The sequence below is a fragment of the Salvia hispanica genome, chromosome 3 (assembly GCF_023119035.1).
Source record: "Salvia hispanica cultivar TCC Black 2014 chromosome 3, UniMelb_Shisp_WGS_1.0, whole genome shotgun sequence".
Classification (NCBI taxonomy): domain Eukaryota; kingdom Viridiplantae; phylum Streptophyta; class Magnoliopsida; order Lamiales; family Lamiaceae; genus Salvia; species Salvia hispanica.
The window spans coordinates 45,736,741-45,851,644 of record NC_062967.1 but is presented as its reverse complement, the minus strand read 5'-3'; the positions used below and the strand labels follow the sequence as shown (position 1 = coordinate 45,851,644).

Below are 114,904 nucleotides of genomic sequence, written 5' to 3'. Positions count from 1 at the left end.
CTAGACATGAAAGAATTTGATAAAACCCAAGGTTGAATCTTCAATCTCCAGTCTTCTCTTGCCTGGATCTGCAGAGCTCCGCTCCAATGGAAGATGGATGAATTATGTGTGGATTATGGAATGGAGGAATGTGTAGAGGGAAAAGGATTGGAGGCTCTGAGATGAATTATGAATTAGGTTAAGGAGGTATTTATAGGCTAGAAAAAGGTTTAGAATGGTAAATAATATCCTCCAATTAATTGAAAATATGATATTTTCGAATCCTTCAATTAAAAGGAGAGATTTGAGCAATAATATATTCCTTCCTTGAATTTCCGCCTAATTTCCGACAGCTTTGACTGCACTGCGCAATGTTCGTAGAATAGTCATAACTTTCTCCACAGAACTCCGATTGAGACGATCAAGGTATCCACGCGAAGTTCTTTCGAAGATGAAGAGAATGGTATGAATTAAGCACTGATTGGACTTCAAAATCGTTGGCAGAATGGGCTCGAACAGAGGCTGTTGCACCTTGGTCTTTTTGCACCCTTTTTCTATCTTTTTCTATCATTCATCAACAAACACATCAAAAATACCAAATGTATAACATATGCAATTTAAGAACATAATTTGCATGATTGACATTTAAAACAAGTCAAATCTAGTCCTTAAAAACATGCAAAATCCGTGTTTATCACCGGGCCACAAGTCCGGTTTGGGTCGGACTACCAAAGACACATAACATGTTTTTTGTATTCATAAGATGCTTAATTATCCGGTTCTCACCAACACACCTAGGTTCTGCTATAATTGCAAGTGAATCAAACATTTACGAGTATTTAATTTGCTATTTCATTATTATTCTAAAAAATATATTGAGGTGTGTATAACATCATTACAATCCCATGTACCAAAAAAGTACAAAACCTTGCAAAGCAAATCGTCAATTACACTGAAACGGTTATTAATGCACATGTTTTTACTTTACTTCAGCGATCTGCTACTGTTGACCTAGTTCCTCTTCGACGCCTGCGGGGGCTGCTCCGGTACCGCCGGCCAATGGTCCCGAGCCTGTTGATGATGAAGCATCTCCGGCTAAGAAACACAAGAAGTGGTGGTTTAAGTCTGTTCTAGGTTTTCATGTTATGTTTAAGTTTATTCTAGGTATGTTATGTTTAAGTTTATTCTAGGTTTTAAGTCAGTTGGGGGTTTTATGTTATGTTTAAGTTTACTCTATATTTTTAAGTTTTGGATCTGGGAAATCCTTTCCTTTGGAATTTAATGTAAACAACAACAACAACAACAATAATAATAATTACAAAGTAGACAATTTGTGGAGTTGCGAATTCACTTTTTAATTTTAAAATAAAAGTTCTAAAATTAGTTAGAATTTAGCAAAAAACTCTAAGTCGCTAAAGCATCAGACTCCATTCGGTATCGTGGAATTCAAACCTTGGAAATGGAGTCTCCAATTCTAATTCCATTGTTTGGTAGGATAAAAATATGGTGATTTGGAATAGAATTCTAATTCCACCAATTCCAATTCCATTTCTTAATAAAAAAATATTATAATTCAATTCTATCTGAAAATGGGTAAGATTTTTAAAAAAATGCAGATCCTAATCCAGATAAAAATGTAAACTAGTCATATTAAAGAAGAAAATTTGTCTGAATATGAGTTATTTTACCTTCAAATTTTGTTGGAGAGTGATGAGTTGTGAAAAGTTGAATTTTTAATGACGAAGTGATTGTTCTTTTAATTCTAAAGTTAACATTGTGTATAAAGAAGTTTTTTATAGTAATTTTTTTAATGACGAGAGTGATTGTTAATTTAATTCTAAAGTTAATATAGTGTATAAAGAAATTTTTAAAACGATTATAAATAGTTATCCTTATCCAATTTGTATTGTGATAGATTTTCATCATCTATTATTTAATCATTAAACGTTATATCTTGTGATTAATTGGTTCAAGTTTATTGTGTTTCACTATCAACCTATATAGTAGGAGTACACATGGTAGTGATAAAATGCAAACTTATATATTGTACAAGCTAAAAATTCTTCAACATAGCTTCAACATAGTTTCAATACAATATCAACACAGTACAAAATTTCAAGATTTTAATGTCAACACAGTATCAACACAACATCAATCATTGACTACCGTTGAAATTCTGTTGACATTTTCTTGTTGATGCTTTTTGTGATCTGTTGACATTTTTTAATGGTCCAGATCATAGTTTTAAATTTGTATAATATTTAGAGTTTTCATTTGATCACATCCCCGAGTACACATGTTTAATCCGCATATGACTAAAATGTTGTTACTCATTTTATTTACAATTTTCATATAATAATATTGATTCTAATTTATTTAATTAATTGATGAAGTAAAAATCATTGTTTGATTATTTTAATCCGTGCATACTGCATAGTACGGATAATCATAATAGACATAGTAGTTCAAATAAAAATATAGAGGTAGTAATAGTATGGTATGTTATCGTTAATTAGGGACACGTGGTGATCTGGCATGTAACGAATCGCCAATATTTTTGAAGGTCAACAAATGTTAGTTGAGTAATCTCCTGTATACGTACGTATTATTGTTGGAGTGGAACCGCGTCTTACCGGCCTCTGCCTCTGCCTCGGTGGCTTTGAGCCAAAGATAGCGCGCACAAGAAACTAGAGAGAAAGAGGGAGTGAGAGATGCTGCTGGCGGCAGTGGCGGCGGCTTTGCTGCTCCGCCTCTTCTCTGGCCCTGGCCTGGAGTTACTTCCCGAGGAGGAGGAGGAAGAAGGTCAGGTTCCGGCGGCGGAAGTCCGAATTGCGCCGATCACTATCAAATGGGCCAATATTAATTGCTCGATTTCCGATAAATCCTCCAAATTAGTGAGTGAAATTACGGTTATGAATCATATATATCCGTACATGCAGAGCATTGTTGTTTTGTGCCTTTTCTGCTTCGTGATTCCGACGGCTGCTGAGCCTGAGATGCGTCTCTAGCGAGGTTAATTTACCATTCTGAGTAACAATGGATTATAGGAAACGAAACTTGGACACTTGCATTTATAAGAATTACAAGGGGCAGTCAGTGTTTAGTGTTTATCTTCATACTTTACATCGCATTAAAATCGTTTTAGGTCCGTTTTCTGCTGAAAAATGTCAGCGGAGAGGCAAAGCCTGGTAGATTACTTGCGATAATGGGCCCTTCTGGATCTGGGAAGACTACCTTGCTTAATGTTTTGGCTGGTCAGTTAGTGGCATCACCCAGGCTGCATTTATCTGGCCTTTTCGAGGTTAATGGCCGATACTCAAATAGAAATTACAAGTATGGCTGTCTTTCTTAACAACACTGCCTCCTTAGAAATCATTTTCAGTTAGTTGATGATGGGGTGAATATTGTTGCAGGTTGGCTTATATTAGGCAGGAGGATCTTTTTTTCTCACAATTGACTGTGCGAGAAACGCTCTCCCTTGCTGCTGAGCTGCAGCTGCAGGATATATCTTCACCCGAAGCAAGAGATCAGTATGTTACTGATCTCTTGTTCAAAACTGGCCTGGTGAGTTCTCAGTTTTGCTAAATATTAACTGTGTACATCAGGTTTTTTTGAATTGGAATAATCATTATACATTTTAACCAGCTGTTTTTTAGATACAAGAACTTTCTGAACATTTTAATTGGTTTTGACTGAATGCCTGCATTTTTGTTTTTGCTCAACATTTTTTAATGCAAAGACTGACATATATCTGCCAAATGAGCAATTTTACCATTTACGAACATCTAACTTGTAGATCAGTATAATGAGTACCTGTACATTAGGCAAGTTCCACGGATAGTTGCTCATGGCTTATAGGACGCAAGTATATGCTAATCATTCTCCTTTGATGCGTTCTTTGTGCTTTTCATAAAAGGTCAGTTGTGCTGATTCGCGTGTTGGGGATGCAAAAGTCCGTGGGATCAGTGGTGGGGAAAAGAAAAGATTGTCACTGGCATGCGAGCTGATTGCTAGCCCGTCTGTCATTTTTGCTGATGAACCTACAACAGGCATGGTTATTTCTTCCTCAAAATTGTCTGTATTGATGCAGAAATTTGTTTGGTTAAGTGACAATTTTCATTTCAACCAAATGACCAAAACTTATTTTTTTAGATATCATAGCAAAATTAACATTTGTAATCATGGTTGACCTTATTTCATCTCCTAACTCTCCAGTCATGGGTTAAGTATTGTGGCTATCTCTACTTTTGTCTTTCTTGCTCTCTTTCTCCACCATTTCTTTTATGTCATACCTGTTTTACATATGAATTCTATATGTGCAAAACTCTGTGTTATTATAAATCACTTCTTCAGGACTAGATGCCTTCCAGGCTGAGAAAGTGATGGAAACACTACGTCAACTTGCACAGGACGGTCATACAGTAATCTGTTCTATACACCAACCTAGAGGATCGGTGTATGCAAAATTTGACGACATTGTGTTGCTCACAGAAGGTTCACTTGTCTATGCGGGTCCTGCAAGTGATGAAACTCTGGCTTACTTCTCAAAGTTTGTGTTTGTTGTCTGTTTCTCTTCACTTAAAAATGAGATTTCAAACTGCTATTATATCCGTATACTAGGAGCGGGTGATTGGATGCCTACTCGTTCATCTATATTGGTGTGAGAAAATCATTGTTTTATGGAGGACTTATATCTATTTTGTTCTTTCAAGTTCTACTGTTGTTGTGAAAATCTCAACTCATCTTAAGAGCATTTTGAGCGTTAAATTTTTTATTTAAAACACAATTATCTATGCACACAGGCATGATTTGCTGAATCATCTACTTCCAATAACATATGATTTTTGATATTGCATATACACAGGCATAATTTGATGAATCATCTGCTTCCAATAACGTGTGATTCTTGATATTGCATATGTAATATTAATTTCATAATATCCTCGAACCTTGTCTTCATGTATAAAAAGCATTCCCTGCTAAAGAAAAACCCTGGTTTACATCAGTTCCAAGCTAAGGAACCAATTTATACTCTAAACACTCGATCGCGTGTTTTGAACTTTGCACGGAACATTAATAGAGATGGTGGTCGGTTTGATGCTCCTTGTTGAGCGGACTTGTGCCTGAGACTTGGTCAAATTATGGTGCCGAGGCTTTGTATACACTATTATTTAGAAATGGCAATGAAAACTAACTTGTTATCTCGCCATTCATAGAATGCATTAAGGAGGAGAATGAATCTCAATAGTTATCATATAATTATACTTACAGTAAAGTTATTTTGTATTTAATTTGATTTATCCTGGTAAAATAAAATGGAAGTATCATTATTTGGCTATTTTTCAGAATTATATCGCTAAAATGAGATTTTTTGAGTTGGGCTCATGTGAAATTGCATCCAATTCAAATCTTATAGATATAACAAGAAGCTATTCTTATTGTGAAGTTATCAGTTGACCGTGTAAGTAAATGACAGGTTCATCTGCCCTGATCATGTCAATCCGGCTGAATTTTTGGCTGATCTCATTTCAGTAGACTACAGTTCTGCTGAGAGTGTTGACGCTTCTCAGAAAAGAATAGATGGTCTTATTGAGTCATTTTCTGAGCAGATTCCATCAACTCTATACGGAACTTCACTTACAGGGCTAGATCTTAAGGACACCACAATCTTGAGGAAGAAAGCTATTACAAAAGGTAAAGGTGGTTGGTGGAGGCAATTCTGTTTGCTCCTCAGACGTGCATGGATGCAGGTAAATAAATACAAATACTGTCATTAAACTTAGTAAAATGAGTATTACTTAACATATCCTCTTATACAAAGAGTTGTATTCATATTTCTGCGGATGAGTTGCCATGATGGCAAATAAGAAGCTGTCATTACATCTTTTTGCTAGGTGGAATGACATGAATAAGACATATCAGTTCCCTAATATGACAATGTAGAAATCAATTTCTATGTTTTGACTACATTAATGTGATAAGGTTTGTTAAGTGAGCACCAATAAACAGGAATGTGCTGACCAACAAACTTTGTTTATTTACTGTATGTTATCTGTATTTTCTAGTGAGACAATCTTATTTGTTCAAGGTGGTGAATGTATGTTGGTTTCATCATTACCCATGCACTATAATATCATCCTAGTCATGTGGACTCGGGCCACTTCCAAAATTTGGATATTATGGGAGTTATATATCCGCCTAGTTTTAGTTCTTATTTGTTATTTGTAGCATTTTGTTAACATCAAATTCATACTTGAAGATGTTTATCTGTCTCTTGTATGTTTGGTCAATTTTTATGGATATCTAGGCTTCTCGTGATGGCCCAACAAATAAAGTTCGATCAAGGATGTCAATAGCATCAGCTATCATATTTGGTTCTGTCTTTTGGAGAATGGGAAGGTCACAGACATCGATACAAGATAGAATGGGATTGCTTCAGGTGTGTTAATGCTTTGACTTCTTTACTGCCAGTGCTGTCTTACAGATATGTTGCAGAAAGAATGAAAGATTGGATAATGGTTAATTCCGTGTCCCGCTTGCTTGCTTGATCTTTATGTCCACACACAAGTAGGCGCATGCATGCATTAAGTACTCTTGTTAGTGATATTTTCTTATGATGGATAGTTCAAACTGCCTTTGTTAGTTCAAACTGCCTTTGTTCTGCTTTGGTATCGCTAAATGTTCATTTTTTTCATTATTTCTTATCATTTGCTAATGTAGCAACTTGTCATACTTCTTTTGATACCGCACCACAAAAAAATATGAGAACTCATCCTGGCATCTGAAGTTTGGCCTTCGTATATTTGCACTGGCCATATATAGCTTTGGTTAGAATTCTGGCCCTGTACTAGTTATTTGGCTAAAGTAAGTTTTATATATACCACGGCACTGACCAGGTCTTGATATTTGAACTGCTGTATCGGTTTCTTCGCCAGTTTGATTATGTTAAGCTGTAGTTGACAGCTTTGTTCGCATTCATAGTGTGCTTAGAGTTTTAACAGAAATCATGTGTGGTTGGGTTTAGCAGTGGTCTTACTCGTTTGACATAGATTTCCAACCAGGATCCATTTAATTCTTAGTAAATTACTACTACTTCAGATGTTTGGCAATACTAAACATCTACGGAATAAACATTAATATCATACCTGTACTTCTTGGGATGTCTTATTCAGGTTGCGGCTATAAACACTGCAATGGCTGCACTATCAAAGACAGTCGGCGTATTTCCTAAGGAACGTGTGATTGTCGATAGAGAAAGAGCAAAAGGGTCCTATTTGTTAGGGCCATATTTACTGTCAAAATTATTAGCTGAGATCCCTGTTGGAGCAGCATTCCCGTTGCTCTTTGGTACTGTTTTATACCCCATGACCCGTCTTCATCCAACATTGTCAAGGTGAGTTATTTTTACTGATACCTTCAGTTGGTGTTACTCATCTTTAGGATAATGGTATGTGTCACTTAAAGATTTCTGTTCATCCTGATCCAACACTTCTATCTCAGGACCTTTTCACTAGAAGTAGAATAGTTGCCGAATATGATGTACCCTTAGATATTGCATACCCACATTGGAAATTTTTACAAGCATCATTATGCACATCAAGTGAAGTTATCTTTAGTATCTTAGAAAAATTTCTGAATTCAAGCATTTTCAATTTGTTTTTGTGCAAGCCTTGTGCTAAAAAATGTTGTTCTCTAGATTTGGGAAGTTCTGTGGAATAGTAACCACTGAATCCTTTGCTGCATCTGCGATGGGCCTAACTGTTGGTGCTATGGTTCCGACCACTGAAGCAGCTCTGGCAGTAGGACCATCTTTTATGACTTTATTCATTGTATTTGGAGGCTACTACGTCAATGCAGAGAACACACCAATCATCTTCCGCTGGATCCCTCGTGTTTCTCTCATCAGATGGTAGCTTCATTCGTGATTTACACCTTACTTTATAGTCTTTGCCTGAGGTTAACTACGCCATTCCTGAATAATGATAACTATATTTAAGCGTCGTTATTTTATGTTCAGGGCATTTCAAGGGCTTTGCATTAATGAATTCAGCGGGCTTCAGTTTGATCATCAGAACTCCTTTGACATTCAGACTGGCGACCAAGTGAGTGATGCATTCTAATTAACACTGTATTCTTGCCTTATGCTGATGAAAAAAAATACTTGATGTTATGTTTGTTTCTACCATTACCTGTTCAATCAATCTGGAATTACCGTCTTCTGCAGGCACTTGATCGACTTTCCTTTGGAGGCAGTAGGATCAGAGACACAGTGGTTGCTCAAAGTAGAATACTACTCTTTTGGTATTACACCACTTACCTTATGCTGGAGAAAAATAAACCCAAGTACCAACAACTTGAGCCGCCTCCTCGCGATCAATTACAAACACCTCCAAACCCCGAGCCTCTTGAAAGTGAAACTGAGGAACCATATGATCAACAACCCGAATCCCCACTTCCGGACGACCAAGGTAAACCCGACCAGCCACTTCCATCTCCTCCCTCTGAGCCACTTAATCTATTCGGCATAGATGGTTTGTAATTACTTCGACTGCGATAATCTTTATGTGATATATGCAACTACTTGCTAGTATTATTTATATCATACAGGTGCAGAATTGGAGGCGATGCCTGCAAAATAAAGAAGGTAGCTCTATTTTAGTACATAATGATAGTGAAAATACATGGTATTGTGCACTCAGAAACTCATCAAAGCTTGAGTACTACATCTGCCATGTCATGCCTTGATTTTTGAATTACTATTAGAAATATTGCTAAAACATAGGAGTATATGTTTTTCCGTTTCTATTGGTAATTCTCACCCAAACATTTTCTCTATCTATATTGACGTGAATTTTTACAATTTCGGAGGTCTTTATTCCAGCTTAATGCAGATATTTTTCCTCTATCAATTAAATTCAGCAATCAGCCATCGAATTTGTTTGAACAACAATTAGTACCTACTCCGTCCCAAGAAGTAACCCCATTATTCAAACAGTGGGGAAACCTTAATTTTACTATGTTACAAATTTAATCCAGACTCCACTAGTCTAGAATAATTAAAAGAAATACTCCCTTTGTATTTTTAAAATTTTGGTCCATTTCCTAAAAATAGAAACTTTCCATTTTAGAATTTTTTTTTCTCTCTCTCTCTGAGAGATACTTATTTTCAGCTAACACAAATTTTTTTTATCTCTTTTTACTTTACCAATTTTGTATTAAAATTCGTATCATTTCAGAAGTTCCTATTTAAACAGAGGGAGTACTAATAGTTTTACATAAAATATGATCAAAGATATCTTGGACTTTATATGTAACCATTTATTCAAAACACGTTTTATATATGTTCAACGTTAACTCGATTTCCTACTTACTCCTACTTTATATTGTTAACAGCGGTCTAACAACCTTAACAATTGAGTTTTGCATTGCTTTTCCTTAATAATGTTAATACTAATTTGATATAGTTAAATATATATGTGACATGCATTAATAATTGAGAAGTTCCGAGATATGTAGACTAATTTAATGGGTGGTGGAAAATCCCAAAATTACATGGATTACTTACATACATAAAATTACACTCTATCCAAATATAGATGATAATTTGTCTGTTAATAAAACCTTCAATGGTGCCCAAATAAAAAGCAGTTAAGTACTAGTAGTATATATCGATAAAGTTTAATGTGGGGATGTTTTACATAGGGACGCTACACCCAATTTTAATTTATTAATATTCATGAGTTAGAACTTATTTATTTACTTAATCATATTTGATATGAAGCCATGTGTGGCACATGACATGAGGATGTTCTCATAAGAGACCACCGGAATAAAAACTTAAATATGTATGGATGTACTTAAAACCGCAATATATGTTGGTTTTTCTTTCATTTTCTATTTTCTTTAAGCTATTTCAAAGCATATATTATTTCACGCGCGCATGATATATATCTCTATAGGACTATACATAATAATAAAGAAAGTAATTTAGTCATAGATTTCACATAGATTTTGGTCAGCTCAGCTGTAACAAATTAAAGCTACATACACACACTAATTCACGCATTTATAACGTTGTTTTCATGTAATCGGTGCATATTAATAATTAATAATTAAGATCAAATCAAGACACGTCAATTTACGAATCATAATGATGGTGACATAAGGCAGAAAACGCGAATTTGAGCTGGAATTCCACTCAAGCACACATAATTAAGCTTAATTATAACAATCAACAAACGTGTTCTTCCATTTCCAACTCTTAAATTCTCTTTGTTCCCTAATTAAAGCTCCTATATATATACGTAGTATTTATTACACGATCAAAACCCTAATTTATTTAAAATGGCAGCAACTTCAATCAAATACCTCCAAATCAATTTCAAGCACAAGAACCCTAGTTCAAGAGCACGAAAGAGAGTTGATTGTAAAATATTATCAATGAAAATGGACGGTGGTTACAACGACTACGTGGATCGAAGCTTGATCGTACTTCGCAAGAGAATCCATGAAGTGAAGATGAAGGAGGAAGAGCACGCGCCGCCGTCGAGCTGGTGGAGATGGGAGAAGGAATGGCATAAGCTCTACGGCGGTGATGTGATTGAAATAGTAGGGTTACTACAAATTTGGGTGATGAATGAAAGGCCAAGCTTAGTTTTGGCGACGGGAGCTCTTTTCTTAATTTGCGTGTTAGTGGCCGTTTATGTTGTCATGTGTAATTTGGTGAGCATTGTAGGGCTTGTAATTCTATGATATTCCGTTGCTTAATTTAATGTAAATATATACATCTTGGCCTACATTCGGTTTCAAATTCGGCCCATATAATATTGTTCGGACATGGGATTTTGGGATATGGTTGTTGAAAATTGTCCTAATCATTTCCCTGAAATTTTGAATCATACCACAACTCCTACAATGGGTTACATCTTTCATTTATTATAAAATTTAAATACTATATATTTAACAATATAAATTACTTAATAACTTCATTATAAAGTATTAAAATTATAAGTTCTGAAAATTTAAAATTATAAGCCCCCACCCCCCAAAAAAAAATTATAGTAAGTATTTCTTAAAATTGAAAAGTAGTACATTGACTTCAAATCCATGCGGAGTTGAGCAATAATGTCAATTGTGCAGCTCCAAAGCCAATTCTGCCTCCAACCGCCGGAGTTGGAGATTTTTGCTCATCCTGTTCATAGCACCAACAATGTATTGAGAGTTGAGCGGGTCTTGGTGGGGTGGTTTAGTGCTAATTGTCGGACCCTTCCCCCTTCTCCGCTTTGATTCCCATGGGACGACAAGCCGTAGTTGGCCCACAAGGTGACGTTTTTTCAACAAAATTTATCACTATTTCTATAAATTTTCGCAATACTCCCTAAAAATATTCTAGCCACCAACACTACAATTGGTGCATGATGGGAATGAAATATTAATGCGACCACGTACGTTGCACAAATTTAGTGTTTTATTTTGACAAACAGATAGTAAAATATATGATTGTTGCGTACACACTTCTAATTAGACAAGAGAAATGTACATAAGATATTTAATTTTATAGAGAAGGAGACTAGAGAGAAAAACAAGAGATAAAAGATTAAATAATACAATTAGAAAAATGACAGTAATATAGACAATCAATTAATCTGAAAGAACCATATGTTCCTAAGGAATTTGAGAATACTTATTTACTACTGAGTAGCTTAGATCCAAACGTGTCAAAGAATTGTTTTTTACAAATAAGTAAAAATAGTTTTAAGTGACTCTAAAAACAATAGTATAAGTCAACATACACAACAACTTAAACAGCTAGGTTTCTATCCTCTTTTATAACATATTTTGTAATCATTGACAAACTAAATCTTTATTTTGGAGTCTTTATTAAAGTTATTAGAAGTAACCTACTGATAATTAAACTACTCCCTCCTTGTCATTTCCCTTCATAGCTGTCTCTTGATTGTAAACCTGCATGCAAAATAAAAACAGAAGTGGAGTTAGCAGTAAGTTCATACATATAACAAGCCCTTGGAATCCCATACCAAAAAATTATCCCTAGCATGAATTCCTAATAGAAATAGACAGCAACCTGAAGAAAAATCAAAGCCAAATTAGAATACTAGGAGTAATAATTAATGATCAAAAGCAAGGCATAAAAGAATTGAAAAAAGGGAGCTCCCTTCAGTCCAAGACGTGACAGAAGAAACTGAACATAGCTCCTGCATCATTGGATCAAGAACCCATCAATCACGACCCGAAGAGTTGGATGAGTTCACGAACCAACGAGCCAGCAGCTGTGTCTTCAGCTCTAGAACTGCCTCGGACTGGACTGAACGAAGCTCCCTTTACTGACAACCCTAAGACACACACACACACTCCAAATGAACCCGTTTAATATTATGGGAGAAAAGCTAAGTAGATAAGAGATGAATGAAATTTGTGGAATGATGGGGTATATAAATAGGACACATGATGATCGATTGTGAGATTCAGGGGGAGACATGAAAATCTAATAAGGGCTGAGAAATGGATTTAGCGCAGAATGCATATCAAAGATGAAAATAGCTGGATGTTGCTTGGCTATATTATTATAGCAGTAAATGATTTCATAGTTGTAGTGATTGATGGTTTTTCAATTGGACAACACAATTTTGTAACTTCGTACACTTGTTATACATCAAATCGAACAGCTCACCATACACAGAGGTAAACTTGGCTACTGTGCTAACATTTGCAATTTCTTGTACTAAATCATAGTAGCATTCTACAATTGTGATAATTCATAGTCTTTGGTAAAGTTGGACTATTATATTGTTCACATGCACTCAAACTAAGAAAATGGGCACTTGCCACTTACTCTACATAACTATATATATTATGTTTAATATAGTCTATAAGAAAATGATTACTCACGAACACTATTCATTTCACACTTTTATGGAGTATTACTATATATTCTAATTAAAAAAAGGTATTTTTTTTTTCACCATAGATGTACCGAATCCGCTTTTGGTAGAATCCAACTAATCCTGTTCGACCGAGTTTATGAATTAAGGCTTAAAGTCTCCCAGCACAATTCAGTTCACTCAATTAGCGTTTCACATCGACTAAACAATAAACTAGGTGGGGAAACAGCATATAAATATTTCCCGAAAATATTGAATTTAACAATCCAATTGATTTTGTACTTTATCTGATAGAAATTTACTATAGCAATTGATGTATAAATATAAAATAATTAATACTACTAGTACTACATTATCTGATGTGTTATATTTACAATCATATAATAATCTGATCAATGGACGAGTCATTTCTTTTGAGTCTTGCAAATTCAAATCACAATCTTAATTGTGCAAATCCAATTAAGGTGATCATAAATTCAAATCTGTATAAAAGGCAGAAGAATTCGGACAAAAAAAAAAAATCATGTTGTCGTGACATATGGGCAGGGATTTTATTTGAAAAGCATGTAGCATCTCAGAAAATATATTTACGAACAAGAAAATAGACAAGTTAGTATGAGTGGATTGAAATATGATATTCGCTTGTTATATGCTCATAAGTCATACCATACCATTTTTAGGGGAGTGGATTACTTAATAATCCTGTATGATGAATTCATTAATTTTCAGTCACCTAAATAAAAGGGTTGCAATATGAGAAAATAATTATATAAACATATGTGATGAGACACCAAATATGTTGAACTTTGAAGGAGATTAAAAGGAATGGTACCTTAATGTTTGCAAGAAAATACTATTCACGCTGTGGAGAAGGTACTAATTTTGGCAGATGAAAATGCAGATATTATTACCCTGTTTGGATGAAGCTTTGGTTTCTTTTTAATAGGCATTGATGGTTGGGATGACTCGTGTCATCGCCCCTGTGACTAGTCTTGTCATCTGTCAACTCATTTAACACTTTCTTCTTGCCATTTACTCTTCTTCAACATTCACTCTACCCCTTTCTAGGGTTTAGCTGTTTCTTCACCCAGATGGACCGAGCTACAAATTACTCTCTCTTTCCCAATAATATATACTCCCCCTCCACGGTAGCTGGGACGTTTATTTTTGGGTTAATGAGTTAGTAAAGGAAGAATAAAGTAGAAAATAAAAAAAGGTAGAGAAATGAGAGAAAATAAAGTAAATGAGAAGAAATACTTGATTTTTACTAAAAAGGGAAATAATTTCACTACTATGGAACGTACCAAAATGATAAAATGACTTCATTACTTTGGAACGAAGGGAGTAGCTGTTTGTGCAAGTTAATTACTCCCTCCGTCCGCAAATAGGAGTCCCGGTTAGACATTTTATCTTGGGAGTATAAAAAATAACCCCATTGTTCCCTTAATTTAGAAGCTGCAATTAATTTTAATCCATTTTGATGCAATATCTCACTCTATCTCTTAATGTTAGATTTCATTATTCCAAATAATAAAGCAAATAATAATATAAATGGGTCCCACATTCCACTATCACACACTTTAATTATTACACTCAAACTTTTCTTAAAATCTGCACCCAACTCAACCGGGACTCATATTCGCGGACGGAGGGAGTAGTTATTATCAAGTCAACTTGGTGACGATCTATCCTTTTAAGATCTAACTCAAATCTGACTTATTAAGTAAATTCTCAGTGTGCGCCTGAACTGGCCTGCTAACATCAAACCTGAACCTGACATGTATTGGGCATAGACTCATTAACGACATGATATAATATGGGTTGACATGACACGACTTGACTAAAACATGATATTACCTTATTAAATCTGGTTTTAAACATGATTACCACATAAAAAAAAACATAATTTACGATAAAAAAATTTGATTTACACGAATCTAGAGAATAAAATAAATACTAGTAGTATTTTTTTAAAAGAAAAAAAATAAATAATTAAAATAATAATGCTAATACTATTATATTTTTAATGGGTCACTAGAACTCATAAGTCACATCAACCTAAAATTATCGAGTCACTAACGGGTCAACCCAATAAGTGCACAGACACAATAAGGCTTGACCCAAATTCATTAATTAGTACTCGATCGCACTCATGGTGCTCGATAGTAAGAATTCTTTGAAGTGAATATTGGTTTTGATCGCAGATGCGGATGGGAGAGTTCCACCAAACCGGATTAGCATAATTTGAGTGATGAAGCTCTTACACGTTTGGGCCTAATTGTAAGAAGATTAGCTTCTACTTCGGGTTGATTATACGGTTGGAATGATACTTTAGAAAAACTACTAATTTCATACTAGTATGTATGGTTATTGGTATGGTGCTTCTACGTATTCAGTAATTTGAAATTTATTTGTTAGAGTTATTTAACTACGACACAATTGTATGAATAATCAATTAGTAGTACATATTTTTGTCTTTATCTGATGATACGAGCATATTTTATATTTTGTTTAGATATTTTAGGATTCACCCATCTTTTCTATATCTTTGTTTTCTTGTTCATTAAGTTAGTTATTAGTATTATAAATAGAAGTAATTGTAATCATTTGAAATCAATTCAAAATATCAAATATTATTTTATCGTTCATTGGCTTCTCCAAAGTGAGAAAACCGTCGTGCTCGACGGGGAGTCGGACACTCACCTGCGACAGACATTTATCGATCGTCAATCCACAGACGCTGATCAATCCAATAGGAGATTTATCCTATCATCAGATCATCAGAAAAGGTTTACAACGGTTACAAATTTGAATTCAGACCCAATTATCTGTACAATAAATGGGCTCGGATCCTCAGTCTCTGACACTACTATTATAATGATTTATGTGTCTTCATGGCAACCCACATCAAATTCAATACTTTAGTAAATTTTATTATAACAAAATGAGTTCTATAATGTCTATTACTAGATAATAGAGAGATTATATAGCTTAAATAAGTGATATATCCTAATTACGAAACGATAAATCCTAGTAATAATCAATTTTCAGCCAAATCATTAAAAAATTGAAAGCAAAAAGTGATTAACTAGGATATAATAAATCAAAATTAGTGATTGTAAAACGATTCGCGCGCGTAATGAAACAACAGAAAATGAGGCAGATATCCAAAGTGCTGATTTGGATTAATGAATGCCCATGTCTTGCTAGTAGCTACTGTAGATGGGATTTGGAATTTAAAAGTACAAAATTAATGGGCCTTGTTGCTTAAATTTTTTAACAAAGGCCCAGTAAAAGCCCATTGCATACAGTTTGTACGGAGTATTACTTATTCATTAAAACTCAACTAGATCTAGATGGGCAGCGCATACAGTTTGAACATAAAAATGGTCATTGAAGTTTATGCTTATTTTATTCTAGTTTAATTTAGCTTGTATTAACAAATCAAAAAATCAAACTTGTTGATATAGACGACAAGGACAGAACAAGAGAAGCAAAAGCTTTTGCCATGGGCATGCGGGGAATACCTGAAAGTATACTAGTATGGATGGGTCTAATCTGAGATTCCCAAAATAGATAAGAAACAGGGCAGCCATAGACCAAATAATTATGCCCTAAATCTATATAAAACATCAAAAGCATAACCGGAAAAAGAAGTCATCAACTGTCTTTGTAATTGCATGCATGGCATCCTTCCCGGAACCAACTCAATATCCCCCATAAATCACCACTTCACATTAATCTCTTCAATACTAATTTACTGCTACTATCATTTAATACTATTATATATATATAGCCTCATTATATTACTTAATTAATCTTGTCAACTTAATTTGACATAGTAGTAGTATAGACTTCATAATCTTCAACTTTTTTTGTCTTTCCTCTAACAATGTTTATGCATAGCCAAACACTTACTCCACACATAGTAGGAGTATATGATATGAAGCGTGGTGGTAAAAAAAAAGGTACTATTGGAGAGAGGGAAAATCGGTTTACACGAGCAGAGATATATGGGAAAATAAGTTGAGAATTGGCTGATACTTGCGTTTTAGGCAATGAAAAGATAAGTCCCATCAAGCAAATGACACTAACACCCTCCTCCACTTTGAAATTATCATCACGATTGTGACATATGATCTTGGCTTGTGTCAATTTCATCTTTCTCCTTTTGTGCTCGCACCCACTATTTCACTTTGCTTTACATGGAATCACTCAATCCAGGTCAAATGCATCTCCTTTCCACTTGATTTTAGTTGCAAATGGAATAAACAATGTAGATGGTCTTGCATTTCTTGTGGGCTTATTTTAATACGGAATATTAGGTACTTTATTTACGAGACTTTTTCTGGGAATTATGCAACTTAATTGTTTAGTTATTGAAAATTAACTAGCAGCCTTATAGAAGAAGGGAACTGCAAATTCTCCGTGTTTTTTCTCTTTCTAGGAAGCAATTCACAAACAATTTGAACAAAAGCTTTGAAAATAACGAATGTTTAATATCTCCTTTGTTGATAAGGTAAAAGCATGGCTTTTGGGCTATGCATAGCTGCAGACTGTAACATTCACACACATGTATGTGTGTGTGTGGAAAGGAAAGACAAAATGTTTGATCCTAAGCATCTTGTCATTCATGATATGATTCCTCTTTGTTCTGTTAAAGATATAAGAGATTCCTTCAAACACAAGATCAAGCATTAATTCCTAAAACTTGTGTTTTCGACAATGTAACAGGCTATGATTGAAAAAAATTGATGGTAGTGTGTACTTCATAAAAATAGGATCCGATAAAAGTGGCCTGGTTCCTGATTTATGTTAAATTTAGTTAAATATAGGCGATGTGATACATAAAACTTGTTAAGATTCAAATAGTAAAGATACTCACAATGACTTGGAACTCTGAATTTTCACTCAGTTGAGTTGAGCATCTGCCAATTGTGCTTTTTGAAAGATCTCACCGATAATAATTTCAAGGAAGAAGAAAAGATTTTTTGTTTCATTATATTTTGTAGATGAAACCATTTTTATACTAGTATCATGTTAAGCATTCACTGTCTAAGTTAGGTAGTTGTTTGATATCTTATACACTCGAATTCTCTATATATTTCAATACCGTTGTATATAAAACATGCATAATTAATTTTTTCCATATCTGCCAATTAATGCATGAAGTTATTTCAATACTCCTTTTGTACTATTTTATGTGACACATTTCTTTATCGCACGCTTTAGGAAAATCCCTAAACTCTTTATCGCACGCTTTAGGAAAATCATATGAATAAATAGTTAGAGTAGAGGAAAACTAAAGTAAGAGAGAGAATAATGTAGGTGAGGTCTCCTCTATATTATTCTCTCTCTTACTTTATTTTCACTTCACTTTAACTATTTATGTATAATTTTCCCAAAACACGTGAGAGAAAGAAACATTTTACATGAAATGGGACGGAAGGAGTTTAACACAAAATTTGAAACTATCATTGGTAATATTATCACCATTCATTTTCTTGTAAAATAAACATCCTTAAACTCTTGTCTTTACCAAGGAGTTTATGTGTTCTATTACATTTGACATGTTAACTATTGAATTACCAAAAAAGAGGTAGATTTTTATAGAACAAATTGAAAGACGGTGATATTGCAACATCTCAATAGTCGCATTGCAAAATAAGATAAAATTCGTGTAAAAATTGAGAATTTTTTGAGTTGGTGCATTAAATTGGTATCTAACCGTTAACTTTTTACCTTGCATATACACCATGGCGTGTCAAGCTAAAGATCAATATGGTTTTTTTTACCATCCATACCAAAACAAAATATCCTTATATTGAATTGATCCAGATCCATTGAATTGTATGAAATACATTTGATAGATTAAATATAGTTATTACCAGGTTGTTGAGTGGGCATGCCACCCCTATAATTTGTTTGATAGTCTAAAATGTTAGTACCATATGAGAAGCTTAGTAACCCTAGAATTTCCTCTTTGGTGCTATCACCACCTCAAGCCCTAATTTTCACTTTATACATAGCATCTCTCTCTATAAATATGCTTATTCATTTTCTCTTCCCCTTCCTCTTCATCTCTCACCCAACAATCTCACATTATACCTTCAATATTCATCACCATGGATTTGGCTCAACCTGCCTCCGAGCACGTTTGCTACGTCCGCTGCACCTTCTGCAACACCGTTCTCGCGGTATATACACTTCGTAATTACTCTCAAATTGCATGCAAAACTTAGTACAATTTCACATGTGTTTGTTATAGATATAGTATGCCAAGTTTGATTAGTACAATTTCATATGTGTGTTTAATTAATTTTTTTAGATATTTTGGTTGACAAAAATAATAGGTTGGGATCCCATGCAAGAGACTGTTGGACACTCTGACAGTGAAATGTGGGCATTGCAGTAATCTCTCGTTTCTTAGCACAAAACCTCAATCCCAAGGACACTGCTATGATCATCAAACAAGTCTTCATTACCAGGTAACATAATATTTTTATACTATTAGGGGTTTTCATACTAGTTCTCTTTGTAATTTTTATTAGGATTACATCAAGCAATTATTTCAATTTATAAGAAATTAACTCTAGCTAGCTAGATAATGTAAAATTAATTAATTATTATGTGGCTTGAACAGGCTTTCTGCAATGAATTCAAGAAGGGGCAGTCTGCATCATCGTCTTCATCCACTTCCAGTGAGCCCTCCTCGCCTAAAGCTCCATTCGTGGTCAAACGTACGTACATCTCCTAATTAATTAATTGATTAATGATATTGTTTCAAATTTCATGCTGATTTAAGTTTACCCTGAACCCTAAATCTTGGATTTCTACTGTGAGAAGAAAGAAACTTAAAACTGACAAAATGTATTTTGCAGCTCCTGAGAAGAAGCATAGGCTTCCATCTGCCTACAACCGGTTCATGAAGTAGGGAGACTCTTTTTCTTTTTATAAATAACTATGCTACTTTCTTAAATGAGAAAAAGAAATGATTTTTGATTAATCTCCAGAGAAGAGATACAGCGCATCAAAGCGGCAAATCCAGAGATACCACACAGAGAGGCTTTCAGTGCAGCTGCAAAAAATGTGAGTTTTATGAAAACCCTAAAAGGGGATCTATGTGTTTGGATGAGTTTTCTTAGTAAAAATAAATTGATTGGTTTTTAATAATTGTGACAGTGGGCTAGGTACATTCCAAACACTCCACAGATGAATGCTTCCACCAGCACTAACAAGGTAAAATTGCAATCTTGATTCAGCCATGTTTCTTGCAAATGAAGTGAGCCTTTCTTTTTGTGTTACTCTCATCTGATATCTCTCTCTCTCTCAGGCTTGATAAACATGGAGGGAGGCTGAGGGTGATCAAGAGAAATTTGGGTGGTTTTTAAGACAATTTAGGGGATGGAAATATGTTAAATTCAGTTTAGTCTTCAGACTTGAGCTTTTGAAGCTTTGTATTCCATGTAACTTGTTATGTTTGTAGCTAAACATTGGAGTGATCAGTACTGCTGCTTTTGTTTTTTTCTAATGAATGTTACATAATAAAGATTACTGTGTTACTCGAGATGTGGTGTAATTTCTAGAAGCTATTTAGGGAAGTCGATCGGGCAACCATGATCTCTATAAGATAGCAACTTTTACAAATCTCCAATAGCTACAAAATTTACTGAAATTTATATCATACAGTCGAGAATTAGTTAGCAACCAATAACAAACCAGTTTGGTGCTTGTACAATTGCAATGTTACGAGATTCATACATACAGTTTAATTTGATGCACGTATAAAGATATGGGTTTTCAACCCAACAAACCTCTCATTCTAACCGAGAAATCAACACATCGAGTTTTTGTGGCCCGACTCAGTCATTCAAATATGGGTCGTTCTGGCTTTGACCCCTCGATCATCCTGGGCTCGACTCTAACCGAGTCCTTCAGGGAACAACCCTAAACGGAGTCATTAATTCCAGGCCCGACCTAAACTAATTGAGATTTGACAAAACTTATATTCTACTTATTTGTTTCCAATATTTCTCCTTCTTAGATGTGATATGAGCTTGCAACCTAACACGTCCCACTATAGTTTCTGAAATTGAAGCAATCAATCTTAGGTTAAGTGGTTGCAAAAATTAATGAAAGACAATAAATTAAGCCCTATACCGTTCATCTTCGGTTGGGATCGATGCCAAAATATTTTAGAAATAAATCTAATACATTAAATATTTATTTAAAATAATCAACTTTGAGAAATAGTCATATATTTCCAATAATATGACTGTGTAATGTTTACTTTAATTAATGAATTATCTGTTTTAATACTAATAAATTAGTGGTCCCTAATCAACAGTTCATTATGGTTGCAAACAAACCAACTAGGTCCTCCACACGTGCTTCCGTATCTTACCATGATTTCATACATGATGAAGACAAGAGTTCAGTCAAATAAAATAAATAAATGAACAAACATGCTTCGCCACTCGTTAAAGCTAAGTATGCAAATGATTTGAGTTGGATACAAAATCCAATTACTTTAGTTACGCAGTATTCCCCCAGTATTTCCCCCGTCTGTGAATAAGAGTCTCATTTTTTTCATTTTAGTCCGTCCATGAATAGGAGTCTCGGTTCACTTTTATAATAAATGATAATAGGGTCTCACCTTCCACTCACATTTCATTTAATATAAGTGGACCTCTATTTCACAAACTTTTTTCCACCAACTTTTCTTAACATTTCTTAAAACTCGTTCCGCCATTAAATGAGACTTCTGGCGGACGGAGGGTGTATTTAATTAGTTAGTTTTTTTAGCTTGATAACCGTGAAACTCTATCGTCTCAGAAAAAGGTCAATTTATTTTCTAATTTACCAAGAGATACTGAAATAAAAGGTAGTACTATATAATTAAGTAGCTACAAAATTTCTTAAATAGCGCGAGTAAGGCTTGCTCAATTCAAATAAATAAAATTCAAACACAATTCTGAAATTGGTTAATACTTGAAAATAAAATAAATTAACTTGGAGAACAACATTCATGGATATGTTTCATTTCGTATCGAATGACGTAATTACCAAAAAGGAACTTACAATTATATCACTAAAAATCAAACAATTAGTAGTGATTAATAAAGGGGTGCATTATTGTAATTGGGATTAGGCACGCGTACAACTTTATTACAAAGTTAAAGACTTACCGTATGTGGGCACACACGTGCACACACATGCATGAGAACACACGAAAATTGCAGCAGAGAATTATTTATTAAACCACTCACTTTTTTATTTCATTATTCATTCTTCAGTCCTAATTGGATTTATTTTACCAAGATCAGTTTAGCTAAATTAAAATCTAGCAAAAACCACCAAAGTGAAAAGCAAATGAAGAAGAAATGTGGAAAATAAATGTCAAGTCAAATTCGTCTCGGCAGAGCACTTAAATTTGAATCAAAGTTAAAAGAACAATTTTTAGCACTTACATCACCAAATTCTATATGGAGTCGCCGCTTTAGGAAACTAATTCATGAATCATGATGATGTGCTGGAATTCCATGAGATGCGCATATTCCAAAAATTTTAATTCATTATTTGCAATGCAAATTTGTTATTCACAATATTTTTCTTACCCAATTATACATTATTAATTTCCCCACATATTTTACTTTGTACGATTCAAAATATTACTCCGCTACAAATGAAGTACTGTCAACTCAAACTGACTGAACCAATAGCAAGTCCTCTCTTATTTATAACAAGGTGAAATTTGGGTAAAATATTAAAAATGGGTCACTCACACCTTAAAAAGGCCTTATAATGGGAAGGTTATCCATATTTATATAGATAGGCTAGGATCGTCACCAAGTCGATGTGAGACAAGATTTAAGAGTTTTTAACAGAAAATATGAAAACTTGCAAAATAAATAATTACATATTCACAGAGGTAAGATTACTAGCAGAATTTACCATCAAAACATAATACTTACTTAAACTGTTCAAGAACAGCCACATAACATTTACTGCTAATTGGCACACATCTTTCAAAAACTTGAATTTTCCTAACACAACAACATTCACACATCCACTAACACTAATCACCACATGTTGGAGTCCTGGTTTGGGCTCCTGTGCAGAAATACATGCATCTTCTTTGATCTTCATGCAATCGTGGAGTCGCAGAAGATATCGTTTTCCATCTTGATCTGGCCATAATACTTTTGCTGTTCCACTCTCTGCAGATGCAAAGACAGTTCAAGCAAACTCACCGTGTTTGCGCCTTGATGAGACAGAGGGTTCGTTGGCTTTAGGCCGTGAGGCTCTGGTTGAATCTCTGTACTAATGGTGACTCTGTCTCCGTTAGAGCTATAAATAACCGGAGTGAAGTTCTTGGAAGAACTTTCTCCGAGAGCTGTGGTAGAATTCTGAGCCATTGGCGTGCTTAAGGTGTGTTCTCGAGCTGACAGAAGAGAGAGAGCAAAGCCTGAATCTGAGCTCGAATTCATCTCTGGGAGTGGTGATGGCGTGTTGAGACAGCTCTTAGGATACTGTTTCCCCATACCATGGAAACACAGGACTGATTGACTGAGCTTCACATCTAGTGCTAATTGAGATGTTTGTCTTGGCTCATCTTGCGCCTTAAGGCGCCTGTCGTTGCATTGCACACCGAAGAGACCACCTGGAAGAATTCTCGAGAAAATGAAGGAATTTGATGCATCTCCTGTGAAATATGTGGAACCTGCAAAAGAAAAAAAAATAACATATTAATCACCCAACATTTGACTCATTTGTACATGAATTAGGATTGCAGCCTTACCCAAGTGAGCGTTGAATTGAGGCTTTCGTCTCCGCTCATTGTGACCAGCAAGGCGCTTGCGACAACTACGCTTGCCTTCATCAAACTCAGCTAGCAAATGGAACCTACAATTCAAGCCAGCAACTTCATGAAGGAAACCAATAAAATGGCTAACTTGATAACTCATACAAAAATTATGTAAAAGAAGAGGCACCACCGCTTAAAACGACTTCAAATATATCAAGATTCCGACACCATATACCACAAATAGAAGTACTGCAATAAACCAACAGAGGCTATCCACAATCATTTATATTTGAAAATAAACAGCTGTTTTTGTTCATGCCACAGTGTAATCTGAATCTTTAGCTACATAATCAAGATTTTTGCTTGTACATGATTTCAGTTATCGAGAGTTCGTCTACATCAGCTTAAATAAGTAGATATGCAGGTCAGCCTACACTCAATAGTTATTGATTCAAAACCATGAACAGGTGTAAAAGAAGCTCTCTGCTACGAGGAATTGAAAAAGCAGTCTCAAAAATAGTCTATCCAGATACTCGAACAAGTATAAACTATAAAGAGAGGATCCGCTACCTGCTGCATTGCTGACAGAATCTTTGCCGGATGCCATTAACAATAACCACAGCAGTCTTGGAATGAAGATCACACACTCTATGCCTTTTATGGTAATCCTTTGAGGAGCTCAAGTCTTTGTTGCACCCAAAAACTTGACAAGTTGGAACCAGAGACTGCAAATATGTTAGCTTTGCTCGTTTTGCTGACACTGAAGGCTCTGGAGAAGACTTCTCCTCTTTGGCTTTATTTGCAGAACTTGGAATTCTCATGCCAAATTCCATTAACGCGTCTACTGTGATCTCCTGAACAGGTTTGCCAGAATGACGATCGCCATTACTGTCCGAGCATTGATCAGCAAGAAAGGGCTTGCTTGTTGCTTCGGGCGAAAGAGGCTTTATAACTCCTATGCTGTCTACTTCATCTTCTCCATCCCACTTATGTAACAGATTTCTACTACTAGTGAGATTATCAGCCCCAAAATCTGTGTCATCACTACACAGCAGAGCTCTACCCTCAAAAGCACAGCTCATAAACTCCATATGTAGGACTACACTCAAATTGCTTATGCAAAAACTGTTCTTGATCCTTCGAGCCCAATAAAGAAATAAATTACTCCTATCAAATAAAAATCAGGATCATCAATTATCAGAATCAAAAGGCTGTCTTATTATAGGTTCAAAGATTTATTGGAAGTATTAACAAAACTAAGTAAGCAATTTGAATAAAAAGTACCCACTCAATCAAGTCCAAAAACGATACAAATGAGCTGCAAAAAACATAATCCCCACAGTTGAATCATTCACAAGAATCACAATATAGCAAAACAAGATCTTTATAGCCAGACCCAATTGAGAAATTGATCCAGAAACATTACGAGAAGTTGTCAACGCATACCTCTGTGAACAGTAAAGAGATATATTGTGGTTTTGCAGAAGGCCGCGTTGAGAGTAATAGACTATACTTATTGAAAGAAAGAGGCAGCAAGCGAAAGCAGTGAAGAGTGAAGAGAGTCAAATCATTTCCACTACCCCACTACCCCACACAAAAGGCCAAACTCCAGCTCTTTTTATAGCTTTTCGATGGATATGTGCGTGGATTTTTGCGTGTGTGACTGTGTGAAACAAAGAAATTGGGGAAAAGGGAAGATTTTTTTTTCTATTCATTGCATATTTTTTTAAGGATTGTAAACTTATAAAATTCATATTAACAAACCTGTAAATTCAATTGAACATTAAATATATTAAAGTTCAATTAATAGTAGTAAAGTTTATATTGATTAAAAGATAGTAAAACGAAAAATATGATGCACATTCTCTGTGAGGAATGAGGATGCGACAATTATATGTATAAGTCATTTAAAATTTTAAATATCAACTATATAATATTTTATTGTAATTCATTAGTGGCTTAATTTTTTTAATTCTCATATTTGATAGATATGATAGATACCATAACTTTGATCATTATTCACGACGGACCCACAAGCTCGCATTAATATATGAACCAACTTCTGAACATTTAAAAATTTTCGTTACCAATTACAATGAGATTATGAAACTCCTATTATAACCTTTGTAATTATATTTCTGTATATTTTTATATGTGAGATTTTGTATGAAATTGTTTTCCTTAGGGCACTAGCAATGGGGGCCGATCGCAAGGGCTGAGCGATCGGCTCCCCCATCGGCTCTCATAGGCCACCATTATGGGGAGGAGGCCTATCTCCCATCGGCTCCGCCCCATTGCCGATATCCCTTTTTACTTTTTTTCTTTTTTGTCTTTTAACTTAATTCATTTTTTAATCCACTACATAGGCCTCATTCCCCATCAATTCTTACATTCATCCATTTCCAATCTCAATTTCAATTTTATTTCTCTCTATGCTAATATGAACTTCAGCAATTTTACATCAATTCACATTTTATCTATCTTTATCTTGTTTTGTAATGTAGGATGTTTTATTTTGATTTTAATAAAATTATTTTTTGCCGTATATTATGTTGTCTTTAGTTTACCCCAACAAGTAAAAGTGAAACATATATACATAGTGATGATGTGGAAATAAGATGAGCTCTGGGATGGGCTTTCATTGCAGGGAGATAGGCTCTGAGATGGGTCTACTGTCATGGCAGGAAAAAATGGAGATAGACTCTAGAGATAGATCATCATTGCTAGTGCTCTCGGTGATAATAAAGATAAGAAATATAGTACTCCATGGGAGAGAACTCACAAGACCAGACGCAAAACAAAGAATTTCTTTTAATAGCAAGCAAACTATGGAATCTTTGTGTAAAAAAAGAATCTCCGAAAAAAGATCTAACTTATTAGTTAAGAATTGCCATTGCAGGTAAGTAGGTATGTCTACTGAAGAACTTTAGTTCTGATTTAGGTTTCAAATATGCTTTATTCCCACATTAAGGCTGTCCCAATTTTGGTAATTATATATTCTCGGCCAATGGTTACTAGTAAGCAATGGCAATGGGGCCTTTAGTTAATTAAAGTGATAGATACTAATAACATTTTTAATTAGTCTGTTAAATTGATTGTGTCCATGGATCAACTTTTGTTGCCGCTGATCTTTCGACAACAACTTATTCCGATATAGCAAGTTAGAAATTTAGGTCCTATATACCTATATATTTATAGAATTATAGTGTGACGCGTGATAGCTTGGGATTGATATGACTATTTGTTTCGCGTCTGATTTCTCATTGCGGTTGTTATTGTTGATCATGACTGCAAAATTGAACTATATAGTAATTAAACTTTCTAGTTTAGTCAATTTTGTAATACTCCTTGAAAAGTTTAATTATAACAAAAATTTACTTTTAACTAATGCTCCATGTTCTAAATTAAATGGTACTAGTAACGAGTAGTTATTAGGACGTTTTGATTCGATGAATTACTAACATTCTAATAAACTATTCTCATGAGCTGAAAATGCAATAAAACTACGAAAACAAAAAACAAACACAAAAAAAGAAGAAGAAAGGATGTACAAAATGCTTATCTTACTTTATTGAAAACACTTCAAAATAATTAATCACGTGGAGCGAATAAAAATATTTGCATTAGGTTTATCTCATCGTTGTAACTTGTAAGTACTGTATAATATAGTACTGCAGATAAAATAATAAAAACTAGTAGTACAACTTATCTAATTAATATGCATTTTTTTCTTGCAAGATTTATAAGTCAGATTTTTAACTAAAACTTACCTATAGTACTCCACTATGAAATATATTCTCTCTCGTGAATTATGTTAGATAAGAATGAGAATAGGAAGTAATAATATGAAGCTATAAATATAATTATGATAGAATTTAACTGAAGACTTGGCAAATCGAATCGGATTACATTTGAATTACACTATTTACTCACCACTTAAATATAAATAAGTATATTTCTTATTAAAAATGTTTGCATAAATAATTATTTTGACACCTTTGTTTGTTCGGTTTAATGTTCCGGTTTGGATTATCCGAACCAAACTTAATTTCATCGATTCAACTTCATTTTCAAAATCGGCCGATCTTAAAAAGTCACTAATTAAATGAGTAAATTCATTGCAATGAATACATTAAAAATGTTAACTAACATACGAATGCAATATTAACTTTATATCATACTCCTCATTCCTCAATAGGATCAATAGGCACCGTCTAAGTACGACGTGTAATCACAACAATAACTTATAACTTCTGTTCATGTAAAATTTCTCATTTCTTAATTATCGTACATTCACTATGATTTCCCAAGTTAATTTTGAGTTTATTCCTGTATATTTTATACGTCCAATAGTATTGCACTTAATGGGCCTCAATAAGGCCGCCCCATTTTAAGTGTACACTAACATGTCAGCCTTCTTGATTTTTTCAGTATGATGCCCCCTAAACAACAATGAACATTACAAGCAAACAAATGGACTCAAAGAAATGAACATTTGTTAAGGGCTCTATTTTGCAAGTAAACAAAAAATGAGCATTTGTTAAGGTCTCTAATTTGTAGTTTACCCTATATATTGTCTTGCACGGAATAATTTCATTTTTTTAAATAAATTATAATAGCTATTTCCTATCTACTATTGTTATTTATACACGCATATGTGGACAATGGTGTGCGGTTTGCTCGTACTTTTGTAATTAGGAGTTTTTATTTTTTTTGAAATATGTGGATCTGGAGTACTACTTAATCTTTATTTTTGAAATATATTCGATAAATATGGAAATTGATAACCGATAATAATTCTAAACAACAATAGTTTTATGTTTGCTATCATCTAGCATATGGTCTTTAATTTTTTACAAAAAATTAGTAATTATATTTTAATAATTTGAGTTATTTAATTTTAATTGGAAAATTAAATATTAATAATGTCTGTATATATTTTCGGTGTTCAGTTCTTTGTGATTATTGTAGACATATAAATGTTCTTGGTTTCTTTAATTAAACCGTCGCAACTGTAAGTTTGAAAAAGATATTAATCACTTTTTTTGTTGTCTTCATTAGTACTAGTACTGTTAGACAACTCAAAAAAATTGCAAACGACCTAATTGGAGTAATTATTTCACATTCCTCTAAAACCCTACGTAAGAAAAATTATTCGGACACTCTAGAAGTCGAGATTTCTTTTTAATGCCAAATGGTAACTTTATGCCTGTCAATCACATTTCTATTCTAATCATTCACATTTAGAAAATATCTTGGGCGAAGATGTGGCTTTTATCTACTATTGTTATTTATACACGCATATGTGGACAATGGTGTGCGGTTTGCTCGTACTTTTGTAATTAGGAGTTTTTATTTTTTTTGAAATATGTGGATCTGGAGTACTACTTAATCTTTATTTTTGAAATATATTCGATAAATATGGAAATTGATAACCGATAATAATTCTAAACAACAATAGTTTTATGTTTGCTATCATCTAGCATATGGTCTTTAATTTTTTACAAAAAATTAGTAATTATATTTTAATAATTTGAGTTATTTAATTTTAATTGGAAAATTAAATATTAATAATGTCTGTATATATTTTCGGTGTTCAGTTCTTTGTGATTATTGTAGACATATAAATGTTCTTGGTTTCTTTAATTAAACCGTCGCAACTGTAAGTTTGAAAAAGATATTAATCACTTTTTTTGTTGTCTTCATTAGTACTAGTACTGTTAGACAACTCAAAAAAATTGCAAACGACCTAATTGGAGTAATTATTTCACATTCCTCTAAAACCCTACGTAAGAAAAATTATTCGGACACTCTAGAAGTCGAGATTTCTTTTTAATGCCAAATGGTAACTTTATGCCTGTCAATCACATTTCTATTCTAATCATTCACATTTAGAAAATATCTTGGGCGAAGATGTGGCTTTGATTTTCCCTATTACTATTTTTTAGGTGGGGTAGTTCTTAGATCATGAATAATTATGATTTATAATATTAATTAATTTAAAAAAAGTTTAGAATTAATTTCTATGCTGATCATCCTATGATTCATTTATAGTATAATAAAAATTTATGTGTTTCATGAAAAGCAAGTATCTAGCTAGCAACTTTGGCGATCAACCTAAAAAGAAGCGTTGAAAATAGGGGATACACACACGGAATCTTAATCCGCGGACCCGCATTTATAATTATATAATCTTCTTCTTATAATTTTTCTTAATAACACTCAATTTCCATAATTTTTTATATATATTATTGTCTAGAAGAAAATAATAAAAATACTACTAAAAGGACAACAAGAGCATACGTCATAGATGGACCTTGTTGAATAATAGAATTGAAATACGGAAATGTAAATATTAAAATTAAAGAACATCGAAGAACTTTGAAGACTATATTTTGATAGATGGCTTGATTGGTTCTTCCATAATATGACACCCTTATATAGGGTATTACAAAACTTGTGCTCCAAGTATTCTTGAGCACCAAGCTAATGTATTTCTTAGCCTCTAAGCTAATATGTTTTTCGTCCTCCAAGCTAACACGTTTCTTGATCTCCAAGCTAATATCTTTTTCCTTTATTAACACTCTCCCTCAATTGAATAGTGGGATCTCCGATACTCAATTTGCAAAGAACATCTTCAAAGCTTCTTGAGTTGACTGTCTTGGTTCCTTAATTTTCTTTTAATTGATTTCTTCATTCCAACACTCCCCCTCAAGTTGAGAATCGAATCTTTCGATACTTAACTTGCACGATTTCAATTTTCAAGTTTGAGGAGCTGCTTCATTTTTCTTCATTGAAAGTTTAGGCTCTTTTCAAGGAGCTTCTTCATTTTTCTTCATTGAAAGTTTAGACTCGTTTCAAGGAGTTCTTCAATTTTCTGTTGACGGTTTTAACTCGTGTCAAGGAGCTCTTCAATTTTTTGTTGGCAATTTTAACTCGTGTCAAGGAGCTTGTCTAAACAGTTTTTACTCATATTTAGGAGCTATCTTAGATAGTTTTAACTCATATCAAGGAGCCATCTTAGATAGTTTTAACTTGTATCCAGGAGCCATCTTTGACAGTTTTTACTCTTGTCGAGGAGCTCATTTAGACAGTTTTAACTCGTGTCTGGGAGTTAATCCTGACAGTTTTGACTCATGTCAAGGAGCTAATCTAGACAGTTTTTGCTCGTATCTAGGAGCCTCATAGATATTTTTAGCTCGTATCTAGGAGCCATCTTAGACAATTTTCGGTCCATTCCAAACTCAAACTATGAGCTCATTATTTTCATTTCTTTTCTTTCTTGAGCCTAATAACCACTAGGCCCAAATTTACTTCTCGGTGACCACTTTGGGCCCCAAACTTCCTCCAACAGTGTGGCGGTTCTCTTTCTCTCTCTCCTCAGTGGATGATCATCACTCTTTCTCGAGGATCTTCTGACTTCAACACCGATATCTTGATGAAACTTCACCAGTATTCACCTATTACTTCTAGCCCTCTTGGCGACTCCGTCTCTTCCAGCAGGGTATTGTTTCTCCCCCTCTGTCGGATTATTCTTCGACTGCTTTACCTATCCGGGTTGTCTTGCCAATCTTTCATGCGGTTGTGTCTGGGATTGAGCTCTTTTCCAGCGGTATTCTCTCCACTAGTGGTTCTGCTTTGAAGACGAGTCATCCAGTTGGTCAATATCTCGCCCTCTCAACCGGATAACTTGTCGTCTTTTTCTTCGGTATGATAGCCTTCTCTCAGGCCATTCCGGCGATATCAAATCGGTCTTCTTTGGCCTTCACGGCTACCATAGATTTGGAGAGGAGTTGTTCGGTTGTTCGGTCGCATTCTTACTCTCCCTCTCGGCTGGACAAACCGTGAACTCCTTATCTTGACTGTTGTTATTTTCTCTTCGGCTGCAGTTCAGCCTTCTTCTCCGGGCATGGTGACTCCTCATTCTGATGAGCCGCCTCCTTCTGGTTTCTCGGTACTGTGGGTGGAACTATCCGGCTGTGGTACTACTCTCCCCCTCAGTCGGATGGTTCATTAAACAGGGTTGATCTCGTTGGTGCTGCAACACAATCGCCTCTTCTCTTAGCAATGTTTTCACGTCCACGCTCTCCTCCCATCGGCGTTTGCCTTTCCAGACGGTCTGCTTGTTCCTTTTCGGTGGTCGTTCCACCACTGGCATATTCATCTAATTTAAAGGGGAATCATCCGGTCAGAAACCTTATTCTCCCCCTCGGCCGAACGTTCCTTGAATTCAGATTTTATCTCTGGATCTATGGCTCGCTGCCACCTCCAAATCAGCTAGTAATCGTTGAACTCCATGGAGCTTTTGCTCTGTTCCTCCGTTGTTGGCTTCTGGCGCCGATCAAAGTTTCTCTAGCAGCCTTTGTGGCCTTGCTACTGGCTCCACCATCAACGACTTTTCTCAGCCACCTCGGCGTTCCCGATCTGCAGTTAGCCTTTGTGGCCTTGCGACTGGCTCTACCTCCTTCACTAGAATGCCTCCTTTCTCTCTTCCTCTGTTGTGGTTCTTGGCTGCCATTCTCGGACTTTTCCTTGGTGGTCTGTGCATCTTATTTGAAGATTTGAAAAAGAACTGTCCAGCTGGAGACTCTTTTCTCTCTTTTTTTTTAATATAGAGACAGTGAACGATCCTTTGATCGAACCTGCTCTGATACCATGTTGAATAATAGAATTGAAATGCAGAAATGTAAATACTAAAACTAAAGAACATCGAAGAACTTTGAAGACTACATTTTGATAGATGACTTGATTGGTTCTTCAATAATATGACACCCTTATATAGTGTATTACTACAAAACTTATGCTTCAAGTATTCTTGGGCACCAAGCTAATGTGTTTCTTGTCCTCTAAGCTAATATGTTTTTTGTCCTCCAAGCTAACACGTTTCTTGATCTCCAAGCTAATATCTTTTTCCTTTGCTAACAGACCGTGGCAGTCTAGCTTTCAATTAATAATGTTATGAGATTGTCTAATTGTTACGTACCACTATGAATAGTCTTATGAGTCTTATACACTGCATATAATTAATGCATGTGAACCTAAAGATATAAAGCTAAATTAAAATTAGAATAGAATTATATTTTAATTTAGGTTTATATTTTTATTGGTACTTATCCCTCCGTCCACGAATAAGAGTCCTGTTTTTCTATTTTGGTCCGTCCAAGAATAAGAGTCCCGGTTCATAATTACCATAAATGGTAAAGAGACCCAACGTTCCAATAACTCATTCCACTCACATATTATTTAAAACTAATATATACAAGTGGGACTTCTACTTCACTAATTTTCTTCCACCCACTTTTCTTAATATTTCTTAAAATCCGTGCCATTTAAAAATGAGACTTTTAATCGTGAACGGAAGGAGTATTTGGGTGTGAATAGTCTTATAATTATCATGTCAAATTATAGTATTGGCGGGGACTGTATTAATACACTTGTTAACTCAATGCCACTCCACGTCACCAACTTCCAAATAAAATTCCCATTGGCGGCACACGAAACAAAGAAAAAGGGGAAAGGAAGAAAGATGGTTGTTGATGCGTGATGATGCCATCTTTAATTCTTCTCGCCATTTATCAAAAAATGTATGATTTCTAATCATTGATTAACAGTTTTAATGCTTTGCACTTTAATCATATTTTGGAGCACAACATATTAAAAAGCAAACAACAAATTAATTCTATGCGAATAAAGAAAAAATTCATTAAAAGCAAAAGCTAACAAGAAACTCGGCTAACTATATGTGTACAAACTTGAAATACACCGCAATGTTCCATTCTTTCTACATGGAATGATTTTATTTTTAACAATGTGGACTATGATAGCCAAGGAGTTTTGATGAGAAGTGTTGCATGTGCAAAACACGATACATGGTGTACACTTGAAAAGGAATGGATCACGTTTAATACAGATGTTATGGAAGGCACGATAAAAAAAAATGGCACGAATAAGGAAAGTGTATTCAGGGGCGATAATAGCTTGCGAGGATTCAACATAAGTATAGACATTTGCAATGTGCTTAATGTTCATTCCATGTGAGACTAAAGGTGACCAAAAATCGAAGGTTTGATCATCTTATCATTGAAACAGACATCCTAACTGCTTTCTACCTCCTTAACACTTATGTAGATTGTGGAATGGTGTAAAATCTGGTATATTCCGTCAAGCTTCAAATCCATAAAGTTCAGAATGTTAAAGTTGTTCATTGCTTTCGTTAATTGAATCGGCTGACAGACTTTATGGGCAGAGTTGTAGATGTGAAGAACAATACGCTGAAGATTTATCATATTATTCCTACTCAAGTCGAAGACCTGATTGATGATGATAGGGTGAAGCATGGATCCTCTGCATGATCATCACACTATAATTTTTCCCTTATGACATTACCCTCGTTTTTGTATTGAGAAAAAGATGGAGTATTTTCTAATTTCACACGTAGCTACAATTTAATACTAATGGACAAAGAAAGTAATACAATGTGAAATCCCGTACGATTATCGACGGTGTTTGGCGGGATTAAAAGATACTCCAATAACATAAAAAAAATCTAAAAATGATTCATGCATGGTTGAATATATCCCAAAAAAATGTACTCCTATTTATGTTGCGCTGGAAATAGGCGTTCCAATTCTAATACTTTCCATATGAGTAGTCTCGTAAACAGGCAAGCTACTCGAAAAGAAATCCAATTCATGATTAGGCAAATCAAACAGATCCGAACTCGAATCACTCTCCGCCCCATCCTCTTCTTCGCTCAATTTTTTCAAATTCATCTTCTCACAAACCCTCAATTTCTCCAAACTCTGCTGTAAACTCGTCCCTTTCATCGGCACGGAAACCGCTTGATGACGCTGATCGGCGAATCGCGCCACCTCCTTGTGCGATTTCGTCGGAGTAATCACGTAAGGCGGCGGAGTTCTAAATCCAGATCCGATCTCTGCTGCGGCGGCGTTTTTGGCGCTGCTCGTGATTCTGAAGTGGCTGATGCTGCTCCTCCTCTTCCTCCTCCCGCCGGGGCTCTCCTCTTCCAAATCCTTGGCGGAGGATTTTGACGATTTCTTCTTCTTCTTCAGCGACGATTGGCTGAAGAGAGAGTTTAGGAAGCTGGCGAGGCGGCCGCCGGGGGAGCTCGGCTGCTTGAACTTTTTACTCTGATCTTTGATCGGTTGCTTTTGGTCTGTGATTTGGTGATGGTAGTCTGGAGGAATTGGATTTGATCGCATGATCGTGACGTCCAGGCTCCGGCGAGGGAGGTGGTGGCGGTTTGGATCTCTGACGCCGTTGAGATGGTCGTTGGCGGCGGAGAAGTAGCGCGCCGCCTCGAAAACGTCGAGCTCGCCAGAGTCGCTCCGCCAGTGGAAGGAGTTTTTGCGTACCTTGCTTGGATCTGAGGAGGCGGAATTTGACTTTGTTTGGTGACGATTTTGTGTGTGGAGAATCATAGTGTGTGTTGTGTGTTGTAGCTTATGGCATTAGTGTTTGTAATCACCAAATTTTTATATGTGAGTGAGAGAGAGAAGTGAGTTTAATTGAGTGTGTTGGTGTTCTAGGGTCCTTTATATAGTGATATAATCCTATTCTTAATTATGTTATTAATGACAAGTTACAACAAGCTTATGCAATTTTAAGTTTTTAACTCCTTCTCTAGCAATACCTTTTCCTTTTCTCTTTTGATTTTGATTTGTACTCCTTTGCAATTTCATCATTGAGTTACTCCCGTGGATTGAGATAATCATACTCTCTTTAATGTGACACGAGACCTTTATTATTTTATTGTGTTTTTAGCTACTTTAATAGTGGGATGTGCTCCATTTATGAGTATTTTTAAGATCAAATTAAATTTCACTCTTCGTTAGTCATAAATTTTTAAGTGCAATCCACGAAAAATCAAATTAATATAGGAAAAAAAAAATGGAACTCAAGATGATGGCTCGCGACTTGAATTTGTCATGTGTAATTTGTAGATTATGGTAAATGACTAAAATTTATAGTGTAAATAATGGATCCGGATTTCACGGTGTCTATTTATGCGTTTGTACCATTCTAATCTTCCTTTTCCTTTGCTTTAGTTCCTAGTGTAAAATACATACTGTATCACTGAATTTTGATAAACTCGTCGTCCTTTGTCGCAATAGTGGTAAAATTGGGTAGTTATGTTTTAGTGGGAGAGCCCACTGGATGTGTGGGGGCATTTGATGGCAAGAGGCCTTTATCCTTTTATGTTGAAAATCAAAAGGTTGTTGTGCTAGGTGGGGGGCAAACATGTCATCTTTCTTGGATTCTCATAACCTTATGGTCTTTCAAGTGGTGTTTCATTTTTTATCATCATATGTTTTCTCTGCAACATTATCTTGTGGAGGACAAACAAGATTGGGGCATAAATTTTTACTTTACTAATTTAGCCTTCCAACTGAATTTGTTTTTTTATTGGAGGGGACAAATTGGTATCAACTACTGGGTTAATTTACAACTGGAGTTGTTGGAATGTCATCACATTGTTGGGCTGCATAGCTCTTATTTATATTTCTATGATTATGTATTTTCTTGCAAAATGCTAGTATACATAAATCCAATTTTCGATATGTCACACTCCCTCTAAATATAGGGTTAGTCGATTCTCAATTAAGGTGCATTGATCCAATAATTTGTTGACCGCTGGTTAGAATTGAATAATTTATTGACTATAATTAGCATTTAATTACTATAGAATTGATATGAACTTCTAGTCTTTCGACTATGACATTGAAGCATTTATGGCAACACGTGTGAGCTGCAAAATGATATAGATGGCGTTTTTATGATGCCTAATCTTTAATTCTAACATTTTTACAAATTGATCAATTTTATGCACGGTTAAGATTAAAACGTTTACAAAAATTATTTTTAATTGATTGTATTTTATAATCTGAATTGGTATAAAAATGGCTTGATAACCTCTGCGGCCTATTAAAAATGGTGCGGATTGCTGGAGCCTGATGTGGAACTGAGTAGAGGAGTATATATACAAGCTTAAATATATTGCACCATTTTGATTAAATAAAACATTTTCTGAACTAGCCTTAAACCCTTTATTAAAATTAATTATTCTTGATGCCTATCATGAGGTAAAGACAATATTATTACTGTATTAATTTATCAGTATTAAGCCATTAGGAAGCTGGAATATAGGTTCTGGCGAGGGGGGATTGGGTTGTCATTTGTCAAACTCAAATTTATCATCTCAAAATCAAATGGCGCTATCAAACATTGCTTTCGGATAGATAGGTCTGCATGGCAATCTGAGCCGAAGTGTCTGTTTTGATAGTGTGGTCCGAATCATTTGGAACTTCATCTGATCAACTTAATTTAGTTTAGAAATACGAACAATATTTTATGTCTAGTGAGAAAGATTACTAAAGACATTATTATAAAGAAAGCGTGTACATATATATATATATATATATAATGCTGTAGCATCAATCTGATCATACATAAATTAAGATCTTCGAACTTGAATCTTATGTCTAGATATCTTATTCTCATTTTTACATATACATACACATATGGGCCCCACTATGTCTATATATAAGAGCCACATAATTAGATTAGATTTGTAGATCAGATAATGCCAGAGATATCTTGTAATCATGTAACATCGCATATGTACATGCACCAAAGTTTAGAAACCACCAACTGCAGCTTGTCAGCAATTAGACAATCATATAAGTTACCATATGCATATATACACACTTATACCTTGTCTTATCAATCTTCTGCTTCTGTCTATTTAATTTTGTTTTAGAATAAGAGACAAGATTTATTATAATAATAACATTAATTCACAAACATGATTAGATAATCTTGATTGATTTCAACCTACCAAGACTCCTATCCGGTCTCATACAAAGTCAATTGATTAGCCCACATGCATCCGGTTATAACTAACAGAAATATATTAGTATTACTCCACTAACATCTTTTAAATCACATATCATATGATCACATCTAACCAAATTAACAATTATCCGTATTTGACAGTCCAAAAACCAGCCTTGATATATTGTAATCAACCAAAGGCTACTTGACACGTGTAATGGCCATATGCAGTCTTGTTTGGATGCATATAACATGTTTGGTTGCTTTCTTTTGTTATCCACCATGGGTTTAAAAGTTACATTGCATGGCTACTATCTTCTCATCAGTCCTATCTTGTTGCCCTTAAGAGAAAAATAATGAATAAATAATTTAAGATAATAATAGTTTCTGGACTTTTGATTGAACAGAAATGGAGAATCCTAAACTAACAGTACTGTTTTTAATCAAGATTCTGTGATCCCAAATGAAACACCAATGTTGGTACGCCTTGGTTAACTGTAAATGGGCCAAACATGTCTTTAATAATGTATGTCATTCAATAAAATAATGTCTTTACATGGATCTCAGATTTTTGTAGCATCAATTACAATTATCTAAGACCTCAATGCATGGTGATTTTTTAGCAATAAAATAATGTCAAAAAAAGGGAACTCTCAATTTGCAATAGTTATAAAAAATGGTATTGTTTGAAATCATTTGAAAACTAGCTTGATCGAAATTACTACTCCATCTGTATAAGTTTGTGATTTAGTTTTGCGATTACCCTTTTAATTATAGTCCATTTATTTGTCCCGAACGAAAATCATAATTTGTTATGATAAATTTCCGAGTTGATTGGGGCAAAAGAAATCAACTATTGATTGTGTTTAGAAAAGTTGAGCTTTCCAGAGGCCCAAATTAGGCAGAAATTGGTGTTTTAATGTGTGAATATCATACTACTACTATTATTGAGTTTACTGTTTATATATGTGAACGAAATATATGTACGCAGGCCCAATGTAAATATTCTAAATATCTCATCTTTTCTGCACTATAAAGCGTATCTTTTAAGGACATAAAAATCGGGAAGCGATTACTTGCGTTGAAACCTTTAAAAAAATAACAATAATTAAGGACGCAAAAGAAAGTGTTCCTAAATTTAAAACAAATTAACTTAATCTTTTACTTTTGAAAGATGCTTCTATTTGCGATTTGAGTTGTGACACCAATAATAAGAATCATTTCTAAAGCATTTTATATTTAGAAACAATTGCATTAAAAATATCTTTAACAAGCTTTTTATTGTAAATACTCCCAGTACCAATTTGTTTAGGAAATAATTAGTACTTACATAAATTAAATTGTATATTGATTTTAATCAAATTTTTTGTTAATAAGTTTTATTTTTCTCTTGAACAAATTGTAAAAGGAAAAAAATACTGTAAAAGTTATAGTGCGATTCAAGAACTACACGCATAGCATACGAATATATAGTCGGTAAAACCCTGATTTGACATACGTGCATAAAGCAACCGTGCACTCTTCAACACAAAGTTTGTTTTAACACTAAAAAATTTATTCTAGAAAATTTTGTGATAAATAAATGTAGTGTGAGTAACGTTCATGTGTCCGATATGTTCGTTCTAAATTTCTAATAATACTTCCTACTATTACATTTGATATAAATAAAATATAAGTAATGAATACATAATGTCCCCACGTACAGGATGTCAATATTGCAGGCGTGTTAATACTTTTAATACTTTCTAATCCTATCACATTTGTCCTGTCATAAAATTTTGTTTCTTTTTTTGTTGTAGTTTACTTTTCAACAAAATTACTCCTGCACTTTAAAAATATTATAGATAGTTTGTAGACTAAGGGCTTGTTCACCTTATCAGATATGCCCAGATTCCACTCCAAATCTGTGCATCTCATAGTGTTTGCCTTCTGCTATTTACAATCTGATTGGGCCGAGATAAAAGGACAGGCCCGCACTATTCACCCGTTTTGGACCAGATTTCAAATCATTCAAAAAACCTAAGATTTTATTTCTGCATTGAGTTTTGCACCCAGAAGTGGAGGTTAATTCCCTAACTTGCCCTCGCTGTTGACGTGTCAAGTGGCAGACTACACTCCATCTTCTTCAACTGTGAAGAGAAAATTGGATTCACTTTCTCATTCAATTTTCAGAGCGGCGGGTCGTCGGAAGGGATAACGCATCCAAAAATTGCTTGGAAAGAGGCTGTAAAATCCTTTTCATCTTTTCCTTCCCTATGTAAGGCTCTTCATTTTCCTTTGATTTAATTTGAGCTTCTTCCTCATCCAAAATGAAGATCTATATATTCTTCTACGGTTGAAGAATATGTTGGGGATTCTTCGACATCACATATCAATTTTTGTGTATTTTGTGAATTTGTTGAGCGAATCTAGATACGTGACCTGAAAATCCAATTTTTTTCAAATTTCGACAGATCTGGAACTCGATCGGCATCATAAAACACAGAAACTGCGCTGTAGGTAATTTTGTCTTGGGGATTTCTCATTTTTGTAGATGTTTCCATGTCAATGGGTCACCAAATAAAGCTTTAACTACTACGAAAATGTCGAAGTGTATTGAATACATTTCCATTGATATGCCCTTTATTTGAATGTATTCTCCCACAGCTGTGCAGCTCGGGAAGCGACGTCGACTTCACATCCGCAGGCTAGGTATTGGCTGGAATCTTATTCTTCTTTTGTACATGTTGATCAAATATGAAACTTTACTATATTTGTGGCTTGTTTCTGATTGTCCATCTATAAATGTTGTCCCAGACGATGATTGTTCAAGTAGTCTATGATATGCTTATATGTTATCAATCTTGCCACATTTTGTATATAATTCATTGATGATGTTGTTTTGCTTAAATCTTGTTAACTGAATCTAAACCTCAGTGGGAAGTCGTAAACTAAGGTTCTTTTTTTTTTATGTTATATAAAGTATATTAATTTCGTTGCAGCAATATTATATTGTGTGAACTTAATTGACCGGAAGATTAGGCACCCAAATGCCAATAATGCTTGGCTATGTCAGTTGATTGAGGATATTATGTCCATATTTCGGAGGGAGACTATTCTACTTATGCATAGGTATCTGAGGGCTCGCACAATCCGTTCGAGGCGTCGAATCCTCGATACGGCTAAACGGTACAATGTGATTTGTAGGGTACCTAGACAACTACATAGAATTGACCGTCTACTTCATTTGAGTGATGCAAACTGTGTTGAGAATATACGAATGGATCGTAACACATTCGCACGTCTGTGTTATCTTCTCACTGAGCGTGGTGGGCTGCACGTCGGCAAGGTCGTTGGGGTGGAGGAACAAGTTGCCATGTTTCTTGAAGTTCTTGCACACCACAAAAAGAATAGGGTCGTTAAGTTTGAGTTTTGGAGGTCGGGGGCCACTGTTTCATACTATGTAAACAAGGTCTTATGTGCTGTTTTGTCATTGTATTCAATTTTCCTTGCAAAATCTACACCAGTCAGCGACGATTGTGCTGATAATCGATGGAAGTGGTTCAAGGTATCCTCTGTGTCCATATGCTACATCATGTTCTGATATTCGTTTATTTGACATAGATTTCACATGGTTGCAGGGCTGTCTAGGTGCTTTGGACGGCACACATATACCCGTGTTAGTGAGTAGCACAGACAAACCCCGTTACCGGTCTCGGAAAGGGCAAATAGCTACAAACACACTAGCTGTCTGTGACCGTAACATGCAATTCGTGTATGTCCTACCAGGATGGGAGGGATCAGCTGGAGACTCTCGTGTGTTGAGGGATGCGGTGTCAAGGCAAAATGGACTAAAAGTCCCACAAGGTCTTTCATTGTCCCTAGTGATTATTATGAATATAGTTCATTTTTTATGAAAATTATAATCTCAGTCGTTGTATTTAATGTCGAATATATTTCAGGATGCTATTACTTGTGCGATAACGGTTATGCCAACAGCAATGGGTTCCTAACACCTTTTAGGGGTGTTAGGTATCACCTCAAGGAATGGGGTCCGGGTACTGAGGCCCCGCAGAATCCAATTGAACTTTTTAATATGCGTCATACCAAGGCGCGTAATGTTATAGAGCGTGCTTTTGCCGTGTTAAAGATGCGTTGGGGGATCCTTCGTAGTTCGTCCTTTTATCCAATTAAAACTCAGATCCGGCTAATAATGGCTTGCTTCTTGTTGCATAACTTCATCCGCCGTGAGATGCCCATAGATCCGATAGAAGCCGAGCTAGATGGTGCCCAGTACAACCCAATACATGAAGATGAGGTCATTGGTACACAGTTTGTTGAGTCCATTGAGCCAACCACCAACTGGACCCAATTACGAGAGAACATTGCAACAGAAATGTGGATGAATAGATGATTTGGAATATGTTATTCAACTAAACTAAGAACCTTTCCTATATGACTTTATGTTCTATCATTATCACTTCAAACTTTATCCATCTCTATTATATTTTGTGTGTATGTGTTGTCCATTTTACTTGTTATGTTTGCACTTCTCTATTTTAAAATCACTTATATATATTTCATTTTCTTTTTAATTTAATACATAGACCGTGCATTTTTAAAAAGTAGAATATGGATCCCAAAAAAAATTGGTAATTTTTATGAATACTTTTTGAGTAATAGCATATCAGATTTCTTTATAAGAGTAATAGAATATTTTTTGAAGTAATAGCATATCAGATCCCAAAAAAAATAAACTTTTGCATAATTTAATAATACTGACGATAAATTTTTTATAAGAGTAACAAAAAATATATTAATAAACTTAGTAAATTGGTCAATATTTATTTTTTGAAATTATTACTTGGCAATTTAGAATTTGTGTGTACTCACTCCCCAAATAAAAATTTCATTTTGAGCAGAAAAATTTCTTCTTGGCTCATTGTGAGCATACACCTCTTCGTAATTAAATAATGCCTCAAGACTTAATCGACAATCTCATACTACACTTCATGGAGCATTATCATTAAAGCAAAAACATGCTCAGAGCGTCGGACATCACATACCGAAGACAAAATAGGTAGTCAAAACAAGAGCGTCTAATGAAAGCGCACGAATTCAATCCTAATGAAAGCGCACGAATTAGATTGAAAGAGGTACGTGCTTAGCGGCTAAATATGACCCGAAAGTGCAGATTTTCAGCATCAACGAGCTGAAACATGCATCGTACACCGACTTCAACATCGTTGTCCCGAAGAAAACGCTTCCAACCTCCATAAAGGATGACTTTATCATTGCAGTTGGTTATGAACACCCCCCATGTTTGATAATGGACAGTGAAAAATGCTGCCATGTTCTCCCCTTGTTTGACATTGTTGGCAGACCAAAACTCAATTGGTATGGCCTTCAACAAATACCGAAATATACTCATAAATCAAAATAAATTTTTAAATAAAATGAAATTTTATTGAGCCGTTGCAGATTTGCAGTATGAGGGCAGATTCCTATTCGCTAGTTGTTTGTGCTTGTTTCATTGGAAGCCATGATTCGAGGGTTGTTTTCGGCGGAGATGATCTAGAGCAAACTAGTTCTAAGATTTGTTCCCAAGCTGTATTTGAGCTGTTCCTCCAATAAATGAGCCGTAGAACTACCTCTTCAAAGAAGTAATGACAACACAGTATACATTTTCAGGACTATAGCCAATATAATTGACTATTTAGGCGGCACCTCTTCATTAATGAAGAGGTGGTTGAGTCACTGAGTATAAATTTATGAATAAAAAGGAATTGCCTTTGCAATTTAGACGGCACCCCTTAATCATTTATTTGTTAGGTAAATGTCATTCAAAAAATTTATTAGCTACGAAATTCCATTTATAAATTGATAACCAAGTAGAAACAGACAATTCACACTTCAACAAATTATCATATCAAAAATATTGTTGTTCGGTTCTCACCATGAACATCCCCCGCCAAAGTCAGTTTCTGTACAAAGGTCTTTGGACTCCCGAAGGCGACGATGTGTTGGTAGACACACTGATACGCCTGAAGAATGAGACTATGTGGACTCTCGATGAGTTCCCAAGCTACTTCCTGCTCACTGCCATGAAGGAGATAGAAAGGAAGGTGGGGACAAGCTATACTGAGTGGGACTTGAAAACTCGAGTTAAGATTTTGTTGCTGCGTTACCGGACCTTTAAGGAGGTCACCGCTCATCAAGGTACGCACTATAACAGGCCGGAGAAGATCGTCACCGCCGATGATGATGTTTGGAAGGAGATCTTTGAGGTATGATCATCAATATTTTTTTTCCCACAAGGTTTGCTATCTGTGCATGGTTTATAGATATAAAATAAATATAATACATCGTGATTTTTCAGAAAAACACCTATGCAAGAGCGTACTACTACGAACATGAGCCAATATGGAGTAAGCTTGCAATGTTGTTCGGCATGGACGACGTCAAATTGGAGCAGTCTCCGACGGTGATCATCATCTCGGACACCACCGTGGCCGAACCATTTGGAGATGGGGATGTGGAAGTCAATTCACCCGCTATCTTCCCTACATCCAAAGTCAAACGCAAGCTTTTCGTTGATGAGGGTGGTGTTTCTGATCGTGAATCGACAAACCAGCCACCCAATCCTCTTATCAAAGTCGGAGCAGATGTAGTAGTAGTGAACCGTTTGGCTAAGAGCAAGAACTATGCCAAAAACTCAGCACCCCGCCAAGCGGCTGAAACTCCTCAGCGTGCAAGTCCACTCCCAAGTTCTTGTGCGTCGTCCTCTCCGGCTGCATGGTGGCGCCATCCTGAAGTTTGAAGTTCGACCTCGATGAGGAGGCACGTGCTAGTCCAACTTATATAAAATATGAATATGGGGGCTAAGAAGTAGTAGCTTTGCATTCCACTTTTTTTGTCTTGTTTCCAATATGCCTTCTTCACTATGCATATGTAACAGTTTGGGTTCCTAAAACATCGTATGGTGTTTGAATTTTTCACTGAACCAGGGAATGAAGTTTTATAATTTGGTATGGATTAATTGTATGTATGTTGTTCGCACATCACCTGTAACGCCCTAATTCCAATAAAATCATAGCATAGCTCTAAAAAAATTGTAATTACTTAATCATAATCAAATTTATCAAATAAGTTTAGCAATTAGTTAACCAATAAAGAAAACATGTTTCGTCACATTCTTTAGTTTTATTCCTTGTGGACAAATGACACGGTTTTGTTTCATATACAAATTCCCAATGTCTCTAGATTTCTCCACTGCATTCCATTTCAATAGAAGACCAATCACAATTTTTCTTTTTAATTTCTTTTGCCTACAACAATAATATATTTAATTATCATTTTATTCAAATACCTTTGATTTATATTTAAGCATTGGTTTTCGGAAACATTTAAATATTTCACATATTTTAGAATGATAATTCATTGGTGATGTATTAATTTACAGATTTACAGAAACGTGATTCAAGAACTTAAAATACACTGGAATTTGCACATAACATAGACTAGATGTTAACACACAAGTATGATCATAATAAACCCCTTGGATAGGTTCATAAGCACCACTACAAAAGGGGCCGACCTGGTAGGTGGGATGGTCTTAATAGGTGCAGCAAAGGGGCACATACAAAACACACAGCAAGTGAGAGTCTGATATTACAAAATAAGTGCTAAGAGTCTTCTAGCTAATATATTATAACATATAGAATAGTTGTCACCAAAATAGTTCCAAATCTTCTACCACCAGCTTGCTATGTGGTTGACCTCGAGATCTAATTCTGATTGAGAAACCTGAGGACGTAGCCTAGTTTGGACTCGGCAGGCATGCCCATGAAGATATCAAGACGTTGCGTCTTCTCACACAGTATGTCGCAAAGATCGTACCTCTGCGCCAGGGTCAGGCCCGCAACACTTCCAAGTTTATCAAATACTTCTTGCCTCGCCTTTCCGATATCAAACTCATAGCCGATCCTAGCCGATATCATCTCCAGACGGGTGTTAGTCTCAGCATGTAACTTACCAAGGAACTCCATTATAGCTGAATCGTCAGAATAGATTATCTTACGCTTCTTTCCACCTTTGTTGTTGTTCCGCAAAGTGCTTTCACTCTGACCAGTGCTTTCCTCGTAGTTCTCGGGTGTCGGGGTTGGCTGTGGCTGCGTGTTGTCCTCCTGAGGTATATCCTCCATGTTCACATAGTAGTCATTTGAGTAGTTCTCGCTGGCAGCAACATTTTGCTGCTGGAGTGATCGGGCAGCATCAGGGATTTCTTCAGCACCGGTCCCAATTGCACGGTCTTTTCCAAATATGAGCACCCACTGATCCCAATAAGTCCAGGCCTTATCGCGCATTGTCTTGGCACTGTTGTCAAGCTAAGATGCAATCATAAAGCTCAGTAACCAGATTGTTATAGCCTACTAGTAAACAAATATTAAAGCTGATTCACACAGATTTACCTTGACGATCTGCTCCCACTGCTCGTCATCGCAATCAATCTTGAAGTCAGCAGTGAAGCCCACACCACTCCTCGATAGGATTTGGGAAAGACTCTTGTGATTCTTTTTCCATGCACCAATCTTTGAGTTAATATGGGGGTCACCCATAAGATCAGTATTGGGGAATGCCTGGCGCAGACGTTGCTCGATACGCCCAAGATAACCAGCTCGGAAACCGTTGTCGGATTTCCACCCTGTAGCGGCCAGCTCAATCAAAGCAGAAACCAATACATCTTCTTCACGTGTAGTCCACATACGCCGACTGCGTTCCCCTTTTCGGTACTTCGTTCTCCCAGAATAGCTACCCCCTTTGTGCACAGAAAAGGTGAAGCGACGAAAGGCATTATGTTAACATGGTTAAAATCTAATTAGGTGCTTTGAAAATTCTTCAATAATTGATTTGTAAACTACTCACCCTGACTAGTAAACCCACTGTTGGATCCAGACCCGAAGCGCATCGACTGAGACATGATAACTACAACAAAGAACCTAACAACATCATTCGCACAAAATTGTGCTATTAACCACTTTATCCCTTTATCTATTATTCCATTAGTCAAACAGACAAAATCAAAATGCATTTGGAAAGGAAAATAATTCAATTGAATCTCAAGAAATTAGGGCATAAACAACTCCGGCCAGTGATTCGCACCTACACGTTTGTCGGCAAATATTTCCACACACAGAAATTTTAAGAACATGTTGCAGACAAATACAAACACCAAGCAATGGAGTGGGACACGACTCACCTGTTGAAGTCAGTTTCTTCAAGCCGACTTCAACAATTGCACCCTCTGTTTGTGAACTTTCTGAAAAATCGCTATGCGCTCCCACCGTAGGCTTCCCGCTTTTTTTTGCCGCTTTGAGATGTTGATGGAGAATAAAAACTAGGGTTCCGTAAATGCTGAGGACTTTTTCGACATTTTAGTATAAAAAATTAATTTTTATTCTGAGTAGTGGTCACTGTTGGGTACATGAATGAGTATTGGACAAAGAAGGCGAACAACATCATAATTTTTCATTTCTGTGGGCCCATGCTGAATACAAACACCCAGATTGAATTTCTTGGGTTATCTCAAGTTGAAAGGTGAACAAGCCCTAAGGGGTAATCACACTTGTGGAACACTTTTAATATTCACTCTATTTTTCCACTATAAATGCTCAAAAGGCATGGAGGGCAATTATGGACTTTCATAAAATTAGAGTGTTGGATACTGGATATGATATTTTTCTCTCCCTCTCTATGATACTCTCTCCTTCCACAAAAAATAGAGCAATTTGTGTATGACACGGGTTTTAATGTAGAATTGGTAAAGTAAGAAAGAAGGGAAACAAGTAAGAGAAGGAGAAAAAGTAAGTGAGAAGTAGTGTTAGTGGAATGATGTGTATGGTTATTATTTGTTGAAAACTTTCCATAAATGAATGTGCTATATTTTTTGTGGACGGCCAAAAATGATAATTGTGCTCTTATTTTTGTGGACGGAAGGAGTATTGGGTATGGTATTTTCCTATAGTTTAAGTGTAATTATATTTTCACTTTACTTTTTCAATCCTTTTATGCCGAATCCTCTTTCACTTCCTTTTAGTCTCTCTTAAATTTTTATAGAAAGTAAAAAAATATAAAAAATTAAAAAAAACTACTATGAAATTCTTAAATATGGAGCATTATCATAAAAATAAAACGATAAATTTTATTATCAAGATTACTTGTAGCAAAATTTTAAAATTAAATAATTAAATTACTTTTAACTAAATGAGATAGTTAATAATAAAATACATATACGGACCTTTATTATACAAAAATCATATAAAAATAATAAAAAAAACATAAATAAAAATCCCAATAAAGAAAAAAATATTAAAAACTGGTGTATACAAATACAAGGAGATGACAGTCTCTGCATATTACTCCCTCCGTCCCACAATAGGAGTCACTCTTATTGTGGATACGAGTTTTAAGAGATGTAAAGAATAGTGGATTGGAAAAGTTAGTGGAATATGAGATCCATTTTTTTATATTGGTTTTATAATAAAATGTAAGCGAAGTGAGTCAGTGGAATGTGAGACCTACTTACCATTTATGGTAAAAAATGAAATGTGACTCTTATTGTGGGACGAATCAAAATGGCAAAGTGTGAATCTTATCGTGGGACAAAGGGAGTAATATGTTAATGAAATAAAAATTAAAAAAAAATATTAAAAATGAATTAAATAAATTTCAGTTAAATCATACATATAAATGAAAATTATCATTTCAGGTATCCAAACTATATAAAAATATTATACTCAATACTAAAGAGTAAGTTATAATAAATATCATATCCAGTACTTAGGTATCCTAATTTTATGAATAGGCAAAATTGTCTTTTATATCTCGGGGCACTTAACGGAGGAAAAATAAGGTAAATAGTACTCCCTCCGTCCATGGAAATTTGTCACCTATATATTTTCTTTTTTGTCCGTCCCTAAAAAATTTTCACCTTTCACTTTTACCATTTTTTATAGTGGACGCCACATTCCATTAACTCATCACCAATCACATTTTATTATAAAACTAATATATAAAAATAGGACCCACATGCCACTAATTTTTTCAACTCACTTTCTATTACATTTCTTAAAATCCGTGTCAGGTCAAATGGTGCCAAATTTTAAGGGACGGAGAGAGTAAAAAATTACCACAAATAAGATTATCCCTTAGTCCAAATACTAGCAATAATATTTTTAACGTTCAAGGAAAACTTATGTACAAGTCTCAAAATTTAGGTAAAGTTTAAACAAAATTTACTACTCCATATTATGTGCTCAAGAAATACTTACATAGTTACATATATTTAATCTAGGCAAATCAAATCATGTATGGAGTAATTCCTTACATATGTTGGAAGACTTTAAATCCATTATACGACGATGTCGTCTTTCACAGATTGATTTATTTTTCTATGAAAATGTGTATTTAAATTTCAAGGGGCAGGGAGGAGACCAATGAGCAGTTGACAACGTAGTGACTTTATGTCCCAGTCTCTGTTTATAAAAGTAGTTGAGTGAGTGGGCTCGGTTATCAATTGTCAATGAGTGTCCGAGATTTCATATATGTACTTTTTTCTATACAAGTTACATTAATGTATAGTAATTTATTTAATTTGCTGCTAAATAATCGTAGCCATAATTTTTTTAATATAAAATATAACTATAGTCGACGGAAGACTATATAAATCATATGAGGCGGGATATTAACGTAAAATTTGCATCAGTGACGACATTTTTCGGATTAGAAATGTTGTTTCATCTTTTAAAAAATATTGTAAATAATCATGAATTGCGTTCAATAGCTAGGGTTAAAGCATTGTAGCAGTATTAATTAAAGCCTGCAACTCAATTCCATCCTTCAAAAAGAAAATTTCCTCTAATGATTATATAACTGGTAACTATAATGATGATAAAAACAAAAATGAAAATAAAACATAGTACGTCTGATCAAACTCCGACTCGGACAAGTAGCTATTAAACAAATTAGTGGAGTATAATCAATCAATTTGTGAGAGAAGAGAAAATAAGAACGTCAGAAAACTATCTGAGTGAAGTCAGAAGAAGAAGAAGCATGGAGAAAAAGAAGGAGAAGAAGCAGCGCTTAAATGTGTTTTGTGTTAGGGTTTAGAAAAGAATTTATATTTATTTATTTAATGGGTTACTTTAATAATTAGGTTCAATATGTCTTTTAGTATTGGACTAATAATTGGCGGGTGGTTTAGTTACGATTATTGGGTATAAATTTTAAAATAGTGTACTGGTATAACAATGTCACTAAACTTCGGTTAATTTCGTGGGTTTTTTGAGTTGATTAGCACTCGAGATAGATACCAAGTATATATGGCAATTATTATACTTAAACATTTTGGTGGTTGATTTTGCTACTCCCTCCGTCCCGGAGTATTAGACTCACTTCTTTTGGGCACATGATTTAAGGAATTGATATTTAAATAGTTAAAGTGGAGAGAGTAAAGTATGAGAGATGGAAAAAGTAGGGGAGAGAAGAGAGAAAAAAGTAGGTGGAGAATAAAATAAGATAGATGCTTTTTGCTAAAAAAGGAAATGAGTCTAATATGTTGGGACATCCCAAAAAAGAAAGTTGGTCTAATACCTTGAGACGGAGGGAGTATTTCTTTCTTTGTGATTCAAATAATATTAGCAGCAAATCACTCCTAGTTATTTGGTGAGAGTGTATATACTACTTACAAAAAATGTCTAAAGTACAACACTAATATATGCTTCTAAGTACAACAAGTATGCTTTAAAAAAGTCTTCAATCTCCCAATTAAAGTTAAAATTAAAGTTAAAGGACGCGAGCAAATGCATCCCAGAACAACAAAAGATAAATGTTTAGTTGACAGTTACTAGCGTCATCAACTTAAGGACGTTTTTCTTTGCGCCCTAAATTTTGGTTATTTATATAAAACTTTAACACAAGGAATTGCCGCTCTAATTTTGTGTTATTACTATAAGATAAGTTTGTTGTAGTGTGTTGAATTCCTCCTTCACGGGAAATCACAAATTTTAGAAGCAAATGAATACTAGTAGTACTTTGTTATTAACCTGCTTTAACGTAAATGAAGAATTATCTTAACAATTTTACAAACAAAGTTAGACAGAATTTAGAAGAAACCTGCATAAAAATTAAACTAAAACATAAGTTATCACATATTCACAGAGCTATTTTGGAGTGGAACTAATTAATGAGTGTGTATGCCTGTCACTAATTTCACCCTTTCCCTCTTCCATAATTTTTATTTACACTAATTAAAGTAATTTGTTTTTCCTAATAAGTACTCCATATTTTACACAAACACCTGCACGGATCTTCTCGAGGCCCATTGTGTTAACTGTTTAGTTATATAAATTAGGGTTTATACACTATTTGTTTCATGATATATAATTTTATAACCACTCGAATCTTACTTATTTTAAGCTAAGAAATAAGCACTCACTTAAAAAGCGAAATGTATACAAAAGAAAATCACATAGTACTACAAAAGTAGAGCAAGTCTTAAAGAAAAACAGATAAAATGTGAACGCTAACTAGTCTGTTTAACCTTCTAAATCGAACCAAAAAAGAAAGAAAGATAATATACCTGAATTAATGGATGAAAATGAAAGTATATTATAAGCCATGAATGCCGGCACATGTAGATGAAAAAAATGAAAAAAAATGAAAGAGGTGGCCCCCACGGAAGGAGTACAATAACTGTGAACTCATAAAGAGAAACACTACTATAATTGTTCATCATCTATTTCTCTCGTACAAAAGCATAGCATCTTTCCTAGGCTAATCTCTCAAATTTTGAATAACATATTCAAAACCAAACTACTCCTATAAAAAAAATAGAAAGAAAAGAGGGGTTGGAAGTAGGTATAACAAAAATCCAAATATAAGTATATATATATGGGGAGAGGGAAAGTGGAGTTGAAGAGGATCGAGAACAAGATAAATAGGCAGGTGACTTTCGCCAAGAGAAGAAATGGGCTTCTCAAAAAGGCCTATGAACTCTCTGTCCTCTGCGATGCCGAGGTGGCTCTCATCATCTTCTCCAGCAAAGGCAAACTCTATGAGTTCTGCAGCACTTCTAGGTCTCTCTCTCTATCCCTCTCTCAAACACACACTCACAGTGTGTGTGTGTGTGTGTGTGTGTTTTAGTTAATTTTTAATTAGACCTTGCAGTGATTATTAGGTTTTTGTGTTTTTGTTTTTAGGTTAAATTTTTTAACATTTGTTACAAAAAAAAAATTCTAATTTTATTTGGGGGGATTTAAATTAGATTTCAAGGCTATTATGTTCTGATTTCGAATCATCATTTGCAGTTGGCAGTATTGGTGAGATCTGACTCAGAAATCAAACTTATTTACATTGATACTAGTAATATTGTACTGTATTTAAATTTAATACTCAAATCATCATATTACGATTAACTTTTTTGAGTTTTAATTGAAGATATCAAGAAAATTGCATAAGTTATATAGTGGTATTGTTTTTTTTAGTTGGGAAAGAGACTACTATAATCCAAGAAAAAACTCGAACATGTTGTAGTACTTCAGAAAATTTCTTCTCTTCTTCTACTTTCTTACTTTCCTCGTCACTAAATTTTGGTCTTGGATTTGATGTACTCAAGAAAAAATATTTTCGTTTTTTAAATTATTGCTCTTTTTTTTAGCTTAGATATATTATTCTTTTCTCTGCCTGTGGTTCTCATAAAAGCTAAAGATTCCCAAAGTCTTGTAAGAGAAGATATTACTCCAATAATTAACATTTGTTTGTCTAATTAGGGTTTCATTACTTTTTTTTCTCAAGTATATAAATATAAAGATATCCCAAACATTTAGTTGGTTAATTTCATGGGTTTTTGTGTCGATTATTGTTCTCTCGAGTTTTCTACTTATTCCTTCAGTTCTCGTGGTAGAATGGCAATTCTACTTCTTAAATATTTATGCCTTAAATGTGCAGTTTTTTAGATGCTTTAATTTCTTCGATTAACTACTTGACAAATTGAGTTTGAAATGTATATAGTATGTTATTTTCGGAGTGGACCACTTCGAAAATGATACGTCTTGACTGAATCCCTAAATTATGGAAAATGATTGATTTTGCTACTTGTCTCTTTGATGTTAGTATGTCCAAGGCAGTGGAGAGATACCACCAATCTAGCTACGGTCAGAATGAAACAAATCAATCTCCCAATAATGACCAGGTAATATGACTATATCTCTTATTGTTTTGCTTAATCATATGAAATGTGATACAATAAGCTTAGGGATGAAAATTAATGACATACTGCAGTAGTAATCTACTAGCTAGCTAGTTCCTTTGACAAAATCTGTATTAATGTGAAATATGGTTAGTTAGTTGGAAAATCTACATGATACCTTCTTGATTAATTGCAGAACACCTACGAAGAGTATCTGAAGCTAAAGGAGAGAGCTGAGGCTCTACAACAATCTCAGAGGTAATTATCCTTTATTTATAGTATTTCACAAGATGATAGAAATAAAAGTTTCGTTTAATTTTTTTGAAAAGAATTTTGAAATATGTAGCGGCTATTACAGTACTATGAACTATCAAATGGGTGAGAGTTATTTTGTACTCTTTAATGGAGTACAAAATTAATTTTTGAAACTTACTTAAAATTATCAAATGGTGTTAAATATCAATTGGCAAATAAAATCAAAAGACTCGATTTGTTCATAAACATCATGAATACTATCATGCATAAAATTGTGAAATATGTGAAGAAAATTATGAATCTGTACGTCAATATAAGATATTATATTAGGCTATATTTTTCTAATTTAAATCCATCTAGTACTTATGTGCTGTATATAGTGGTATGTAGTTGAGCAGCTCTCTAATCCTTCATCACATAATTTTCCGTTTTCATAATTTCTATAAATCGTGTCTCATTTATTCACTATTTATATTTTTTTTCATAAAATAAAAGTTTAATTATATGATGAGCCCTTTATTACTAAAATTATAGTTCAAATGCGAATTAAATATTAAAATTGATAACTAGTCCTGATTGAATTGGTAAGCCCTAATTAACAAATGAAATTGAACTAAATCATTATTGATCGAAATGGAAGGACGAAAGAACTTGATATATAACGTACCTGTAGTGTAGTTCAAAGATTTGTTACTATACACATATTCATGTATAAGAAGGTATTGGAAGTGAAATTCTACACATAACCTCTAATTTAGATTATTTATTTGGAACTGTTTCCCTATCAGGCATGTTCTGGGGGAAGATTTGGCAAAGTTGGGCATAAAGGAGCTTGATCAACTTGAACATGTCTTAGATGGAACATTAAAACAAATACGGCACAAGAAGGTTGTCACACATTCTTTTTTTAGCGCTAATCACTTCTATTTTGCAAAATTGACAATACTTCATATTCTTGTATTTTACTAATTTTAATATCTTCAATTATGTATATATACGCAGAATCATAGTTTGTGCGATCAACTCTCTGATCTTCAGCAAAAGGTATGCTCTCTGTGGGGAAATAAGTTTTTTCCGAGCTACACTCTAACGCATCCAAATACATGGTGTATTCATCCTAATGAATTTTTTTTAAAATTGTAGTAATATGATAAATCTAAAATGAGACTTGTTGAAATTTAATTAGGATGGATACATCCTACTGATAGATGTAGAGGAATGATTGCGTTACTTATTTTTGTATGTACTAATAATGACATTAACTATTGTTACTGTCTTACTGATGCTCAGGAAAGAAGTTTATTGGAACTTAATGCAGCTTTGATGAGTAAGGTACAGCTTCCAACTCATAATTCTTTAATTCCTGATTCAATTTCTGTTGAAATGTTAAAATTAAAATTTATATTTATACATATGCATGCACATAGATAAGTAAGGTGTATTCTGTGAGAAGTTCCATCCATATATTATATCCCAGCAGGCTGCACTCTGTTATATATTAAATCCATTCAGAAATTATATTCATCAATTGTTGCACCTAACTTCAAACTAGTTTGGTTGCTCTATTTTCATGCTGGTGCATAGTACTATTAATTTAGAAATATATATCATTCGTATTTATCTTAGTAAATCAATACAGGTACTACATTTACATTTTAGTCAAATTATAAATTACTCGTATTTAATTATATAATGAAATTGATGAGGCATAGGCACTTTAAGAAATTCCTTATCAATTGTTTCCATCTTTCAGTATAAACAATGAAACAAGTAGAGGTATCATAATAATAATGTTTGTGAGCTAAGTCAGAAATATTTTACGATTATAAATAAATAAATAGAGAAAATGCATGAATATATTATTGATGATGATATATATAGCAGCTTGAAGGAAGTGGTTCACCTCCACAATCAACTTGGCATTTACAACATGAGGTTAACGCACGATACCAGCAGGCTCAATTTATTGAGCCCAACAACAACACACCACAAATCCGGTAATTTGTTCTCTTCTAGTTCTATTATCACTTGATTGCATTTGGAATATATCAGAAATTTAGTGGATTTTATTAATATTCTATTTTATTGTTTACCAGTTATGACTCGATTGTAACAGCGGATAATGTGAGAGAGAATGCAAACGGGATGATGATGTCGGAATGGATGCATTAACTATGAGAGAACTGCATATAATATGTGCTTATAAAATTAATATGGTGCATTATTATTTTTTTCGTAAGACTTCTAAATTATATACTACATCTCATATGCTTGTAAAGGACTGTAATAAATCCCAGGTCCTAGTGGGTTGATAAGTATCTCCTAATATGCGTTGCTTTGATGTGTTGAAAAAGCTGTTAGAGTGAATTGTTTGTTGTGTTTCTTTCAGTTTTTTTTTTCCCCCATTGTTTTGATTTACTCCTTTAAAGCGGAGTAGAATATGGACTACTATTATTTACAAGGAAATGGTCATTATTAGAGATAATGTTTTTCTATAAAGACAGACTATCATTGATCTGCAATATTGATTATACATCTTCTGATCTTCATGTGTATTGCAAAATTTTAATAGAAAATAGACTACTTGTCATAAATGGCGTGTAGTGCCTAGCCTTAGGCCATTCTTGCTGTTTACAGAAGAATGGATCTCTATGATTATAATTTGTTAATTACTCATGTAGGTGCTGTACATAACATTAAGACATGAAATTGATTACTATAATATAGCATTGACTTGTCAATATGTGAGATTATTTTAAACCCCCAAAAATCAAGATATCTTAGGTAATAGGATCGTACTATATTTAATGGCTTTCTGGCCGGGAAAAGCCAAATCCGAGAGCCTTGGATCCATTGGGGTCTACACTCTATAGGCCAGAATCGGGCCGAAGCGAGTGGCAAAGGGTGTCACCTTGCCTGGTGGCACCATACCACGTGAACCAACCAATTGGCTCTACTCTATAGGTCATGGAACGTGTGAGAGGATCTGACCTAACCGGGTGACAATATGGTCACTTATCACCTGACCGGGTAATGCTTGATGGGAGAGAGGTAAAAGGTTTCACCCAATCGGGTGGCACTGGGGCTCGAAGCCTAGCCGGTCAGGTGGCACACGAGGGGGAGATTGCGCAATAATTTGTTTAGTAAAAATAACACAAATAAAATTATGCACCTGGTACGTGAAATAAATTGAATTGTAGTATAAAAGAATTATAAAGTCAATAACCAGAAAACATGCTCTTTTGCTAATCCTACTAAACACATTAGGGATTATCCGAGAAATTAGCCGCATTACAAAACTAGGTTTTATAAATACTCTTATTATATTTTTTCCGCTTATCGTCTACTACTCTCTTTTTATAGCCTCAATTTGATTCCCCTTTTGCCAAAAAATTCTCGCCTCCATCATTATTTTTAAGGATTGGATATCTCATACAATATATAGTTTCTTCATCCTTATCCCAAAATTAGAAAAGAAAATCTTTAACAGAATCCTCATGAGGAGCAAAATACTTTGTGGGCTTAGCCATTTTATTTCCGGCCCAACCAAATTGGTCTTGCTGCCAAGAAAAGATTGCGAATTGAGCTTTCATATTTAAACTCCATGCACCTATCCGCATCATGTAACTATACATATTAAAATTGCAAGCATGAGATATTTGAAGTTGTAACTCAATGATCAATATGATAAGTTAGTAATTAAATAAAAAAAGCAACACATCTTTTATTAAAAAAATATTATTTGATTTACATCACTGCCCGCATAATATTCAAAGTAAATACTGAGAATAAAATAGAAGCTCACAGATCGAATAAAATAAAGAAGGAATCAACTCGTGAGTCGTGAAGAAGGAGCAAGTAATATTTTAAAAATATTTTCTGCAATCTGTAGCAAGCATGATTTATGATTTATCCTATTATCTTTTACATGCAATTTGTGTTCTAGCAGATTGTAGAAATTTTATGTCGGCCATTGAAATGTTATCCCATATTTATATTAATTAATTCTTCATTTTCTTCAGGTATTTCTAGATAATGGTACACATAAATTTGGGCGAGATGGACTTAAATCTTTCGACAAGAGCAATCAAATGATGGAGACCATAGTAAATGCCACGAAAGGGACGAGACGAGAATAAACATATTTTCCAGCTCAAAATTGGGTATTTGAAACAATATGTATTTTGGGAAATTATGACACCAACTTTCCGGAATATTCAGGGCGATTTCATATATTTTGGGAATTCATAAATATGTAAATAGATACTAGTATTATTCACTCAATGACAACCTATTTGCCTCTCAAATAATTCATATTGTGAAGGCTGTTCATGTAATAATTTGGCATATACTATAGTACTTAGTATTGTAGTAAATTCACTTGTTGAAGTTGATACATGCATACAGCTTGAAGTGCTCAATTCAAATACAGAATCCTTTAATTAAGTAAGTACTCGTATTTATCTTTCACGTGATGTCCTTGTCGCATCTACTCTTTCAAGTTTTAACTAGGGCTGGGGAAAAATACCGAAAAAATGATATATCGCTCGTATCGTATTGAAAAATATCGAAAAATTATCGAATTTTTGGTATATCGTAATTTTCAATACGATACGGTATCGTATCGTAAGTTTCCGATACGATAACGATATGAATTTCCTTATATCGCGATATATCGTTTTATATCGAATATATCGAAACATATTGAAATTCAATACATATTGAAGTTTAAAATTATAAATATATATAAATTCATTTAATTCATTCATATATTTAGAAAATATATATATGAAACCTTAATAAGAATATTATTTATTTTATTGTGTAGAAGTTTTATTAATTTTTGTGTTATTTTTCAATTTTGAAATTATATTTTTCGATATATAGGTATTCGATACGATAACGATATTTCGATATATCGTATCGATCTTACGATATATCGAAATATCGATACGATAATGATATGAAATTCTTTCATATTGATGTTTTCGATACGAAACACGATACAACATTTTCGATACGATATGTCGTATCGATCCACCCCTAGTTTTAACCACCTCTTTTTTATTTGGAAATCTCTATTCTAGGCTGAAGCATTTTATGGTCCCTAAATTATAAATTATGTTTTGTGAGTTTTTTAAAGTTAGTTGTTGTCCATTCATCCTTAAAAAAAATACTACTCTAGAAACTTTTGAAATGGTACGAGTTTTAAGAGCATCCATATCTCTGGCCTGAGCCAGGCCCCATGTCTCTTTCCACCTCATCATTCCCCTCATTTTCTACGTCAGGCCACAACTTCCACAATCCTGCGCCCCCAAACCAGACCACAAACATTAAAATGCACTATTCACTACTACTACCTCCATCCGTTAAAAACAGAAACTACTTTTAATTATGGTTCGTCCCTTAGAAATAGAAACTTTCTAAACTTTCTATTTTAGAAAGTGGACTCTACAATCCATAACACTACTTCCAATAATTTTTCTCATCATCTCTCTTATTTTACAATTTTTCTCTTTATTACTTTACCAATTCATCTCTTTTTTTACCAATTGTGCATTAGAGCATCCACGTTGCAAGGTCCGGAGGAGGGCCGTACCGCACCTGGGTTCGGTTGGGAGCTCGGCACGGTGGAGGTGTGCTGGGCCGCGTCTGAGCCGTGATCGGAGAACCTACTGCGGTTGAAGGTCGTGCCTCGTTGCAGCCTGGTCTGGAGGTCCATCGGCGTTGTAGGCGCACGGGCCGGGCCGGGCCAGAAGTCTTATTTTATTATTATTTTTTTAAAATTCAAATTTTACACTTTAAATATCATTCCACAATATTTTCATTTTTATTCAACATTATACCTAGGCTTATATTTTTTAACTTTTATAAGATTTGTACTTTTTACTTTTAGGACTTATAGTATTTTTTAATATCTAGGATTTATAACTTTTATCTTCCCCGAATAAACAATAAATTTTTCTTTGCTATAATTTTTCAGTGTTCTTAATTTTACGACTAAAATAATTAATAATATCTTAACTAATGATTAATAAACCCCAATTGGGGATTGGTCAAACTAGCTGGTTGAATCAGTACACAAATTTCTGCCATAACTTATCCCGTATGATATAGGAGTACTAGTAACAATTAATTTTATTCATTTATTGTATGGCTTTGAGTAGTTTTCGGTTAGAGTTTATTCATTTTTAATTAGAATTTTATTATTGATTTATGTATCTCCAAATTAGGGTTCCGACACATGATTTAAGCAAATGAGGTTTTGTTAGGTAGATGGATGAAAATAAAGTAAGATAGTGAATAAAGTATATGATAAAGTAAGAGAAAAGGCCATATAAGAAAATGATTCATTCATTTTGGGACATCCCAAAAGAAATACTATGAATTACTTAACAAAGGAAGAGAGTACCTATTTGAGATCAATTAACACTCAATCAAAAACATGGCGATTTGTTTTACGAGGGAAGGTATTTTCCACGAATTTTAAAAATGATCTAAAATATCCTAAATATTGCATTCCATGTGCTATTTTCCAACCCGACATGAATAAGGCATTCTGTGAGAACTAGAAAATGTTTGTGATATTTAGACAACATTTAAAGGTCGTCGCACATAGGATAAAAAGTGGAGTAGGTTAATTTAGTTGTGACGGGATAAAAAAGGTACGTACGTTAGTCGGATATAGTGATTGATCCGCCATGAAAAATAACAAATTAAATATAAAATTTGTGATATTAAACTACTTATAGAATTTGTGTAAAATACCTAGAATTTGAGCAATGTATATTACAAACCAATATGCCTAATACACCTAATACCACAACTCAATCAATTCAACAAAGCAGAGTCATAAACAGGTAATGAAATAGTGGTGAAAAGACGGCAAAAAATAAAAATGCGCCGAATGCATTCAACAGTAAAGCACATAGAGAGAGTAGGAAGAGCCGTACACCTCCAGCCAATGCTGTCAAAGTCGTACGGCTTGAGTGTGTAATCTCATAAACCAGTGGACAAAGATCTCCAACCAATGAGAGCTTGACAGCAAATCCTTAAAAAACCGCCTGGTTTTCCCCATTGGCTGTTTTGTGATTTCACATCCCACCATTCCACTACTGTACCCGCTTTCACAGACAGCATGTTAAATTTGCCCCATTTACGATTACAATTATTCAACACGAACACCACCATTTCGTTTTTTCACCCAAAAAGAAATAAAAAAAATAAAAAAGTGGGAGCAGAAACTGTAATAAGATAAACCCTGGGCTTCTCTCCACCTCACTTTTTTTACCAAGAGAGAAATGACTAAAACTCCAAAATAAAACACTTTCTCCTTCCGTGTGGGTTGAACTTATAATATCCTGGATCTCAGGGTTTCCATTTTTAGGCCTTGGGACCAAAGAGATAGTCTAGAGAGAGAGAGAGAGAGAGAGAAAGCATGGGTAGAGGGAAGGTACAGCTGAAGAGGATTGAAAACAAGATCAACAGACAGGTGACTTTCTCCAAGAGGAGGGCTGGCTTGCTGAAGAAAGCTCATGAGATCTCTGTGCTTTGCGATGCTGAGGTCGCTTTGATTGTTTTCTCTCACAAGGGGAAGCTCTTTGAGTACTCTACTGATTCTTGGTAACTCTCCTAACTCCTCCTTTTCAATTTATTTTCTTAATTCTTCTCCTTGTTTATCTAGGTTTTCAAGATCTTGAATTTAGGTTTTCATTTTTTGAATAAGTAGGGTTTTTGTTGTGATGTTTGTTCTACTAAAAAGCTTAGATCTTGATTTTTTAACATTAGATTTGTGTGAGAGGTTTAGGTTTAGTCTGGTGTTTTTTTCTTTTTTGTGTGTAATTAGGTTTTAGGTCTTCTGTCGTTTCTAGGCAATTAATCTCCCTTTGTATTGTATAATCTTGTCCTTGAATGATTTTGGGATAATTATGAGCTAGATTATAATTGCAGGATGAAGTATTGGAGTAGTCCTATAGTTATGAATATTGAAGGGTTGCGTGGATCTGTAGTTTTGGTGTAGAGTTAGCCCTTCTTGTCATAGTGTTATGGTATTTCAAACACGTGTCGACTTCAAGTTTTGACGTATGGGGTTTTCACTGTATTTTAATCCATATACCTTCAACTTTTCCTGACAATTTCTGCTTCCTTTTGCTTTGTTTCGAGGATGTAGGAAATTTGTAAAACCTAGCTAGCCGCGAGAGAAGAATTGCTGTTTTGTGTATTGCTTGATAACCTCTCAGAATTGGAAATGACATTCGACGATTTCCTCAAATTGCTAGAAAATGGACAGTTACCATTCTTTTGTTTGGAAATTAAAACGAGACTGGAGAATTTCGGTTTTCCATTGTGTTTAATTTATCTTTCTATTTACTCACTTAATTATGTTAGATCACTAATGCTATACCGATCTTTTAAAAAAACTGCATGTACTTAAGTAATAATAGAGGGTGGACTGATGGTTTATTTTATTAAATTAAATTTTCGGATATCTGATATTGCAGCAGCTAGAAGAGTAATGTGAGTAGATGGATCTTTCAAGAGAGGAAGCTAGGTAGCTAGGGTCATATAATAACTTTAATGGTCGATCTTTCGTATTTGTGTAAAACGTTTTTAAAATACACTGGATTATTTTTTGGATTTGTTGATGAGGACATTGGAGGTGAAGTAGAACATTGATGGTTTGAATTGTTACATTTTCCTGTTCAATAACTTTGTCTTTGTGAGTTTCCTATGTCCCAATAAATATGACGTGGATAAGAGTGGTGAAATGCTACTCAATAACTTTTTCTTTGGCATCTTTACATGGATAAAGAAAAACAATATCATCAAATGACTAAGCTATTAAATATTTTAAGTTTATAAAACATCATTTAAACTTATGCTACTATGACCATGAAATTTATGTCTTAAACAAAATATGCTAGAAACTTTGTGTGTACCATACTCAATTTGAAATACCTTTTGTATTTATCTCTTTTTATATGAGCAAATTATTTTTAGGGCACCAAAATTAATGTTATACTTCCTGTGTCCTTTTTATTTGGAACATTTTCTATGAAATTTTGATAAATAGATTTCACATTTTATTAACTTATTTTACTTGCATTTTAAAACTAATAGTAGTATATAAATGTGAGGTACATAATGGGCATTAAGTACTCCATTTTATGTGTCCTTTGCTGGTGGATTATTTATACATAATGGGCATATAAAGGAGTTCATGTTTATCTTTCTTATTTAGTTGATTGATTTTAATTTGGTGAAATTTGAAACAGCATGGACAGGATTTTGGAGAAGTATGAAAGATACTCATTTGCAGAAAGACAGTTAATCGCTAATGAGCCTGAGTCGCCTGTAAGTGATATTTATAATTCAATGTCCTAATTAACTACAGTAGGTGTATTTAGGTAACAATTTTGAATATAGTACTTGTTTCTGTTTGTCTGTTTTCAAATGAAGCCCTAATTTTTGTGTGGATCACTTTATAAAAGTTTCGAGTGTCCCTTCTCCTTATCTTTACAATGACTTTTCTTACTTAATTTTACTAGTTATTTGATGGGGGTTGCGTTAGTGTGCTAACTAATTTACAGTAATAACTAATAACTTTCAATTCTGTGTACTAAAATTATCAACACAAAGACATAATTACATCAATACAACATGTAAATTTAAATATCAACACAAGAATATTGATAAATTTATGTCCTCGTGTTGATATTTTTAACATACAAAATTGATGTTAGTTATTAGTTATTACTATAAATTAGTTAGTATTTGATCACACACCTATTTGCAATAAATGAGATCAAAATATAATCATGATAAATCCACGATGGAGTTCAATTTGTTAGCTTGGGCTAGCTCAAGTGACCACGAAGATGGTGCACGAGTATGCATGTGCACGTTGTCTATCCTCGATCCTCACATTGGGTTGGGGTGTTAACCATTGCATCCGATTTTAGCCAACCATTAAATCAACTGGTTTGATCAAACCCTTGCTGAAAAAGGGTGCAACAAGATCAGATATCCAAAGTCTAATTGCTAGTAACATTAGTCAGCTAATTAAACTTATGTACGTTGTACCCTGATCTTTATAAATTTAACAAGGGTGGCCATATATAATTTTATGTGACATTTGCAGGTTAATTGGACTCTCGAACACAGCAAACTTAAGGCCAGAATTGAGCTCTTGCAAAGAAATCACAGGTAAAGTACTGGCCAGTTAACATACAATATTCACACGCAAATTTGTGATTATTGATTTGTTTGTGTGTTTGCAAATATTCCTAACTGGTCAGGCACTACATGGGCGAAGATCTGGACACGATGAGCGTGAAAGATCTGCAGAACTTGGAGCAACAACTTGATAGTGCTCTTAAGACCATCCGATCAAGAAAAGTATGGTTCATCGATTTATACATATGTATATAAACCTGTTACTTAGCAAACTCCAACCGCTAATGAGATTGGTTTTTAATTATCTACAGAATCAGCTCTTGTTTGATTCAATCTCGGAGTTGCAGCGGAAGGTCTTTCCTTCTCCGATCCACGTTACATATATTTCTTATTCATATATGTGTGCACCTTAGTTGAGTATCACCAATAGTTCTTTAAGAAGATCATCAGTAATTACATTTTGTAATAATCTTTTACAGCTTACAGTTAAGATGTTAATATAATTTGTTGGACTTTAACTCATTGAATTTATGAGATGATAGTAGTGAATAAATCCTAATCCTAATCCTAAGGATTACAATATATAACTAAAATGTTTGGGGTTTTGTCCAAAATAAGATTCTTTTTCTCTTAGTTGATGCTTCTAAATCCTAATTATGCAATGCCTAATCTAACTTCTTCTGCTGCTTCTTTTTAATTAAAATTGTTGCAGGAGAAGGCTATCCAAGAGGAAAACAGCATGCTAGCAAAGAAGGTGACCTCTCTCTCTCTCTCTCTCTCTCTCTCTCTCTCTTGTTGTGAGGAATCACCAATAAGTATATCTGTTGCATGATATAGATCAAATACAAGGAAAAGGAATTGGGGCAGCAGGCACAATGGGAGCAGCGAAACCCCACCACTAACACGGCAGCGCTGCCTCCACTGCCGCCACCACAACCTCAATACCTCATGGCATCTCGACTTCCTTCCTTAAACATGGGGTAAGTTTCTCACACAATGTTTAGATTGTGTCAAAATCCAGCTTTACCTAACTTTAGCATTAGAATTCCATCCTCTTCTCACATGTCATTGATGCAGAGGCGGCACATACGACGAAGAATCAGAGGCGAGAAGGAATGAGCTCGACCTCACTCTTGATTCACTCTACTCATGCCATCTGGGATGCTTTGCTGCGTGAAATCCAACGCAGCTCAACTTGTTCATGGGGAATTAGTAGTTATCTGTGTGAGGATAATATGCTATGTTTTATGTATGTTGCAGTTGTTTTACATTTTGAGTGTATACCATGAGTTATTCATGTGTGTAAATTTGTGGGCCTACATATGCTCTACAGCCCCACTGTAAACCGAGGAATAACTTGTTGGATTCTTGAGTTAAATAAAATGTGTGTAATTTGTATCTGTGTGAAAATGGCACTTGAATTCATTGTTGATCATCAACTATAGTGAAGTTACAAATGAATTAAAATGTGATCGAAAATATGCACATACTGACTTACTTGACATATGAAGTTAGAAAGAATAGGAAGATCATCACCATCAAGAATACGATCCATTAACAAAATTTGGAGCGACAGAAACAAGAAATGTACTATGAGATGAAGAGTATTCATGAACATGGTTGTGGGAATTCATTGATGCGATTGACTGTCGTTCAGCTTCATTCGTCAAAGAGCATCATCTAGACAAAACCAAGGGGAAAAATCAGTGGGGGATATGATCAAGGTATATATTCCACTATATAGAGTTCAAATATAACTTCTTAATAAGGTTCGAAGTGAAAAAGGTTCATGTCGATATTTACAACATATCATCAAATACTAGTTTCGATTATGTTTTTCCTTTGAGCCACTGTCATCTGGTGTCTCAGTTATGCATATTTTTTATTATTCTTAACCAATGATAATACTCTGAAGCCGTTTTGCTCCTAATGTTTGGTGTAATTGTAACTTCCATTGATGATATTTCATAAGATGGCAACTATTCTTTAATAATATTGCAAAAAGTGACAAATATTTCTCACTTTAGCAGCTGCTATTTCTGAGATTTGGGAAATACATTCATTTTTAATGTTATTATTACATTCAAAAGGAAATGCTGGTTACTCTGTTTGCAGTGTAGATGGGCTAACTATCAAGCAATGTAAATTCAAATATTACTCAATCAGAAGAGATCAATGTGGAAAAGCATGAAGCAACAACAATTATATCTAGATGGATTGACAGAAGAAAGAATACCTTCCCACAAACCGGACAATTTTCACTTCTCTCCATCCACTCGTAGATACAGCTGAGGTGATAATGATGATTACACTTTGTCGTTATCTTAGGATTTTCAGAGGTATACTCTGTTAAAAAAAGCAAAGGAGCAAGATGAAATCAAGTGATTGTAACAGTTTTGAATGTGCATTTAAATAACCTTGCTTTATCCATCCACTATGTGCACAAGAGAGAGGGATAAACTCATAAACCGACAGATTATACCGTCAAGACATGTTGGACACTCATCCCGGTCATCTGGGAACACACATTTGAATCTGTCTGAATCAGATGGCAGAGCTTTTACATAGGATTTAATCTTCTCCAGTGGATTGGGGGTGATTAATATCCGTAGCCCTTCTCTGGATTTTGTGTCAACGTGCACATCACTTTGTGGAACAAGTTCGGACTGAACCTGCAATCTCTCTGCATCCTGTTGTCTGGAGCTAGCAATGCCACTCACAGCTATGTCGTTAGGCCTGCTAGCAGCCGGTGTTGTGGTCAAAGGAATCGTAGAAGTTGTGCGCTCATTAGGTGGAGAGACGTCGTTTCTTTCTCTAGGCTGCATAATGGAGATAAGTTTAGCTTCCATTATAACCTCAAGAAACCAACTACTAATGCAGATCATCATTCTCCCATAAACAGCTCACAAACTCTCACAACCTCATTATTAAGATTCTTCTTCTCCACAACATCATTAGCCTATTCAACCTCTAGATATCGAAAATCAAGCTCAATTTCAGCAGTTATACAGCTCAAACACACCCTTCCTCTCATAATCTGCCAGGAAAGAAGCACAGCATATGACCAGAGATTAGGTTTAACCATACCTTATTCTTAAGCTTACTGAATAAGCACCCAAGACAAAAACTGTGGCTACCAGGGACATGAAAACAACTACAAAAGCCACCCATGATCTCTGCATAAAAAATTTTAAACCTTTAGGAAACATAAATTAGGGTAACTATCAATCACAATGTTTAAAAAAAACAACAGATTAAGCATTATAATTAGCTATAGCTCAACCAGCAAGTGATTGTAGATAACAACATTCTGCTATAATTCAAAGGAATGTTCCTGAATTTTTATGAAAAAAATCAGATCATTAGATAATTGCGGATTTGATCATGAAAAAATAAAATTCTTAGAGAAGAAAATTATGGAACAGCAAGATAAGAATTGAACTTTTTGGAACCATAGCAACGATGGTCATCACAAATTCAAATTATGAAGAAAAAAAAACTACTAAGTTCACACGAATGCATGGACGATTCAAGAAACATTAAAAAAAAGGGGGGGAGCAGGTATTTTATGCAAGTGAAAAACGTAACTAGACCGATTGTTTACCTTTTCTTGACGAAGGAATTTACTGAACTGAAGAGAGGTTTTATGGGGTTGAATAAGAAATCAAGAGACCTATTTTATTTATTTTTGTAGTACTCACAAAAAGAAGATATTTTACCGGGAAAATAGGTAATTAGGATCCTTTTTTCATTCATATTTCTTTTAGGAAAGGGATTGAATTTGAACCCATGACTCAAACTATATTCAGAGGAGTATTATTACTCGCGTAGCTGTTTGCAAATTAATATATTTACTTTTATATGTTGCTGATCGTTATGCTATTAGATATCGTAAATACTAGTAGTACAATTTATTTTTCATCGGATATTTAATTTAATTGAACCAATCCAACTTCAATAAGATTTCAATCTTCATTCTCTGTCAATTTTTACTACTCCAACGATATGGTATGCAAGTGTTTTCACTTGAATTATAAAAAAGTAATGTTCTAGAATTTTTAATTTATATGAAACGCTTTGGCCTCATAAAATGTAGACTAATTTGGAGTATTACATTAGAACTTATACTTCATCCTACCACAATCAATATGTTCTTTCATTTTAGTTCATCTATGAAAATTAATAATCTTTCATTTTTTTTTATGAGCAAATGTATACATGATTTGACCGTGTTACGGTCAGAGACGCATAAATAAATCATGTCAATAAATCACAATAAAATAGTTATAAAAATGCATAAATATTTAATACATAAAATTAATCCAATACATATTTAACCAAAAGAGTGATACTCCACAATTCATGTTATAGTTGTATATGTATTGCTAAAATAGCGACAGCTGAATTCACCAATTAAAGATATAGTTGCGATTCTCGTATGAAATATATATGTGGATAAAAATTTAGTTTGTTTCCGCCGTTTAGAAATAAAATTGAATGCAGAAGGTTGAGGAGAAACCTTTTTCAATAAAATCTAGTACTATTTTAGTCAAAGTTTTAGCTATCAAACTTATGGAACTAATCTTAAATTATTATTTTATAATTATTTTAATGAAAAGACTAGTGATGATGTCTTTATAATTCATATCCTGAAACTTTTACCATTTTATAAAACTAAAAAGTAAGTACAATACGATAGTAGTAAGAGGAGATATATACACTTTTCCAATTTTTATTACTAGCTACTACTACTTATTATACATATTAATTTTATAGCTTTTTATTAGTATTTCATCTCAATTCTTCCCAACTCTATGTGCGGCAGTTGTTGTAAGATTTCTTTTTTACAATTAAATTTCAGATCTCTTCCCATCAAATCTGCAACAACTTAAATTTGAAATTTTAAGTAGAAATGTATGAGATTTTTTTTTGGGGGGGGGGGAGGAGGGGGTTCCTCTTGAATCTTCGTAAGCCACTAGTTACAGTGAACTAGGACTGTAGACCTCTGATCTTATATATATTATACTCTATCACTAAGCCAACTTATTACACCATAACTCTATCATTTTATTTTCATTTACCCCCACTCTCTTATTTATTCAAACCCTTACAATAAAATTTGTGTCGTGCCATGCAGTAGAAAATCAAAGTTTTTTTCATTGTGAAAAGTGATTTTATAGCGAAATATAATTACACCGCTTTCATTTTGTAGACCAATAAATGCATAGTTTGATTGGTTCGACTTTAAGACTTCGAAGATATATTGTTGTGCATGAAAGCATTTTTTATATAAACAATATGTATCACCATAAAAGATTAAAAGAAATTTTGTTTAATTTGATTGAAAATTTTAAAATTTATTTAAATATTTAATCGTCCTCATAACTAAAAAACATACAGTACTTTGAGAAAAATTACACATTTTATCATTTCAACTATGGTCGCATAAATCAATTAGTGAAAACCTTCTCCAGTTAAAAGAAGCCCAACTGATAGGCCCATAATTGTGGCCCAATCAACCGTCTTCTTCTCCAAACATCATAAACCCTAAAGATACGAATTTTTTCCTAAAACCCTAATCAGCTTCCGGTTCTTTGACAATCTCTGTGCTTCATCAGATTCTTAATCAACCTCCGTTTTACGAGAGAAAAGGTTAACAAAATTTGAAGATGGCGAAGAATTCGAGCACAGGAAGTGCGAAGAAGAAGAAAAGTAAGGGAAAGATAAACAAAAAGCTGAGCTCTTTAAATTCAGATTCAAAGAAAATCAAAGGGCCCAAGGAGAACCCGTTTGAGAACATATGGTCGCGGCGAAAATTCACTATACTGGGCAAGAAACGCAAGGATGAAGAAAGACGCCGTATTGGGCTCTCGCGCTCTCTCGCCATCCAGAAGGTCCATTTTCCGTCTTTCTTTCTTTACTTGTTGGCGCTTGTGTAGTTTCTGCTTATTTCTTGAGAAGCTAGCTATGTGTTGAGTGTGAATTTTGTGGTGTTTGAGCTGAAATGCAGAGGCAGAAGACGCTGCTGAAAGAATATGAGCAAAGTACAAAGTCTTCTACTTTTGTGGATAAGCGAATTGGAGAGCAAAATGAAGGACTTGAGGAGTTTGATAAGGCAATTTTGAGGTCTCAGCGCGAACGGCAGGTGAAGTTCCTGAAAGCTCTTACTTTGTCCGTGCAAGTAAATCCTGTTGGATTGATTAGAAATATCACCTTATTACTTTCAAAATCAAACCTTGGGAATTCCAATAATCAAAGGATGCATATACCTAAGTATAGCACAAGGAATTTTTGGGGCGAAATGAAACTCGAATTGTCAAGTCCCGCAGTTTTTTTTTTCTTTGTTTGAATTGATGGTTTGCTGTGTCTTTACTAAAACCTGACCTATTACTGGTTGTCTTTTAGTTGAAATTAAAAAAGAAAAGTAAGTTCAATCTCTCTGATGGTGAGGAAGACAACTTTGAGATTCAAGGCGGTGGTTACTTCCCAGGAAGGGATGATTTTGAAGACGACGAACCATTTTACGGGGATGATTATGATGATGATCTACCAGTTGGACAAAACAGTAAGCACTGTCTTTAGATTCTAAGAAAATAGATTATGGTCTTCTCTTCTGAAAAGGTTCTGGGCCAATCTGAAAAACAGATGAATTGTTAATATAAACTATAATTATTAATAGAGGAAGACCCGATTATGGTCTAGAATATTGACTTTTATTGGATATAGGGTTTCAGTAATGAATGTCTGTTAAACTGATTGTTGATGGGATCCAAATGAAGCATTAAGATTCTAAACCACGTTTTACTGTATATAGCAGATGTCTTTAGGTTGTAAGGAAAAATGAGTAGGTTATAAGGAAAAACGAGTATTTTTCATATAATATGGTATCATACATATTATTATTCTCTTGTCACCATTCTGAGAAAGAAAGTTGCCCAGCTGAATTCAATTATATTTTGAAAATATTCTCTGTAAAAATTCTGGAATATTCAGATTGTAATATACTCCTTAATAATATGATTATATTTTGGGTGGAAACTGTGCAACTCAGGAGCATCAGTATTCTATTCTCAAAGGACGATATCCAGTATATTTTGAGTTGTACTTATGAGTCCATGGCATTGATGGCAAAGTCTTATTAGCTTGCTTGGGTTCTTAAGCATATATCTCTTTGTTTGAAGATCATAATCTTGCACTGGGATCATCATGCATGTTTCCTATGCGATATTCTGTTCTAAATTAATGTTTCATGAAAAACCTCTTCAATGCTTTCTTGATCCATTTGTTCCTTTCCTGGCTCCATTGGTACTTGCAAATGATATGGCACTTTGTCCGATGCTTGGTTATATTAGTTGTGTCAAATTTTAAAATGGTGCTGTTAAAACAACTCCCCTTGGTTTGATCAATTTGAGAAAGATGTCTAATTTTGAGTCTAATATGGAGAATATGCTTCAAAAAAACTTTATTCAAATATTCCATAAACCAGGATCTACGTATTCCTTTATTTTTGCACTTAACAGACTATTTCTGACCAGAAGGACAATTTGATTCCCATGAGGCAGAAGGTGAACCAGTTTCAGGATCTGCTGAAGAACAAAATGTGAGATTATGTTTTAAGCACTGGATACATTGCTTATCCTATTGTTTTATCTTAGATTCGTAGTATGATTGTTTGTTTTGTGTCATCTAATAGTTTTTCTAATCCCATCTACATGCATTTCATTTTTTTTGTTAGTTTAATGGTTGCTGTTGGAATTCGCATTATTTCCAAATATCCATTTTGTTCCTGTTCTGTCTTTATTAAAAATTGCATATACGAATTGCCCTTTTTTTGTGTGGGGGGGGGGGGGGGTCATCTCAGAGTTGAGTCCATAAAAACTTAGTGTGTTAGTATTTGTTGTTATGCAGAATGTTTTGAACTAAGTTCAGGATATTATCATTGACAGGAACAGGCATGTCCTTTACTCTTTCCCCATTCTTTTATTCAAGTTTGTTAATCATGTAAAGACTTGAGGAAGATGGTGGGTATCAAGAGGGGGGGGGGGGGTTCTGGTTTGGAGCTGTGGAGTTTGCTTCATATTACTTGTTAGTGGCTCATATATTTAACATTGAGCATAATGTCTGTGTTAGCCTGTATTCGTTTTGTAGTCCTATTTTTTAGGGGAAACCAACTCCTTTTTCCTGTTTCATTTGTTTCTGGATATGCAATAGGGATCAAAGGAATCATGTTTAGTTGTGGAGAAAAGGAAGCACCAGTTTTAAGATTTTCTTTTCTGCTGTCTGAACATTTGCTGAATTTTTTTCCCATATTTGGAATGTGATCATTAGCAATTTAGCAGTGCTGAATGCATTAGGTCCTAGTTACACTTACACTGCTGCTTCTAATTAAGTGACATTTTTAATGCAGAGGCCTAAGACCAAGAAGGAAGTGATGGAGGATATTATATTCAAAAGCAAATTTTTCAAGGTTGCAGCTCGCATTTGTTATGAACTTTGAATATCACTATTGGTGAAGCTTTCTAACTGACCCTTTTCTGGTGTTCCCTGTGTGTGTTGGTTTGTTTGTTTTTGCACCTTACAATTACCAGGCTCAAAAAGCAAAGGAAAAGGAAGAAAGTGAACAGTTTACCGAGCAATTGGACAAGGATTTTGCTTCTTTAGTTCAGTCAGAGGCCCTCTTGTCATTGACACAACCAAACAAGATGAGTGCTCTCAATGCTCTTGTAAACAGCAGAAACTCAAATGATAATGCAAAGGAAGAGGAGGCACCTAGAATGTATAACAAAGTCTCCACTCAGCATGTACACTTCTATCTTAAATTATTTTATTCTCTTACATCGTCTATACTGGATCCCATGCCTTATGTCTGCTATTTGTATTGAAGTAGCCCATCTGGTTCATTTACTGAAAGTTGAAGATAGAGCTTGTCTCTGTTTTACTTATTTTTTTAAATATGATTTTCAACAGCCTATGTATCTTAGTATTTCCATGCTTTAGTCGCACAGGATGATTTTGATGGTTTGGAGACTAATTGGTCATTATAGGAAAAACCTGATCACTATGACAAACTGGTGGGTGAAATGGCACTTGATATGAGGGCTCGGCCATCGGACAGGACAAAGGCACCTGAAGAGCTGGCACAAGAAGAGAAGGAGCGTCTAGAGCAGTTGGAGGTACAACTCTTGAGTACTTCTTTCACCTAACTAACTGGAAATAGTATACAAATTTGGAGAAAGTGCATAAAGCTACACATTGGAACCATATTTGCATCCTTGGGATTTTTGCATAACTCCAATAGAACTTGCAAGAAGCAGCTTTCCAGTGGATGCACATATAACAATACCTGGAAAGCTCACTTGAGTATTAATCATTGTTCAGGAAGAACGTAGGAAAAGGATGGCTGCTGGTGATGATTCCAGCGATGAAGATGCTGAGAATTTTGAAGATGATGACGGTGAAGCTTCAAAACAGATTAGTCATATATCTGGGGATGATCTTGGTGATTCCTTTTCTGAAGCCATTCCAAAGACTAAAGCTGTCTGGATTGATGACTTACTTAAAAAAGATGGTGTTACTGATCCTGAGACGGAAGATGCTCCAACTTCTGGAGATGAAGAAGATGATGATAACGAGGAAGATGATGATGAGGAGGAGGAAGAAGGATCAGAAGAGAGCAGTGGTGAAGATGAAAAGGCTCAGTCTCTCAAGGACTGGGAACAGAGTGATGAAGAACAAATTGATTCGGAGGATGAAGAAGAAGACAATGGCAGTGATGATGCTACTGGTAAAAAAGTTATCGTGGAAAACCAGAAGAAGATATTAAAAACCAAGGGAAATCAAAATAATGATGCAGGTGCTCTCGGAGTGAAAACGATTCTTAAAGAGGATGTGCATAAGAAAGGGGAGCTTCCATACACAATTGAAGCTCCAAAAAATTTTGAAGAATTTAGTGCCTTACTGAAAGATCTTTCTGATGATCAAGTTGTGGAAGCTATCAGGAGGATTCGAACATATAATGCTATTGCTGTTGCTGCCGAGAATCGGAAAAAGATGCAGGTATGATATGTGTGTTGCCTGGTTGTGTTATTATTATTCTTGAAATTATACTGTATTTTTCTGTAATATATCGATTGAATTGGATTCCAGGTGTTCTATGGCGTATTGTTGCAATACTTTGCTGTTTTAGCAAGCACAAAGCCACTAAATTTCAAGTTACTTAATTTGCTCGTCAAGCCGCTAATGGAAATGAGTACCGAGATCCCGTACTTTGCAGCCATTTGTGCTCGTCAGAGGTTGCTTCGTACCCGTACCCTGTTCTGTCAGGATATTAAGAATACAGGTTGGTTGCATCGCCCATAAAAATGTTACATTAAAAAAAACCTTTTTAGCTGTTACATCTTTGGGGATCATCTGCTGATGTGTGGACTCTTATTGTTATTAATCTACCTCTTAACACTTTTTTCCATGACAGGAAATAATTGTTGGCCATCTCTCAAGACACTTTTCCTCATGAGGCTGTGGTCTATGATTTTTCCATGCTCTGATTTCCGCCATGCTGTTATGACTCCTGCTATCCTGTTGATTTCTGAATACCTTATGCGGTGTCCGATAACTTCTGGCCGAGATATTGCGATTGGCTCCTTCTTGTGCTCTTTATTGCTATCTGTGAGATCATCCTTTTGACTTTTATTCATACATAATTTTCTCCATGCTGCTCGAGTTTGGAGGTTTCTTTAACTCTTCCAGTACATAATGCATTTCCAGAAATTAAAGCATTTTGTAGTGCCTAAGTGGCACATTTCTGGGACTGATAGTTTAAATTGGGCAAATGTGCTGTAGAATTTTGTTCGTCCACTCTCCTTTCCCTTCTCTACCATGTGCCCCATACACGACTTTTATAACCCGGGTTTAATTGAATTTGATTGTGTGGCTTTTCTTTCGGAATAAATGACCCGGGTCTAATTGAATTTGATTGTGTGGCTTTTCTTTCGGAATAAATAAATAGATTACCTTGATTTATTATTTTTTCTTTTCTATTTCTTATCTTTTCCAGCTTCAACTCAGTGGTCAATAATAACTGTGATTTTTTAACTTCATATAGATTTATGTTTGTTGAGAAATAGTGAACATACATTTCTACAGGTGCAAATATCAGCATTTTTTCCCTGAAAATCTTTTCTTGCAAATGGTTTTATCAATATTGCATTTCCAGTGAAGTGAGAATTGATTCCTAGCGCATATGAGTTTTTGAAGTTTAATGTCTCTCCCCCTCTGTCTCTCTCTGTAACTTTCTCTTTCATACTGTACTTACAATGGCAAACTGTTGCAGGTCAGTAGACAATCCCAAAAGTTCTGCCCTGAGGCTATTACATTCTTGCAGACTATGTTAATGGCAGCTCTAACTAACAGACAAAGATACGAAGCTTCTCAGGTTTTTCTTCACAACTCGGTAGCACTTAAATGTGGTTTTGCCTTCACTTATTTGGTTATAGTTAAGGTGCCTGGAATTTGGATGACAATGACTTAATGTTGTTATTGACACAGTTATGCCATCTTATGGAATTAAAGGCTCTAAGGTCATTACTCCATATGCAAGGACAAGTTGAAGAGATTAACTCTTTGGATTTTCTAACACTAATGGACTTGCCAGATGATTCTCCTTATTTTACCTCGGACAAATTCAGGTAAGAATTTTTTAAAAGTTCATATTTTTGTTATCACAAGCTTGATAATAGATTATTTTGGGTTATTTAATTGATAGATATCAGGTGAGGATGTTAATTATCATAGATTGCAATTGTTTGTTTGTATATATGTGCAGGGCGAGCATACTTTGTGCAATAATTAGGAACCTTAAAGGATTTGTGGACATTTACGAGGGATTCAAGTCATTCCCGGAGATATTTTTGCCAATGGCAAAAATATTACACGGACTGGCAGAAGAAGATCTGATACCGGATGCATTGAAGAAAGAATTCAAAGATGTTGCACAGCTTATCGAGACCAAATCTGAGGAGTACCAGTCGCTGCGACTGCCTCTGAGAATCCGAAAGCAGAAGGTTATCAAAACAGCCATTCCAAAGTTTGAGGACAAGTAAGTCAGTTTCCCTTACAAGTAGATTAAGTTTTTTAAGTGGCTGATGGTGGGATTGTGGAAATGTGGCAGCTTTGTGAAGGGAAGAGATTATGATCCAGATCGGGAGCGAGTGGAGAGGAAGAAGCTGAAGAAACAACTGCAGCAGGAGGCGAGAGGTGCTGTGCGTGAACTAAGGAAAGATAACCACTTCTTGTTTGAGGTGAAGGAACGGGAGAAGGCGCGAATGCAGGAAGAAAAAACTGAGGTGTATGGAAAGTATAGAGCTTTCCTCCAAGAACAGGAGCATGCATTCAAGTCTGGCCAGTTGGGGAAAAATAAGAAGAGAAGACGATGAAGATGACAACCCTGTCTGTTCTGGTAATTTTTATCTTTTAATTGTTTGAAGACCAGATGGATGCTCTACAGGTGCTTGCTTCATCCCATCTGTACAGATTCATGGATGAAGTTTTTGATTTAGTTTAATTTTTATCTGTTGTAGTTTGTGTTATTGTACCCATAATTCTTCTTATTTCATGGATAGTTGGTTTTCTGATCTATAAAAAAAAGTTAATAGACATGTTCTATGCCAATTTAAGCCATCTACAATTTTGCCAGCCACTTAATGTGTCAGCACTTTTTACAACATTCTTTATTTAACAAAAAATAGTGGATATATTGTGAATTTATATTCTTATTATATTAATTATATTCAACAATTATAAAACAAAATTGAAAAAATAAAGAAAATAAAACTAAGATAAAAGCAAAATCCAGTACAAGCCAACTGTGATCTGGCCAACGTAATTATTCAAACAGAAGACTAAGTAATGATATACAAGTTCGGGGGGACGGCGCATAAGCTTTTGCTCGACCCATTCTGTGGTGGCATGATAAAAGAGTCCGTCGTTGCAAATGCTTATATGTGTGCGTAACATTGTACTAGGATATGTTTATACTAAATGAGAAATAAATGAGTACATTGCAAGCTTGATTGTATTACGAATCTACAATTAGCTATAGGGGAGTGATCAATTGCTAAATCATCATTTAATTGCTAACTATAACTAATTTAAGGCCATAGGATTTTAGAAAACTTGTGGTCTACAATTTGCCACATTTAATTTTTATTTTTATTAATAAAATAAAAAAAGATAAAAAAAAAATGCCAAATTAGGGTTTTAGATGAAAATGTCAATATAGTGTTTCGGAAATATCAACACAATGCTTTGAGAATGTCAACACGATGCTTTAAGAATGTTAACCCATTGCTTATATTGACATTCTACATGTATTATATTGACATATTTTATATAGTATGTTGACATTTCTGCTTTACGAAAAAATTGAAAATTTTTTGAATTTTTTTTCAAATTTTGACGTCGGAACATATGCATATATGATATCATTGGAATCCTTATAAAATTATCTTTAATTTGATATATGTTATATGAATTTAAAGTTTTGGGATTTCTTTTAAAAGTTAGTTATAACTAAACATGTAGTTAATTGACATTAATACCCCTATTGATATTTTATGAAATTAATTCTATGGCTTTATTGACGTTTTTTGTTGATCGTATTGATATTTCTTGGTTGATGATCTAGGCCCTTAATTTGAATATCTAATGGCTATTATTTAGTTGTAGTTAACAATTAGGTATTGAGTTAGCAATATAACACTCTCCCTATATCTGCAGTATATAAGTATTGAGTCCTATTTTAATGCTTATAGCACCCTAATCCAAAATTAAGACTAAATCTCCACCTTTGGATTTTAAAATGAGTGGATGAGATTAAAGCTCACAAATCTCAATAAAATAGTAGACAAAATATCAACAAAAGGGTAATATAGTCATTATGTTATCATATGATAATTTTCTGTGGGTGTTTTTTGATATCAACATTGTGTATTACAAATATCAACAATATGACATTAGAATATCAATACAAGGACAAGAAAATATCAACACATTTTTATTGAGATTGGACATGCATAATATTTGAGATTTTGCCTACAATATATTGAGATTTTTTGTTGCATTTGTTGCTAAAAGTTGCTTATCAATATGTACGAAAATTGAAATATAATTTATCAAATTTCATCACCCGAACATCGTCGGAACATATGCAATTGAGATCTCGTTGGAATCCTTATTAAATTATCTTTAATTTGATATATTTTTTGCGAAAAAATAATTTAAATTGAGAGAGTTACGTAAATTTAAAGATTTAAGATGATTTTGAGTAGAGAGAAAGTAGTTAGTTATAATTACTACATATAGGATTTGAGATTAATACGCTTTTAATTTAATTAATAATTATTTAAATTTAAAATATATTACACTTGGCATTATATCAACCACAAGATCTTTTAATCTAATGGTTAAAAATTAGTCTCAATTTTAGATTGTTAATTAGTTAGCAATTAATCACCTCCCTATAAGTATTTACAATTTTACATTATCCTTCGAAAATATTTGATTTTTGTCAAATTATCTTTCAGAGTTAAACTATTTGAATCTTAACAAGATTTGAACCACATTAAACATTTTGTCATATAACAGAATGAATTAACTTAGCACACAAATGAAACTTTTTTTTCCCATTCACGTGAGCTTAAAATTTTTTGTACTAATTTAAAACATTGGTAACGTCCTTATTTTTTTTGAGTGTAATTAACCCCACGTTACATTACAAATGATGTGACAATATTTTTTTAATTATTTTATATTTATCATTAAAATTATAGTCCTAATTTCTCTATATTTACAATTAAGTAGGAAATGTATAGAAACAAGATTTTATATACTAACATATGGTAAATATAATGCTACAAAGATTTAGAGAATAATAATTGAATCTAATACGAAAATGAAGACATCTGGTCGAATTTCCAAGGTTTGTCAAATATTAAACGTATATGTTTCGTATATTTAGGGTGCTAATTGGTAGCAAAGATAAATAGCACCAAATTCAGAAGAGATAGAGATGTTCTTTAATATAAATATACTAGTTATGCAAATGGTAGTAGTAATTTGATCGCTCACTGGTCATGTTTCGGAATTAGCAAACATACAATCCATAAAAACAAAGAGATTAAATTAGACAATAAGATGTGATTAATTATAGATGAAACTTAAGATGACAATGAAAGACACATAAGTAGGATACTGATAATGATAAGCAACCATTAAGCTGAAAATTAATCTCGACCACACATGATAATTAATTAGGAGCGATTGTTACGGAACCATTCAGCAGGATGTCTATCGAAATCCTTCCTCGGAATCGAATAATTTTTTCCTGGAGCCTTCATCATCTTTTCCTCAGAACTACTACCAAACAAGCTTGAGATGGCCCACAGCGCCACGGCGGCAACACCAACAGCGACCCCTACAGCCTTCAGGGCAGACATCGCTCCTTCATCGTCAACCGTCTGCTTCTGCTTCGATGATGAGCTATTTCCACTACCAGATTGGAATGCCATGACTATGATACTGCTGAAAAGTAATCTACTTAGTTGATAATGAAATGCTGAAGTGGGGAGAGGCTATTTATAGAGCCGGAAATGTCTCATTAATCCATTTATTTATTCGTGATATAAACTGAATATAATGGAGGCATTAATTGCTTAATTTTGAATTGAAACTCGACTTTTTAACTGCACACAATTAATTAGCGGACTGTTGGTATGAATTAAAAAAACAGAAGATTATATGTTTATAACATCTTTTATGTAATCATACAAGATATGCTAAGATTTTTTTTCACCCTATATAAAGGGAGGGGATAACTTGAATTCATTATTCATTTAGAAAAATATTGAAAATTCTATTGTAATTTCCAAATTTCCAATAATATGTTTTCAAATACAATAAAAAGTAGGAGTACTCCACCAAGTCACATAAAAATTTAAATAAGTGCTTTAACCGATGCAAATTAAAAGTAGAGCATTCATGATGCAGTAGTCTAGTATAGAGAATAGAATACAGATGGTCTATGTTTCCTTCCATTGGTGTGCAAAATCGTATTCTCGACATAGTCTCTCCATCTTATGAAAAATGTTCTACTCCCTCCGTCCCACATAATTTTACACACTTTGATTCGGCACGGGTTTAAAAAATGTAATGGAAAGTCAGTTGAAATAGTTGGTAGGATGTGAGTTCTACTTTTAAAGTATTAGTTTTATATTAAAATGTAAGTAGGAATGAGTTAGTGGAATATGAGGTCCACTGCCAAAAATGATCAAATGAAATGGATAAAATTATGTGGGACGATCCAAAATGAAATACTGGGTAAAATTATGTGGGACATAGGAGGTATTTTTTAGACCAAAGATTTATGAAACTTTATTTGTGCGAAAAGAGGAACTAGACTTTATATTTTAATTTATAGTAATGATGAATGAGGAACTTAGATGAGATAAATAAAAAGAAAATGAGAGATCTAGACAAGGGAGTACTTCCTAAGAAATTAAATAACTGGAAGTATAAAATAATCGTTGAAACTACGTTTATAATACTACTAATACTAATTTAATCAAAACAAAATAGTTAGAGACTAGAGTTTGAAGCCTGAATATTTATTGGGGCCAAATTGTAGTGCAGGTTCTGAACTAGGACAAATTAATTTTAGAGAAACAAACTGTTTGCAGCATATGAATAATGCCAATAAAAGCTAGCTCGTTTGAATCAGCATAATTAATTAGGATAAATACATAACTCATATAAAATATTTCAACTTTGATGTTAACATAAATCATGCTGAAAATTTTATTCGTGTTTCAGTTTAGTCAATTCCTTATGTGTTTAAATGACGTTAATCTTTAATTTATATGTTAAAATCTTAGTAGTAGCATACTATTAAGGATCAACATCACCTACTACCCGCACAAACATGAATTATGGAGTAATGGTTATGAATAGAGATACGAAAATGCTTTGAATAAATTCATAAAACAAAGTAAAATATCATTAAACTAGTGTTGGACAACACAACACCATTTCTTTCAGATTAAAATCAGCAAACAGATAGCTTAGATTAAAAGGCTATTACAAAAGAAGGATTTTGAAGGGAGTGAGAAAGATTAAGGTGAAAATTAATCTCAACCCCAAAACCCTAATTGATAGCTAACATCAGACACAGGATTTCTTCTTCCTCAATTTTTTTTGCGGAGGGGACGATATATTATGGCTTTTTCCGGTCAATCCTTTATGAACATTCGACGCTCTTGGCCGCCGGGAAGGGGCGACCGCCCCCTCCTGCACCCCCCTGGATCCGCCACTGGCAGTGGTTACGGCTCTTATCTTGGAACCAAGGAGGTCGACCGCCAAGTCCGCTAGCTTTTTAAGGGCATAGGCGGTGAGGCCGGCCACACCTCCGGATCGCAAGGCAGCCACGCCTGCGGCAGCCACCGCCGCTACAGATATGGCAGCACCCATAAATTAATGCGTTGGGAATTTTGTGAGTAATTGATTTAGGGACTGTGCATAGGCTTTTATTTATACAAGCGAGAAAAGGAGCAATTTTCATGCTAGTGTGGGAATTCGGGAGAAGATGAAAAGCTTGATTGTTTGCTTGTTAAACTACACAACCAAACTCTGTTGTAATTGCCCACTTTCCAGTGAGCCGATTGATCTTCTCTAGGTGCATGTTTTCTAGTAATTTATTAATTTCAAAATACGATCAACAAACTCCCGGACTTATCCATTGGTAACTAATTAGTCTATCTCAAATTACGACTTAATTTTAGCTATTAAATTAGAAGATCTAATAGTGAAATAACGTCATAAGGATTATATTTTTAATTAATAAAATTAATAAATAAAATTCGAGGATATTAATGTCAATTCTCACTCATTAAAATCATCTTAAAACTTTAAATTTACGTAACACTCTCGATTTAAATTATTTTTTCGCAAAAAATATATCAAATTAAAGATAATTTTATAAGGATTCCAACGAGATGTAAATTGCATATGTTCCGACGACATTCGAATGATGAAATTTGATATTTTTTATTTTAGTTTTCGTAAATGTTGATAACCAGATTTTTATCAACAAATACATCAAAAAATCTCAATAAAACAAGTAAAAATCTCAATAAATATGTGTTTATTTTCTTGTACTAGTGTTGATAATCTTATGTCATATTGTTGATATTTGTAATACACTATGTTGATATAAAAAAACATTCACGAACATTATCATATGATAACATCATGACGATATTACCCTTTTGTTGATATTTTGTCTACTATTTATTGAGATTCGTAAGATTTAATCTCATTCACTTATTTTAAAATCTAAGGGTGGAAATTTGGTATTGATTTTGAATTAGGGTGGTATAAGCATTAGAATATGACTCACAAACTCATTATATTAAGTAGTCATACACCGCGTCTTCGGCACATATTGCAAGTAGCAAACAAATAATCCATCGATTAAATACCTAAGAAACTAATTAAGTTTATACTCCTTTCACGTGATTGATACTTATACTTCTGTCTCTTATTAATTGTCCAATTTTGCCATTTTTATCTTTGTCTCCCTTTAATTATCCATTTTCATTTTTAGGTACATGATTTTAGGGGTGCTTAAACGGTTCTCCGGTTCTCGGTTAACCGGAATCGGAACCGGAACCGACCGGTTAATTGAGGAACCGGAACCGAATTTTCCGGTTCCGGTTCCAACTTTTTAAATAAAATCGGTTTCGGTTCGGAACCGGTCGATTCCGGTTCCTAACCGGGAACCGGATTATAATTCAATTTTATTTTTTTATAATTTAATATACTAATAAATCTAATTTGATTGAATTAATTTTGAATTAAAATAACATAATTTGAAACATTAAGTGGTTTTTAGATTTAAAAAGTGTTAGATTTGCGAGCTTTGTTTCTGAAGTATTTAAAATGTTTAAACCGTAATACTTTGAATCTACAATTATTTCCCCAATCAATTTTTGATGAACTAACTACAATAAGTAAGGCATCATAAGTTTGTTTTTAATTTCCAAAAGAACTTATACAATTACAATATCATTTCATATGATAGAAATTTAACTTTATAACAAATATATGTAACAATTCATTTAATATACGATTTTAACATGTTTGTGAATAATTTATTAACTGTTCCGTTATAAACCAAAAAGTCACAACCAGATCAATTAGTAATATTAGAAATTTCCATTGAATATTTGTTTAGCCAAAAAGCGGAAATAGAACTCAATTTTAAAACTTATTTTTTAAAAAAATTGCTAAAGTTTAGAACTATTTTTTTATTAAAAAATTGCTAACATAAACTAGTCCGACTTACTACACTTGACATCACTCTTATCCATATATGAATATTATTGTATTGTTGGTTTGTACTTTTGTGTATTTACTTGATTTTTTATGTATTATTTGTTATAGTTCTAGAGGTTGGCTTATTATTTTTTTAGCATTGAACTATTTAAAATTATAAATAAATTCGGATTAAAATTACACATCGGTTCCGGTTCCGGTTCCGGTTCCGGTTCTAGGATTTATGAAAATTTAAAACCGGTTAATCGGTCAACCGGTCCGATTAGAACCGGAACCGGTCGAATAAGCAGGCCTACATGATTTCACTAACATTTTATTATTAAACTAAGAGTTAATAAAAGTGAGACCCATATTCCTAACTTTCTCAACTCACTTTCATTTATATTTTTTAAAACTCATGTCAAAACTAAAATGGACAATTATTAAGGGAATTATTAAGGGACCGAAGGAGTATATTTTTTGTCACAGTAGGATCAGTTCCCTTTTTCAGTGAAAACAAGCACATTATTCAAAACGATGAAACAAGTCAGGATAGGGCCGACCACGCCACGGCGACGAACTTCAGAGTCGCAATATGACTCCTCCTTCTGCTTAGTATTATAAATTAACAATAATATATAATAATTATCAATGGCATGAGTTCGTAGTGAAATGAGAAAATTAATAATCGAATTTTTTTTTGCAAAATGTGATAATTAATAGGGACCAAAGGAGTAATACTTTAAACAATTAAATCAAAGAATACAATATTCTTAAAAACCATAAATTTGGACAAATTGTGATATTTTTAACAAAGTTTGAAAATGGTATTAAAAATCATAAAGTTTAAGATAGGTTCAATTTATCACATTTGATCATTCTTTATACCTAACAGATCTAGGCGACAGCTTATTCAATGTTGAAACGATGTTGTTTCATTCATATCAGAGACCAAGCCACATTGATTTTACTGCTAGCCACATAGGATCAAAGTTTGCTGAAAGATTTCTATTTGGGTCGTGTGAAAATTGATAATTTAAAAGTTTATGATTTTTAAGACCACTTTCAAAGTTTGTAGAAAATACTTTGGCATGCTTTTTTGGTGTCCTTTGATCGAAAGTGAGTGATCTAGACGGAGGGAGGGAGTACTTGCTGAGAAATTAAATAATCGTTGAAACTACATTTATAATACTACTAATACTAGTTTAATAAAAACAATATAGTGAAGTTGATAGAGACTACAGTATTATAAGCCAGAAATATTGGGGCCAAATTGTAGTGCAGGTTCTGAACTAGGACGAATTAATTTTAGAGAAACAAATTGTTTGCAGCAATATGAATAATGCCAATAAAAGCTCGTTTTAATCGGCATAATTAATTATTCATGTGTTGCAATCTTAGTAGTAGCATGGAGTATTGGTTATGAATAGAGATAAGAAATTGCTTTAAATCATAAAACAAAGTAACATTTCATTAAACTAGTGCTGGACACCACAACACCATTACTTTCAGATTAAAATCGACAAACAGATAGCTTAGATTAAAAGGCTATTACAAAAGAAGGATTTTGAAGGGAGTGAGAAAGATTAAGGTGAAAAATAATCTCAACCCCAAAACCCTAATTGATAGCTAACATTAGTCATCAGAATCATCTCCAGTGGTTATGGCTCTTTGGTTGGAACCGAGGAGGTTGAACGCCAACTCCACTAGCATTGTAAGGGCATAGGCGGAGAGGCCGGCCACTCCACCGGATAGCAAGGCAGACACGCCTCCGGCTGCAACCGCCGCTACAGAAATGGCAGCACCCATGCTTATGCCAGCTAGCTCTTGACCGATCGATATAGGAATTAATACCAGGAGTATTATTTGTGATTTTGTGAGTAATTACTTTTGGAATTGTGCACACTGCATAGGCTTTTATTTATATAAGTGAGAAAAGGTGCAATTTTCATTCTAGAGTGGGAATTCGGGAGAAGATGAAAAGCTTGATTGTTTGCTTGTTAATTGCCCACTTTCCAATGAGCCGATTGATCTTCACTAGGTGCATGTTTTGTGTACATCTTTAGGCTATATATGTGTGTATTGTAATCTCGTGTTGGAACTTAATTATTAATTTCAAAATATGATTAACAAAATTATTATATATCAAGCAGTCCTATATCGCGTCTTCGGCACGTAGTGCAAGTAGCAAAGAAATAATCCATAGATTAAATACGTAAGAAACGAATTAGTTTATAATCCTTTCGTTCTATTACACGTGATCGATACTTATATACTAGTACTACATTTTTTTTGTCTTACTATGCTCAATTCCCCTAGCCTTTTCAATAAAAATAAGAACATTATTCAGAACGATGAAACAAGTCGGGTAGGGCCGACCATGCCACGGCAGCGAACTTCAGAGTCGACACCATGACTCCGTTTGCTTCGATGATGAGCTATTTCCACTGCCAGACTGGAATGCCATGACTATAGGAAAAAGAATGGCGAAGTACATTAAATATTCACCAAGTTAAAATAATAAAATGGACATAAATAAGATTGGAATAGAAACAAATGCTTCATTCGCTGCAAAATAAAGAAAGCATTACGCATGTAGGAACAGAATTTGATGGTCTATATCTCCCCTTCAAATCGTTAATGGCGTGCATAATCACAATCTTTAGTACATAAGAAATTAATTAATAAAAACAAACGGAATACAGACAAATAAAATGGTTGAAATTTCGTTTATATATAATGCTAACTGCAAGAATATGTAGTAGGAGTCATCTTGCATTGGCAGCGCGAATGTACAATCATAATTATCTCATTTTTATTTTTGCTAAAGAAATAATGTACTCCCTCCATCCCATAAAAGTTGAGACAAAACTTTTGGGCACGGAGATTAAGAATTTATATTAAATAAATAAGAGAGATAAAAAAAGTAGGAAAGATAAGAGAGAGTAAAGTAAATGATGGAATAAAGTAAGAGTGATTAGATGTTTTGTCTTTTGTTAAAAAAGGAAATGACTCAACTTTGTTGGGACGGACTAAAAAGGAATACTACTCAACTTTTATGGGACGGAGGGAGTATTAATAAAATGTGAATCCTAATTTTATAAATTAATAATAATAGAGTTATTTTATTATTTTGGTACGTTCCATAGTAATAGAGTAATTTATCTCGCTTGCTTTATTCTCTCTTCATCTCTCTATCTTTTTCATTTTTCACGTTACTCTCCCTTTACTTAACTCACTAACACAATTTTTCTTAATCCCCGTGCCGAAAAAAAAACGCTTTCATCACTATAGAATGGAGGGAGTTATAATTATAAGTGGAATGAATTAGTGAGAAACGAAGTCCCCTTACCAAATATACTAAAAGGTGAAATGAGAAAATTAATAAGAATCGAATAATAATTGCAAAATGTGATAATTAATACTCCCTCCGTCCCTTATAATTTGTCACCGTTTAACCCAACACGGGTTTTAGAAAACGTAATAAAAAATGGATTGAAAAAATTAGTGGAATGTGGGTCCTACTTTTCTATATTAGTTTTACAATAAAATGTGGGTGAAAATGAGTTAGTAGAACGTGGGGTCCACTACCAAAAATAGTAAAAGTGAAATGTGATAAGGACTTCCCACTGCACAATCCGCCCTTCCCGCGCGGACTTCCCCCAATAAAAAATATTCACAACTATTCAATTTACGTTACGGAATTAAAATTTCGACACGAATACGGACGTGGAAAATGCAACAACTTCATTAAAAAAAAAAACTTACATAATTAAATAAAAAAAATTACATAGTCATAAAAAAAAAATTACAACCACAAGCTACAAATGTGATCCCCGGTTCAGTCCTCATCCTCCGCGTCGTCCCTGTCGTCCCCGCTGCTAGTCTCGGCGCCATCATCGAGCGTGGGTGGCATCCCCAAATCACGCCTCAATGTGTCGATGACATCTTTCAACATCCTCTTGTAGAAAGGATCGGTCGTGTTATGCCACCTATGCATGGTCTATACCAGACTAGCCATTTGCTGCGCGCGGGTGATATTGTTGTACTCTTGAGGGGCCTCCGATTGGACCTCGTCGGACCCGCTAGCGTTTCCCCTTGTCATCCGCTGCGCACTCTTTTGCCCAATCGGGCGACGGCGGCGGGAAGACGATTGAGGGGTCAGGATCACTGCCTCGGCTTTGGGGAGTTCGTGCGAACTGACACTGCTGCTGTACTCACCGGAAGCGCTGATCTTCGTCTGCTTCGGTCAGCCTGCTTCAACCCCCACACAAAACTTTTGGGAATTCTTCACCACGAGAAAGACCTTCCAATGCTCGAATTCACGGAACTTCAACGACCTGTCGGGGTACTGCTGCATGGCGCGGTTCTTCACATCGTCCTCGGACATACCACTGGTTGCCTGGCGGAGGTTGTTTTGGTAGAGGCCGGCAAATCGACTAAGCTTAGGCCTCAAACGATCCCACTGTTTCCGGCATTGCTCGGGACCGTGAGGCTTCCCATCAGCAGGTTTGAATTTGAGGTAGCCTTCACTAATGCGAAACCACATTCTGTCGATATGCTGATTAGCCCCGAGTAGGGATCCTTGACTACACCGACCCAGGCCTTCGCCAGCGCGACGTTTTCCGCCACGGTTCAGATGGTCCTCCTTCTCGTCTCCTCCACATCCTCCTAGGCCCCCGTACGCGAGAAAGAGGTCGGGCCTTTCCCCTTGCCCTTGCCTTTGCCCCTGCCCTTGCCCCTGCCCCTTGCCGCTGTCTCTGCCTCACTGGGAGTCTTCCTGACCGGAGATAGCCCCAACTCCTCAAAAGTGAAAGTGTCGATGCCGGTGAACTGAGTATCCATAGGAGTACTTTGGGGGGAATCACTAGACAATAAATCCATATATGGGCGATATACATTGTCCCTAGGTGTTTGGGGGGCCCTGCTACCCCCCTCCCTCCAGGCAACAACAGGCATGGTCTGCATCATACCGGGCATCATTACCCCATCCCCGCTAGTGTCATTCCTCCCCCCCCCTCATAGTTGGTGTCATCCCCGCTGCCCCGGGCATCATTCACGGCATCATCCCACTCATCCCATCCATCTAAATGTACATATTGTAGTACGAGGACATTTGGGGATGCATCCCCGCCATTTGGGAAACCATCCCCACATTTCCGCTCAAGTTTCCCTCACCTCCGGCGCGAAACGTCGACGTATGTGACTCGCTCGTGGCGGGAGAGTTCTTGTCGTTCTCCATTTATCTTCAACAGAAATGCAATTTAGATTTAGAGAGAGAAACTTGTTAACACAAGTTTGCCATTTTTGTTTTGTGTAGGATCTTATATTTTGTCCATTCTTACTTTCAAATTGTGTTCCCCATGTATAGAGTTAAAGTTTTAAATAATCATTATGTTTTGTTTGTTTTGTTTTGCAAAGGTTGAAATTTAATGTTGACAAGGGTCTTCTCAACATTATTCTCATTTTTATTTTACTATTTCTCCACTTTAACTATTTTTTATCATTTTTATAAAATAGATGCGTAAAAGTGACCGGGACTCCTAATCGCGGACGGAGAGAGTATGGTTTTAGGATTTCAGTCATTTATGTTTTAGGTGTCAATAAATATAATTTTTGAACTTTAATGAATTGCACATTTTTATCAAATTGGGGTGAATAAATTGCAAAATAAAAGAATGAAAAAATATTAAAAAAAATGTGGAATCCACAATAATTATAGAAATGTATGGTGGAATAGAGAAAAACTAATCTAGAACTAAGACATGGAGAATCTAAATTTACAAAACATAGTACTCTCTCTGTCAGCCATTAGGAGACTCATTTTTTGGCAGCGTGTGTTTTAAGATATGTTAAGAAAAGTTAGTGGAAAAAAGTTAGTGGAATAGGAGTCTTACCTCTATATATTAGTTTTAAATGAAATATGAGTGGAATGAATTAGTGGAAGGTGGGACCCTATTAACATTTATTATAAAAGTGAACCGGGACTTCTATTGGCGGATAGACTAAAATGGAAAAATAAAATTCTTATTCAAGGATGGAGAAAGAACTTAATAATGAAATAATTGTAGAAACATGCAAAATATTATTTGGGTGATTTGATATTGAGAACAGGAGGGGACAAAAAAAATGAAATAGAAAGCATGCACACTATGAATTTTATCTATTTATATATGTAAAATATGTATTTTTATTGGCTACACTAATTAAAAATTTATATATTTAATAATTATTTAAATTTTACCATTCACTTATTTTAAATACTCGTAATATTTAATTTACTTAAAATGTTTAATACATATTTTTGTTATATATTACTATTAATTACTTTAATTTATTACTCACTAAATTTAATATATTTTATAAGAGTATATTAGTTTTATATTTATACGGTAAAATGGTTCGACCAGTGATTGAACCGATCGAACCGGTTGAACCGTGAACCAGTAGCCTCACCGGTTCACTGGCCGGTCCGGTTTTTAAAACATTGCAGAGAAGAATAATTTGGTGGCATGGACGCATGGTCATATGTCGCTCACACTAATAAGAGTGTCCACAATAGGGTGGCACAGCCACGATTCCGTTAAGCATAGCCACAAAAATTCTTCCATAGCCACAAAATCTTGTCTAGTCCAATAAACACGCCACAATCACAAATCACATTTTTATAGATTGTTGGTATATTTTAATTGGATTAGAAGTAAAATCTGGAGAAATGAAAATATGGATGTAAAAAAATGAGAGAAATAGGTGTATTTATAGAAATAAATTTGGAAAAAAAAAAAAATCTGCGGCTCTCAGCAGTCGCCACGCCCGAGACTCCACCGCCCCTTCCTCGCCTCAAATGCGGCTCCCTGCCGTCCACCCCCGTCGTGAACCCCCTATTATGGACACTCTCTTTTAAGGAGGACATCAGCACAACGTATCATATATCTTTTTATATACTACCTCTGTCCTCCAAATTTTGACACACTTTGACCCGACACGGGTTTTAAGAAATGTAATGGAAAGTGAGTTGAAAGTTGGTAGGATGTGAGTCCTACTTTTAAAATATTAGTTTTATAATAAATGTGAATAGGAATGAGTTAGTGGAATATGAGGTCCACTACCAAAAATATTAAAAAGTGAAGTGTGTCAAAATTTGGGGGACGGACCGAAATAGTAAACTGCGTCAAAATTTGGGGGACGGAGGTAGTATACTACTTAGTATAGTACTCTCTCCGTCCCACAAAAGATGTCACACTTTCCTTTTTAGTTTGTCCCATAAAAGATGACACATTTCCCTTTTTTAGAAAAAGTTCTCTCTCACATGAATATAAAAATTATATTTTCTCTCTTTATTTAACACACAAAATAAAACCTTATAAAATCTCGTGCCGTCCCACAAGTGTGACATCTTTTGTGGGACGGAGTCCATAAATTATAGGAGTATTACTCTAATCCAATTAGTCCGACAAAAGTCATGTCATTATTACCCCCCACTAATTCTAATTTCTAGTTTTAAAAGCATTTTTAGTATTCTTTGTCACTTTAAAAATATGATTGTCAGTAATAACTAATAATGATAATGATGCCTGATAATATAAAATGTATAAATATTGACTAGCCTTCTTCTATGGGTAAATGATTTCATAAAGTCAATAAAGATATATACACTATGGTATTTCCTATGAAGCTTACTAAGGAGGTTAAACTCAGTTTTGAAAAAATAATTACGATTGTTAAGTTTCTCGTATGAAATATACGATTTCAACAATAGTTTTTTGGTGTCGATCTTGACTCCTCTTTTAAGTTTTACATGATTTAAATTCAAGATAAAAAATTCAATAACATAGTACAAGAGCCATCACAATTTTTCAAAACTATAACCATAATTTTGCACCGACAGCGTCGTAGTATTGACGATTCAACAATTAGCTAAAAACTATTACTCCTACGTTAACATTAAATAAAATTAAATCTGCAAAGATTTGATTATAAATTACTCCATAATCAATTATAGTAGCGCAATAGTCATATATGGCGTCAGATGTCATAAGCAGATTCATTTTGACAAAAGATGTTACTACTACTATTATAATTTATATAAAAATACATCAAACTTAGTGATACAAAAAAACAAACCAAAAAAAAAAAAAAAAAAAAAAACGTAGGGATACTTGAGAACTGAGAATGATAACCATTAAGGTGAAAGTAAACAACTTAATTAAAACCAACCACTCATCATAATTAAATAGTTTTACTTAGATTGTTTGGAGCGATTGTTACGGAAGTATTCAGCAGGATTACTCTCGAAATCCTTCCTCCGAATGGAATAATTTTGTCCTGGAGCCTTCATCATCTTTTCATCAGAAGAATCAGAACTACCAAACAAGCTGGAGAGGCCCCACCACGCTACGGCGGCGACACCAACAGCAGCCGCCCCTACCGCCACCAGACTCGACGTTTCCTCCTCCTTCTGCTTCGATGATGAGCTATTTCCACTGCCATATTTAGATGCCATGTCTATGAGTAGTAGAATATTTGAAAAGGGTGGATCTCGTCTCAACACATGAGATATTCTGTTTCTAAAGCATGAGTCGAAAGTCCCTTTTATAGGCAGACGAAATGTTCGGACTTCAAATTTCTTATATTCTATGGCGTCACTCTGCTTCCGTCATTGTTGGCAAGTCACACCAACTTCCAATGGCAGCGTATCACAATTTTATAAATTAGTAAAAGTATCATGACTGGAATGTTAGTGAAAACAAAGTTACTTTACCATTAACTTAAAAGAATATACTCCCTCCGTCCTAATTCTCAATTAAGTTGACTTATATATATGGGCTACTTCAACTCCATTAGTACGATACCTTTTCGAAAGTACCCCAAGAGCAAAATCATGAGGGCTTTGCCCGAAACGGACAATATCATACTATGTGGAGTTCAGGTGTGCACCACCGATCCCCAACAAAAGGAATAAAGTAAAAAAGATAAATAAAGAGTAAATAGTCGATAGAATAAAATAAGAATAATTGTATATTTTATTTTTTGTCAAAAAAAGAAATAACTCAACTTAGTTGAGACATCCCAAGACGATACAACTCAACTTAGTTTAGGGTTGTCGAAACGAGTACCCGCGGGTACCCGTACCCGAAAACTTCAATATTATACTACCCAATCCCGACCCGTATAGTTAAACGGGTAACCCCATACCCGCATCGGGTATCCCAAACCCGCAGTTGCGGGTACCCAAACCCGCACACATAATTTGAATTGTGTATTATATTATTCAACGGTATTATGCTTTTAGTTTTCACTTATCATCAATGCTAGTCATCTAATACAATAATTTTTTGTACATGTTTGAAATTATAGAATGAATTTTGGGATTGTTGCTAGTTGCTACACTACGATTTTAGATTTATATTTTTTTTACTTTGTTGTATTTGCATAATTTCCAACTATTAACTATGCACAAATATGATGATTTCTCATCTCTTAAATATAATATGACTATGTATGAAATATAATGCAAATCAAAATTTCAAATAAGCAAATATGATAGAAACATCAAGCATGTCTAAAATTAAATCACCATTCAAAAGTCTAATATAAAATAAAAAATAATTCACTTTCATCAAAAGTCTAAATATATATAACTTCAACTAAAAGTCTATAGATTTTAAATCTTTAATATAAAGACATTAAACTAATAAAAGTTTCACTTTCACCGACTTTGCAATCCTTCATTTGGTAGCGGATAAATAATTGGAAATAAAGTGTATCATCGGGGAGTATATATGGATTTGAAACTAATTAACTAAAATAAAATATTTCAAACCCCTATAAATAACGGGTATACCCGAGCGGGTAGCTGGTATACCCATACCCGCAAAAATTTAAAACAAACTACCCGATCCCGCCCCGTTTCCCATTGTCGTCGGGTAGCGGGTACCCATTACCCGGCGGGTAGCGGGTCGGGTTGAGGGTTTCCCAATACCCGCTACCCGTTTCGACACCCCTAACTTAGTTGGGACAGAGAGAGTACCTAATCTTTCAGTTTCGCACAGAAATAGTCCATAATCTTTTTTATGCATTTTTGGAACCAGATGCTAATTTCACCCTTAAATGCCCTCCAAAAAAAAACATTTTCACATTTTTGGACTTACACGAAAAATGAGCTAAAATGATATTATAAAAATCCTCACATACTATAACATATAAACATGCATATATTTATAAAATTAGTATTTTCGACAATTAGAGCGGTTAGATTTATTTTTTCTTTTTCATCTAATTAAATAGTTGGTCAACAACTCAACATTTATGAAGTATGATTTGTTGGGATTAAGCCACATTGATTTCACGACCAGCCACATAGAATCAAAGTCTGCCAAAATCGTGTTGAGGAATTGCACAATTTCAAAAGTTTTTTATTTTAAAGACAATTTTCAAGGTTCATAAAAAATACCATACCTTTGGATTTGGCATGCTTTTTTTGTGTCCTTAGATCAAACAACAATATAAACATGCTCAACCACTCAATTTTAACAACAGTATAGATCCGGTGATATGATTCACAACCAACAATCGGCGCTGCCACATAGGTTACTATCTCGACAAAAGACCAAACGTGATTAATTGATTTGACAAAGAAACCCCCAACTCATCTAGCTCTGCTACTGCAACCAACCCACACACTAAAGTGCATTACCACAATTTCACGAATACCTCCGACGTCAATAACCATCTCACAATTTCACCACCAACGGCATAATCCAACACAATGTAATCGAACACATTTGGGTAAACTTTTAGCCACAACGAGTAATTACAAATTTACAATTTAAATTAGGTACTCTTATCGCTTTAAATAAAATACCAATTCAAGGATTTCAATTTTTTATATTTAGATGTCAATAAATGTAATTTTTGGACTATAATGAATTTTGCATTTTTATAAAATTGGGTTGAATAAATTACAAAATAAAGGAATGAAAAAAGATTAAAAAAATGTGGAATCCACAAATAATTATAGAAATGTATGGTGGGATAAATAAATAATGGAAAAAAATGTGCCGAAGGGTTCATGGATAGTGAAGGGAATGAAGGGTTTAAGGGAATCAGTTGTAGATGGCCTATAATGGAATAGAGAAGGAAATGGATGATAATTCCTACTTCCATTCTTACTTTCATTTCATTCATTTGTTTGGTATAATAAAATAGAATGCTCATGTAATGGAATGGAGTAGAGAATAGAATGAAAATGCAAAAGAATTGTAATTTCATTCCTACCTTAATTCCATCCCATCGTACCAAGAAGGGCATAAGTTGTCAGTTTATTCCATAATTCTCATTTTAGCTCACAAGCGTCCCTTTCCATGTTAGCAATTCCATCAGTCATGTGATGCTTATGTGATGGAATGGAGTAGAGAATTTGGACGGAAATGCAAAGGAACTGTCATTCCATGCTTATCTTCATCACACCAAGAAGGGCATAAGTTGTTTGGTCTACGTCATAATTCTCCTTTTAGCCATCACTGCGTCCCTTTCATCTTAGCAATTCATTCAGTCATTCTGTACAAACTATGGTGGAGTCCTCTTCATCTTTGACATGTTACTGGAGTCTCAAGAAATCAGAGGCCCCTCTAACAAATTCCTCCATGGAAGAGATTGTCAAGATGAAGCAGCATTTCAGTTGAGCTGCAATGGATTTATCTCATTATATATCGAGTTATTTTTTTCATGTAAGCACTGAGTCACAGAAAAGATGATTCACCCGATAAAACAACTATAGCTTTTTATGTAAAACTTAGTCCATATGAACCCTCATATAGTTACTAAAAAGTTTTATCAGTAATCTAAGAAATGAAATGCAGACTACATAAAGTTACTTGCTCCAAAATCAAATGTAAACTAGTTGAAAAGCATAGCCAAGGATCTAAAGCATACTAGTTTCTCAGATATAGGAACCTTGAAAAAATTGGTAGTCATGGAAGGCCAATATCTGCAGGGTAACTGCCAAGAACCCTCAAAAATGTTGCAAACTCCTGCCAAGATTGTACATTGTAATGTTAATGAATTATGCATAATAAAATCATTGAAACCAAGACATTGGGCTGTAGCACAAAAAAAGGAAGAAAAGGAATTAATTTGTAGGCAGAACATTAGGGGAAGCACAAACCTTCAGATGGCCAAGAGCATTTTGAGCTCTTTGATCTGCCATGGATGCTTCAAAATCAACATAGAAAAGGTAGGGAAAGTACCTGCATGCAAGAATTACACCATCTGATCAAAAACATTGTGAACTCTGATAACAATCATTACAAAATAAATAATAGCAGCAGAACTTTGAAGAATCTGCTTTTTCATCAAATAACCTGAAAAACTAAAGATATTAGCCAGACAGCACAACAAGTAATGCAAACAAACAAATCCGGGAAACTGCCTAAAACCGTGACTGACACACAGTTATGTATGTATGATGAACTTTCTTTTTTGTCTAGCTATTACAAGATGGGTATTTGCTGTACTTACTTAGGAAAGGGCATGGCATTGTCATCTGATGTTTGTAAAGCCTGCTTTGGCAGTGGTCGGCTTTCAATCTAGTATCAGATAAAGATACGTTGCAGTTGAGGCATACACAAACACAAGAAAATATTGAAGACATTCCGAGGGAGTAAAGACGAACTCACCTTAGTGAGATTGATATTCCTCATAGCAAATACGGCCAGTGCCTTAAAAAGAAACCCTGGACCTTCCTCTAATGAGAAGACTATACTTGTCTGCAAAAGTAATATAATGAATGAATGACTAGGTAGGTAAAGGAAAAAAATTTGATGGGGAATTTATTTTTAAAGATGCTCAAAAATTTATAGTATGAGCAATCAGTTTTCTAGCCAATCCTCTCAAAAAATAATTCAAACCTTGAAAGGTTTATCAGTGCCTGGTATGATAGGCTCCCTAGCCAGCATAAGGAATCGAGTGACATTATCAGCATCATCCTGAGAAGACAAGGTAAACAAATGACAGTGTTCCATATCTGCAAAAATTTATGCAGCTCATATGGCAATATAATATCTATAAACTCCACAAACAAACCTGAATGTCCTGAGCAAGTACATCTAGACCATAGATCTTAGCAGCATTAAAGCTAGCAACTGCTCCGACATCATAAAATCCATGGAGAGCAACATGCTACATGCGCACGCACAGGGAGGGGGAGAGTCAGCCACGTAATTCGTAAAACTAAATAATTATCAGACTTTAACAAGAAAAAAAAAATAATAGTACCTTTGCTGCACCAGCAGTATCATCCACAGCTTCCCTAACCAGTCCAAACTTAGTTAACGTATTCTCACACTGTGCAAGAGCCTGCAATAACAAGTCATACAAATTGTAAGCTTCGTGTTCCAGAAACAAAGGCCTGGTTTCATTGGGCTTCAGATACCTGAGGGTGGCTAAGCACTCTTTTAAGATTTTCAATCTTCACACCGGGACTAGCTAGTAAGCAGTGTCGGATCGATAGTTTAACTTCTCCAACAATATGCAACCTATGCCGGAGCAGAAGATCATAGTTCCTGTGTATACTGCCTCCCAACGAGTTTTCAATAGGCAAAACCGCTCTATCAACCAGCCACTTCTCTACTGCCTGTAGTAGTACAGATGTAGTTAAGCACTAGATCTCAGCATTCATAAATATCAGAAAATATATAATCAGAGAAAAGAAGTCATGCTTCAACTACACCAGATAATAATTATCAGATTAACATAATACACCAAATAAGGAATTAGATGCTAACTTGAAAAGCTGTGTCAAATTGTTCACATGGTACTGCCTCGCAATTCGGATAAGCCTTCTCGGCTGCAGACTCGCTGTATGCACCTCGAACGCCCTTGGAAAATATTCAACCAAAATCAGAACCAGGTAGCAGAGACGATAATCAACTCACAAGGCACCAATTACAACCCTACTTTAGGGGAATTACATGTACTGCATGCAGAGAATTTCAGAATAAGGAGCAAAACCTGATAGGCGACGCGGAGACGAGACCCTTCCGCCGCCAAATTCGAAAGTCGAGCAGAGGTCAAAGGCCCTGAAACAATCACCAATTCGAAAAACACAGAAACGGAATTAAATCAATCGAAATTAATAGAGTAATACTATATCCTATAGAGGGAGCATACGCGGAAGTGATGGCAGAGCGTCTCTGGAACTGAGCTCATACGGTGAATCTTGCATGAGCTTCTGCAGCTCGATTGCGTCATTGCTGCCACTACCGCGGGCGTGGATATGAATGCTGTGACTTCTTGTAATAGGCTTGGCGGTGGAGAATGGATTGCGGTTGTAGTTAGGGTTTTGGATTGAGGAATTGAGGGGGGTGATTAGGGATCGGGATGTGGTGGACGCCATTGTCGTTGCGAAAATGAGAACAGTGGTTTTCAGTCTTCACTTTTCAATCAATGTAAGCGACTGTGTGTTGACAATCGCATAGATTAGTCATATATTCATTAAATACTAAAAAATAGTTTTTCAAAAATTTATTTTGTACAAAACTTTGAACTTACAAATAAAATTACTAACTTAATAGAAGTTGATTAATTTTTCCAACCAGTAACAAAATCCAACTACATTAAAACTACTCGTACAAGTTCACAAAAATGAGTTTTGGTGTAAAAATCTACTCTAATCATACCCCAAACGTAAATCCATTTTTGGTGTTTTTTGTGAAACAACACCAAATATGGTGTTACTGCAAAAATTTTGTGAGACAAAAACTCAAAAATAGTGTAAATTTTGAATTTAGTGTAAATGATTGGAGTAAAACTAATTTTTGGTATAACGTATACTCAAAAATGGGTTTGAGTTTGATGTAAATGATTGAAGATGATCTTATACGTCGAATTTAAAGGTTAGGAGAAAAAACAAATTTTTGAAAATTTCATGATATTATGCACCAATATTCCTTGAAAAAATGTAACCTTTACCGTGTAATTTTCGCCAACCAAATAAAATCTGACCTATGTTTTATGTAGAAAATAAATACTCAACATATATTCAAAGCCAATCTATCTTTTTTAGGTAAAAATTGAGGTTAATTGATAGGATTGGCAATGAGCCTGACATTGAAGGCAGTTTGGAGTTCAGATCTCTGCTTCACTCGTTATGAATAAATGTAGTGTGGATGCAAAAATAATCAAAACAACTACTTCTATTTTCCACTACATTATCCAGGCATAACTGACTTGCTCACAAAGTTATTACGGGAAAATTACTATATACGGAAAAAGATCACCTGAGGATGCAAGATGATATTAATCTCAACTATCAATAGTATTTTTTTCCACCTTGTAAGAGCTAGATTGACTACTAAAATCTTAACAAGACTGAAACTTAATCAACTGTCACAAAGGAGGAGGGAATTTCTCCTTCATGCGATTGATAAACTTAAACTTCTCTTCAGCTTCAACCAGCTTGTGAATATCATCAGATCGTGAGGCTCGATCTGGATGAAAGGTCAGCAAGGCTTTTTTGTAAGCTGCATGTACCTGAAAATATAATCGATTTCAAGTCACTATTCCAAATGCCTCCCCTTTGCATATACAGCATAAGAAAGAATACTAACAGTTAGCACACCATTTACTTAACAAATTGTTCAAGACAATGGATTGCTTGCTATTTTCTCCAACCCACCAAATCAGATAGTACATGTTACAAGCTAAATCATGGGTCAGGTGTCAAAAAATTCCAAAATGTGAGTGATTGTATTGGAACCTTGAAACCAATTTAAAGTTAGCATGCAGACAAATTAAAAGAGTAAAGATAATGTGAACATAAGTTCATAACAATGTAAATATAGAGCAGCTAGTTCAACAAACCTCTTGTGGGGATGGATTTGGCCAACTCCCTACCATGATTCCCAACAAATGCAATAGCGAAGCCATACTTTGGCACCCAACTTCAATTTGCTTCAGCTGATTTCGGACTTCAGCGCGAATTGTATCTTTCAAGTTCATATTTTCCTCATCCTAAAAGTAAAAATTACTTAATCATCCTCTACAGAAATTCAATCAAGAAATACTTTAAGAAAGTACTAGTACATATGCAATTCACATACCTTCTGCTTAATACTCCGCATTTCCTCTAAGCGTTGCTTCTGTCTTCTTTCCATTTCCAGCATACGCATGCTTTCAGCTTTTTTTCTCTTCCGCAATCGACGTTCACGTTGCGCTTCTTCGGCCTAAAAGCAAAACACAAGCACATGATAAACATAAAATATTTACACAATGAATTTAATGCTCAAGTCCATTACTAGAATTTCCACAACAACCCAACCATCAGATAATACTTTTCTTAGAAATGCCCCGAGCAGATAAGTGAAGATTGTAAACCTGGATCTGCAGTGCTTGCTGTCGGGAAGCCCATTCTTCCTCCATTGCCCTTTTGTATTCATCTGTTTCCTTGAGCTTTTCACGTTCACTAATTAAACAGTCATCCTCAGGAGGCAAACTGCATACGATACTCATGTGCACCTGACCATCTTCATTCTCCTCTTTAGAATTTACCTTGTTCCCTGCAGTAGATGTAGGATTATTGGATTTCTCATTTGGCTCCTCTTGGAAAGAAGAGTTAGATGAAGCTGGATCTTTCCTTCTTTCCATGTGCCGGCGGGAACTTCCTGGTTCACAATCCGGGTAATGGAATGAAGGACGGAATTTCACTTGTGATTTAGATTTCCCATTTGCACGGCATTCTTGATCATTTACAGCATTATCAGAAAAATGGGTGAAAGCAAAATCCGTTTCTATTCTAACCGGGGGAGAACCATAGTTTCTGCTATTGGATTTCCCAGCAGTGTGAAAAACTGAGGGCTCATCATGGTCATGGTGCCTGGTTGCTACTTCTGATTCAGCATTTTGGAGGTCCTTGTCAGTACAACTTGTTGTACTATCATGACCCCTAATACCCGAATGAACATTGCGAATATCTTTCTTTCTCCTGGAGACAGCTCTTTCCCACAACTCTTGAATCTTACCGGAAAAATCTTCCACTACTTCACAGTCAGGATATTCATTTCCAGATAACTCGCACTCTGAATCAGTATCCAAACCATAGCGGTTACTTGTGGAATCTTTCCCAGAATACGTGCGCTTGCATTTTGATAACTTAACTGGTGTAGCACTGTCTTGAACATTTTGGCAGTCTTCTTCATCAGAAGGATCTGTGAAATCTGCAAAATCCTCAGCGACACGAAAATTTTCTCTATTTAAAGAGGTGCTAGCAGAAAAACCAACATTGTTTGCACCAAACTGGTAGCTACCATCAGGTACATCATCATCGTCGTCGTCATCATCAATGTTTATTACATTCTTGAATGACCACTTCTCATCTTTCTTGAGCATGCCCGACTCTTTATTTCTTTTTGGCAAAGATTCAGGAGTGTCAAGGATAACAACATTGTCACTAATTTCAGAATCGACGTCTATCAGTATAACTTTATCAGCTTTGTCATCATTCCTGCATCTTCTCAAAGTTTCCGTTACCGAGCGAGGTCTAGGACGCAAATGACCTACGGATATTCTACTCATCCTACTGCGAGCATAGAAAAAATAATTACAGGAAGAGCAAAAAAAATGTACAGGAATTGGATCAATTTAACGCTAAAAAGTGAGCTGTATCCATGAGTAGCCCACGCAAACAACGTGTTGCCTGGGTTTAGGCACTATCTAAACACACAATTTCCAGACTTAAGCAGAAAAAAAACTACTTCTAAAACGTATAATCCGCTATGAGTAAAACACTTCATGCATAGCTTATAAACAAAATCTCAGCATCGCCCACAAAATACAATCCAATCTCAAATGGATTTTTACTAATTTCCACACTAACTAATGGAAAATCATCGCGTTCGTAAATCACAAAAAATCAAACGATAGAACCTCCCGTACCAAAAATTAGACGAGCTTTAAACCCTAATGAGTCCCCGATAGAAATCAGAATTCCCCCATTACACGCGGTCAGCATATCACAGCGACCAAAATCCCTAATTTAACTACGATCATCCAAAAATACACAGAAATAAACGATCAAAATTCGAAAGTAATACCTGATGAAAGGGGGGATTCTTCCGGATACTATGTAACAAGGGACATCGGGAATACACTCAGCAACTAGCGGACGGGAGATGGAAAAGTGCTCGATGGAAACAATAAAATGGAATTCCCAAAATTTGGAATGCAGACAAAGAGGGGTTTTGAAAGTGAAAGAAAATTGCGAGAGAGATGTTGGTCAGTCCCTGAAAATGGATTAGGTGCATCTCGGCCGTTGATTTATTTTGTTAGGTTCCAGTGTCAACGATTCGAATCTATTTCGTCTGTGATTTGAATTCTGGCCTGGGCTACAAAATATTGCAATTCAATCTCTTAATTTTATTCATACATAATTTAAAGTCCATGTCACAATAGATTTGAATCCAAAATATTTGGGCTTAGGCTATAATTTAAAGTCTATGTCACGATAGATTAGAATCCAAAATCTTTGGGCTTAGGCTTGGGCATGGAGTAATTTCTTTGTTTGCCAGCAGCGAAAAACTGTTTCTTAATGCATGACAAAGACATATTATTAATTACACCGGTCATACAAGAGTAATGGCCAAAATTAGTCCTTAACATATGATCATTTTACCTTTTTGGTCCTAAACATTATCTTTTGGATTTTTTGGTCCTGTACATATGGAAATTTGATCATTTTGGTCCTCCGTCAATATTTCCGTTAAAAACTAACGGTCAACGGGTTTAATCTCGATTTTGACCAAATTAAACTTTTAATTCTGATTTTTTATTCCCTAATTAATTTCCTAATTATTTTTTAAAATATTATAAAATCTAAACCCATCATCACCACCTCAATTATTTTGATCGTCATTCCCCCAATTCCACTCCAACAACATCTCCGGCGAGCTTCAGTGCCTCGCAACTCTCCCGGATCCCACTCTCAGTCAAGCCACGGCCTCCCCAATTATGTATAACCAAATATCAAGAGAAATTAGGGCTTCCGACACCAGCTCTCACCGCTCTCTCCTTATTCAACGAGACGGAGCACAGCTTGTAAAGCGTCGTGAGCACGTCCTTCTTCCCTCTGACCGCGCCATTTATCAGCAACGCAACCAACGGCGGAATCGCGCCGCATTCCCCAATCGACAGCTTGTACTCGTCGACCAGAGCCAAACTCAGCAGCGCGCAGGCAGCGTTCTGCTTGGACGCCTCGGTACCCGTTTTCAGCACATAAATTAGGGATTTGACTGCTCCGGCTCTGGTTAACACGCTCTTGTTGCCGTCGTGGAGGGACAGATTGAGCAGCGCGGTCACCGCGTGCTCCTGCGTCGTAGGATTCGAGCAATTGAGAGGCGGAATCAGAGCGGGCACCGCGCCCGACTCCCCAATCAAAGCCCGATTATCGGCCCGATTTTTTGCCAGTAACCGCAATTTAGCCGCCGCCGACCTCTTGACTGCAATTGAAGAAGACTGCAATCCGTCGACGCAGAGCTTGACGGTTGGTTGGAGGTCTTCCTGCGAGATGCTCTCGATTATCTCCATAGAAAATGTTTCTCTCTGTAGGAAACCGGAACAAGGCTCCTGGTTGTGGTCAGAGGCCGTAGCTTGACTGAGAGTGGGATCTCGCCGGAGATGTCGTTGGAGCATAATTGGGGGTGGTGATGATGGGTTTAGATTTTAGAATATTTTTAAAAATAATTAGGGAATTAATTAGGAAATAAAAAATCAGAATTAAAAGTTTAATTTGGTCAAAATCGGGATTAAATCCGTTGACCGTTAGTTTTTAACGGAAATGTTGACGGAGGACCAAAATGATCAAATTTCTATATGTTCAGGACCAAAAAATCCAAAAGATAATGTTTAGGACCAAAAAAGTAAAATGACCATATGTTCAGGACCAATTTTGGCCTTTACTCGTCATACAATATTACACAATGTATTATATCATATATCAAACCTAGTGATGTTGATTCAATCTGAAATTTATGGATCAATCTGATAGCTTCATATTTGGTAAAGTTAAGAGTAAAATTTTATTGTCCGAAAAATCTCAAATCAAACTATCCTAAATCGAATAACTGGTGGTCCTATAGGATTGATATGAAATTAACCTAAGCCCTATAGATTAATGGACACATTCAATTAGATTTAAGACTAAAAAATGACTATTCAAAAATAATTATTTTATTATTAAATTTATAATAATGTTCAATTACTGTAATGTAATTGTCGTTGAAATTATAATTAATAGTATATCCTATGATTAGACTGCATTGTACTTGCTAAATTAATCAAAACACGAGAAAATGAAGAAACAAAACTCAAAACTACAACCCGACAAACTTGAAAGATTTTCATGAATGAGCCAACTATGCATCTGAAGAAGTTTAAGTATGGAAAACGAGAGTCTGATTTTTAAGGAAACTTAATAGTAGTAAGAGCGAGTTTCATTATTATCTCAAAATAATGAGTACTCCATATTAATAATTTATTATACATCAATCCTCACAATTGACATCTATATAAATGTACATATACACTCAAAGGGATGTGATCAACTCAATAACGATTGTTGTTATTCTTTCATTCTTGACAAAGTGAGTATATGCTGAATGAAGTTTCGAAGGATTCCACTCCAAAAAGTTTTAATATTCTTTTGTAAAAAGTTAAATAACACAACTGAATTCATTAGTACTAAAAGCAAATTGATCTATGAATAGTAAACGACATTCCAATAAGTATTAGTAGTATTTAAGTACTATTGGTAGATTCCTCTTAATTAATACTCCCTCCGTCCCATATAATTTGAGACACTTTGATCCGGCACGGGTTTTAAGAAATCTAATGGAAAGTGAGTTGAAAAAGTTGGTGGAATGTGAATCATACTTTTAAAGTATTAGTTTTATAATACAATGTGAGTATGAATGAGTTAGTGGAATATGGGGTTCATTACCAAAAATGGTAAAAGTGAAGTGTGTCAAATTATGTGGGACAGTCCAAAATGGAATATTGAGTCAAATTATGTGGAACGGAGGGAGCAGTACTCTTACTACATTTTTGCACCTTGTGATTACCAAACTTTGCTGATATATCTAAATTTTAATGGAGTTCTATTTGCCTCTCCAAACTTTCACGTATCTTGCAAGTATAGGATCCACACCCATGACCCATCATATACACAAACAAAATTTGCCACGCCATTAAAAGAAATAAATCATGATCAGAGACCGTTGGATAAATATACTTATTAAACCAAATCCAATGAACCTTCACAAGATGCTAAAATATAATCCATATATAAACCAGCAATCACCCACAGCCTCAAAATTAAAAATCCTTGGAGGACAAGTAATACTTAAAAAATTCAACACCATTATTAATGTTCAAAAGCTGATTAATTTATTTTATCCACTTATTATATATTCAGAGAAAATCCTCCAAACTCCAAACCAAACAAAAAAATGGCACCCCCAAACCCAGAGTACCTACAGCAAGAAGAATCACTAACCCTAGAATCAAAAGAGTTGATCACCAGCCTCCCCCGCCAAAACGGGTGGTTCGATTCGACCCACTTATACCTCTACCAAGGCTTCTGGTTCCAACCCGACCACCTCCAAGCCGTGATCTCATGCCAGACCCACTTCCAACCTCTCCCCTCCGACGTCTTCCTCGCCACATATCCCAAATGCGGCACCACATGGCTCAAAGCAATCATCTTCACCCTCCTCAACCGCAAACTCTTCCCTCCCGCCTCCGCAGACCACCCCCTCCTCACCGCCAACCCCCACCAGCTCGTCCTCAGCCTCGAGATCGACCTCTACGCCCACAACCGCCTCCCCTCCTCCCCTTCTCCAAGATTCTTCTCCACGCACATGCCCCACGCCTCCCTCCCACAGCCCCTATCCCAAAGCAGTAAGGTCGTGTACGCGTGCAGGAGCCCCAAGGACACCTTCGTCTCTCTGTGGCACTTCATGAACAAGCTGAGGCCTCAGGGAGCGCCGGAGAGGGATATGGAAACGGCGTTCCGGATGTTCTGCGAGGGAGCGGTCGGGTATGGGCCGTTTTGGGATCATGTTCTGGGGTACTGGAGGCGGAGCCTGGAGGAGCCCGGGAGGGTGCTGTTTGTGAGGTATGAGGATGTGAAGGAGGAGGGGGCGGTGCAGGTGCGGCGGCTGGCGGAGTTTCTGGAGTGCGGTTTCTCGGCGGAGGAGGAGGAGGAAGGGGTGGTTGATCGGATCTTGGAGTTGACTAGCTTTGAGAGTATGAGGGGGAGTGAGGTGAACAGGGTTGGGAGATTGGGGAATGGGATTGAGAATAAGCATTTCTTTAGGGAAGGAGTGGTTGGTGACTGGAAGAATTGTTTGTCTGCTCAGATGGCTCAGGAACTTGATGCCATTGTGGAACAAAAGTTTGGTGGAGCAGGGTTAGTCATCTAGACCCCAAACAGAGGATCTCCTGTTCTCTACAAATTTCAAACGATTGTTCATTTTGTTTCGATTTTCAAATAAGAAATTACATTTATTTCCATTCAAATGTCATTTTTGCATCTCAAATCTTGCCAAACACTTATGACTAAACCAATCGAACCACAAAATATCAATGACACCTCTAATATAGCAACCCTGATCCAGAAAACCTATCTCGGGTGATTCCATCGATTTTGTTAATCATCTCCTCAGACAAATAATTCTTGGCATCTCCAACTTGACCCCTCCGAAAAAAGACATTATTATCAACCCCCCATTTGGATACCCCAGTCTTGTTAACTTGAAGCCCGGTGAGATGGTCAAAGCTGCAGAGATTCAAGATCTGATCCACCACCCCAGACTCCTCTTCCTCCGCGGAGAAGGGGCAGCCTAAGAAGTCAGCCAGGCGGCGCAGATGAAGGGCTGGGTGCACCTTCATATCCTCGTACTTGAGGAACAAAGTTGTCTGTGGATTCAACAAGCTCTGGTTCCAATATTGTAGAACATGATCCCAAACTGGTCCGTAAAAGGAGATTCCGTTGCAGTAATCCTCAAACGCCTCTTCCATGGAGCTCTTCGGGTCGTGAAGCCCTGCCTTACAGCCGTGGTGCCAAAGGGAGACGAAAGCGTCCTTGGGATCCCTGGAGACGTAGACAAGCTTGCATTTGGAGTTTTTCTTGATGGAGTCGGGGAGGGAAACGTAAGGCATGTGAGTGGCTAAGAGGCGCGGGGAGGGAAAGGATTCCATGTCTGGGATTTTGTTATCGATGAAGAGGTTCATGTCTATGTAGGGTACAAGATCATGAGCATTGCTGCTGAGAAGAGGGTGGTTTTGGGCTGTGACGGGGTGTTGTTTACGGTATAGTAAGGCGAAAGTGAGTGATTTGAGCCATGTGGTGCCGCATTTCGGATTGGAAACAACAAAGACGTCGGAATCTTGAGCCTGGAAATGTTTTTGAGCCGAGATCAAAGCGAGAAGGCATTTGTCATTGTGCCAGAAACCTTGGTATTGGTACAGAGGCTGCAGTGTGATTGATTCCTCCTTGGGTACAGTGGAGATGAAATCTTGGCATTCTTGGGATAATTCTTGCCCATCAAATAATTTTGAAGATGGCATTTTTCTCTATCTCCACAACTTGGCTAGCTTGGTTCTTGTATTGTTTATGGCAGTTGATCTATTTATAGTAGTATTGTTTATGGCAGTTGATCGATTTATAGAATAATAGTAGTATTCAATAAAACATCTTTTTTCATTTGATATAAATATTGGATGCGGTCAAACAATTTTGAAAAAAAGAAACATAACTAGTGCTGAAAATTTTGTGCGGCTTTGGTCCACTATAGTGGTCCTTTAAACACAATCCCCTCCCAACACTAAACACAAAAATGTTGGTTTTGTAATAATGAAAAAAGTTGTGGGGATAGATTTCTTTTATATAATTGTTGTATGACTGAGAGTTGGTCCTAAACATCATGAATTTGGGCTAAGATATTAGCTTTTGAATTAAGTAGTCCACTACAATTGCAAACAGGGCAGGAATAATTAGTCATTTTTGGAAGACGCTGTTTAAAATTAACAATCAACTATTGTTTAATCGATTTTGACTAGATTAGATGTTTTATTAGCGCCTAACCTATATTTTTGTTGGAAACATTTTACTTGAAAATACTTTTAAAAACTGAAAAAGAACAAAATACAAAACACAGACGCAAACACAAACACAACTCCACTAGTAAATAAGAAAATACACACAGATGGAGGCGGTCAAACATCTTTTTCATTTGATTTAAATATTGAAGGCTCAACAATTGTAAAAAACAAAAAAGTAACATAATTAGTGCTGAAGATTTTGTGCGGCTTTGGCCCACTTAAATACAACCCCCTCCCCACACCAAAAACAAAAATATTAGTAGTTTTGTAATAATGAAAAAAGATTGTTGGGGATAGATTCTTTTTATATAATTGTTGTATAATTAGAGCTAAGTTGGTCCTAAACATATGACGATTTTATAAATTTAAGCTAAAATATTATTTTTTGAATTAGTTAGTCCACTACAATTGAAACTGGCAGGATTTATTCATTTTTGGATAGCGACGTTTAAAATTAATAGTTAACTATTGTTTAATCAATTTTAACTAGATTAGGTTACTAATTACATTTTATTAGCACCTAACCTAAATTTTTGTTGGAAACATTTTAAATGAAAATACTTTTAAAAACTAAAAAAAGCACAAAATGCAATACACAACACATAGTAAATGTGAAAATACACACAAATGGAGTGATTGATTGACATTATTGTGGAGAGCAAGGCCATTTTCAATTTTGCATTTTCGTTGTCCAAAGATTAAAAAAAAATTATCTGATTTTTGTACCAGATTCACTGCTTGTGTGCATTGGCGGATACAAGATTTTTAATCTGGGAGTGCTAATAGTAAGATTGATAATTACATAATAAAGTAAATAAAAATGTTGCTAAAAATATTATACGTAGAAAAGAAAATGTGTCATCTTTTATGAGACAAATTAAAAAGGAAAGTATGACATCGGACGGAGGGAGTATTAAAATTCTTAGTTTATTCATTATAGCAAGAAACAAATTAGATTTTTTTTTTATTATGATATATTAATAGTACGATTTTATGGTTTTGACATTGAGAGTTTATAATTTTGATTTTAATTATTTATTTTAGAAAATTTAAATTAATATTAATTTTTGGAACATTATAGTCAAATCTTGATGGGGGGGGAATATAAATTATTACTTCACATTTTTATAAATGCATTAATGATATTAATTTGTGACTATAAGATGTTGGAGACTTATAACTTAAATTTACCATATTTCATTGGACTATTCTTAACATTAAATCTTCTAAACTAGAATTATTTATAGTTGCATGCTAACAAAATAACATAAGGATATATTAGTCTATATTTAAATTAAGCATATGACATTTAATCATTTATTATGATGGTGTCGCTTGCATTTATGGTGGGTATTATATTTACTTTATTTGTACTTTTTGTTTTACTTTTATTTGAATAGTTGCAACTTTGTGTTGTGTTTTTTACTCCCTCCGTCCACGATTAGGAGTTCCGGTCACTTTTGCACACCTATTTTATAAAAATAATAAAAAATAGTTAAAGTGGACAAATGGTAAAGTAAGAGAGATAATAATGTTGACAAGAGTCTTCTCAACATTATTCTCTTTTTTATTTTACAATTTCTCCACTTTAACTATTTTTTATCATTTTAATAAATATAGGTGTGCAAAAGTGACCGGGACTCCTAATCGTGAACGGAGGGAGTAATAATTTTGATGTAAAGTTTTAAAAGCAACACTATAATTAGTAATTAGTGAGTTCACAAGTGGAAAACAAGTCATATCACTAATTAATTGATGTGCTTTCTTCGTTCACTAATGATAATTTCATTTTATCCATTTGGTATATTCACCAATAAATATTTTATTTAACTTTTTGCTAATACTTTTCAATGAACTCCACATTTTATTATTTTATAATAAATTAATTTGATCTCTTTCATATTTTATTATAAAATTAATACATACTTCATCCGTCCATCCGTCCAATATAATTGTATCTTTTCTTTTTTCCTTGTGTTTTGAAAAAATTATAACAAATACTTGAAGAGAATAATATTGAGAACAATTTTATCTATATTATTCTCTTTTTTATTTTACTCTCTTTCTCTCCACTATAACTATTTATTATCATTTTTTTTCAAAACGAGTACAAAAGGACAACCGACTCAACTACCTATATAAAAGTAGGATTCGCCTTCTATTAACTTTCTATTATTTTTTAAAATCTATGTCCAGTCCAATTAGACCTTATATTCATAAAAGTTTTATTTATTAAATGAAAAAATTAACTTTATATGAAAATGATTTATTGAAGAAACACACAAAAATTAATAAAAGAATGAGTGAACGGAAAATGACTAGAGTTGTGCCTTTTTTACTTTTATAGTGCAACCTAAAATTTTGAAGTTACGAATTTGAAAAACCCATATACTATCCGATCTACAAATAAAACAAATACTTATGTCATTAGATTTTAAAATGAATGGATGAGATTAAAGTTTATGGATTTTAATAAATATTTCTTCCGTCTGCCATTAGGAGTCCCGGTTTACTATTTTAATATGGCCGGCATTAGGAGTCCCGATTTACTATTTTAGTCTGTCCGTCATTAGGAGTCCCGGTTCACTATTACTATAAATGGTAGGTACACATCACTTTCCACTAACTCATTCAACTCACAATCTATTATAAAACTAATATATGAAAATGAGCCTCATATTCCACTATCTTTTCTCACCCACTTTCTCTTACATTTCTTAAAACTCGTGCCGAACTCAAATGAGAATCCTAATGACGGACTCTTATAACCCACTTCCACTAGATAAAATATCCACATGGCATGATTTCAAGCCTACGGGATTATACTATGACCAATTGTGATTAATTGCTAACTACGACCAATCTCAAATTAAGACTAAATCTTAGCCATTAAGATTATGAGATCTAGTGGTTGAAATAATGTCACCGGAATTATATTTTAAATTTAAAAAATTATTAAATAAACTTAAAGGGTATTAAAGTCAATTCTTATATATGAAAATTAAAATTAATCACTTTCTCTCTTCTCAAAATCATCTTAAAATTTTAAATTTACGTAACTCTCTCAATTTAAATTATTTTTTTCGTAAAAAATATATCAAATTAAAAGCAATTTCATAAGGATTCTAACGAGATCTCAATTACATATGTTCTGGCGATGATCGGATGATGAAATTTTATACGTAAGAGATTTTATATCAATAAATACAACAATCTCAATATAATGCATGTATAATATTAATAAAACTGTGTTGATATTTTTAATACACTATGTTGATATAAAAAAAATCGTGGAATTATTATGTTATAACAAATTAACTATTTATTGAAATCCATGAGCTTTAATCTCATTCCCCCAATTTAAAAAATCTAATGGTGCAAGACCCTAATCCCGTATATATAATATGACAGCCAATTTTAAAATTCATATAAACTCGGAGGAGCGAATTACTTTTAATTACGTAGTATTAAACATCAAATGTTCAAAATTTATTTGCAGTTGATATATATTGAGCTCGAGCTCAATTCCAGTTGGATTCAACAGTTATTCATGTAGTTCGTCTTTAGGAATTCCGAGTACCTTTTTCAATTATTGGAATATATTTTACCATAGTTGCAACCCGGAACCCGAGAACTTGTTGGCCGTGATCCGATCAACTTGATCGACCATCTCCGGGGTCAAATAATTCTTCCAGTCTCCGACCTCGCCCCGACGAAAGAAGGCATTGTTCGCCTCCCCAGACGACAACTTCCCACTCTTATTCACCTCCAAGCCGCTCAGATGATCGAAGCTGCACAATCTCAACATCTCCTCCACTAACCCTAATTCATCTTCCTCCGCCGTGAAGGGGCACTTCAAGAACTCCGCCAGCTGCCGTAGATGAACCCCAGGCTGCTCTTTCATATCCTCATACCTCAGAAACAATGCTCCTTCAGGATCGTCCTTGCTCAAATTCCAATACTCCAAAACATGGTCCCAAAACGGCCCGTAGAGGCTGATTCCGTTGCAGAATCTGTCGAAAACCCCTCCGATGTCGTTGGCTCCCATCTCGGGAGTCCTGAGCTTGTTGGTGAAGTGCCAGAGGGAGACGAAGGTGTCCTTAGGGTTGCGGCAGAGGTACACGAGCTTGCATCGGGAGCCATTTTTCACGGACTCCGGTAAGGAGACATAGGGTATGTGGGTGGAGAAGAGGCGCGGGGAAGGGAGGGAGGCGATGTCGGGTTTCTGGTTATCGGCGTAGAGCTTGATCTCGAGGAAGGGGACGAGGGCGTGGGGGTTGTGGGAGAGGAGAGGGTGTGTGGCGGAGGAGATAGGGTTTTGTTTCCGGTTCATCAAGGCGAAGATGAGGGCTTTGAGCCAGGTGGTGCCGGATTTGGGGGTTGTGATGAGGAAAACGTCGGAATCTCGAGCCTGGAAATGGTTCTGGCATGAGATGAGGCCTTGGAGATAGGCTGCGGCGTGCCAGAAGCCTTGGTATTGGTAGAGAGAGGATGCGAGCCAGCCATTTTGGCGAGGTAAGGTGGAGATCAACTCCTTGATTTCGTATTCTACACATTCTTCCTGTTGTAAATACTTGCGACTGGTTTGTTCGGATGCCATTTTTTTGTGTAGGATCTTAATATTTTGTCCGTTTTTACTTTCAAATCGTGTTCCCTATATATACAGTTACAGTTTTAAATAATCATTTGTTTTGTTTTGTTTTGCAATTCGTGTATCTATTAAGGTTGGAACTTAATTTGTTTGGGTAGAAAAACTATATATAGACATGTGATTTGAATTTAACACACCGAGAAATCCTTACGACCATACACTAGAATGCTCAAGCAATTGAGTGATGGGTCTTTTAGATTAGCAGCGGCTTTTGCTCCCCTACTACTTTTTTTTAGTATTTTGATGGGATATGCTCATACACAATATCATTCGATTTAAGATCTTATGTTTAGTCTCTTATGAGATTTGATACTTTTTGTATCACGTAGTAGTATTAGTTTTACTAATTATGAATTAAATATAAATTGATGATTAAGTTGTTAGTAAAACAAATAGTTATACATATTTATTATTGATAAGTCTAAGCATTCTTCTATACTTTAATTGATATTGATTGATATCAACTTGGCACAATAATAAACTTAATTATTGGGCATAATATAATCCAAAAATTGAAATTAAAGAAGAAGCGCAAATTATACAGAAAATAAACTGTAAAAAATTAAACTCCAAAAATAGAAAATACAATAAATAATGTTTTAAATCGATTCGAGGAGTTATCTTTCTGCAAGACGTGATTGTAGCCTCCGGAATCAGGCGTATCGTCTCCAAATAAAAAACAACGTCGTCCTAATTGTTACAGCACTACAAACCAAACAAGCTCCGGCAAACTGGAGGAGGCGATAACAAAACTTTGACAAGAAGAATGCAGAGAGAAAGTACGGGTTTGTGCTACAGTGAAATTGGCGTGTTGAAATGCATGGAGTGATTATTCTATTTATAAGCATATCCATTGCATTAATTAAGGAATGCTCCGATATCTTGTTATTGCCGAAACTCGAACCAACAATCTTTGGCAAGTTGAATTGGGATTATTAAATGGTGTAATACCCTCCCTACTAGCAAATCTAACATGACTTCCTGACAAGTGAGGTGTGAGATCTGAGTTTATATGTACAACCTGACAATGTCGACTTCTATTTACTAATAGTATAATCTGCTTCAAATTTTATACTCAAAATGAAATGTGATCTTTCAAATTGTAGTTTACGAGATGATGCTAGAAATTTGAGTCATTTGACTATCTTAGGCTATATTTGTTCTTTCAATTTTTTTGTACTTTTAATTATCGTGGTTGCACAAGTCTATGCTATGGTCGATTATATTTTTAAAGTTCAATAGTAATATTCAAATAACAAATGCAAACTCCAACGATAGTTGAAATACATAATTTCATGCTTGAATAATCTGCAGAAAGAAATTGAGACGAAGGGACGAGAAGTCAGAGCAGCTCCAATCCCGATCCATGGAACTTTTCCCGACCAATCCGATCAATCCTCTCCGCCATCTCCGCAGTCAAATAATTGTTCCAATCTCCAACCTCCCCGCGCCGGAAGAAAGCATTATTCTCCTCCCCAGACGACAACTTCCCATTCTTGTTCACTCCAAGTCCCCTTAGATGATCAAAGCTACACAGCTTCAAAATCCGCTCAACCATCCCCGACTCCTCTTCCTCCGCGGAGAAAGGGCAGTCGAGGAACTCCGCCAGCTGGCGCAGATGAACCCCTGGCCGCGCCTTAATCTCCTCGTATTTGAGGAACAAGGCGCAGCCCGGCCTCTCCCTGCTCACCTCCCAGTACGCCAGCACGTGGTCCCAGAACGGCCCGAACAGGCTGACTCCATCGCAGAATCTGTTGAAAACCTCCCTGATGTCGTTGGCTCCCATCTCGGGAGTCCTGAGCTTGTTGGTGAAGTGCCAGAGGGAGACGAAGGTGTCCTTAGGGTTCCTGCAGAGGTACACGAGCTTGCACCGAGAGCCGTTTTTCACGGATTCCGGTAAGGAGACATAAGGCATGTGGGTGGCGAAGAGGCGCGGAGAAGGGAGGGAAGCGATGTCGGGTTTCTGGTTGTCGGCGTAGAGATGGATCTCGAGGAAAGGGACGAGGTCGTGGGGGTTGTTGGTGAGGAGAGGGTGTGTGGGGGAGGAGATAGGGTTCTGTTTCCGATTCATCAAGGCGAAGATGAGGGCTTTGAGCCAGGTGGTGCCGGATTTGGGAGTGGTGATGAGGAAAACGTCGGAGTCTCGAGCCTGGAAATGGTTCTGGCATGAGATGAGGGCTTGGAGGTGTGAAGCAGCATGCCAGAAACCTTGATACTGGTAGATATGGGAGGCAAGCCAGCCATTTTGCTTGGGTAGGGTGGAGATCAACTCCTTCACTTCTGACCCTAATGATTCCTCTAAATATTTTGGAGTTTTTTCTGGGGACATTGTTTTACTATTTGCTTCGTATTTTCACTCATATGTGACCACTGACCACCTTATATAGAATATGGAATAAAGTACAACTATTGTTTTATTTGAATAATATCTTCATAATTTAGTAGTATATTTATAAGAAATACAATAATTTATCATATGGAGTATATTTTAAATGTTGGAAGTGATCTGTTATCAGATGTGTAGCAAAACCACCCTTCCATTAATGTTAAGTTGCATTTGGTGTTTATATTATATTCCGAGTGATGTGTTTAATTATATATGGAGTATATGTTTAAGATATAGGGGGGGCCCTTTTATGGTTAAAAAAGTGTGTTTATATATGTGTATGTTATAGGGGGACCCTTTTATAAAAGACAAATATGTTTCCCAGTCTTTGGGTGTGCATTATGGCATAAATCTAACCCCAAATTACCTAAAATTCATTTTTCAGCTACCACACCATCTAGTCCCATTTCGGTCAAAATTTTTGCAACAGCTACATTTCACCAAAATTTAATTTTATACAGTATTTATTAATATCTTGATGATTATGCACTCAAAATAAATTAATGAAAGTTTATTACTTAAATACCTAAACTTCATTGTCAAATACTTCCTCCGTCCCAATAAATATGAAACATTTAGTTTCCGGCACTGGATTTTATGCAGTGTTATTTTGTGAGTTGAACAAGACGACAGTGTTTTTTTATGAGATTTTGCAGCACAGAATCACATTTAGTATTGATGTTTATAAAATAAAATTCCAAAAAAAAAATGATTTGACCAACCACTGGAAATTTAAAATTTTGGATTAAATTAAATATAAACTAAAAAATGTCACAACACTACAATGGCACAGCCGAAACTGCCTATACGCCCGGCTGCCCCCCATACGGCAGTGGAAATTGGGGGCTCGAATCCAAGCCCCGTTAAGGCCAACCCATCCGGGGTCCATTGCATTTGCATATGCTCTTAATAATAGAAACATATATTATAGTTTTTTAAGTTATGTACGACTGTACGTGGCATGAATTATTACATGTGAACCGACACACACTTAGAATTAGATCTACATAATTCCTTGATACAGACAAAATTTAGATCTACTTACAAATATATAACAGTTGTAATTTGGTTTTGTTAGTGATATACCGTCTATAATTAATATCAACATTCCTAGTAAATAAGAAAAGTCTATATTTAAATAACACTACAAAAA

General features: G+C 35.0%; 17 protein-coding genes across 24 annotated transcripts; 8 read left to right on the top strand and 9 right to left on the bottom strand.

Annotated features, from left to right (window-relative positions):
* Positions 1 to 2,582: 2,582 nt before the first annotated feature.
* Positions 2,583 to 8,719, top strand: LOC125216162 (ABC transporter G family member 7-like). Of its 3 annotated transcripts, none has more exons than XM_048117802.1 (11): positions 2,583 to 2,873; positions 3,125 to 3,312; positions 3,393 to 3,543; positions 3,896 to 4,028; positions 4,333 to 4,528; positions 5,456 to 5,729; positions 6,287 to 6,418; positions 7,152 to 7,372; positions 7,676 to 7,888; positions 7,997 to 8,081; positions 8,204 to 8,719. In XM_048117802.1, the coding sequence occupies exons 1-11, from the start codon at positions 2,691 to 2,693 to the stop codon at positions 8,516 to 8,518; spliced, it is 2,091 nt and encodes a 696-aa protein (XP_047973759.1). In that variant the 5' UTR covers positions 2,583 to 2,690; the 3' UTR covers positions 8,519 to 8,719. The 3 variants fall into 3 exon arrangements, with proteins under 3 accessions (XP_047973759.1, XP_047973758.1, XP_047973760.1); XM_048117801.1 differs by having other exon boundaries at positions 4,333 to 4,534; XM_048117803.1 differs by lacking the exon at positions 2,583 to 2,873 and adding an exon at positions 2,901 to 2,991 and having other exon boundaries at positions 4,333 to 4,534.
* Positions 8,720 to 18,956: 10,237 nt separating this feature from the next.
* On the top strand, positions 18,957 to 20,448 carry LOC125210545 (protein CRABS CLAW). Its single transcript, XM_048110088.1, has 7 exons — positions 18,957 to 19,078; positions 19,235 to 19,369; positions 19,525 to 19,621; positions 19,763 to 19,811; positions 19,895 to 19,970; positions 20,064 to 20,120; positions 20,215 to 20,448. Exons 1-7 carry the CDS (start codon positions 19,007 to 19,009, stop codon positions 20,218 to 20,220), a joined length of 492 nt encoding a protein of 163 aa, XP_047966045.1. The 5' UTR covers positions 18,957 to 19,006; the 3' UTR covers positions 20,221 to 20,448.
* Positions 20,449 to 22,774: 2,326 nt separating this feature from the next.
* On the bottom strand, positions 22,775 to 25,295 carry LOC125211804 (squamosa promoter-binding-like protein 6). The gene is made up of 4 exons (XM_048111739.1): positions 25,135 to 25,295; positions 24,259 to 24,855; positions 23,683 to 23,786; positions 22,775 to 23,604 (listed from the first exon to the last, which is right to left on the bottom strand). Exons 2-4 carry the CDS (start codon positions 24,777 to 24,779, stop codon positions 23,027 to 23,029), a joined length of 1,203 nt encoding a protein of 400 aa, XP_047967696.1. The 5' UTR covers positions 24,780 to 24,855; positions 25,135 to 25,295; the 3' UTR covers positions 22,775 to 23,026.
* Positions 25,296 to 34,159: 8,864 nt separating this feature from the next.
* On the bottom strand, positions 34,160 to 35,214 carry LOC125212966 (protein BIG GRAIN 1-like E). The gene has a single exon (XM_048113282.1). It carries the CDS (start codon positions 35,127 to 35,129, stop codon positions 34,287 to 34,289), a length of 843 nt encoding a protein of 280 aa, XP_047969239.1. The 5' UTR covers positions 35,130 to 35,214; the 3' UTR covers positions 34,160 to 34,286.
* Positions 35,215 to 39,710: 4,496 nt separating this feature from the next.
* Positions 39,711 to 42,039, top strand: LOC125216796. Its single transcript, XM_048118567.1, has 6 exons — positions 39,711 to 39,799; positions 39,996 to 40,037; positions 40,189 to 40,233; positions 40,524 to 41,089; positions 41,163 to 41,388; positions 41,484 to 42,039. Exons 4-6 carry the CDS (start codon positions 40,613 to 40,615, stop codon positions 41,933 to 41,935), a joined length of 1,155 nt encoding a protein of 384 aa, XP_047974524.1. The 5' UTR covers positions 39,711 to 39,799; positions 39,996 to 40,037; positions 40,189 to 40,233; positions 40,524 to 40,612; the 3' UTR covers positions 41,936 to 42,039.
* Positions 42,040 to 43,450: 1,411 nt separating this feature from the next.
* On the top strand, positions 43,451 to 44,554 carry LOC125209079. The gene is made up of 2 exons (XM_048108679.1): positions 43,451 to 43,808; positions 43,901 to 44,554. The coding sequence occupies exons 1-2, from the start codon at positions 43,479 to 43,481 to the stop codon at positions 44,339 to 44,341; spliced, it is 771 nt and encodes a 256-aa protein (XP_047964636.1). The 5' UTR covers positions 43,451 to 43,478; the 3' UTR covers positions 44,342 to 44,554.
* A 6,766-nt stretch (positions 44,555 to 51,320) lies between these two features.
* On the top strand, positions 51,321 to 55,411 carry LOC125209021 (MADS-box protein 04g005320-like). Of its 2 annotated transcripts, none has more exons than XM_048108594.1 (8): positions 51,321 to 51,656; positions 52,693 to 52,771; positions 52,965 to 53,026; positions 53,812 to 53,911; positions 54,026 to 54,067; positions 54,314 to 54,355; positions 54,908 to 55,020; positions 55,120 to 55,411. In XM_048108594.1, the coding sequence occupies exons 1-8, from the start codon at positions 51,472 to 51,474 to the stop codon at positions 55,193 to 55,195; spliced, it is 699 nt and encodes a 232-aa protein (XP_047964551.1). In that variant the 5' UTR covers positions 51,321 to 51,471; the 3' UTR covers positions 55,196 to 55,411. The 2 variants fall into 2 exon arrangements, with proteins under 2 accessions (XP_047964551.1, XP_047964550.1); XM_048108593.1 differs by having other exon boundaries at positions 54,905 to 55,020.
* Positions 55,412 to 60,296: 4,885 nt separating this feature from the next.
* LOC125209020 (truncated transcription factor CAULIFLOWER A-like) lies at positions 60,297 to 64,609 on the top strand. The gene is made up of 8 exons (XM_048108592.1): positions 60,297 to 60,646; positions 62,299 to 62,377; positions 63,165 to 63,229; positions 63,322 to 63,421; positions 63,511 to 63,552; positions 63,912 to 63,953; positions 64,037 to 64,179; positions 64,277 to 64,609. The coding sequence occupies exons 1-8, from the start codon at positions 60,462 to 60,464 to the stop codon at positions 64,374 to 64,376; spliced, it is 756 nt and encodes a 251-aa protein (XP_047964549.1). The 5' UTR covers positions 60,297 to 60,461; the 3' UTR covers positions 64,377 to 64,609.
* A 241-nt stretch (positions 64,610 to 64,850) lies between these two features.
* Positions 64,851 to 66,370, bottom strand: LOC125210327 (RING-H2 finger protein ATL20-like). Its single transcript, XM_048109884.1, has 5 exons — positions 66,287 to 66,370; positions 66,168 to 66,236; positions 65,682 to 66,018; positions 65,436 to 65,545; positions 64,851 to 64,879 (listed from the first exon to the last, which is right to left on the bottom strand). Exons 1-5 carry the CDS (start codon positions 66,368 to 66,370, stop codon positions 64,859 to 64,861), a joined length of 621 nt encoding a protein of 206 aa, XP_047965841.1. The 3' UTR covers positions 64,851 to 64,858.
* Positions 66,371 to 68,779: 2,409 nt separating this feature from the next.
* LOC125214505 (nucleolar protein 14) lies at positions 68,780 to 75,865 on the top strand. Of its 2 annotated transcripts, none has more exons than XM_048115556.1 (14): positions 68,780 to 69,093; positions 69,210 to 69,344; positions 69,605 to 69,764; positions 70,738 to 70,799; positions 71,607 to 71,666; positions 71,788 to 72,000; positions 72,244 to 72,372; positions 72,578 to 73,255; positions 73,346 to 73,538; positions 73,671 to 73,864; positions 74,529 to 74,630; positions 74,744 to 74,883; positions 75,021 to 75,293; positions 75,366 to 75,865. In XM_048115556.1, the coding sequence occupies exons 1-14, from the start codon at positions 68,869 to 68,871 to the stop codon at positions 75,628 to 75,630; spliced, it is 2,829 nt and encodes a 942-aa protein (XP_047971513.1). In that variant the 5' UTR covers positions 68,780 to 68,868; the 3' UTR covers positions 75,631 to 75,865. The 2 variants fall into 2 exon arrangements, with proteins under 2 accessions (XP_047971513.1, XP_047971512.1); XM_048115555.1 differs by having other exon boundaries at positions 70,735 to 70,799.
* Positions 75,866 to 93,684: 17,819 nt separating this feature from the next.
* LOC125211021 (arogenate dehydratase 2-like) lies at positions 93,685 to 97,015 on the bottom strand. 3 transcript variants are annotated; one of them, XM_048110693.1, is made up of 12 exons: positions 96,731 to 97,015; positions 96,572 to 96,639; positions 96,346 to 96,438; positions 95,994 to 96,194; positions 95,837 to 95,917; positions 95,645 to 95,740; positions 95,470 to 95,547; positions 95,239 to 95,328; positions 95,081 to 95,148; positions 94,728 to 94,809; positions 94,496 to 94,593; positions 93,685 to 94,246 (listed from the first exon to the last, which is right to left on the bottom strand). In XM_048110693.1, the coding sequence occupies exons 1-11, from the start codon at positions 96,954 to 96,956 to the stop codon at positions 94,534 to 94,536; spliced, it is 1,143 nt and encodes a 380-aa protein (XP_047966650.1). In that variant the 5' UTR covers positions 96,957 to 97,015; the 3' UTR covers positions 93,685 to 94,246; positions 94,496 to 94,533. The 3 variants fall into 3 exon arrangements, with proteins under 3 accessions (XP_047966650.1, XP_047966649.1, XP_047966648.1); XM_048110692.1 differs by having other exon boundaries at positions 94,517 to 94,593; XM_048110691.1 differs by lacking the exon at positions 93,685 to 94,246 and having other exon boundaries at positions 94,318 to 94,593.
* Positions 97,016 to 97,737: 722 nt separating this feature from the next.
* On the bottom strand, positions 97,738 to 100,843 carry LOC125215748. 2 transcript variants are annotated; one of them, XM_048117279.1, is made up of 5 exons: positions 100,651 to 100,843; positions 98,936 to 100,136; positions 98,662 to 98,784; positions 98,423 to 98,572; positions 97,738 to 98,092 (listed from the first exon to the last, which is right to left on the bottom strand). In XM_048117279.1, exons 2-5 carry the CDS (start codon positions 100,130 to 100,132, stop codon positions 97,949 to 97,951), a joined length of 1,614 nt encoding a protein of 537 aa, XP_047973236.1. In that variant the 5' UTR covers positions 100,133 to 100,136; positions 100,651 to 100,843; the 3' UTR covers positions 97,738 to 97,948. The 2 variants fall into 2 exon arrangements, with proteins under 2 accessions (XP_047973236.1, XP_047973237.1); XM_048117280.1 differs by having other exon boundaries at positions 98,936 to 100,133.
* Positions 100,844 to 101,578: 735 nt separating this feature from the next.
* LOC125210326 (U-box domain-containing protein 12-like) lies at positions 101,579 to 102,244 on the bottom strand. The gene has a single exon (XM_048109883.1). It carries the CDS (start codon positions 102,242 to 102,244, stop codon positions 101,579 to 101,581), a length of 666 nt encoding a protein of 221 aa, XP_047965840.1.
* Positions 102,245 to 104,030: 1,786 nt separating this feature from the next.
* LOC125211384 (cytosolic sulfotransferase 12-like) lies at positions 104,031 to 105,124 on the top strand. The gene has a single exon (XM_048111146.1). It carries the CDS (start codon positions 104,059 to 104,061, stop codon positions 105,031 to 105,033), a length of 975 nt encoding a protein of 324 aa, XP_047967103.1. The 5' UTR covers positions 104,031 to 104,058; the 3' UTR covers positions 105,034 to 105,124.
* Positions 105,125 to 105,205: 81 nt separating this feature from the next.
* Positions 105,206 to 106,319, bottom strand: LOC125211385 (cytosolic sulfotransferase 5-like). The gene has a single exon (XM_048111147.1). The coding sequence runs from the start codon at positions 106,178 to 106,180 to the stop codon at positions 105,206 to 105,208; it is 975 nt and encodes a 324-aa protein (XP_047967104.1). The 5' UTR covers positions 106,181 to 106,319.
* Positions 106,320 to 110,170: 3,851 nt separating this feature from the next.
* On the bottom strand, positions 110,171 to 111,314 carry LOC125210807 (cytosolic sulfotransferase 12-like). Its single transcript, XM_048110402.1, has one exon. It carries the CDS (start codon positions 111,312 to 111,314, stop codon positions 110,319 to 110,321), a length of 996 nt encoding a protein of 331 aa, XP_047966359.1. The 3' UTR covers positions 110,171 to 110,318.
* Positions 111,315 to 112,598: 1,284 nt separating this feature from the next.
* LOC125216525 (cytosolic sulfotransferase 12-like) lies at positions 112,599 to 113,727 on the bottom strand. The gene has a single exon (XM_048118266.1). It carries the CDS (start codon positions 113,692 to 113,694, stop codon positions 112,708 to 112,710), a length of 987 nt encoding a protein of 328 aa, XP_047974223.1. The 5' UTR covers positions 113,695 to 113,727; the 3' UTR covers positions 112,599 to 112,707.
* Between the last annotated feature and the right edge of the window lie 1,177 nt (positions 113,728 to 114,904).

Coding starts and splice junctions, on each gene's coding strand:
- LOC125216162 (XM_048117801.1), top strand. CDS start 2,691: ATGCTGCTGGCGGCAGTGGCGGCGGCTTTGCTGCTCCGCCTCTTCTCT. Junction 7,373..7,675: donor CTTCATCCAACATTGTCAAG/GTGAGTTATTTT, acceptor GTTGTTCTCTAG/ATTTGGGAAGTTCTGTGGAA. Junction 8,082..8,203: donor ACATTCAGACTGGCGACCAA/GTGAGTGATGCA, acceptor CGTCTTCTGCAG/GCACTTGATCGACTTTCCTT.
- LOC125210545 (XM_048110088.1), top strand. CDS start 19,007: ATGGATTTGGCTCAACCTGCCTCCGAGCACGTTTGCTACGTCCGCTGC. Junction 19,079..19,234: donor TCTGCAACACCGTTCTCGCG/GTATATACACTT, acceptor CAAAAATAATAG/GTTGGGATCCCATGCAAGAG. Junction 19,812..19,894: donor GCCTACAACCGGTTCATGAA/GTAGGGAGACTC, acceptor ATTAATCTCCAG/AGAAGAGATACAGCGCATCA.
- LOC125211804 (XM_048111739.1), bottom strand. CDS start 24,779: ATGGAGTTTATGAGCTGTGCTTTTGAGGGTAGAGCTCTGCTGTGTAGT. Junction 23,787..24,258: donor TTCTGTCAGCAATGCAGCAG/GTAGCGGATCCT, acceptor CTTGAATTGTAG/GTTCCATTTGCTAGCTGAGT. Junction 23,605..23,682: donor TCAATTCAACGCTCACTTGG/GTAAGGCTGCAA, acceptor TTTCTTTTGCAG/GTTCCACATATTTCACAGGA.
- LOC125212966 (XM_048113282.1), bottom strand. CDS start 35,129: ATGATTCTCCACACACAAAATCGTCACCAAACAAAGTCAAATTCCGCC.
- LOC125216796 (XM_048118567.1), top strand. CDS start 40,613: ATGTCCATATTTCGGAGGGAGACTATTCTACTTATGCATAGGTATCTG. Junction 41,090..41,162: donor ATCGATGGAAGTGGTTCAAG/GTATCCTCTGTG, acceptor ACATGGTTGCAG/GGCTGTCTAGGTGCTTTGGA. Junction 41,389..41,483: donor TGGACTAAAAGTCCCACAAG/GTCTTTCATTGT, acceptor AATATATTTCAG/GATGCTATTACTTGTGCGAT.
- LOC125209079 (XM_048108679.1), top strand. CDS start 43,479: ATGAACATCCCCCGCCAAAGTCAGTTTCTGTACAAAGGTCTTTGGACT. Junction 43,809..43,900: donor TTTGGAAGGAGATCTTTGAG/GTATGATCATCA, acceptor GTGATTTTTCAG/AAAAACACCTATGCAAGAGC.
- LOC125209021 (XM_048108593.1), top strand. CDS start 51,472: ATGGGGAGAGGGAAAGTGGAGTTGAAGAGGATCGAGAACAAGATAAAT. Junction 53,912..54,025: donor AACAAATACGGCACAAGAAG/GTTGTCACACAT, acceptor ATATATACGCAG/AATCATAGTTTGTGCGATCA. Junction 54,356..54,904: donor ATGCAGCTTTGATGAGTAAG/GTACAGCTTCCA, acceptor TGATATATATAG/CAGCTTGAAGGAAGTGGTTC.
- LOC125209020 (XM_048108592.1), top strand. CDS start 60,462: ATGGGTAGAGGGAAGGTACAGCTGAAGAGGATTGAAAACAAGATCAAC. Junction 60,647..62,298: donor GAGTACTCTACTGATTCTTG/GTAACTCTCCTA, acceptor AATTTGAAACAG/CATGGACAGGATTTTGGAGA. Junction 62,378..63,164: donor CTAATGAGCCTGAGTCGCCT/GTAAGTGATATT, acceptor TGACATTTGCAG/GTTAATTGGACTCTCGAACA.
- LOC125210327 (XM_048109884.1), bottom strand. CDS start 66,370: ATGGGTGGCTTTTGTAGTTGTTTTCATGTCCCTGGTAGCCACAGTTTT. Junction 66,237..66,286: donor TCAGTAAGCTTAAGAATAAG/GTATGGTTAAAC, acceptor CTTTCCTGGCAG/ATTATGAGAGGAAGGGTGTG. Junction 65,546..65,681: donor GTGTCCAACATGTCTTGACG/GTATAATCTGTC, acceptor TTTTTTTAACAG/AGTATACCTCTGAAAATCCT.
- LOC125214505 (XM_048115555.1), top strand. CDS start 68,869: ATGGCGAAGAATTCGAGCACAGGAAGTGCGAAGAAGAAGAAAAGTAAG. Junction 73,539..73,670: donor TCAGGATATTAAGAATACAG/GTTGGTTGCATC, acceptor TTTCCATGACAG/GAAATAATTGTTGGCCATCT. Junction 73,865..74,528: donor TGTGCTCTTTATTGCTATCT/GTGAGATCATCC, acceptor AAACTGTTGCAG/GTCAGTAGACAATCCCAAAA.
- LOC125211021 (XM_048110693.1), bottom strand. CDS start 96,956: ATGGCGTCCACCACATCCCGATCCCTAATCACCCCCCTCAATTCCTCA. Junction 96,439..96,571: donor GTCTCCGCGTCGCCTATCAG/GTTTTGCTCCTT, acceptor ATATTTTCCAAG/GGCGTTCGAGGTGCATACAG. Junction 95,918..95,993: donor GAGTGCTTAGCCACCCTCAG/GTATCTGAAGCC, acceptor TTGTTATTGCAG/GCTCTTGCACAGTGTGAGAA.
- LOC125215748 (XM_048117279.1), bottom strand. CDS start 100,132: ATGAGTAGAATATCCGTAGGTCATTTGCGTCCTAGACCTCGCTCGGTA. Junction 98,573..98,661: donor TGCGGAGTATTAAGCAGAAG/GTATGTGAATTG, acceptor TTTTACTTTTAG/GATGAGGAAAATATGAACTT. Junction 98,093..98,422: donor CAAATCCATCCCCACAAGAG/GTTTGTTGAACT, acceptor TTATATTTTCAG/GTACATGCAGCTTACAAAAA.
- LOC125210326 (XM_048109883.1), bottom strand. CDS start 102,244: ATGCTCCAACGACATCTCCGGCGAGATCCCACTCTCAGTCAAGCTACG.
- LOC125211384 (XM_048111146.1), top strand. CDS start 104,059: ATGGCACCCCCAAACCCAGAGTACCTACAGCAAGAAGAATCACTAACC.
- LOC125211385 (XM_048111147.1), bottom strand. CDS start 106,180: ATGCCATCTTCAAAATTATTTGATGGGCAAGAATTATCCCAAGAATGC.
- LOC125210807 (XM_048110402.1), bottom strand. CDS start 111,314: ATGGCATCCGAACAAACCAGTCGCAAGTATTTACAACAGGAAGAATGT.
- LOC125216525 (XM_048118266.1), bottom strand. CDS start 113,694: ATGTCCCCAGAAAAAACTCCAAAATATTTAGAGGAATCATTAGGGTCA.